Here is a 144,179-nt window from a genome sequence, read left to right as displayed (position 1 = left end):
ATACTTTCTGATCCCCTACAATGGGACAGGAACCATTGCAGGAGCTGGCAACAGAGCTGTGAACCTGGCCGACCTGATGTGGTGGGTGTGTGTGTGTGTGGGGGGGGTGTTATGGGGAAACACTGACAGTGCCTGGGAGGATTTCAGACAGCGATCAGTGCCCAGAAGAAAAACAGCGATGTGATGATGGTGAATTGGGAGGTGGTGCAGGTGGTCAGGGCAGGCCTCTTTCAGGAAGCATTGCATGGATGCTGAGGTCCAAACAAGAAGGAAATAGCCCTGCAGAGATCTGGAGGAAAGACATTTCAGAGGAAGGCAGAGTGATGTGGTCTAAGAATAGTGGTCTGGGAATGAAGGAAGAGGACATTTCAAAACCAAGAGCGAGAGACAAAAAAGGGGCTTGTCCCACCTCAGTCACTTGCTAGCTCTTGTAAGTTAAGCAAAGTTCCCTGATCCTTTCTGTGTCTCGGTGTCTGCAAAAATCAGTCGTTCTCAAACTTGGCAGCATTCTGGAATTCCCTGGGAAACTTTCCAAGCATTGACGACTTAATTGGTCTGGGGTGCAGCCCTGGGTATGGGGACTTTCAACAATCCCCAGGTGATTCTATCGTACACAGCAGTTTGAGAGTCCTGGACTGGATTATCTGTGAAGTTCTCTCCCATCACTACCCCCTGCGGTTGTAGGGCTGTCTCTGCAGTGACACTTAGTGACCTCAGCCAGCCTCGCCTCCCTGGGCTTCTGTGGCCTCAGCTGCTGAATGTGAGGAGTTGACCTGGATTTACCTATCCCTTTTCATATTGTTATTATTCTGTGACATGGTTAGATGGTTTGCTTATTTAACCACAGGGCTGAAATCCCATCTTGGGCCAGCCGCCTTTTTCCCAGCTGGAGGAGGCAATGTGATAGCCCCTGCAGGGTTTCTTTCTATCTCTTAGCCTCTCCAAGGCAAATGTACTTTTCCATCCCTTTCAACTGTAGTATGAAAAAAGAGGACTACAGTCCTTAGAGGCGTTTCCTTTATGCAAGGAGGCAAACAATGAAATAGCTCACAGCTTGCTATCCAGGTAAACGCAGGGCAAATTTAGAAAACTTGAACTTGAACCAGCATTTGACAACACAGAGTGAGACTGTTTAGTTTCTTGATTATTCCACTGCCCTAGCCTTTTTTAAGTTCCTCAATCTATAATCCAAAAAGACAGGTAGTGTTTTCAACAGCCAAAGCTCACTAGAAGGCTTAACTCTGTTAAGGATCCGAGGCCACTAAATTCCAGCTCGAGCAGATTAGCCAGGTTCAGTCCCGGCATTAGGATCTCCTTTGACATCCAGGCCCGCTGAGAAGCTGTCAGCTCTCCTCACAAATCTTCTCTCAACTCTCAGTAAGAGCAACTTAATCTAAGAAGAAAGCAACAAAAGAAGAGGTCTAAGTACAGCCTGTGCCCGGAGCTGCCCTTTAGAAATAGAATGCGAGCCACATGGGCAATTTAAAATTCTCTGGTAGTTACACTAAACAAGTAAAAAGAAAGAGCTGGCATTCATTTTAATTAATATTTTATTTTACCCCCTATAGCCCTAATATTCCTTCAACACGTGGTAGATACCAAAAGCTTTATTAAGGAGATGTTTTACATTATCTTTTACTTGAGTTTTTGAAACCGTGTGTGTATTTTAGAGCACATCTCAGTTAGAACTAGATACATTTTAAGTTCTCGACAGGCCAGTGTGGCTTTTTGTGAGGCCAGTGGGGTCTCAGGGGATCCTGTTTGTCTGCAGTGCTGGGTACGGGGGTTGGTGGTGTGGGGGAGAGGGGTGGAGTCCAATAAACATTTCTTTAAACAACTCCAAAGCAGTAGGACTCCATCTAGGAAAGAAAACATGTTGGCAAATTAATTTTTTAATTAAAGAGGTGAGCTAGAATGAATAAAGGCTTTGGGGTCCAAGAGAACTAGGTTCAAATTCTGCCTGTTTAAGCCATGTGATTTTAGACATGCTACTTTCTGAGACTCACTTTCCTCAACTGTAAAATGGGGAAGATGTCTCTTATCAGAGTCTTGTTTGAACTAAATGAGGAGCCACGTGAAAGCATCCAGCAGAGCACCAATCACAGACCCGTCACTGACAAACATGGGCTCCACGTCTGAGGATGTGTCCCTTTGGGCCTCGCATACAGCTGGTAAACCAGTAGGCGTTTGTTGAGCTTACTATAAAATTATAGCGTTAATAAAATCAGTCACTTTTGTGGACCTGATGATTCTTATTGACAATAGAAGCTCAGGATTTCAACCATACGTGTTGAAATAAATCCAAATGCTTTAAATTTATCTATGTGTTTTCCTCCAACTACTCTGACTTTTACACTGGAGCAAGTTGCCACATAAGTTGTTACCATGGCTCCAAAGTTTAACTAAAACTTTAGCTTTCCTTTCATTGAATCCTACTTTAATTTTTCATACAGATGACTTTTTTTTACTCAAATAAAAGGCTGTGATCTTTCTTCTCTCCCAGCCTCCCACTGTTGGATGAAAATCCACGTGCTCCACTCTGCTTGGGCAAACTCTGCTGATATTTGCTGCCCAAGGCAGAGTCCTGGGAGTTTCTCTGCCTGCCTTCATCAGAGCAAGGGCTGAGAATGCAAAGCCATGAAGAAAAAGATGAAAGGCAGAGCTGGCAGTGTTAGGAAATCACCACGTCACTACTGTTAAAATCTATGTGGTTGTCATGCGAGGCGGCCGGCGCAGCCTTTGCTTCTGCTCCCCACATAAGAACGCAGGATATGGTGAGGCCAAAAAGGATCACCCACGGAGCCATAGGTAGGGGAGTCATACCACTATAGCCTCACTGGAGGCTGGATCCACACGACCTGCAACCTGCTGTCCGCTTCTCTGCCTGCCACCCAGCCGACTGACTGACCAACCAACGCAGCCAAGGCAGTTATATCAGTGGCTAATGAGCTAACTGGTTACAGCTGATGGTCAATTAGCCACAGCTGATGGCCATCTACTACCCAAGTCAGCACCTTTCCACGTGAGGCCGAGAGCCTGGAAACTGCTCTCTGGGAAACTGCTCACTGTGGGCTCTCTGTCCCCACAGTTGTATTAAATTTTTTTTTAAGTTTCAACAAGGCAAAAAAATATCTAATTTAAAAACAGTTTGGCATTGATAGTGGGGGAGGCTGTGCGTGAGTAGGGGCCGGGGGTATATGGAAACTCCCTGTACTTTCTGCTCAATTTTGCTGTGAACCTAAAACTGCTCTAAAAATTGAAGACTACTTAACAGAAGAAGAAGAAAAAAAAAAGTTTGGCTCAGGTAAAAAGCCAAACTATAAACATGGAATAATACAATGTCTACTAGTATGTTAGTGTGTGCGATTTAGTTCTTTTTTCTTTTCTTGTTTGTAGCTGTAATGAGACCTAATAAAGGTTTCCAAAAAATCCAACAGCCTAAACTAAATAGACATGGAGGCAAAGCCCAGATTAAGAACTGCAATTAGCAAATCAATAACATTTGGATGTTAACTTGTGTAGCTATTGTTTTGCCAGACTTAGAGCTAGCTAGCAGGGTCAAAAAAGAAGTGCAAGCTGTGTGTGTGTGTGTGTGTGTGTGTGTGTGTGTGTGTGTGTGTGTACAAATCTGGGTATAATTTCCATTGCCTGGATTCTAATATTAATATAGTATCTAATAAAACTGAAAAAAATGCCAGAGTTAAATTGTACTAGTGTCCTAGTTTAGCAATCCAGACCTTGAGATAAGTTAGAGCAAGTCGTTTTGGGGGAAGGTGATCTCAGTAAGTACCAGTAAGGAAGCAGGAAAGGAGAAGGGGTACAGAGAGAGGCCAATGGTATGTAAATCAGCAGTTTTCTGTAGGGGCATCTGGGGCTCAGTCTCGCTGGGAACCCTCTGAGGAGCCATAAAGATGCTTCACAGAATGGCCCGTCCACAGGGAGAAGCTGGGGTGTTTATCCACGGAATTCCCCTCATAGACTGAGGGCTGCCTCTGAGATTATTGAGTTCTGAGTCTTCCAGGCTTCCCCGAGCAAATAGAACAGATGCCAAAAATCTTTTTAACCAAAGAAAAACCCCTGACAGAAAAGCAGAGGGTGACCCCCTTGAGGTGAGAAGTTGTCACTGTGCTGGGAACTGTCCACCGCAGCGGCCAGTGAATGGGGCAAAAGGCAGAGGAGATTGGAAGGCAGAAGCAAATTGGCCCCTAGGAGCTCTGTTTATAAAAAATTTATCAATAGATGCATTTTGTTAATTTATAATGATACCTGTCACTTGTTTCCCTTCCTCCCCTAATAAAACTATGTTGAGCTTGGTCAGACCCTCACTTCTCTAGGAAGGGAGCCTACGTATCCAAACTGGCTCACCACCACCTGGTGGCAGCTCCTGGGATTGCAGGAAAAGAGCTTTGGTAAAGAACATCCTTGGTATAGTCGATAGAAATCTGATTTATTTCCTTGAAGAAAAAAGGCCACTGAAATATAAAATGGAAAAAAAAAGGCTTTTCTTATTGGATAATATTTGTGTAGTTGTGGGCATTTTTCTATCTTCTTAACAGCCACAGTTTCCTAATTTGTAAAATATTACCACACTGGAAGTTGAAGGAATTGAGTAACTGCAGCTTAGTTTTTTAGAACTCCTCTATTGATGAAGATTAATCTTGGTGACAATGAAGAGATGGTGCTGATGCGAAATTAAATATCGCATGGCTCCAGAGCAAATGCCATAGCTGCACATATGATGCTAACGACTGGGAAAATTGAAAAGATATCTCTTTCATTATGGGACTTCCTAGAGCCTTTACACTATGGTCATATATTGGGAATTTCCAAGGAGAGGATTTAGTTTGCAGCTTTCCAGTGATTGACAGTGGGACCAATTGACAACTCTTTAAACCAGTGTTTTTTATGTCATCATTTGGAAATACCTGGCTTATATAATGCCCCAAAATAAATTTGAAGCAGACATTTTCTTTTCTTTATGTGAAGATTTAAAAAAAGATTCAAAGTTCAAAGTATGCATTTGATCTTATGTCTGCTTTTATTTTTGAGAGAGTAATAATTTTTAAAGTAAATAAAGGATACTTGTTTACTCAGTATTGCTTTGCATGTTTTATTTTTTACTTTTAATGACTTTTAGAAGGCATACAAATAAGATAAATAGACTGAAACTAATCAACTAGTAGTTGATAAACTGTGTTGGTATGGTTTCTTCACTAGAGTTTAACTAGCACTATTCCTCTCACCAAATAATAAATTAATATCTTATTATTTCTACATAATTTAACCACCCTATTTTGGATTTGAGAAGAGGAGAATAATTGAAGCCCTGTTTCTTAAAAACAGTAGAATATATACTTGGCCACATCCTCATCTCTTTAATTTCAGAGGCTTAGAGAGGGTAAAGATTTGTTGAAAAGGGTTTTTGGTGGCATAGGATAGGTCTCCATTTACAGATGTGAAAATAGACCTAAATTAATTTGTCCTTCTCCCCTTCACCCACTGACTTTTTTTATTAGCAAAATAACAGCTTTAAAAAACAAATAGGCCACTGAAATGTACACCTAAAAATGGTTAAAATGGAAAATTTTATGTTATTTATATGTTACTACAATAAAATAATTAAAAGGAGCATGATAATAAGGGCAGAAATGTAAAATTTTTAAAAAGTCACTGGAAGCTTTATAAACTATGCAAACATATCAAATTTCATTCCCATTACTGCTATTGTAATTACTAACATCTTAGAGGGGTTCCTTTTTCCCTCTTTCTTCAGAAAAGGATGTTTTAATAATCTCTTCAGTCAAATTATTATATTCATGGGAGGCAAGTACTTTGTAAACAGGCTGACTGATTATTTCAGTCTATCTATCTTGCCTGAGTATTCACTTTCAAAATGTCAAATGGTTATTAAGCATCCTGTCAATTACGGATCCAGGGAAATGAAGCTTGGTGTGATGTCTGTGCCCAAAAGCAGGTCCACTGATTGAGCAATAACTTATCTTAATGTCCAAAATCCATGGCCGTGAGAATGACTCATTTATCACATTGGCTGGAGAAAAGGAAAGTCCTGTTACAGGAAGTACCCAGCCTGGCCTAATTTTTCTTTAGGGCTGGGAGCTGTGAGAATCCACTTGGTACAATGAACTAGTGTTGTGATTGGGGAATTCAAGGACTCCATAGAGTCCCTGGAGGTGCAAAAAGAGAACAGGCTGTGGAACTCAAGACGGCCAACTGTAATACACTGAGTGGCCTACATCTAACATCACTAAGACATTCTTCATGATCCAGAAAGAAAGCACTAGAGTTGAAGATCAAACTAAACCTTGGGAGACCTATTGTCTCAGTCTCTCAGATAGCCACCTGACTAAATAATAGTCATTCGTACTAACCACTGTTAAACAAACAAAAACTCTCTCCCAGTCCTCAGCATGTACATAGAGATTCCTGTGGCCCTGTGCTAACTCAAGCCTTACACAGCCCATCGCGGTTCTCATGCAGCACTCTGGTTCTGCTCTTTGTGACCAATTGCAGAGAGGAGGTTACAGTTCACCTCATGAGCCACCAGACTTACTAAACTCAGTATATATTTGATGTACCATTGATTCTTGAACAACATGGGAGTTAGGAGCACCAACCGCTCGCACAGTCAAAAATCCATGCATAACTTTTGACTCCCCCAAAACTTAACTACTAACAGCTGACTGTTGACCAGAAGCCTTACCGAGAACAGTCGATTAACACATATGTTGTATGTTATACATATTACATACTGTATTCTTACAATAAAGCTAAAGAAAATGTTATTAAGAAAATCGTAAGAAAAAGAAAATACAGTTACAGTATTTATTAAAAAAATCCTCGTATAAGTGGATCAGTGCCATTCAAACCTGTGTTGTTTAAAGGTCAACTCTACTTTTTTTTGACACATACCTAATCCTTTTAATTTTTGTTCAGAAAGTGCTGCTGATTTTGCACGAGTGATACAGCTCTCCCTGGTCAGACAAACAAATACATTAAGCTCTGTTTCAGATTGCTATGTGGCCATCTTTCCTTCTTTTACACCATACAATATTAGGATACCTAATGTGGAATCAAAGACCAATTTTGTAAACATTTTGGGAGCATTTATACTAGGATTGAAAATTCACATACCTCCAGGCAGCAGGCCAGTAAAATAGTCAAGAGAAAGGGCTGAAACAATACAAAGCGAATGGAAGGAACTCTGCAAACTGGTGTGTCCCTCTGCTAAAGAGGAAGCTGATTCTCAGGTCCAGAAATTGTGGCCACGTGGCAATGCCCGTTTATAACTGAACCATCTTCTGGTTCTTTCAGAAAAGCTGCAAATCTATATTCCAGTGTGAACATTCTCAAAGTTTGCAAGAACTGAATAAAACATCGTAGCTGCAGGCCAAGTAAGGCCAGTGGACCACGTAAGGCCAGTTTTTGACTTCAGGCTTAGAATGTTTTAGACATTGTGTTGGGCAGTGATGATAATAAAAGCCTGCCGTCTACAAAAAAACAACCAAAACAAATAAAAAAAAACCCATAGGTATATGCAGGCATTAAAGTATAAGGTAAAGTGCTGTAATAAAGGAAGGTTCAAGGTTGACCCGGAGCACAGAGGAGCTAAGAATCCTCGTAAAATCTAACTCTGTCTCATCCTGCCTTCGCAATACGAATCAGACTGTGTGTTAGAAACTTGACTGTGTGCAGGCCATGGCTCCAGTCTATAATGTTAGTACAGGAGTAAAGTGTTCCAGTAAAGTAAGCCTATAGTGGCTTCCTGTTTTCTATTAGAACATTCATCTTAGTAGCTGGCTGTTGGCCTTTCTCCCCTACTGCATTCCAGAGCAAACTACACTTTACTAAAGACACAACGCCGTGGTTCTCAACCCATGGTGATTTTGCGCCCCAGGGGACATTTGGCAATGTCTGGAGACACTTTGGGTTGTCAGAACTGGGGGAAGGAGGAAGATACTATTGGCATCTAGTGGTTAGTGACCAGAAATGCTGCTAAACATTCCACAACGCACAGGACAACCCCATCAATAAAGAATTATGTGGCCTAAAATGTAAATAGTCCCAAGGGTGATCAACAGTGGCCTAGAGTTTACATCCTACAGCAAACATTTGATATATCATTTCTATCTGCTGTTTGATGTACTATGTCTGAGAATTGTTTCTCTCTCTCTCCTTCCTCTAGCAGTGCTCATCCTAGCAGGGTCTTCTCTATTATACAGAGAGATTCTGCTTTCTTCTTGCTTCTATGCTCAAAGATGCATGACAAAACGAATTCATAGCCCAACTGAACAAATGACCACTTGATACCAAGATTCGGCCTTAATAAAAGGCAGTTTACTAATATTATTATTACTACTACTACTGCTACTACTTAATCATGTTCTTGGGATCCCACTCTTCCAGTCAAACTTGCTTATCAAAATATTTATTTCCAATAAATAAAATGCTTTCCCAAGAGGAATTCTGATTAATAAAATTTCTTTAACTTTTTACTGGTTGTTTCAACTGAGTGTTGTAAACGTCGAAGTCATATTTAACATAAAATTTAGCCCAATCCTTGTGGACCTTTGTTATACGTGGTTATAAAAATCTGATTTTATTAAAGTGTAGGAATTTTAGTGCACAAAATATATTGTAAGAATTGAAACAACTCGTGCAACTACATATCAGATAAAAGCTAACAAATGTGCTATTTTTTCCTGTTTCTCCAAACAATGCAGAGTTTTATGGAGCTACTGTAGTTTTTCTTACTGCTCTTTGTCAATTTTTGACTGAGTGGAAGTTGTGTTAAAGGTGATGTGGGGAGGAAAGAAGTGTGTGTGTGTGTGTGTGTGTGTGTGTGTGTGTGTGTGTGTGTGTGTGTGTGTGTTGGTAGTCTGAGGAAAGGAGGCAAGAACTGTTACCTGCATGGCTGACAAGACTAGAAACATTGGGAAGGCCCATGTGGATATATAGTTTATATCACATTAAACAAAAGTATTCACTAGAGTTCAAGTGCAGAGTCCAGAAATTCAACTTGATCTGAGTTCAGAGAACTGGCCTAAAGGACTACAATTCCCACCTGACTGCTCATCCCAGCTCTATCATTCACGGTCCTGTCATCCCTCCTCTTCCTGTCGTGACCCTCACCCAGTGAATACCTGATATTAAAGAAAAGATAAGATTCTTCCCTCTTTACCTCTGAAGAGGGACACCAACATAACTTCCTGTGCCTGTGTTCAAAAATACTGGGATGGGGTATGTTGTCCCCATGTTAAACAAGAAACAAAACTATCTTATTTACTCCAGGAAATAAACCTTTGCTCTTGGAAGATAAGACTATGAGCCAACTATAAGAGCTTACTTATCAAGGATAACAGTCTTATTCATCAAGACCCTCACTTTATTGTACCCACAAATCCAAAACTATTGTGTCGTAAACTGCCCAGTGCCAGTGACTCAGCTACCAAGGCCTGCCTTACTGTCACCAAGATTAGGCCCTAAACCCCATAAACATTATCCCTTGACTTCCCCTTTCTGAGACCCAACTATCAACCTTTAAAGATATAGTCTTCCTTGCTGCAGTAGGTCTAATAAACTTGGTTTTGGTTGGTCAGCAGATTTCTGTGATGGTCATTTGAAGAACCAAAAATTGACATGTCCTTTTGAAGAAAAATGGGGAAGAACAATGAAATAAATATAATTTCCCAGAGTGGAAATAATTGGTCGTTTAAAATCAAGAGGTGGGAGTGTAACATGGTATGGCCACCATAGAAAATGGTTTGCGGTTCCTTAAAAAGCTAAACTTAGAATTGCCATGTAATCTAGTGATTCCACCCCTAAATATATACCCAAAGGAATTGAAAGGGATTTGAACAGATATTAGCACACCCATGTTCATAGCATCATTAGTCATACTAGCCAAAAGGTGGAAGTAGCCCAAATGTCCACTGGTGGATGAATGGACAAAGTGTGCTACCTATAGCATAAAATTTTATTCAACCAACAAAAGGAATGAAGTGGTGGTACATGCCACAACATGGAGGAAACTTGAGAGCATTATGCTGAATGAAATTAGCCAGACACAAAAGGGCAAACACTGTATGATGCCACTTATATGAGGGACCTAGAATAGGCAAATTTATAGAGACAGAAAGTAGATTAGAAGCTGAGGGGAAACAAGATGAGAAGTTATTGTTTAATGAGACCAGAGTTTCTGTTTGGGAACAATAAAAAGTTTTGGAAATAGATAGCGGTGATGGTTGCACAACACTGTGAATATAACTAATGACATTGAGTTGTACACTTAAAAATGGTTAAAATGGAACATTGTACGTATGTTTTACCACACGGACAGCAAAAAGTCTGTGAATGTAACATTATTTGTACAGAGAGTCTTTGCGGATGTACCCAAGTTAAGATAAGGTCATTGGGGGGGTGCTTAGTTCAATATGACTGGTGTCCTTATAAGATGGGGGGAATTTAGACAAAGACCCAAAGGGAAAACACCACGTGATAACAGAGGCAGAGTAGAATGAAGCAGCTGCAGGTAGAGGAGCACCAAGGACTGACAGCCACCCACAGACGCTGGAAGAGGCAAGAAGTACAGGTAACCCCGATATAACACGGCACATCTATAACACGGGTTCGCTCTAACACGGTTTGAGAATTGGGGGAAACCCTCGTACAACATGGAGCATAATAAGAGCTTTTACGAGCCAAAGAAATCTCATTCGAAATTTTTCATTCAAGCGTGGATGTCGTATCAGATTTGACTGTAGAATTTAAAAATTTATAAGAATTTTAAATCCATTTTGTTTGTGGAGTATTAAATTCAGAGGATGAAGATAGTATCTTGTCACAAAGAAAACACCCTCGGTTAATGGTTCTTAGTAATGATGAAAAAGAAAACATTATTTAACACCTTTTAATATGTTATACTTTTGGTGAAAATTGCTTTAATAAAGATATTTCTCTTAATTATAAAAATAGCATGTTTTTTTAATTTTTGGAACCTAACCCCCTTTTTTGTACTCTTTCTTTGTTTCGTATAACATGGATTCGCATAACACGGCATTTTTAGGAACCTAACAACCGTGTTATAGGGGGGTTACCTGTATCCTCTGCTGGGTTTCAGAGGAAGCACGGTCCTGCCAACACGTTGATTTTGGACTTCTAACCTCCAGAACTGTGAAGCAATAATATCTTTTTATTTTTCATTTTTTTGTTCTATTTATTTATTTTTTAATTAAAGTTTATTTGGGGTGACAATTGTTAGTAAAGTTATATAGATTTCAGGTGTACAATCTGTAACACATTATCTAGATATCACGTGGTGCGTTCACCATCCAGAGTCAGCTCTCTTTCCATCACCATATATTTGAACATATCTGTTGTTTTGAGCCACCCAATTTGTGGTACTTTGTTATGACAGCCTTGGGAAAATAATATACCAACCTTGAGTACATCCCTTACCTTCTCTGAGCACAAAGATTTCCATCTGTGCAAAAGGTAGGCATTCTTTAATGATCTTTAGTACAAGACTAATGATCTGCTGCAAGGATTAAAGAGAGTATCAGTGATCTCTGGAGGAGAGATCTTCAAGTATTGTTACATTTTGACAGAGAAATCTTGGACTAGGTCACTATGAATTAAACACACCAGGTAAATAAATATGAAAAGAGGATGCAAAACTGGAATCCACAACTCTGCTCATGCGCACAGGCTTGTTTCCTATTTTTTAGCATATGCAAGCTCAGCATTTGCTAGTATAGCCTCCTACGCTTCTTAGTACAAAGAGATGGCAAATGCAGAAAAACCTCAGCAGAACGGGGAAATAGACTCTCCCCTTAAACTCTGTTTCTTGACAATCTGACTTTCTACACCCCCTCCCCATGTCAGCTTGCCACAGCAACTCCTGTTGCAAAGGCAGTTGCAAATTCCATACTGTTCTGGTTCTCTCAAGTTCAGTCAGTAGTGGCCTCATCTCCTAACTACTTTATCACTGGCAATTAGAGGAGTGATTGCAACAGATGGTTTGACTGACCAATGGGTACATGACCAGGACCCACACGGAGAGGCAGCTTTCCAGGATGAAAGGAATTGATGTGATGAGAATAAAAAGGAACTGTTATTTGTCTAAAAGAGAGGGGTGGAGAGGGGATTGGAAATGATTTCAGTCATGTCTACATTGCGGTGGGAAGAGTTCTATAAAAATTGGTGCGTAGTGTTTTGCACTAGAGACTCTATCATTTGTGTCTCACTAATTGGAAAAAGGACTGCTTGCTTCCCTGGGCATGGTCTGGAAGAAGAGTATTACATTAAGAAATAAACAAAATCCAAAACATCATTTAGAAATTTCTTTGCTGACTGAAAAAAAAAGTTCAGAAGTGAAAAATTGACCAGCAAATTTCTAAAATTGTCTCTTTTTTGTTTTCAATGTGGCATACAGAGACATTTCTTTTATTTTCTAGATGAGAGAAATGATCATTGGGGTTATCAATTGTACCATCTTTCTTGCAGCGCCCCCCAATTTTGCTTTAAGTTCCAGTTTCTCTGATTCCTTGTCCACTCCTCAGCATATGTACTTCCATGATTTAAATCTGCCATTTGTTTTCAGCAGATCCAAGCAAAGTGGTGATGTATCTTTTATTTTCACCATCCTCCCCCACCTTTCATTCTGTGACTTTCCTCAGGAGAAGCTTCTGTACCCTCCCCAGACCTGCCCTGTCCCCATCTCCTACATACCCTTCCAGGTCAATCGTGGACTTAGTCTCTGACGAAAAATATATTTGATAAAATGTTACACTGGATTAATATGCTGCTCCAAGAGGCATTTCCCTGCAATACAGAAGTTCTATAGGCAGCATGGTACACTGGGATGGAGTTGATGAGAGAGGAGATGGTAAGATGAGGAAATCTATGTGTGTGTAGAACTGTCATTAATAAGCTGGGTGACCTCGGCCAAGTCATTTAACTGCTCTAGGTCTCATTTTCCTATAAAACAAGAGAATGAGGCTAGATGCTTATTTCTTAACATGCTGGGCATTAAAGATAGCTTTGAAAATCTGATAAAATAAACCTTACCCTCAGAAAAATGCACATTATGCCTAAATACTTTTGTTTATCTGAAAGGGACAATAATATGAAAATACAGAAGGTCACAGACTTTCTTCTTCATTTCACATTCTAAAGAAGATATTGCATTTCTTTGACTTTCCTCAGGGTCTTTGTTATACAGATCAGGGTAATGTGTAGAAAGGAGAATTGGAAGTAACAAGAGAGGCAAGATTGATTTACCTAAGGGTCAGGATGTTAATGTAGAAGATAAGTAAGAATAGATCTGGGGTAGATAAAATGTACTTCACCAAAATTAAGAACTTTTGTGATCCCAAGGATATGATCAGGAAAGTGAAAAACAATCTACAGAATAGGAAAATATATTTGCAAATCATATGTCTGACTCATACAATTCAATAATGAAAAGACAAATAAGCCAATTTTAAAATGGGTAAGAGACTTGACTAGACATATCCCCAACAAATGTACACAAATTGCCAGTAAGATCATGAAAAGACGCTCAATATCATTAGTCTCATCAATCATTAAGGAAACGCATATCAAAACCACAACGAGATACAACTTCACACTCACTAAAATGGCTGTAATAAAAAAGAGAATTGAAAACACATGTTCACAGAAAAACTTGTGCATGAGTATTCATAGCAATATTATTCATAATAGTCAAATAGTAGAAACAACCCAAATGCCCATCGACTTACAAATAAATAAACAAAATGTGGCATAGCCGATGATGGAGTACTATTTGGCCATAAAAAGGAATGAAGTATTGATACTCACTATAATATGAATGAACCTTGATGACATGATACTAAGAAGCCAGACACAAAACACCACATATCATCTGATTCTATTTGTGTAAAATGTCCAAAGAAGCAAATCCATACATAGACAGTGGATTAATGGTTGCCAGAGGGTGAGGGAAGGGTTAGTGGGGAGTGACTGCTAATGGGTACCAGTTTCTTTATGGGTTGATAAAAATGTTCTGGAATTAGTGGTGATGGTTGCATAACCTTGTGAATATACTAAAACCTACTAAATTGTACCCTTTAAAATAGTGAATCTTATGGTGTGAGAATTATATCTCAATTTTAAAAAGAAGAATAGATTTGGGGGCAAAGGAGAAAGAGAAGAAATGAAGAAGACAAGAGAGCCAGCAGGGTCAGAATTTTGGGAAGGAAGAGAGAAGCAAGTTCAAGACATCTGTCTTGTCCGAGATGTGGGAGAGATGGATGGGTAAAGAGGATTTTTAGAAAGTTTATGTATTTGCAATACACGAGAATCCCCACATCCTTTTGTTGCTTCCTCTAGAATCTTCAGAAGTTACATATTTTTAAAGGATTTTGGAATTGAGTTTGGGGGTTTGGGGCATGGGATATTGATTTGCGATTGGTTCCAAAATTATACGCTTTATTTTTGGTTTGTACATTCAGTCAACAAATGTTTATTGATCAACTACTGAATGTCAGGTCCTGTTCTGTGGACACTGAGATGCAGTGATGAGGTTCCACCCTCCCAGATCTTTAGTCTAGTGGGGAGTGTAAGTGTGTGCGTGTGTGTGTGTGCACGCACGGGCATGCACCCACAGAAATGGAGACCTTTGGCACAGACTTGATAAACAAATTTAAAATATATGATAATTTCACGTAGTGATAGTGCTTTTAATAAAAATAAGTTAGAGGAAAGCAATAAAGAGTGACAGGATTCAGACAACTACATTTTAGGGGTACATGAAGCCCTTAAAACCCATCAGTTTAGAGAGCCCAGATGCAGAATCCCTGGACAAAATGATCTCTAAATATCTCTTTTATGTAAAATAAAATCTGTAATTCATGGACTAGCTATGAGAGATGTAACAGTGAGAAGCTCTCCAAATTAAATATCGTGTCAGTAACTTGGAAACTGCCAATCTGAAATATGTGCTAATGTAAAGAGGAGCTTGGTTAAGATTTAGTTTACATTATCCATAAAGAAAAGCTTGTAAAATAAACAACATTAAAGTGAAACCACTTAACTAACTCCTTCAGTTGACTCACAGGCATTTCCGGAGGGCTCACTGTACAAAAGTCATCAAGATGACACAGGGGAGGCCCACACTTGGTAGATGCTAATACTGGAAGGAACTTTCGTGATGATCTAATAATGACTTCAATCCCTTCATTGTACAGCAGAGGAAACTGATATTCGGGGACTCAAGTAACTTGGCCAAATTTCCGCAGTTTGCTAGTCACACAGCTGGGATTACAGTCTGGGTGCCCTAATTCCAGGTTCCGTCAGAAGCATTCATTTGAAAATAATTGGTATGTTAATAGAAGATTGTCTCTTTACTAAATCAAGCAACTAAAGTTCCCTCTGAAACAACAGCTTGCTTCTTCAATCTGCCTCTACCAGTTCGTTAACAATACTGAAACAGCATTTTGTGTGTTGATTTTTGTTTTCATTTATTCAGGTTCTCTATGAAACAATACATTGTTTCTTAATTGTTTTATTAGTTAGCAAAAATGATTGATTGTTTTTCTTCATTCAACGGTTTTACTAGGCACCATGAGTATTGGGAACTTCATTCATAGTTAGCTCCTGACTCCAAAAAACTAAAAATCCAGAGGAAGAAATAAGACATGGTAAATAATTATGATGTAGGTTAGAAATTGATGATACCATTAGATGCTACCATGTGTCATGAAGCAATATCTTCTTGGGAGAAAGGAAAGCAGGAAAGTATATTCTGCCATTACAAAGCTTCAGAGAAATAACTTCTGGAGTTCAACTGTTTAAATCTTTGGCCAACAAAAAAACATTTAAACTACAAAGGGAAATCAGCAATTTCTTTAAAAGCACCCAAACGATATTAAACCACACCGCACATTTTTTTAGTGGAAATAAAACATCCTGACCACCAGCAGCTTCAGGGTTGAGAGTCTCAGACAAACGGTCTCAGAAGTCAAAGAAACAAGTGAAAATGCTACACACGCTTGGGTCAAGCCCAGCCCTCTCCCACACAAACTCTTCCCCATTTTCTCACCATAAGCAGTTGGCACCAGAGATCAGCACATCGCCATCTAGTGGAGTTCAGGAGGCCGAAGAAACAAATGGTGAGGAAGAACATTTGGGCTTCAGTCCAACAGAACAATGCACCCACTGTCTTCTGTTCTGGCTTCTCAGGTCTTGTCACATCTTCACAAGCAACAAATAAAGAGATTTGAGTTGGCCGAGCCACCCTCATTCTCTCAGCTTTCAGTTCTGTGGTTGCCAAACCATCCTTCCTTCGCATCACCCCATTAGCTTCCTCCTCCCACCACCCTCTCTCAGCAATGAAAGTTCACCATTGTCCAGTAGACTCAGAGGGAAGTGTAAAATGAGAATGGAGAGCTGGAAATAATAAACATGCCTCTTCTCTCTGCAGCAGTAAAGTGAGTCTGGAGACCTAGTTGCAAATTCTGACTCTGTCATCAAATAACTGTGCCAATGTGGGGCACTCTATTATCTATCTTAAACAAAAAAATTGGACTTAAGAAGTAAACTGTATTGCCTGTATAAATATTTGTTTTTGGGGAATGCTAATGCTAAAGGACCTGGGGAGGAATATTACTTCTTCCTGGCCTTTCAACATCTCTTTGATCCACGTGAATCAACAGAATGTCATGCCATGCAGACGCACCCAATACGGTAAGAATTTAGGCACAAACCTAATAGGCTTAACCCTTTTCTCATTTTTGCTACATTTGGCTTACTTTTCAGAGGGCTTCAGTTAACAGGGTCTTCTTTTAGGCCTATAAACACATAGCAGGTACCTAGAAAATTCTTGCTGATGGCCTGTCATGGGAATCAATAGGTAAGGATGAAAATGGTCCAAAGCTAGAATGGGTGATTAAAAAAAAAAAAATCTACTTTTGTGGGGTAAAGTTTTCTTTAGTGGTTGAATGTTTGATTTTTTTTTCCTGTTTTTTTTTAAATTAATTAATTAATTAATTAATTTTTGGTAGGGAAAGTATTTCCTTTTTTTTCATTCAAAAAAATTTTTTTGGACATTCAATATTATTTTATATTAGTGTTAGGTGTACAGCATAGTGGTTAGACATTTATATAATTTATGCAGTGCTCTCCCTGATTAGTCTAGTACCCACCTGGCACTATACATAGTTGTCACAACATTACTGACTGTATTCTCTATGCTGTACTTTGTATCCCTGGGACTATATTGTAACTACCAATTTATATTTCTTAATCCCTTCACCTTTCTCACCCAGCTCCCTAACCCCCTCTCCCCTTTGACAACCATCAGTTTATTCTCTGTATCTATGAGTCTGTTTCTGTTTTGTTTGTTTATTTTGTTCTTTAGATTCTACATATGAAATCATATGGTATTTGTCTTTGACTTACTTCATTTAGCATAATACTCTCTAGGTCCATCCATGTTGTCACAGAATGTCTGAATGTTTTAAATCACAAAATATCTAACTTATCCAGGGACTCAGTTTCTACATTTGGAAGATGAGATTAATAATAACTTCAGAAAGCTCCTGCAAGACCAAGAAAGATAGTGTACATAAAATTCACGTGTAAATCTCAAAGCATGTCTTTCTGGCACATTTTAGTTAGAGGAAAGGGTTATATTTGCACAGTGTATCAAGGGCAAACTGACAAGGCAGGCTAGAGGTCGTTCTCACTGCCCCAGGGGCTCCAGCAGCCAGCCCTAGAGACTCCTGCCACTCTCAAGCCCTCCAAGTAACCCACAGGAATGAGGCAAATCTGACAACAAATCACACCTGTGACATCTGTGCGTCAAGGCACACATCTGTTTTCTACTTTGCAAAATAGTGCTGACATCACTTTTTTCTCTTACTCCTCTGTTGTTCTCTTTGACTTTTTACCATTTTTATCCTTTAGTCTCATTTCAGTGGAGTTTCATGAAGGAATAAGATTAATGCAAGGATTCAATTTGTCGTGTTTAACTGAAGTAATGTTTAATGTTTAGGTGTCCAATTTTAGTTGGGCATATGCCCACTTAGCCATTTATGTGTATATGTGAGTGTGTGCATTTAGAGACCTTCAGGCAAGAGAAAGACTATACTTTCTAGCTTCCCTTGCAGCCTGCTACACCACGTGACTAAGTTCTGGCTAATATAATGAAAGTGGAAGTGATGTGTGCACTTCTGAGCCTCGGCCTTACCATACCTCTCAGTGCTTCTCTGCCCTTTCTTTGTTTTTCCCATGGGCTGGCATGTGGATGTGGCAGCAACCAGCTCCAAGCATGCATCCCCCTAGGGGATGGTGGAGCAATAGGAGAGAAGGAACATGGGTCTTGGAATGAACACATCCACCATCCTGGACCATTCGCCTCCAGACAATTACACGAGAAAGAAATTAACTTCTTATTTAGGCCTCTATAATTTGAGGTCCCTTTGCTATGGCAGCTTAGCTTAATGTACTCTAACACAACCGCATTTAGTGTTTCCCAAAGCAAGTCTGTGGATGAACTGAATATCTATTACCTTTGGTGATTTAAAAATACACAGAATCCCGGGTCGCACTCTCAGCGTCTGATTCAGTCAGTCTGGGGTCAGGTGCAGAAATCTGTTTTTGTGGGGTTTCTTTTTTTTAACTACCTAGAGTTTTCTGATGCATTGCCAAGATTATGAACACTGACCTTGCCCAATTAACTATAAAACGTATTCTTTATATTTCTATGGTTTTTCCATTCCTCATTTGTTTTCTTTGAGTCTCCATATGGTCTCTTCCTGATTCTTTTGTTAAAGTCAAATGTTAATGTTGCTGTGATGAATAATAGTTTTTGTCTTTCCAGGATCCATTCACCCTGATTTTTGTTTGGGGATTTATCCTTTATTTTCTATCCCTGTGGTTCAGAAAAACCAGCCAACCTGACAATATCCCAGCTCTAGGAAGGGACATTTAACTACACAATCCACACAGGCCTCTCAGCTATTCCAATGTCTTGACCATAGTGGTGTGTTCAGGGGTGGACACATGTTCCAGTCAGTTCAGTGAGACCCAACCCTAGGAAAAAGAGCAGCTCTTTTTCCTCTGGGAATGCTGACCTGGTCTAATGCATGCCTAGAGCAGCTGGTGCCCATCTACCATCATGAAGGGATCAGAGAGTGAAGTCAACACAGTTGGGAGAAGAGAGGAGAGACAGAGCAAGACTGAATTCTGATGATATCATCTGAATAGCTGGATCCATGCCTGAATCCCGAGACTCTTCTTCTATGTAACTCAACACATTTCTTTTTTTAAGAAGGAGAATATTCTGATTACTACATATATACATTTATATGTTATATATGTATATATAATACATAATATATATTATAATTGTCATAATTACATGTGTGTACATATATATACCTATGTATACACACATAATGTATATTATATTTTTATATTTACATACAAATTCATACACAAACACACAGTATAATTATAAAATTAACTATGAAGTTCAAAAGAGAACAAATAGAAGGTTTCTAAGGGAATCAACAGGTAACATTTTGGAGATATATTCAAAACGAATAATCATTAGATCAACGCATCTAATATATCACTCTCCTGTTTTAACTAGTATTTAGGTTAGTACTATCTCCAAATTTTCATGAAGGTAATGCAAATAGACCTTTGAATAATTATGCAAATGTCTGTGTTACAGTGTCAATAATTTTCTGGTGTATTTCTAGACTTTATTCTAAAGTTTTTCATGTAGGGTTGGATCCAGTTTTACAATTATGATAGGGCAACTTTAAATAAAATATGTAAAATATATAAGGTCTGGCCCAGATCAGCAAAACAGATTTTCTGAGTTAAAAATCACTTAAATTTTAATTTCTTCATGACAAAGTACATGATTTGGAAGCCAACTTTTCTTGTTGATCTCGGGAAAATTAAAGTTGGCTTGATAGACTGAGCTTGTCATCACTTTCCAATAGTCTGTATTCAAGGTACAGAGCCTATTTGTGGGACCACTGTAGGGGGCTCCCAAAGCCATTCTCACCCTCCTCTCACACATGTATAGCCTGTGAGCTAAGAATGATTTCCACATTTTTAAATGGTTGAAGAAAGATCAAAAGAAAAACAACACTTCATGAATACTATATAAAATTCAAAATTCAGTGTCCATAAATAAAGACGTATTGGAATGCAGACGCATTCATTCATTTACACATTATCTCTGGCTTCTTTTGAACTACATGACAGAGCTGAGTAGTTGTGACAGAGACCAAATGGCCTGCACAGCGTAAGATATTTACTGTCTTAGTCTTTACTGAAAAAGTTTGCTGACCCCTGCTATAGAGAATAGAAAGTCAATGACTTTCCCAGCCACATTTATAGCTGGAGGTAACCCATGTGGCCTAGTTCCAACCAATGAGATGTGAAAGAAAGTTTGCAGGAGGGATTCTGGGAAAGAAAGCATGGTTCCTAATAAACTAAACAAAGTGCATTAAATACAGATGTGATATCTGAAGCTCTAGTGACATTTTTTGCCCCATAATAAGATAAGCATGACGTTGACAGTATTTCTATCTGATACATTACTTTCTTGGTCAAAGATCTAATGCTTTCTTGAGTCCCTGGAGCTGGATTGATTTGAAACAGCCTATTGTTTTTCTAAACGTAGTCTCAACATCGGTCACTGGGGAATGAATAATTTAGACAGATACTTCCCATGGGAAACTTTCCATTTCTTTAGGAAGTTTATCCTGGTCACGTAACCCCAGACACCAGTTGAGGGGAATGCAACTTCAGCCCAAGTTAAATCTGCCAAGGTACTTGGAGTAAGAAAGATATAAAAACAAGTTAAAGAACAGTGTTCCAAGATTAAATGTGTTCATTTAACTGTGGCAAAGAGGTCAAAGCATCTAGTTCCTTGACTACTATTTCCTACTACTCAGATCTTTTGTATATGAGAGATAATTTTATCATGTAAATGAATACTCAATTGGAATTTGATATTTTTATATTCAATTCTCATTTTGATTGAGTTTCATAAGTGATGATTTTCATGATGAAATCTCTTAACAGAGCTATTCCACCTATGGTCCTTTTGGGAACATGATATAAATAAAAACACTTAAATATATATATTTTAACAAGTAAAAGACAGAACAAAACAAAATAAAAAATTTAGAGTAGATGCTATCTAAAGAGTAGGGCATTTCCTGCTATTTCAGACCTCTAAGTACGTCCTCAGTTTTAAAAGTTCCAAGGTCTAGGCACCCCTTCATTAAAAATATTTTTGAAATCTGTTATAGGAGAAAATAAGTTCTCCTTGCAGCGAGAGAAACTAAAGCCCAAAAAAGATGGTCAGTTACCAAATCATTATATCCACAGGAACCAGACTCTTAGGGAAATCACAGTCGTTAGTTTTGAGGCCATTCTGACCAAAGAGTACATTACAGGGAACTCATGACAAAATCTCACTCAGGTTTACACTGAACTCCCAGTACCTGAGACATTTCAGAGTTTCGTAGGAATATAGGACTGCATAATTTCAGAGTATCATAGGAAAATTATTCATTTTCCAAAAACTAGTTTAAAAGCTACTCTCTGAGACATTAAAAAAGAAAAAGCCAAAACCCCAAGCCTCCCCACCCCCGCCATCCCTCCCCATCTAGGGGGGCCAACCAACCCACTTTGCCTGGGTTCCCAAGATGGGGGTTGTCATGCAGGGTCTCAGCTCCTACGCCCCACACAAGAACGCAAGATATGGTGAGGCCCAAAAGGAACAACAATGGAGCCATAGATAGGGGGTTCATACCACTATTTCTGGCTGGAGGCTGGGTTGGAGACACAGGAAGCAGGCTCCACACAATGCACAATCCGCCATCTGCTTCTCTGCCAAACAACCAACCCCCTAGCCTAGCCACGGCAGTCACATCAGTGGCTAACGGCTAACCAGTAACAGCTGATGGCCACCCAGTCACAGCGGATGGCCATCTGATTACAGCTGATGGCCATCTAATAACTGAGCCAGCACCTTTCCACGTGAGGCCAAAAGCCTGGAAACTGCTTTCTAGGACTCTGTCCACATAGGGCTTTCACTGCTAAAACCAGGAAAGCCCCAGGCAAACCATGAGAAGTTTCTCACCTCATCCTGACTCCTCTGCCTGAACCTTCCCTTCGTGCTCACCTAAGTCTTCCTCATCACTTCCTCATCACAAGCCCATCAATTTCATTCCCTCCATGACTCCTCCCAGATCTCCAGCCAGAATACATATCTCCACACGACCAAAGCTCTGGGTTGGTGCTTCCCTCTCGCCTATGAGACACTTTTCTAACTATGGGCTCTGGAAGGGCAGCACATGGGTCCTTTCCCCAAGTCAGTGTTTGACCAAAATTGTCCAATTGACTGGGAAGGCTTTCAGAAGAACTGAGCCCTCAGCATCTCCCTCCACACTGCACCCAGACTTCTTGGATTTACAGGCAGAAACACACCTTGCAGCCAGGGCCTCAGCCCCTCCACGAGAATCTTTGAATCTCCAGGAGATACAGGAAATTCCAATTGCGTCTAGTAACCACAAACAAAGCTGAAAGTAATTCTTCAGAGGATTCTTGCCAAATAATTCTGGCAAAGAATATTCCTGACGGAACTCAGTGAATTAGCCGCAAACACATTACATAACCCAGATAGAAGATCAGACTGAAGTCACTGCATCCCTGTTTCACAAAAACTAGTGCCCAGAGCACAAAGAAATCACAGGCAGGATGGAAGAGAAATTTCTCCTTTGAAATAATGGCCCCGGGGCAGTTTCTAAGCCTATCTAGATGTGGAAAGGGAAATAACTTCTGCAATAAAGTCAGGCCAAAAGGATGTGGTAACAGCTTCAGAGTAATTCATAAGTTCAATATCAAGAGTTCCTTATTTTCTCTGGCCACAGATGACCATTAGGGCACACTGCTTTGCATAAGCTGTCATCTGTACATCTAAATGCAACAACTGTAGCCAAATCATTCTATGGTTTTTCATAGAACTCTCAACAGTAACACTGGAAATATATAGTTCTAAAAGTCATATTGCCTACGCAGATTTGAAGTTTTACCTGTCTCTTTTCACTTGACTATTTGCTATATCTATCAACTTGACACACTATTGGGGATGGGGATGGGCTTTCAGGGTCTCCCATAATTTTCAACTAACATTTTCAACTGTCTAGCTGTCAAGGTAGAGATAGTGACTTGCTAACAGTAATCAGGTGACTACCATCCTTATTGTAGAGACCAGATAGGGTTCAGAAAGTTTGAACTTCCAGAAATCACTCTTCCAGATGACCAGAAAGGGCCAGTAAGAAGATACACTTTCCTTCAGCAGGGCACATTTTCTGAGATGACATTTCACTCAGGCAGCACCAGATGTGTTCCTGTCATATTACTGAAAGGAAGGGCCTTCAGCACAAGGAGACACCATGGATGGAATGTGAAAGGTCCTTTACCATAAAGATGAGATGAGATGTTGTCGTGCGGGGTGACAGGCGGGGTCTCCGCTCCCACTCTTCAGGTAAGAACGCAGGATATGGCTAGGCCAAAAAGGAACACCCACGGAGCCATAGATGGGGGAGTCATACTGCTACATTCTTGCTGGCAGCATCCACCTCTCACAATTCACTCTTGCTAGCTCAGCCACCATCTTCTTGCTAGCCCCCATTTTCTGCTAGCGTAGCCACGGCAGTTACATTAGTGGCCAATGGCTCACTGGTTACAGCTGACGGCCAACTAGCCACAGCTGATGGCCATCTACTACCCCAGCCAGCACCTCTCCACGTGAGGCCGAGAGCCTGGAAACTGCTCTCTGGGGCTCTGTCCCCACAGATGTTTTTCTCTTCCTTCTGTTTCCTTCCTCCTCAGTGTTGTCTCCCTGCTTCCTTTTCAGCTCTTCCCTACTTCCATCGTGCTGGACCTTACCTCTGACAAAAGGTAAGTTTCTCAGTTGCTTTTTGCAATTCAACTTTCCGTTTCTCTTGCTTTGATTTTTCTCTTTCTTGGATTACCGACAAAACACAAGCGAAACTGGAGAGAAAAACTAAATAATACAAAAGGGTAGGCATGTGGGTGACTGTCTAATCAAGGTCCTCCCTGGTTGAAAAGGTCAACCCTCCCTCTGGAGCTGCAGCATTATTAAGGAGTGGATATATTTGTGTCCTGGTTTGAAAGAGCAAAGTGTGTTGATTCCTTAAGAAACATCGTAGGGTGTCACTGTGTCATATCTCCCGTGTTTCTTTGCAATAATAATTGCACTAAGTTCCAGCAAATATATATTATTCAAAATATATATCAAATTCATGTTTGAAAGTATATCTAGTTCCCAAATGAATCACATTTGCTTTTATTCCAAGTTACTAAAAGTTTCCTATATTTAGGAATTATTTCAATAACAGTAATGAATATTTATCTATATATATATTAATATCTCTCTATATAATATATAAACCCTTCTTCAAATCCCACTAAAATTATTTAATATGACTGAACAGTCTGCATTCATGGATTCAGTATTATTTTTAAGTTAAGTGAACTAGAAATTTTATGATCCTGCTCTTATATAGTCAACCAATCTATAACAGATTACAGCATTCTTTTATTTCAGCATCACACGTAAAATGTCAATGCTGGGTCAAACTCTCGAATTTCCTTTCCATCTAGAATTTTTAAAGATGTTGAGGAACTGGAGAAGGAACGGAAGCAGACGTCAAACAGGAGAAGTTTCTTCTTAAATTTGGGACATGCGGCAATCATCTTATAGAGAAAAACATTTTTTTTTAAATACTGAGAAACCCACACATGTGAGAAATAAAATGAATTTTAAAGTTTGTAGAAATGACCTTTCCCCAATTAGTGTTCCATGTCATAACAGCTACCCAAAAAATCAAGACTTTTAGCCCAAACAGGCTAAATGTTTAACTTTGACAACAAATATGAGTCCACTGATGAAACCTTCTTACTCTGTCCTTCTTATGGTGGACACATTTTCCAACTCACAATGGGTCCTCAGGGTTGTTCTTAGGGCTGAGGATGGCTCCTGTGACCTCTGGGTTTGGGGGCGGGTGGGAAGGGGGGTATACAGAAGTATAGAGGGCTTCTGAATAGGATGACCAGGTATGTTGGCCCATAAAAAACCTTAGATATCGTGACCTGTCTCTCATTCACTAGGTGAAGAATACAAGGTCACTTACCTAAAGTCACACGGCAAGTTAGTGACAGTGATAGCAGACCCCCCCAGGGCTCATAAGTCCTATATTCAGGGTATGGGCTCTGCCCAGAGGACCCTGGCACCACCCACCATCAGGGCTGCCTTGGCAAAGCTCTTAGTTTCTCTGAGCCTGTTTCCTATCAGATAAAAATGGTACCAACCTCATAGGGCTATTTTAAGAGCTAAATGTCATAATGTACTTAAGTACTTGCCCTGTGTCTGGCACATTGTAGGTAGTCAGTAAATATTGATTGTTGTCTTGTTTGTTTTATTACTGGGGAATATTGGGGAACAGGGTGTTTTTCCAGGATGTCAAGTCATTTTTTCAATTTAGTCATGGGGGGCACAGCTCAGCTACACGTCAAATTGTTTTCAGTCTGGTTGTGGAAGGCGCAGCTCACTGGACCATGTGGGAATCGAACCAGAGACCTTGGTGTTATGAACACCACACTCCAACCACTGAGCCAACCGGCCGTCCACCAGCAGCTCAGCTCCAAGCTCAAGCCATTGTTTCTCACTGGCCCATATGGGAATCGAACTGGTGACCCTGGTGTTATGAGCACTACGCTCTAACCACTGAGAAAACTGGTCACCCACCTGTGGCTCAGCTCCAAGTCAAGCGTTGTTTTCAATCTAGTTGTGGAGGGCGCAATTCACTGGCCCATGTGGGAATCGAGTCGGCAACCTTGTTAAGCACTCGTGCTCTAACCAACTGAACCATCTGGCCACCCCTGATTGTTGTTTTTATACGATAACATTTAGTACGTGCTACAGTTTGAACAAAATACTGAGGAAAAATTAAAGTCAAACAGTACTGTACACAATAACAATACAGCATGTTCTTTATCCAATAAAATAGTAAAAAAAGAGTATTGAAATACCTATTTTGATAAAAAAAAAACACCAGATACACCAACAATTCTCAAAAATCAAGGCCAAAACTTTATTGTACACTAAAAGTGCTGACATCAAAAGGAGGCAATTTCATTTTTGATACATTATAAAAAAGGAATTTAGGTTTTAGCTTCTTCCATTATTTTGACAAGTGTTATGACTGAGTTGGTGTTATAAAACAGCTTTATTGAGATATAAAGTCACAGATCATAAAACTCCCCATTTGAAATATAGAGTTCAGGGGTTTTTAGTATATTCACAGAGTTCCATATCCATTACCACAATCTAATTTTAGAACATTTTCCTCACCCAAAAAGAAACCCCTTACCCACTAGCAGTGATTCACTGAATTCATAATGAATACATTTTTCTACTAGTTTTTGAAAATTCGGATTCTACGAGCTTTCATCCTTACTCCGACCACGTGAGAGCACAGCAGTTTCCTGATTTGTTTCCTTTTGCCATCTCATTCTTGCTTCTTCCTGAACACCTGCAGTTTTCAGTTAGCTCTGCCCTTTTCTGTACTCTCCTCCCATCAAAAGAATTTAAAGGACTGACTCTTCAGTATAGAATTTGCAGTGCTATTTTCTTGCTTGCATTGATCCCCAAGTCCAAGTTAATTCAGTCTTGCCAAGGTGTGAAAAAAAACACCCATCCTATTCAGGTGAAACACCACACCCACATATTTATAACTCAGGCAGAAAACACATTTATTGGTCGAAGCTTCACAAACCCAGAGCTTTTTAAAAAAAGCATGCAGCAACACATAACAAGATAGAACATACAAAAATTCACCATCTCCTAGGTATAAAGATTTTAACAATAAACTGTCATTTCATAGTTTTGAATGATATAAAGGAAGAATTTCTCCTATTTTCATTTAGAAAATTATTTCTTAGCAACATCATGACTATGATGCTGGAGGAATTTCAGCAGCAGTTTCAGTTTTATATTTACCAAGAAAGTGAGACATTCGTTTGAATTCACTGTGTGTCTTGGAAGCAAGTCATCAGACAAGTACATCTGCAAATAGATGTCATTAGGATAACAGAAAAAAGGCCAGCAGAGACCATAGAGCTAGAATCAGAGGGATCTTGGAGATCATTCACTCCTAACTTGATTTACATGGGAAGGAACTGAGCCCAGCTCACCCAGATCACGGAGGACCAGAGGCTAAAGGATTCTTTGAAACAGAATCCTGGAGAGTAGAAAAGAATGGGACAGGTAGGTTCTCTGGTTGTCTTGACATGACTATACCCCCACACTGGGGGGTTTAGAATCCACTAGAAAGACCCAGGCTCCACGTTGGTCTGGAAATGGAGTTGGGGAGAATTACACAGCCCTTCGGAATACAAGGCAGGTCAGATTTATGTTTATTCTCAAGAAAGCTTAAGATAATTCTCAACCAGAATCTAAGAGCTATTTTAAAAAGAAGGAAAGAAAGAAAAAAGCAACTGTGACAACCCAGCTGGATGAGACTGGAGCCAGCATGCACTTGGGACTTAGGGCTGTCCGTGAGTTGATGGCTCTATGGCCACCTCTGTCTGAATAACAGAATTGCTTTGTCCTGCACTAGTGATCACAACACTTCTGAGAGGGAAGACCCTTCTCAGGGCCTGTCACTCATCCTGGGCACAGGCATAGTGCCCTGTCCTGCTGCTCCAATACAAAAGGCTCTAGAGGCTAAGCTTGTGGTTGAATACTTGGACTTTGCCCAGGACACATCCCCAAAATAGCTGTTGCAAAAGGGAAAAATCAACAATGTGGTGTACTGGTCTCAAAAAAGAAAAAATGTCCTCAATCCCAGTAAGATGGAGCTTGCTTGAAAGTTATCAAACCCCTTGCTTTAAGTGTATTTTTAATCAGGCTCAACTTTTCTGACATTTCTGTTTTGTAGGGGGCTTTCTGGGTTTTATTAAGTAACAATCATGGAGAAGCTTCACCTCCTGTTCAATGTAGAATAGAGTAACACAAGCATGGAGTCAAGTCTGATCTGCATGACACCTCCCTGGGGCTCAACTGCTTCATCTGTAGGAGGAATAACTGACAAACTATAAAGTCGCATCTGGCTCTAAACGGTGGCTTCTGTGACACAGTCCATCGAACTGCCAGGTTAGTGCCACAAGCATGCGTTGAGAGGCTACTGTTGGGGCCACATTTAAAACACACACGACACAGGGTCTGCTACTCAGGAACTCATTGTCCCACAGGTTAACTATGGATTGGGATAAACTTCCTCCTTCTCATTTAAGATATTAAGCGACTAAAGCTGAAGGTGTTTGGAAAGGACTGATTTTAAAAATCCAAATAGAAGGCATTTGAGAAATCCTTTGGTTTTTAATATAAAGAACGACTTCCTAGGGAAATGGGAGCAATTGGTTGGTTATTTCCAAGTTGTTTTGTTTTTCTTCTTTAAAACAGATAGAAAAGTTTACTTGAAGTCAGTCTCCCAGCACCAAAAATAGACATTTTGTCACTTAGTATAAAAAAGATATCAGTATAGGAACTAGCAATCTTGGGCTATTGGAAAAAAACATCCCATCAACATTGTCTCCCGTCAGAGGAAAAGAAGACAGAGTGAATGCACCTCACATGTTTTCATATTCATCACAGACTTTGGTAATTGGCATCAGGGAGGTCGTTTGGAAGAGACGTAAAATTACGTAAGTATGGGCATCACATTTAGATTCCACTTCCTGAGCTTCCCATGACAGAAATAGGACCATGGGGATTTACTCTTAACCCTCCGCATACGATAACAGCTTGGCCATCATCCCTGAAGTATATACACTTTGATTGTTTTCCCAGTCGTGGTGAAGGGTTAGTATAAGTCATGTTGCGTCCCTTACCCAGTTCCCCTGGGGACAGAGCAAACTGGCTGGCCTTCATGGAAGCTGCAACCTTCAACATGAGTGTAATGGTCTTAGCCAGATATAGACCACTTCAGTGGTTCTAGGTGGCAGACAAAGGAAATGACTCAGCCTGCACCCAGTATGCGAAGGGAACAAGAGAAAGAAATGTCCAAATCAAACAGCATAAATGCACATTTTCTCAAGGCAGGGAGCCCAGTGTCTCTTCCAATGTTCTGGCGTTATTGTTGTTATTGTTTGGCTTTGCTACTCTAATTTTATGAGCAATTGTGGAATTGATGAGTACCTTTAAAATAGAGATCTCCATTAAACCATTCTAGTGAAGACAATACATGGCCCACATTTGTGTTGTAGCAAAAATTAACATCAAAAAATGCATTTGCCATCTGTAGGGCTATGTGGAACTGACAACCATGCTTTAAGTTTATGAAAGAATTTCTGGCCTGGCTGGATTCAGACCTCTGGAGGCCCTAAGAAAGGAAGAGATAAAACTCCCTAATATGTACTCAAAAAAATAAGATTTCAGGTATGCCAAAATGAAAGTTGCTGGTGTCTGTTTAGATTTTCTAAATGGCAAAATTCTAGGTAAATTCATCAGAGCAAAACTTCTCTCATTTTTCCGTGCCTCTGTGTTACTCCACCGGGGCTCTACCTGCTTACCGGACAATCCAGCTGACGTTCATGGCCTCATCTCTCCTAAGTAAGAGATTAAACTTCATAACTTTGTGAAATTGCAAAAGATTATTTGTCATGAGCTTTTAATAAACTTCTCCAAAGCAAGGAAACTCATGGGTTTCGTAATAACTCAAAGGCCTTTAGTTGTGGTGATTTGGGCCTCATTGTTCATTCTGAAAGATTGAACCCTGACCAGCAGGGCTGTCATTTTGTGTAAATGGTGCTCCTTTTATTTATTTTTATTTTTATTTTTTTTATTTTTTGGTATTGAGAAATACCAAAAGTGATTTATAGTTGATTTTTCTGCATCTAATAAAATAGGTCATGTCTTATTCCCTGCTTTAACCAAAAAAGAAAAAAGAAAAAAGATCTAATTTCAAGGCCATGGTTAATGGACTCCTGGATTCCTCAGTGTGAAGACAGAGGGATGTTGGCCCAAAAACCTTATGTAGAACAATCGAGAAAGTTCACTTTTTTGTGTGTGAAATGCTTTCTTATCCCAGCATTATCCAGTAAAATTTCATTTTGCTGTTGCTGAACCCAATCCAGCCTCTAGCCCAAGGCTTGATGTTTTAAACATTAGAGGCCTGAAAACATATAACCAATTAGCTAGAACAACTCTGTGAAGTCACCCCAAATACCTAGAGTGAAAAAAGTATATAAGCAACACCTACCCTGCTTCCCGGAAAATAAGACCTAGCCGGACAATCAGCTCTAATGTGTCTTTTGGAACAAAAATTAACATAAGACCGGTATTATATTACATTATATTAATTATATTATATTATATGTTATATTATATTATACTATACTATACTATACTATATTATATTATATTATTATATAGACCCAGTCTTATAGTAAAATAAGACCGGGTCTTATATTAATTTTTGCTCCAAAAGACGCACGAGAGCTGATTGTCCAGCTGGTCTTATTTTCGGGGAAACACAGTCGCAGTGGAGATCATTTAGAAACTAGACATTCTTCTTACTTACTGGATAATTACTTAACCCTTAGTGACTTATTATCAGAAACCTTCTCTGACTGGCTCCTTACAAGCCAGCCTGCAGTACTGTCAATTCCTGCCATGGGACAATCAAGACATAGCAAACCATCTCCTTTTGAAAGTGGGTCTTATCTTGTAATAGGTTGTATGCTATGGTATACCAGCTTTAAAAATTCTTCACTTTATGGCAAAGTGTGTGTTTATCTATAAATGCATTCATTAAACACGTACTTACTTGGTGCCTCCTAAGTGGCATGAGCTGACCCAGGCATAGGGACACATCAGTGTACAGGATATCAGTCTGCTCTCATGGACCTGGTTCAGAGGAGACTCATACAACCCAAGGCAACTGAGAACTGGACACATCTCACCAGAGAGGGCACTTTCTTTCTGAGCTTGTCTTATTCAAAGAGGCCATTTGGGAAGAAAATTAAAACCATTTCTATTACCATGAAAACCTTTTGCAATTTCAGTGTCCTAAAACATGTGCAAAAGCATGTCCTCCAAAAGACTTCCTTGTCTGTAGCAAATGAACATATTTCCAAGCACGTGACAAGGATAAATATTTCTAAGCACAAACAGAAACGAGGAGATATGTTCTGATCCACATAGGTTTCCACATGGTCAATTCATCCTTTGAAAACCACGTAGCAATTCTGCATTATTGTATAAAAATGCGTTGGTTTACATGACCTAAAGGATCAAATGATCTCAGTCTTAAAAGTATCATTATTCACTAACAAATGGTCTGTTCAAACAAAACAAAAATTAAATGATCTCCTTTATGTCTACATGGCAAATTATTTTACACACTGTCTCCTAAGCTATGTTTACATAGCTTACATACTTAGTGAAAACACCACCTTATATTATTGTGATATTTAGTAAAAGGGTCTAATTATTTATTCTGAAGCTGTCATTTTTTTTTGAGCACATGAATAATTCGTTTCTTAACCTACAAAATGATTTCACCTTCCTGAATGAGGAAGATGATTGAAAGACTTAGTCATCTCTAACCGTATCCTATAGTCACACATTGTATTTTTATTTACCACAAATATACATCCGCGTGTCACTATAAATAATACTTTTTAGTTGCAAGTTTGATTCCATAGTCAAAAAAAAAATAAACTTGTTTAAAATATTTATTCTCTCAACGGGATATTCTCTCCTCCTCCTGTATGTCTTGGAAGGGTGTAGTTATTTAAAAACGAGAGTTTCGGTCTCTGGAATACCATACTTCCCTTTGTGCTCCTCAAATAATTTCTTTAGCTCATCCATATAAGTCTGATGCAGCTCCTCAATCTGCTCTGAGGTTGGGTTCAGGGTCTGACGAACAGGGATTGGGTGGCCAACTGCAAATACAGAGAAGACATCACATGTCAGAAACTCAAACCACTCCACCACAGACCACTGCCTCTAATAGACAGCCCTGGAAAGATCTGCCAGTCAGAATCCATCCAGCCTGCTCGCTCCAATCCCTCTTCCATTTTACTGGCTGCCTACACCGGTCACACCATCTCATTGATAACAAATAAATAACTTTCCCTCTCAGCAGACATTGGATTGTCAGTACCCTGGTGGTTTTGACTTTGAGTCAAATGAACTACTGTGCTAACTGCAGCTGGGAGGTAAGAGGACACAGCTGTGTGTGCGCGTCACCAGCGTTCTTCCTCGGGTTGAGCTGACAGCCAGACCACAGTACCCATTACGGCTGGCTGTGAAATCTTGAATCATGAGGCACCACGCTCTACTCTCTTTTCAATGTCATCCTAAAAAAGTAAAAGAATATATATCTTCATAGCTAAATGACTGTAATAGAAAACATACAAAACCACAAGGACTCCACTGTCTGTAACAGTGGAAAATGAAAACCAACCGAAAGTCTCAATAGAAATAGTATTTAGTAAACCACAGAACGTCCATTCAACGGAATACTAGGCAGCAATTTTTTTAATGAAATAATATTTTTCTAACTATGTGTGGTGATGATTGTTAACTAGATTTATTATCATTTTGCAATAGATGCAAAGATGTTGTACACCTGAAACTAATAATATTATGTGTCAATTATACTTCAGTTTTAATAAATGAAATCATATGTGTGTATGCACATACACAGATGTCTAAAATGTGTTAAATGGGAAAAACGTAAAGTAATATAGCATGATCCCATTTATGAAAAAACATTTATATTTCTAGGTGGATTGTAAGCTTTTAGAATATTGAAAAAGTCTGGAAAAACTGATAACTGTTACCTCGAGGGAGGGAGGAGAGATGGGGGAACTTTCAGTTTATTTGTATTGTGTGAATTTTATACAATGAATATACATTTGTGTTTTACTCAGACAATTAAAAATCGATCAATTAATTTTTAAAAACATGGCAAATTCTATATGTATTTTAAAAGGCATTTATATAATAAATAACGTTCATCTACTTGTCTCAGATGTTTAGAGAATACAGATAGGTACACGTGACTTTGACGCCAGTTCTCGAGTCCTCTTTGCTAGTCAACGCGCCCTCTGCTGGTCTAATGCTGCTACTGGTGCCAAGAGTTTAAAATATACAGGGTTTTCACCGACCAGCTGAGCAGCAAACTGATTCTTACTACCTTTGTTTAGCTTGGGCATGAGATCGATCGGGGCTGTAGGTCACAGAATAGAACTCGTAGGGGAAGCGATTTCCTTTGGCCTATCCTTAGTTATCCTGTGCTCCATCCAAGGCTCGAATCGATGTCAATAACAGAAGGTGGTTAGTTAAGGAAAGATCGAGGAGATGTGTGTGTGTGTGTGTGTGTGTGTGTATCTGTACATACACCCTAACTGCAACACTAATATTCTTAAATTGCTAAGTTTTTAACCACATGTAGACTCAAAAACCTCATATATACCCTGTTTCCCCAAAAATAAGATCTAGCCAGCCAATCAACTCTAATGCGTCTTTTGGAGCAAAACTTAATATAAGACCGGGTCTTATATCATATTATATAAGACCCGGTCTTATAGTAAACTAAGATTGGGTCTTATATTAAGTTTTTCTCCAAAAGATGCATTAGAGCTGATTGTCTGGCTAGGTCTTATTTTCGGGGAAACACGGTAGTTCTTTGATAGCTTAGATGTCCAATTGATATATGGTACACATCAGTCCTTTGTAATTCAACATAAATAACTACAAACATAACCATCTTGCTGTCAGTTGTGGTTGGAAATGTGGACCAGGAAAGGTTAATGTGTGGATGGGGTAGAAGTGGGAACTGGTGTTTCATAAACAGCACCAGGTTATACCAGGTCTAGTGCTAGCTCACCAGCAAGTATTTTGAGCTAGTAACTTCCTCCCTGGCCTTAAGTTTTATATGCATAGGATAAAAGAGTAGAATTGGAATGATCTTGAAGCTTGCTTCCAGCTCTGAACTTTGTTGTTGTTTGTGGGAAAATATCAGAAATTTACATGCACATTGAAAAACCTGCATGCCAATCTACTAACAAATTTGTGGTTTTATAGAAAAAGCTTGTTTTCTTTGAAATGATCCCAAGGAGAGAGGTCAAGTACAACTATTGGGGTGGGAGTTGGGACTTACAAAGAGACACAGTGGTTAGTCTAAGATGATGAAATGTGTTGTTCCCAGCTTACTTTAATTAGGACTTGTGAATTCTGAATTATTAGTTGAATCTTTTTTTCTATGAGCTATCCTACAGTTAACATCAGTTCTGTCCTTCTCTTATTAATGGTTTTATTATATTTCAGATAGTTCTTCCAGCAAGCTACGACAGGCTCATATATGTTGAATTTATCACCATAAGACTTTTCCCTTTAAGTGTGAAACATAGTCATACTTGCCTTTCTCTTAGTTAAGTGCAGAGAAAGTGAGATGCTGAAAGACCCTAAACTACACACACACAAAACACCCAGAGGAAATTATGATTTACATCCAGTACTCCTGCCCCTCATTTAAACACTAACTGAAATTGGATTAGAGAATAAAAAACATTTCTCAATTGCTTTTTAGAGCTAAAGACAGAGGTAACAGACAAAAATGTGCAAATCCGAGAAGGATCCCCTGAGCCCCACAAGACCAGAATTATCTCTTTCCACAAAAAGGAGAGTTTTTTACTACTGAAGAGAAGAAAAAAACACCTTTTCAACACAAGAGTAAGTTAGCTGCAAACGGCTGCATAATCCTAGTTTTACCACAGAAAGGAGAAAAACAGCTGCATCAGGCTGCTGTTGGAAAGACAACCCCTTGCCTTGGAAAAATCAGCAAACATCTACCGTGGCATTGGGAATCATTGCTTCTGTTTGTGTTTCAGTGGTTTTTATAACTGACAAGCTCGCTTATTCCATTTTCCAATTCCATCCAACAATTCAAGGTTAGTTATGCATTTATTGCCCTCACAGAGCACTCCTGCTCGAATTTCGATGGGGCTGTGTTGGATTTTTCCAAGATAAGGAATGAGCAGCTTCACGAGTCATGGTATACACCGTTAGAGAAAAATTGGTACTGGGCATTGTTTTCTTCTCATTGAGACAAAGCATAGATATTTCACAGGAAGAAATCTTTGTTCTAGTTTTCTATAATTATGAAAATTCCACAGAGTTTATCTCTCTAATCTCACACAGGAATTATCTTTCTCTAGATGCTACATAGCTATACAGTAGAGAAATAATAGGCAGAGAGCGGCACGGCAGAAGTGGGGCTGTGAAGAGTTCAAACATGGGTGCCAGATGAAACCTTGGTTCAGAACTGTGGAGGCTCAAAAGATGCCCAGTGTGTGTGTGTGTGTGTGTGTGTGTGTGTGCGTGCGTGTGTGTTTGTGTGTTCCACACACTCATACTGGCACCATACTAATCCCCCTAACATTATTATCTCCTTTAATCCCAGCCTTCCATTAAAATTTAAAGTTTCCTTTTTCTCTCCATTTGAGAGAATGCCTTAGCCTGCTTTTTTCCCCATCAGGATATAATAATCACTTGAAACATAAGGGACGACTTTTGTCCTCATGTGGTTTCAAACCAGTTGTATTTAAATAAAGTAAAATCCCTTCCCTATGTTTTTTATTTTTAAAACCTATAGAAAAAATAATGCAATAGACACTTGCATTCCTTTCCTGCAGACTCACCCATTTGGAAACTTTTGCACACACGTGTATTTATTATTTTTTTTATTTCTGTAGAACCATTGGAAAGTTGTAGACACCAATGATTCAATCATGTTAATCGTCCCTAAATATCTCAGCATGCATACCTAAGAATAAAAAACACTGTCTTATATTACAACACCATTTTCACATCCAAAGAATTTAACCTGCACACACAATCCACATTCAAACATGATCAATTGTCTCAATAATACCCTTTATAGTTGTGTCCCCTAGTCCACCACAGCTGCTTTGTCTCTTTAAATATTCACTTTCTCCTTTTAGTCTTTCACATCATTGACATTTCTGAAGAGTCCAGAGCACTTGTTTTGTACAATGTCCCACAATCTGGATTTGTCTGATTATTTCCTCCTGATTTGATTCAGATTAACATTTTGGCAGGAATACTTACACAGCGAAACCGAAACACATTTGATAGCTCTCAACAATCTGGTCTGGGAACTTCTACCCTGTATACCAACTGTCACTCCCCTAGCACCTGGATATACAGAGTGCTTTCCCAGTCTCGTGTCATCTCACCCCCAGTGACCCTGAAAGATGACAGGACAATGATAAGCATCTTCTCTTCTGAGCATCTCTGATGCTCAGAGAAGATGAATGGTACATTCTAAGTCACTCCGAGTCAGACCTCAAACCCATACCACTTCCTCCTGTACATTTTGGCTGAAGTGTAATAAACACCTTCTGAATGTCGGTGTGAGCTTGTGTGTGGCTGACGCCTGAGCGTTAGCCGCAGCCACCACGCAGCACCTGTAGGTGGAAAGAACCAACCTCTTAATGACACTGTTTGTATTTTTTCATGCTGCCATAAGAATAAAAATGCAACGAACACTTCTATGACATCCATAATTAGAAGAGAGGTTCGGGAGTTAACAGGAAGTCAGTGGCAATCTCAAGGCTAAAAAGGTGGGATTGGAGCACTTTCTGTGCCACATGTAAACAGCTGGTAAGCCTGTCCGGGTAGCCATAATTCTGGGACTAACACTGGGACTTTATGGTAAATGGCAACTAATTAACATAGAAGGAATGCTAGAGCTAGAAAATCACCAGTTTGCAGCCATGACTATAATAATTAATGCTGATAAGAATTGTCAATGGCTATTAAAACCATCAAGTAAAGTTTGATGAAGAACAGGATAATGACACAGTCTCTAAGTAACATCACCCCCAGGTTCCTTCTTAATGAAGAAGAAAAAAAATCTTTATAAGCATAAAGATTTATATAACTAAGTCTATAAATGTATCTTTACAGTAGAGAACCCTGGCGAACACCTTACCCAAGTGATCAAAGAGAACATCACCAACAATGAGACGAAGTGACATCAAGTGCCTCTTGATATGATGTATTGAGAAGGACACAATACTATTTCTGTGGCATTCTGCCAAATAGGCATAACCGGAATATAATCATGATGAAACATACCAACCCACGGCGGGGAACGTTCTGCAGAACAATTGACCTGTATGCTTCAAAACTGCTCATGTTTCTCATAAAGACAAAGAAAAGTTGAAAAACGATTCCAGCTTAACGTAGGCAGAAGAGAAGTGAAAATTAAATGCAACGTATGATCCTGCTTACAGAAAAAATACCACTCCCTCTCCAAAAAAAAAAAAAAAAGGAACTTATTGTGGCAACTGGTGAAATTTGAATATAGACTATACACTAATTAATCGCACTTTATCAATGTTAAATTTCCTGAATTGTACTGACATTATGAAGGAGATTCATCTTGTTCTTATGAAATATGCGTAAATGTAATTGGGAGCAAATGGTCGTGATGTCTGCACAATTCGGAGAGCTCAGTAACAACAGCAGAAAGTATCCTGATTATACCACTAGAGAGAGGAAAACTTCAGCAAAAGGTTAACAACTGGTGAATCTAGAAGAAAGGCTCACAGGAGTTCATTTTACTACCCACGAAAACTTTCTGAACATTTGAAACTTTTCAACACAAAATTTTAAAAATCAAAAACAATGTATGCAGGAAATGTCCTCCTTTAAATAACAAGTTTCCCTTGGATCTTACTTTCTTGTCCAAATATGCACCGTCCCATCATCCGACTTGTACTGGCTCTATACTACTTCAATGTAATATTAGTTCCCTTTAAAATTTCTAGTGTGTATTTATTTGTTAGATATCTGAAGACTTAAGAATTACATCAGAGAGGCCTAACAAAAGACTAATTTGTCTAATTTGTTTTTCCCCCAATGTGTCTTGAACTCCCATTCTGTGGGCACTGGGAACATAGCAGAAAACAAACAAGGCCCAATTCCTGTGCTCCTGGAGCCCTGTGATGCAAAAAGTGGTGGCACTTTGAATTTAGTGAGAACATATGTTCAAAGGGGGTTAATTAATGGAACACTATTATTAATAGAACATTAACAAAACCCTTACAGCGATTCTCACTAGTTTTAGAGAATCACTAACACTGAAATGAGCACTCTGGTTGAGGTCATTAAGGAAGTGGGGTCTGAAAGATGTGAAGGGAAACTATTTATAGTATGAAGAATCAGGGCATCTCTGGACACCCACAAGTGAGAGGATTATAGATGAAATGATGGTTTAGGATGAATTTAACTAATATTTACTGATTGTGTATAGTGTGAAGTAGAATTTATTTAAGTCAATAAACTCTTAACTAAGTAGAAAGAGAAGCAGAGGGGCCACAAAATAACGTGCTGTTCTGGATGCTGCCTGAATCTTACCTGGGGTGTCAGGAAGTCAGCAAAGAAACAACTCTGGGTTAGAAGTGCATTGATTTAAAATAGAAATGGACATAGTAACGTAGATCACTGTTTCAATATCATACCGTGTTTTATCCTCTGTTGCATTTGATTGATACATAGCTTTGTTTTGTTTATGGAATTTAAAATATCTTATTCTCAACTGGTGTCATTTCAAGTCATTAAACAAGTCTTTACATACACATCGTCTGAGAGTCTGGTTCGCACAAAGGCTGCTTGCAATCATCTGACTCCCATTCAACCACCTCAAGATCTCAGCAGCTGAATCCTTGAAACATTAAAATCCTTGACTGTTTCATTTATATTGGGTTTCAAAAGACTTCAAGCTATAGTGGATACTGAGATGCTAGAGACTAGAAATGGCATTCCTTATGTAATTGTCCGTAGGGTAAGTAGAAAGATGGAGCGAAGCAATTTTTCATTTTTCTGAATCTTTAAGAGAAGCACGTTCTACGAGCATGAGTCAAAGCCGGACCTGTAGATTTCTAGTCTTTACAACAAATTCACATTTGATGATTTCCACATGACCTTTGACCAATTAATTACTTGTCAGTAGAAGTGTAACCAGGCTGCATCAAATGACAAACCACTTTACTTTAAAAAATATGTTTAACCCAACCAGGTGATAACTGTACTCATTTAACCCTCCAAAATATACTTGTTTCCAACATTTACAACTTATTTCATGGTGCATATGACTTACACTTAATTAAACATTTAGTTCCTAAAATCATTCTCACAATTTTCCTTATATCCCCCAAAATACCAATTATAGTACTTTGCACATAAGAAATCAAAAATGACTAATTAGTGATATGCCTCCAAAAGTAACCAGCTTATCCTAAAAAACACAATTGCAAACTTAAATTTATCTCAGTTATTTCTATTACACCAACTAATCGACAGTCTAACATTCCATTTGAGTTAAACATATTTTGAAATAATGTCATGTGACTATATACGAAAAGCAAAGCTCTTACATAAACAGTAGTAAAATCCCAGTCTAATGAAACAGACCTAAAAAACAAAACCAAAACTGAGTTTCATTTAATGGGCTAGCCATGGTGAAATTATTACTTCCAGTTTCATAGGAAGTATATAATTTTGGTTAATTCTCCTATCAGCACCTGACTCATCACTTTCTCATTTCAATTCTCTAGTTCTTTTTCAATTTGAGGAGCTAATTACTTTCCTCCTCAGTCCTTCTATCAACATGATCTGTCTTCCTCCTTCCCCATCTTCTGCCCCCCAAATATGCAACTTTAAAAAATAAAATCAGGGTATATTACATACAGGATTAATATATAGGATATATTAATATAGCTAGTTGCAAAAAAATGTTTTTGCTATAGAAACTGATGCCTATGAGAATTGAACATGATGAAGACATCTATTACACAGAAATTTGCATAGATTAATAAACTCTGATTGAACTTGTTCATCCAAGAATTGCTGTGTTATAATCTGCTGGTCCAGAAAAAATAGATTCATCCTAGAGGATCAGAAACTTTATTTCTAAAACTGGATTCTACCCATAGTTCAATAGTAGTATTCTTGAAAGTAATCAATTCCCATTCCAATGGAAAACACAGTCATTTCAGAAATAAAAGGTCAACCGGAAATGAAGCTCAAATAACATCTACAGGATTCTTATTTTTAGAAGTTCTTACTCAAAGGCACTTGCACTAGCATCTCAGTCAAGAACAATAAACAGTGCTCAAAGTAAGAGAAATGTTTCCTCCCTGTAACAAGCATTTAGTCTTCAGTATACATACCAACAGTGTGAATAGGTTTCCTATAGGGCACCAGGCCAAAACTGTATTGAAAGACTCCTCTGGCATGGAACAGTGGCAAAGCAAACCCCATGACTTTCTGTAGTTTATCCTGCACGGTACGAAGCCACGAACCTTCCGGGTTGCTCACTTGTTTAAATAGTTCATTTTCACCAAAAGAAAACACAGGGACCAAATGGGCACTGCAAAACACAAAGGGGCAGAATGAGAATTTTCAGTGAAAAGGATGTACATATTTTATTCTGCCTAGCTGACTTTTGCAACAAATTTCTAACAATTCTTTGATGTCCCCAAGCCTCCCTCATCCGGCTAATTTCTTGTTCCACACGTGGAAACTGACTTGTACTTGAAATTCTTTGGGGAGGGACTTCAGCAATCTAACAATTTGTGGAATTTTATGCTACAGAAAATCAAGGTTCCACAGAGCTTCTTGTTCATCTCTAGTTTTGGCCATGGTTCCTTTGTTCCCTTGGCTGGAAATTTTGTATGTTTTTTGTTTGCTTTGCTTTTAAAGACAAGTGTCGTAGCTGGATGCTGTGGCATTGAGCTACCTTAGCGGGAAGGTCATATTCCATTCCCCATGAATATCCACACCTGCTTTTATGGTAAGGTCAGGTAGGAGGGGGTCTGTCTTTAAGAGTCAGAAAAATTACTTTGCTTCTTTGTGTTCATTTAATAATGTCTTAACTTCCTTGACCCAGACACCCAAAATGAAAAGCCACTTACCCATGGGTCAAAGCAATTTTCACAAATCCTTTCCGCTGGCGGATGAACAGAGTGAATTTTCCAGGATGGGCATCTAATGATTCCTCTGCACCCCCAAGCACAATGATTGAAATGTGTCCACCTCCCTCCTTGCTCAGCACGTAGGACAAACTTTTCTTGGAAACGGAGACTGGCCCTTAGTGAACAAAACCAAAGGTGTAACTAAACATCCTTTTTTAAAAAATGAAAACACTTGTATCATAATAATATTCCATGGCATCAGTGAACACCTAACAAAATTTCCTACACTGCTTACATTTGGAGCACTTTGCAGGTTTATAATCTTTTCACAGCCAAATCATTAGCAATATATTCCATGAATATGATCTAACATTTTGGCAGGTGATGGGTTAAGGCCTTTAAAAATGTCATCAGGTTTTCATTAGGTCTGCCGCTTGTTTGGGTGGCTTCTGCACTGCTCAATTGTACAGACTCCATTCATATTGCATTCTAAGTAAAAGACGCCCCCTGGTGTTGTTCAGTGTACAACCTGCATAGCTGTATGTGACAGTCTTGGTTATTGTCCTAGTAGATTTTTGCTTAGAACTGAAAAGAATGTCCTCTAAGAGGTTGCATTGGGTTCTTCTGAACACAGTGTTTTCAGATGTTCTATATGGATTCTTGTTTTCCAAACTCGGATTTAGAATGCAAACAGTTTCCAAAAAATCAGACATTTGACAAATAACCTTAATCACTTGCTGGATCGCTACATGGTTCCAAAAATGTCTAGTATAACTTTGATAAACTGTTTAAGAAAGTTACATCATTGTTCAGTCTTTGTATCAGGCTTTCTCATGTAAAAATAACTTCAAAGATTCCTTTTCAGATTTTAAATGCACTATGTACTCTTGGAAGAAAATACTCTAAACTCTTGGAGGAAAAGATAAAGATGAAAACACAAACTATTCATGACCCATGTTTCAGAGATAATTGCTTTTTAATGTCTTATTGTTTCCTTCCATTCTTGGTCTTATCCATTTATTATTAGTTTTAGTTTTAGTTTTAGTTTTAGTTATAAAAGAATGTGTTAGGCTTTATAAAGACAATGAACTTCATCTCTGGAAGGAGATTATATTCTCATTTTACTGTGGATTCCTAATACTGGGGGAATGGAAAATAATCACAGTGTTCTGAATGACCAACTACTCTTTTAGGAGGCAGGGGTGGTGGGTTAGAGGATAGAGAGTCTGAACTCAGATGGGTTTGAACTTTCATTGAGTTCAAAGCATGGCCGTTTTTCTCTGCATGTCCTGAGTGAGACTAGAAGGATTGCTTCCACTGGAAAGAGGACCTCTTGGATTTCCAGACACCTGGCTCTCCTAGTTTGCCCCTGGCATTTCTCAGTTTGCTCTTTAGGCTCCCTTTCTTCAGGCCATCCTAAAATGCTGCTATTTTTAGGGCTCTACTAGAGACTGCATGTCTGTGTCCCTCCAAATTTCATATGCTGAAATCTTAACCCTCCCAATAGGGTGGTTAGGAGGTGGGACCTTTGGGAGTTAATTAGGTCAGAAGAGTGGAGTCCCCATGATAGAATTAGTTTTCTTAAAAGAAGAGGAAGAGAGCTATCACACATGCTCTCTCTCCCTCTTTCCACCACGTGAGAATACAACGAGAAGACAGCTGTCTGCCAAGCAGGAAGCAAGCCCTCACCAGACATCTGCCAGTGTCTTCATCTTGGGCTTTGCAGAACTACGGACACTGTTTAAACCTCCAAGTCTGTGGGATTCCCTTACAGCAACCCAAACTGACTAAGCCGGGCTCCTTGACAGTCTCTCTTGTCTTCTCATCTTATTTACACACATGGATTCTCCTACCACTTATGTATGCTGAGTTCTCCCAAATCTATCTCCTGGAAGAGCTCCTGAAGCTCCAAGTCCATACTTCCAATAGCTCAATGGACAACTCTTCCCCGACAGCTCAGAGATACCTCAAACTTCGTGTTTCCAAATCCAATGAATTAAATTCCTCCTCAAAGTTCTTCCCCTTCCAACATCACCTATCAAGGAGAATGACACCATCCTCTATCCAGTCATTCAATCAGAACCCGAGTCCCATATGTAGTCCCCTTTTCTCAGCCTCCAGGTTGACTCATCATTGATTCATTCAAAAGCATTTACTGTTATAGGTGAGACTCTGCTAAATGCTGAGGATTACAATTTACAGTTGCTGTCTTCCTGAGGCTGAATCAATCACTAAGTCTTGTTGAATCTGTTTATAAACTATGTTGCGTATCAATCCCCTCTTCTGTATGTCACTGTGCTAGTTGAGCCCTTATCACTCCTCCCTTGGTCACTGCAATAGGCCCCTTCCACCATCGCCGTCTCCAAGCTTACCTCCCTTCAACTTATCTCCAAGCTGCTGCCTGAATGGTCCTTCTAACCTGATGCAAAATCCAATCAGGTTCCTCTATTGCTCAAAATCCCTCACAAGTTCCCGTGGCTTGCCTACCAGATAAAATCTAAATTCCTCTGCAGGGTCTATAAGGCTGTTGTGACCTGATCTCCACTACCTGCCCAGACTAAATGGAGAGAAAGAAGGGGACATGAGCCCTGGAAACACAGAGTGTGCTCTGGCTGACACCTGCTGAGTACAGATTCACCAAAATGAGCCAAGAGGAATGGTTTGGAGGTGGGGCTTACAAGGCTTGAGAGCCACAGAAATCTCGGGTAAGAGCAAAACAGATACCTGGTAGCAAGGGACCTCTAAAACCCTACTGATTCCTTCCTAGATGAGGTCTAGGGCACATATCTGTCCGTCTTTCACACCTACTGTGGCAGCCACTGAGGCAGGCAAAGGCTAGGAGGGCAGCCTCAGACCAGGAACTGTCCTAGGAAGCGGATTCGGGGAGAGATTGAGAACTCAACTTAGAGACAAGGAAAGTCTACACCTCCCTTGACTATAAGTTTGGATGTTTTTCATTTAGTCTTTAGGACATCTTAGGTCATAGCAAAGGAAATGATCTCATGATGTCATAAACCAGTGAGAGCAGACAGGTTTCACCTCAAATGCCAACTCTAGTAAATGGCAGTGGCTATCGGAGCACTATACGGAAAAGGACTCAAGGTTGATTATTTGTATCTGACATGGCCATGGGGAGGGTGTACCTACATCTCTTGTGCCATGAATTTGCAACACCTGCTCTCAATTACACTACCCAAACTCACCTAGGGCTATACTTTAAATCAGCAAACTATACACTATAAATATATTTCTGTGCTTTTTTTGAATTTTTAAATGCATTTTTTAAAGTTTCCCTTTAATTTTTTTCCTTCTATAAAAGTCGAATCCAATGTTTGCAAAGCAAGGATGAGAAGGAATATGTTTCCTCTACAGTAGTGTGGGGGTTTTAGTGCACTACCTAGAGGCCAGACTCAGAGGCAGCCTGGACTGGACCTAGAGCCCAGTGCTACAGAGGAGAAGGTCCATAAACAGAACCTAACAACCCAGACCAGAACCTAAAATCCTGGTCTTTTAGTGTTCAGTGATTTCCTACCAGGTGTTAATGACAACAGAGACTTCGGAAATTAATAGGAAATAATGAAGACCTGGAAGCCCATGGAAAATTCTGTCTCTGAATATGCTATTTATTGATCCTGAAATCGGAAATTTTCAAAAAGAGACTACAGACTTTCCTTGATATCCAAGAAATGCAAAGACAATAATAATTTACCCACACAATAACCATAAACATAAAGCACTCTCTCTGTAAATTAGGTACTATAGCTCCGGGTTAGTCAGTAAGTTGGTCAAGTTGGAAAACCAAACAAACTGAGTGAGCCTTTTACTTTGAAGGGAGAGCTATTAACACAAGCTTAGCTTCTGTACACATTCAAATAGTATCTCTACCGCATTTCAGCTGAATTTTAGTCTCAGAATTATGGTTTCACCAACCAAAACATCTTCCACTAATTCAGAGTCGCAAAGTAGAATGGACTTTTTTATTTCTAAGCTAGGTTATATTTAATCTGGGAAGAAAAAGATAGCAGATTGAGTATGTTTAGTTTATATACTACCATTACTTCAAGACACATCAGAGGCTATTTCTCATTTCTCAGAAAAGCACAAAGCGACTTCCCAAAGGTGCAATTTATCATTTATTTGATCTAAGATTCTGTCTGCCACATGTGGATACACAAAATACATTCACCAATTTATTCTTTCATTAAGGAGGGAGAAAAGAAGAAAAAAGGAAAACAGAAAAAATTTCATTTAGTCATCACAACTTATCTGTAAGGGTTATTATTCCCATTTTAGAGATGAAGTTCTGAAAATTTCCGTAACTCACATTCACAAAATTTTTTTTTAGGGGGTGCTATATGATTTACATATTTACCTCTGCCCTTTATTCTCTTACAGAGATTAAATGGAATTATATTACAAACATAATTAATTCAAAGGAACATATTAAAAGAATTATGCAAAACTACTTATTGTTTCATTAAATTGACATCGATTGAATATTCTTATATTCCAGGCACTACGCTAAATACTTGAGTGGAACAGAAACTAAAAGGCATAGTCTGTGTCTTCCTGGCACTTACAGTGCAGTGGGGGAGACAAGAAACATCCAAACAGCACAGAAAGTGCCAGACCGTAATAAAGACACTAAGAAAACTATAAACCTGACTGGGTTTAGGGGGGAGCCTTCTGTGTGGTTCTGCCACCCTAGAACATTGTAGAAGCAGCGATCTGCCTTCACTTACCACTGCTCATCAGATATTCTCGGAAGAGAGGACACCGGAACCAAATTGGGAGCACATGCAGATACGCAGTAAAGCCAGGAAACAGCTTCGTGAAGTCCGAATAATTTGTACAAAAATTTCCAAAGGCTCCAGCCACGAGCACTCCATGAGGGTGAAACCCAAATATGTAGTTGTGACTTGGATCCAAATCCAAAGTTTTGATGAGCTACAATGCATTTATATTGAGATTTTTTTATAAAAAAAAAAAGTTCCCTAAATCGTTTCCAATAAGAAATAAAAGGATTTGTGATTAATTCTTATATCAATAGGAAATGGAGACTAGGACTTGTTTTCTTCCCCTGGGTTGGAGCTGTTCCCCCAATTTTTAACTATTTCCTGAGCCCAGAGCCCCTCACGATAGCCTTCTACACTTTCTCTTAGCTGAGAATCCATTTAGTAAGTTGGGATGAATTATACGCTTTCTCCCTCTAACGGAGGAAAAGCTGGAAGTACAAGGAATGAAAATGTTTCATTCTTTTCCCGGCTCAAAACACACGATATAAAACAAGTCTACTCACATGAATTGGAAAATAGTCCTTAAAGTACTTCCAAACGGTCCAGCTTCTGACCCAGTTGGATCTCCTGCCCCCCTGCTCGGGGGTACGCCAGTCAAAGTAAAGCCACGTCAAATAAGGGATGTAGAGGAACCAGTAGTTGTATACAATCAGTAGCAGAAGAATCCCAATGCACACCTCCGCTGTAAGAAAGGGAGAGAGCTCAGGAACCAGGCGGCCTCAGGATCTGCTCACTGGGCTGTGCAGTCATTGGCCGGTGGAGGGGGGTTTAACACATGCAAACACTGTTAAACTGAGCCTCAGTTCAAGTGGCTACGTAATAAAACAAGATAGCAATGAGCTAGGATCAAGTAACATTAATTGCATGCTTCCTGTATACCAAGTATTGTCTCGTGCGCTCTGCCAAAATATTTTCATTGAATCCTCAAACAAATAAAAATCATAATCATAATCATTATAATCCTCCTACAACCAAACCACAGTGGCAATGAAGCAGCCATAGTGCTTGTAATGGCCTTTTCATAGAAGAGGAAACAGAGGCTGAGAGGTTAAATAAATTGCCCAAGCCACACAGGATGTAAGTGGTTGATCCACCTAAATTCAAAGTTCACGCCCCTACCCCGCCTCCCTAACGTGAGATATGGGGGGACTGTCACTGACAGGAGGGATGCAGGAGTTCCTGTCACAGGTATTTACCTTGACCGAGCAGCCATTTTTCATGTGCCCACAGAGGGCACGTTCTAGTGACAAACTTCAGAAACTCTCTTGCCCGAGAGAGAAATAGCTTCGGAGGGACTCTACCTCTTAGCTCGTCTATCATTACTTGCCACAGGACACAATGACAGAGCAAAATCCAAATCGTTCGTGCTCCTGATGACGAAGCCTCATGATACATGAAGAAAGAACTGACAAAACTTGACCTGGGCAGCAAAGACAAGAACTTAAGCTAAGCTAGACATTTTCTTTTTACGTCTGTGCTATGTACTACACTAAAAGATATTTATAAAAAGAGAAATGCATTGATGAGAGGGCAGGGAGCATGAAGACATAAAGCGTGGCACGTAGTAAGTACTCGATAAACGCCAGCTGCTAGTTACTTTAAGGAGAGCCATTGCCTCTCGGCTTCTATGGTGTGCTGCAATCACCAACCTAGTGCCGACTTCAGTTCCCCAAACTCCTATCCACTCCTTTGCAACTTTGTTAAAAAGAACTTCGTTCCCATACAATCCATCATGGTATCTGAGTAAGAGCATCTTTATGTATTATTGCTTTATAGAGATAGATGTAGTTTTTTTCCCCCAGAAAAAGAACATGTGTACATACAGAGAGTGCCCCAAAAATGTATACACTTTTTTAAGAAAGGAAAAGAACGGTATTCAAATGATGCTGATGGTAACCACTTGGAGCACCTCTTGTAATTGCAGAAGTCAAATGTGACTTGTATTCATCTTTTGTCATCGGTATACATTGAGTATTACAATTTTAATACCATGTTTTCCTTTCTTAAAATGTGCATACATTTTTTGGCACCCTCTGTATATATTTTTTCTTGAACTCTATAAACCAATACTTTTCCCATACAGATTTGACCCAAACATCGACTCGACCCCCATAGAGGACTGCCTTGCTCTCCCCAGGGTGAGTTACAGATTAAAAGAATGCATGAAAGGTGAAAGAAGCATTGCCTGCACCTCTCTGTGGGTTGTTTCATTGCATTCTTGAACTGCCAACAAAGTTGAAATGAGTCCAGAAGCAAGGCCAAAAGAGTGCCCTCTGCCCTCATTCCCACCAGGATCACTCCATTTTGCTTCACCTACTTCTCTCTTCCCAGATCTGAGTGCTGACAATTTACCACTGATGGTTAATTTTATGTTACTAACATGTGCAAAAAAAATTACAAGAAACTTAGGCAGGTCTCATTATTCTGTTTTCCAAGCTAGACCAGGTGAGCTAAGATGGAGTAGGGAAGGAAGAGAACAGTTACGAAGGAGCGACCATAGCCCACCAGCAACCCTCAAAGTACATATTACTGTCTCCATTTTGCAGTTGTGGAAACTGAGGCTCAGGCAGTTTGAATGTCCAAAGGATTTGAACCTGGATCTGCCTCATCCCTAAACCCATGCACTCTTTTTTTTGTTTGTTTGTTTTTTACAAAACCAAACTATACCCAGTTAATGGTAATAACACCAGAAACTTATAAGTATCTATTACAAGTACATAAGTAGGTTCATAAGCATAAAGTTTCAGGTAGATGAGATGTTCTGATTTTTTTCTTTTTTACTATAATGATGGAAAACTAAGTCTAAAACCAAATTTATTTAACTTCAACCACAGAGTGAGTCACAAGCAGATCCAGAAATAAAGTCCCCCAGCTACTAATTCAGTGTTCCACTCACCCAACCACACATCCTCTAACTGAACATACACTGCATACCTCTTTAACGTTCATCACACGTTTTGCATGTCTAATGGTTAAGACACAGACCTGGAATTGGACTCCTTATGTTGGAATCTGCCACCTACTAGCTGCCTGACCTGAGGCAAATTCTTTTACTTCTGGAGCCTCAATTCCTTTACCTGTGAAATGGGCTAATATCAGCACTTTCCTCCGAGGACTGTGGAGGCACAAAACAGACATGCTACAGTGCCTGGACATAGCAAGCACTGGACAAAGGGAAGCCCTTGTCATAATAATTTTGCTTCCTATTGTACATTGGGAGCATGCAAAAAGTAGAAGCAGACGAAATTTCACCCATATTCCGGTCACCCAATAAAAACAACCACACTTTTATTTTTGAACATTGGGGCTTCTAACAAATTTTCTCTACAAACACACTCTTGCATAAAGTTTCCCCACATTTTGATTTGCTTCCACAGGACATTAAGCCAAATACTGGGCCATGAAGCAGAAACATCTTGTCTTCTGATACACTTTGATACCTTACTATCTAAAGGAGCTGTTCTAATTTAAACTCCCACTCCACACATTGCATACATTCCTTTATATTTCATATCACAAACAGTACCAAAATAGTTTGTTTAATCCCTTGACCCTAAATTGGATCAAAAGCAGAAAACCCTATAAAAACTAGGTGAATAGATCACCTCTAGTTTCTATTTTTATCTCATTAAGCTATCCAAGGTAACATGATTCTTTTAAATCGGAGGTCAAAGGGACAAGGAAGATACAAAGCCTCGTCCAAATGCAGTTCTCAAGGCTGACGTTGACACCGGCTAAAACTGTCTAGAGTCACAAACCAAGCTGCACAGGCCTGAATTGCTACTGCCTTGACTTGACTTGGGCACGTCCTGGGTCAAAGACCACAGGTCAGGCCCCCATCACTAACAGTCCCATGGACTCGACTTACTCTGCACCGTTGTGGAAGCTGCCTCCAACCATTTTTTACTGAGGAGAAATTCACATAACATAAATTAACCAAAAGAAATCAATCTGGCAGCATTTAGTATATTCATAATGTAGTACAACAACCACTTCTACCTCGTTCTGAAATGCTTAGATCATTCCAGAATAAAACCCTGTCCCCATTAAGCAGTTACTCCCTACTCCCCTCTCCCCTGCCTCTGGCAGCCAACTACCTACAGTATTTGTATGGATTTACCTATTCTAAGTACTTCATATCCATGGAATGATCCAATATGTGACCTTTTGTAGACTTTCTCTTAACATCAACTTTTTGAGGTTCATCCATGTTAGCAGGTTGTCAGTACTTCATTCCTTGTTATGGATGAATAATATTCCCGTGTATGGATATACCACAATTTATTTATTTATTCACCAGTCGATGCACATTTGGGTTGTTTCCACCTGTTGGCAACTATTTAGTGCTGGCGCTCCCCACCCACTTTAACAGTACTGAAAGTCAGAAACAAATAAGGCTCAGCTAAAGTGTACGCACCATCATTAAATTCAGCATCACCACTAAAAGGACAAAGTGACGTATGCCTCTTGACCTGATCTAATGGAAAATACACCCCTTCACCTTTGTGGTCTTCTTGCCAAAAATGTTGAACCTGACCTGAATCATGACAACGTAACTAGGCAACTCCAGACTGTTGCATTCTACAAGATAATAGGCTGGGACTATTTTGTAAAAAAATCAGTTATAAAAGACTAAAAAACAAATAAAAGGTGTAGGAACTGTGCTAGCATTAAGGGAAAATTTGACAGACAATTAGGGAAATTTGAATATGAACCATATATTAAATAAAATGATTGTATCACCGATACATTTCTTGGGGATGATAATGGGATTGTGATTATGTCTTCTGTTCTGGAGACACTCTACAGTATTTAGGGATGAAGTTTCATGATGTTTACAACTTAATTTCTTACTTTCAAATGGTTCAACAGCAACAATAACAAAGTGTGTGTGTGTGTGTGTGTGTGTGTGTGTGTGTGTGTAAATAGCAAATGTGACAAAATGCTGAGTAGGCGAATCGAAGTAAAAAAGAATCTTTACTAAACTATTCCATCAATACTTCTATAGGTTTGAAAATTTCCAAAATAAAAAGATGGGAGGGAAAAAAGACGGCGGAAATGTGTGAATCACACACACACATAATTAATAATGCAAACAGGTTAAGTACTGCTGCCTGGCTGAGAACCAGTTAGAACCTCACAGAGAGACCCACATTTGCAAGAAAGTCTTGACTTCCAATCTCATATATATAGAGGGAATGATTGAGCAATAACGCACTTTCAGCTTCAAAGCTGCCTTCAGGTATTTCTAGTAAAATCATGGATGCAAATTTCTTTTCTTCCCCCCCAACCCCCCATAAACTGAAGAGTTTGGGCAAGGAGTGATGGCCAGGTCTATAGCTTTTGGGTGGACGGTCCTTCGATGCTTACGTGGACACTTCCCATCTCTGCAGTCTTTTAGCAACGATATTCCTCTTCTGCTTCCACCCTTCCTGACTCCAGTGCATTCACCTGGATACTTACAATCAGTGAAATTGTGCTGAACAAGAATACACAAATTAAAAACCATTATACAATGTCTGATCCGTGACAGATGGTCCATCAATATCAGCAGAACTTGAAAGAAAATTACTCCTAATAGCACGTTTCGTCTACAGGCATTTCTCCAGTCAAAGACCGGATGTGTGGAAATTGATCGATTTCTTTAAGTCCTACGTTCGTCTTTATCGGTTTTTCAAGATTTAAGACACTAAGTTTTATTATGGACAATAATGTTATGGAAAAGTAATTGGCTAGTGAAACAAATAAAATAACAGAGAGAAAGCCTTTAGAACACTGACGGCATAGAGGAAACTCTCAATAAATGTTAGTTATTTGCCCCATTGATGGCTTGAGACCTTCAAAAACACCAATTCCATGTGGTTCAACCCAATATATCATTTTATTTGTCCTCCAGTGCATATATTATTTTGATGAAAATAAAAATTTAAAAAGAGGAGAAAAGGAATATGCCAAAATATTAACAATGGTTATCTCTGGGTGAGAATATGGATTTTTTCTAGTTTTTTTCTGAAAGCTCTTTCACATTTTCCAATTCTCCTAATAACTAGCATGAATTATTCTATAATCAAAAAGTTATTTTTAAAAGATATAAAATGACTCCACTAACGGAAGAAAAAAAACTAAACAAAACTTTGTAGAACAAATCTACTTATGTAAGAATATTCTCATCTTTAACACAATTTTATTAAATTTCCATGAGCAAACTACATTAGAAAACATTGTGTAAACTATTGAAAGTTTATTTACTCACATTAGTGATCAATATTAAGAAATAATTGAAAATATTTAACCTGTATATATATCCTTCCCACTTGTCTCCAACAAGTTTTCATTTTTCTCCCTATGAAAATCGTTTCTGTGCTTACATTAACTATTTAACATAGTATGGAGAAAGAAAATGGAATTCAGAGGCAAGCAAAATCCTTTAGACCACATTCTTTTCATTCTTATTCCTGAGGCATTGCATTTCAAAACACCAATCAGAGCCATCTGCTAAATATAAGAATGTAAGCGTAACATTCTTCTGATTTTTAAAATTCCTGTTTTAAGAGAAACTCTCCCAAAGTTTCTTAAGACAGTGCTATCAGACAAAAATCTAAGACCCCTTTGCAGAAATTTGCAACCCACTATTTCTCATATGTGGGTCTGTCCACACTGCTTTCCAAAAATGTTCCCCTATAGGGAATGACATTTTTCCCTATAGGAAAATTTCCCTTGTTTAAAAGCAAATTTCTTATTGGACCTACTTCTTTGTCTTAATGGAGGCAAATAAGTTATAACAAGGATCCAATTGAAACCAATCCCATGTTCTTAATATTTAAATGTTTACAAGCTTAATGACAAAATAAGCACAAATACTTTGTATAGCTACCAATTAAAAATCCTGGAGACAGTCCAGAACAAAAGAGGCACAATTGTGTTTATGGAAATCCAACAAACTCATATAACATCACTCAACTGAATGTTAAAATGCGCTCCCTCAAAACTTTCCAGATTAAAGAGGCCTAAAGAGATGTAATGAAACACGATGTGTGAACCCCTTTTTTATAAAGGATATTAGTGGGGTAATTGCTGACATATAAATAGGGTCTATGTCTAGATTATATCACAGTACTGCATCTCTGTTATTCTTCTGATTTGGTTAATTATACTGTGGTTATGTAAGACGATGTTATTGGTTTTCGGAAATATATACAGAGGGTGCCAAAAAAAGTGTATACACATTTGAAGAAAGGAAAAAACTGTATTAAAATTGTAATACTCAATATATACCAATAACAAAAGATGAGTACAAGTTATGTGTATACATTTTTTTTGGCACCCCTGTCACTGCTATACGTAAGAATAAAGGAAAACCATGTCTGTAACTTACTCTTAAAGAGTTCAAAAAATAATTGTGTGTATGTGTGTGTGTTTGTGTGTGTGTGTGTGTGTAGACAGACACAGATAAAGGAAATACGGTAAAATCTTAACATTTAGGGAATTTAATGAAGAAATATGGGAATTTTGGGTAATTTTCCAGAATTTTTACTTTCTGTAATTACTATTTTTGAAATTACTTCAAAGTAAAAAGTTAAAAAATGTCAATGGTCCTCCCTGAGATCTACAGAATCAAAACCTCTGGGGAATTTGCATTTTAAAAAAAATCCCCAGGTGATTCTTAAATATGCTCTAAGGTTTGAAAACTTCAGATGTAGTAAATAAAACCATACAGTGGAAGACTCAATATTTTTGAGATGTCAGTTCTCTCCAAGTTAATCTATAGACTACTCTCAATCAAGAAGCAATTGCAATGAAAATCCCAGCAGGCTTTTTTGTAGAATTTGATAAGCTGATTCTAAAATGCATATGGAAATGAGAAGAACCTATAATAAATAGTCAAAATAACTCTGAAAAAAAAAAAGAACAAAGTCTGAGGGTTAACACTATCTAATTTCATGAATTATTATAAAGCCACAGTAATCTAAACAGTATGGTACTGGCATCAAGATAGGCAAACAGATCAGCAGAATGGAACAGAGTCCAGAAATAAACCACACATATATGGACAACTGACTTTTGACAAGGGCACAAGGGCAATGCAGTAGAAAAAAGATAGCCTATCTTTTAAACAAATGGAACTGGAAATATTGGATCATACATATGCCCAAAAATGAATTGAGAACTTACACCGAAGGCAAAAATTAACCCAAAATGTATCACTGAACTCTATGTAAAACCTAAAACTATGAAACTTGTTGAAAGCATAAAAAAATCTTATGACCTTGGATTAAGCAAAGATTCTTTAGCTGTAACAGCAAAAACACACAATCCATTAAAAAATATTAATAAATTGGTTTCATGAGAATTAAAAACTGCTGTTCTTCAAAAGACACTGTTTAGGGCCAGCCCAGTGACCCAGGCGGTTAGAGCTCCGTGCTCCTAACTCCGAAGGCTGCCAGTTCAATTCCCAAATGGGCTAGTGGGCTCTCAACCACAAGCTTGCCAGTTCAATCTCTCGAGTCCCGCAAGGGATGGTGGGCTCCGCCCCCTGCAACTAAGATTGAACACGGCACCTTGAGCTGAGCTGCTGCTGAGCTCCCGCATGGCTCAGTTGGTTGGAGCGCATCCTCTCAACCACAAGGCTGCGGTTCGACTCCCACAAGGGATGGTGGGCTGTGCCCCCTGCAACTAGCAACTAAGACTGAAAGGACAACAACTTGAAGCTGAACGGCACCCTCCACAACTAAGATTGAAAGGACAACAACTTGACTTGGAAAAAAAAAAGTGTCTTGGAAGTACACACTGTTCCCCAATAAAGTTCTGTTCCCCTTCCCCAATTAAAAAAAAAAAATCTTAAAAAAAAAAGACACTGTTTAAAGCATGTAATGATAATCCACAGGCTGGAAGAAAAACTTATACAAAGCATATACCTGATAGAAGACTTGTATTCAGAAGAACACAAAACTTTCAAAACTCATAGGAAAATAAGCAAACCAATTAAAATGGGCAAAATATTTAAACAGGTACTTCAACAAAGAAGATATACAGATGGCAAATAAGCACATTGAAAAGATGCTCCACATCATTAGTCATTAGGGAAATGCAAACAAAAGCCACAATGAGAAACCACTACACACCTATTAAAATTGCAAAGATTAAAAAGACTGACTATATCAAGTGATAGCAAGATATGGAGCAACTGGAACATTCATACACTGCTGTTAGGAATGTACAATAATACAACCACTTGGGAAGACGGGTTGGCAGTTCCTTAAAAAGTTAAACCTGCACCTACCATACCATGATTGGCCATTCCATTCCTAGGTTTACCCAAAAATAAAGAAAGCATACATTCATACAAAGACTTGTAGGCAGATTCACAGCAGTATTATTCATAATAGCTACTATCCAAATATTCAACAGATGCATGGACAAATTGCAATATATCCTTTCACTAGAATACCACTTTAAAACAAAAAGGCAATGAATTACAGAGTGTGCCAAAAAATGTATACATTTTAAGAAAGGAAAAAACTATATTAAAACTGTAATAGTCAATAGGTCCCGATAACAAAAGATGAATACAAGTCACGTGTACACATTTTTTGGCACGCCTGTATATATAAAATGGAACATTATTCAACCATAAAAAAGAGAGAAGGAAAACCTGCCATTTGTGACAAAATGGAGAAAGACAGACAGAGAAAGTGGAGAAAGACAGACAGAGAAAGACAAATATTGTATGATCTCACTTATACATGGAATCTAAAAAATAAAAATCTAACTCACAGATATAAAGAACAGATTTGTGGTTGCCAGAGGTGGGGGGAGAGTTAGGGCAAATGGATGGTGGTTAAAAGGTACAAACTTCCAGTTATAAGATAAATAAGTCCTAGAGATGTAAAGATGCAAAGAGAATAAATCTTTAAAATTCTCATCACAAGGAAAAAACAAATTGTAACAATGTGTGGTGATGTATGCTAACGAAATTTATTGTCTGGATCATTTTGCAATGAACACATATCAAATCGTTATATTGTATACCTAAAACTAATACAATGTTATAAGATTGGATGACAGGTACTTAAGATTTATCTCAGGGAAACAATGTTTGATTTCATGACTAAATGGAACATTTTGCTATTTTTTTTTTAACATATCCCAAGGGCTAATAGCTTAAACTCATTTCCTGATGGTGGAAAGAAAAATGCATTCCAAGATTTCGAATTAGAGATCTTAAAATATGTAGTTAATAAAACCTCTCCAGTCACCATTAGAAGTAGCTATTACATCAGCTTACTTTAAAATAGATAATTAAGCGGAAATAAATAAGTAAGCTTTTATCCTATCTTTCCTGTAAGAATTGAATTGTAGGGCAGTCAAATGGTCCTAGATGATGAAGAAAAAATAGTCCTTGTATAAGTGCTAGCTAATATGTGAAGAATTAAAAAGTATAAGAAAACTACCCTTTTTTTCAGTTTCAAATAAAACAGTTAATTCAGGCAAGAATCATTAATAGACTTAAACCACTAGGTGATTGCATCATGCCCATCACCACCTCTCAGATTGCTTCCTACCTGGACCACTGATCACTCTTACACACTAATCATGGGACAACTAAACATTATGTGCATCCTGACAAAATGCAATGTGAAGCACACAGCAGCTGCCAAAAAGGTCTCATGCAAATCTAATCAAGCCTTTATCTCTAACTTCCATGTTAGAAAAAAATACAGAGGATTAGGGAACAAGTTAACACTACAAAGAAGCACTCGGACAAATCCTAAAGTTGAGACTCCTTGCAGGACAGATAACCTGGCTTCTTCAACATTCAATTGACAGGAAACAAATGGGATAGCACTGTTCAGAATTAAAAGACTCATAAAAACTAAATGCAACCCGAGGGTCCTGTTTGGATCCTGTTTTGAATAAATCACCAATAAAAGTGTTTGGGGCATAATCTAAGAAATGTGATTTGGTTAAAAATATGTTTTGCAAAATAAAAGCGAAAACTAATAGGGCAAATTGCCATAAACCAAGGTAATGCGCATATGGGAGTTTATACCCCTCTCTCTACTTCTCTGTCTGTTTGAACTTTTTCATAATAAAATTTCCATAATACATGATAATATGAAATAATTTGCTCCTGGTAACACACATGTCAAATGCATGCAATAAAAGCACTTAAATGAATTGTCTGCCAAGCTACTATAGTTGGATTCAAAGGAGAAATCATTGGCTGTGTCCAAGTCACTAGTCCACTCCCATCTGACACTTGTGGCTCGACCACTCACTTTGAAGCATGTGACCTGAAGCAATCTATTTCACCTCTGAAGTCTCTCATTTGTAATATGAGTGCAGGGGTAGCCCCTACCTCACAGGCTTGTTGTGAGGATTTCATGGGTACATACAAGTAGGGATATGTAGGGTGGATAGGCTCCCTTCGGGGTGACAGAGTGGAGACAGTCCCTCAACAAGTATTTATTTCATAACCTCCATGGGACAGGCACGTCCTGGGTGGTCCCTCACTGAGCTTGTAGACAAGGATGGCAACACAGATCTTTCTCAAGTAACCACAGACATACACAAATACAAGCAATGACAAGTGCCATGCAAGAGAAGGACAGTGGGCAATCAGAGATGTGCTGATTAATCAGCAAGGAAGTCAGTCTCCAGATTCAAAGCATCGAAGTGGGCAGCACAGCGGTTAAAGGCAGGGACTCTAGTGGGTAGAAGACTTGGGTTGGCCCCCAGCTCCTCTCTTTCACCTCCAGCTAACTGGGTGACCTTAAACCATCTACTTCACCGTAGTTCCCTCACCTGTACGAGTGCAGGAATGAACAGTCTGTAACTCCTAGGATTGTTGTGAAGATGACACGGTGAACAGTGGATAGTGCTTAGCATGGGACCTGGCGCACACTAACCCCTCAGTAAGTGTGTCTGTTATTATCTCAATGGTCCTTTGGTCCAGAGCAAAACATGGTGTAATGCCACCCACCCCATCTCAGTGTGGCCTACAAGAACTACATGAGTTAATGTTTTGAATTTCCTTTTTCAGTAAACCCTAGCTGCACACTAGAGTCACTTGGAGAGTTTGTTTTAAAAAATAATAATAATTAATTATCTATAATTTAAAACTATATATTACACACACACACACACACACACACACACACAGGATCCATTATGAAACAAAGCAACAAGAAATTCTAGGGAGAGAGCCTGGGTGTCGAGGTTGCAGAAGCTCCTCCTGTGATTCTAACCCGCAGCTGGCCTTGGGAACCACTGATCCCAGGCAGTCAAAATGTAAAACGATTTCAAAAGGGTAAACCTCTCCGGTACAATGGGTTTACTCTGTTATTGTGATTTGCTTCACCAGTGTACAACCCGTGGTCTGATCTTACAGCAGCATGCAAATGAGGTTCGCCTTCAGAAGAGTTTAAGTTCTTAATAATCCCTCTCTCCTCCCAGACCACCCCATTTCTCCAAAAAGAACAAAAGACATCCAGACAAAAAAAATCTCCTCTGCCCCATCTGTGACTGGCCCTGTAGGTTTGCGCGTCTCTCCGAGGGCTTAGGGAACCGGCTAGAACACACTCCTGGGGGCAATTATTTACAGATAGAGGCCACCCAGCTCAACCCAATGTTTGGAGCCGTGCTCTTTGCAGCCAAGTGAAGACCTTTAACACGGAAAAGCTAACACGGTTATTTGTCATGAGGGTGGGGAGAGGAAGGAATCAGGTGTTTAAAATTGGGGCATTGTTTTTCCATTTATAAATCGACCGCTCATCAAACGAGTTTACCAAGTTTTGAGGAGCGAAAGTGCAATGTTCTATAGCTCGATTGCGCCGTGGTACGTTGGAGGGCAGACATTTGCCAGCGTTTGTCGCGCTGTACATTTATAATCTGCCTTTCGTTGTAGGTAAGGTGTATACGCCAGTTTTTAAAAAATATATACATAGCCCCGGGGAAATGAAGTTGGCAAACAGCCCTTCGGTATGAGGTTCACATGGGGAGAGAAACCGAAGAGGAGAGTCCCAACTTAGCTCCCAACGCCCTCTTTGACCTGCCCGCTCGGGCGCACAGGAGAAGAAAGGCTGGAGGATCTGGGCACGTCCTTGGACAAGGACTATCCGGGAGGGAGGACCCCGAGCCCGGCGCCCCGCAGTGTTTTGCCTGCATGTGGCGCGGAAGGGAGCGCGGGGTCCTTACCGAGCAGCAGGAAGGACAGGACCCACTGGAACACCGCCGCTGTCTGCAGTCGCCGCGCCAGCGGGATGTTGAGAGGCGCAAACTCGACCTTCATGGCCCCGCCGCGGAGAGGACAGCCCTCGGCCGCCTGCAGCCTCGCTGCTCCGCAGCGCCTGCGGGAAATGCACGGCCGGATCCGGGCCCCGCCAGGCGAACCCGCGGAGCAGAGAGGAGACGGCGGCGGCGGCCCTGGAGCGGGCGGGGGCTGAACTTTGTCTTGGGTGGGAGGCCGCGCCCGGGCCGGGGCTGGGGGCTGCCAATCACGCGCGCCCGCGCCGGGGAGCCGCTGGCGCGCCCAGGGCGCATTGGCTGGCGCCGCGAGCGCCGGGAGGGCGCACCCGTGGGGCACGAGGGACGCCCAGGGGACCAGCTGGCTGCCCGCCGGAGCCCGGCAGCGTGGGCTTCTACAACCTTGCCCAGGCCTTGGGCTCTCCGCCGGGACCTGACTACGGTTCGGCTGATCGATCACCGTGCGCTCGGCTTCAGCATCCGCCTTTCAACCCACCCCTTCCTCTGAAGCCTCTGCTGCTGGAGAAGGCATCCTTCAAGGAATCGCCCGCCAGCTGGAGGAAGGCGCAGGATTTAGCTTCTCTGGGAGCAAGGCACTCACATGTTTATTGGTCTGTGACCCCCACACTACCCCCAAACTCGGGGGGAGGGGAGGATTGGGGACCTGGCCTCCTCACTTTTGTGTCCTCAGATTCCTACCTGAGTCCTGGAAATCTTCACTTCTTCATTCATGCAACAGACATCTGAGTACCTAAGACGTGCCAGGAACCATTCTGGGGGTTGGGGAGACACCCGGTAACCAAGTCGCTCATTGATTCTGCTCGCAGAGTAGAAACTATGGGGGTGGGGGGTAACCCACAGAAGCAAAATAACCACACAATTGGGTGCATACTTGCAAAGTGAAACCCTACTATGAATGACTGGAAGAAGATTCTAGGACTTAGACGGGAAAGTCAGGGAAGTCACTGAAGAAGTAACATTGACTTGAACTGTTAGTTTGAATCTAGTCCTGGCAAAGGGAAACATATATGCAAAGGTCCTGTGGCTGAAACTCAAAGAAAACCAATAGTTCAGGGAACAAGGAGGAGACTGGGGTGAGATGAGTCAAAAATAGGGTCCAAGGGTCAGATCCTTGCAGGCTGTGTTTAGAGTTCAAGTCTTTTGTCCAAGACTTGCCACTGAATGGTTTCGATTATGATATGTTAAATAGATGGAGGTGAGCACCCACTACATTTTCTTTATAAATGTTAATTACTATATAGTTGAAAAACTCCAATTGGCACGAAGCTGTCCAGTCATTGCTAGAACGAAGCTGGAACAGGGCAAAATACAGTCATGTGCCACTTAATGGGGGGGACACATCTGAGAAACGAGTTGTGTGAACATCATGGCGTATACTGCACACAAGCCTAGATGGTGTAACCTGCTTACTATACACCTAGGCTGTGTCATACAGCCTATTGCTCTGTAGGGGAGAAAAAATTATTTTCCCCCTACCCTTCTGGGTTCCTGGCTAAGACTCCACCGGGATCTGATTACTGTTTATGCAATATGATTATTGTCCCTGTAATGAAAGACAATAGGAGTAAAACAGAAGTTGAATATTATATAAACCTCCTGTACACGTAGGAGAGACCCAGGAACACTGAGTAACTCACCCAAATGGCTGAAGAAACCACCTTAAATGCCATTTTTCACTGAAGACAAAAGAGGTGTTAGGGGTGGAGGAGGTCAGTTGTAAGAGGTTACTAGGAAAAGCACAGTAAACAAGGTAAGGTTGTTATACAGATTTCCTAGTTGCCTTCTGCATTGATAAAGAGTGTCTAGAGATAAGTCCATTCCCCTCTTCCCAGTACAGTGAGGGAGACACAAATGGAGATTTCCCTTACAAGTGTAACTTCTACTTGATTTTCAGACCTTCTCCCAGGTCTGTTATTTCTTACCATTAACCAGCCTAAAACAATCCTTATGGTAATGAGACATATTTGGGGGTGAAAATTCTGTTCTCCTATTGCTCCTAGGCTACAAACCTGTAGAGGATGTTACTGTACTAAATACTGTAGGTAATTATAGCACAATGGTAAGTATTTGTGTAATGTGTGGTGCTACCACATTGGAGTTAATTAAGTGATACAAATTTTTCAGCTCCATTATACATAATCTTACACCACTACTGTTGTATATACAATCCTTTGTTGACCAAAATGTCACATTTATGCAATGCTCCCTTCTCCTTCAACATTTTAATTGAGGGAAATGAATACCAAGACTGGGTAGTCCAGCAAGTTGTTTGTGACCTTTTGCATGTAAAACTTTTTGGGTTCTTTTCCTTGTTGAGGAGTAAATTTCTTCTTCTGTTTTAGATTTCTTCCCTGAACCTTCCCCTCGTGTTAGGTGGGGATACTGTGAGTACATACTATGTAAGAAGACATTGTGCAAAGCTTTTCACAGGCCTGAGCTCATCCTAGAGCAACCCTGAAAAATAAGCATTGTTTCCAGTTTTGTAGCCCAAGATGTGCAGGCTCAAAGTCACACAGCTGGCAGAGTAGAAAAGATTTAAATACAGTCTTGTCTACAACCTGGAGAGGAGAGCCATCCCTTCATCAATGAATTGAACATGGAGCACACATTTATTAAGGGTCTGCTTTGCATCGGTGCTGATGACACAAAAGTATCATGGCATTGTACACCAGAAGCTAAACATTAATGAATGCCAACTATAATTTTATATATATAATGTGATGGTTCAGTGTGAGGTCGGAGGGATAGTGGATGGGGGGGGGTTCACAGTGTGAGGGATGTGGATGATGAACGTCTAAGTATTGCCTTGTTTTGTACACCTGAAACTAATAAATAAATAAATTAATTAAAAAAAAAGTGAATTAAGATATGGTCCCTGAGCCTTTAAGAATTCACAGCATTTTTTCCCTGATGATTTGTGGAAAGGCTGCTATGTGTTGGCACTAGGTGGGGAGTGGGGATGGACTACAATGGTGAATAAGAAAGGTCTTTGTCCTCATGGGGTTAGCAATCTAGTGGGAGAAACAGAAAATAACCACATGGGTATATAACCAAATGTGTGATATCGCCTATTTAGATCAGATTGGAGGTAAGAAGAGTGGAAGTAGAGAAACCCTAAGGAGGTTATTGTAGAGTGAGAGTAGAGGATGGTGGCTTGGTCTATAAGGTACAAAGAAGAATAGGGATGGGTTTGGGATCTGCACAGGAGATGTAAATGATAGGACAGGTTGATAAATTGGATTCACAATCAATTGAATAAGAAAAGCAAGACACCCAATTCTTAGTCCTAATCCCTTGGAGTTTACTGGACAGAATCATGCTTTTGTCACTTTCCTGCAGCCCCTAGCTTATAAAAAATAACTGGCCTCTCCCACCCCAGCCCACTAAGGCAAAGCATGGACCCAACGGGGCTCAGGTAATGCAACAGCCCGTCACTATTTTAATCAACAATTAACTCATTCACTCATGTTTGATTCACTCTCGTTTGATATCAACACATTCTTTTGTGTACATATTGTGTCCCAGGTTATTGGAGTTAAATGATTATTGGAATTAGAAGGTGAGGAAGTTTTAACTCATTAGGCTATTCAAAACAACTCATCCATATAAGTTTAGTTGATTTCTAGAACTAAAACTAATAGGAAAGTATGAGCCTTAGACATTGTCTTTTCAAACGACACATTTCATGGAATAGGGAGCCGAGAGCAGAGAAGTTAGTGGCTTGCTGAAGATAACCCAGGCAGTTATTGGCAGGGAGTAGCTCTAGGTCTCTTTACAACCGGCAGCACTAAAACAAAGAGAAGAAACGGGGTACGGGTGAATGGTTTCAAATGTTGATTTTAGCCGGGGAATTGTTTTAATTTTTAAGGAACTTCAATTTCTAAAGAAATCCAAGTGAAACTGCTCTTGTTGGATAGGAATGGGGAACCTGGCTCCCACCCTTTCAGCATCTTGCTCCTTCCTGAGGTGATTGTACTTTTAGCAAAATGGAATCGACATCAAATAGGTACAGAAATTCTGAGAGTTTGGCAAAACCCAGGTTGAAAATCACTGCTTATTTGCTCTTTTCTGTTTCTTTTCACTTTTGTGGGGGTAGGGGGAAAGAGGGCAGCCTAATGTTTGGAGAAATACTTGTTTGGATGGGGTTACAGTTAAAAAATAAAACATAAGTGATATATCAACATTACTGATTGCTTACTACCTAGTCTGATTTAAACCTCACAATATCCCTCCAGGGCAGGTACTATTATTCCTTTTATTAACGGTCAAACTAGTTGTTCACCTAGTAAGTAGAAGTACCAGGTTTCTGCTGTTTTGAAAATAAGTTTGTCTGTTTCTAGAGCCTGAGCAAATAACTGCCATGCTGAGTTGTCTCTCACATGACATCACCAGGAAGGAAGGGAATGTTGTTGAAACAGAGGAACAAGTAAATGAACAGTGGGCAGAATGCAGGTGACCCAATTTGTCGTGGTTTGGGTTGGGGTTAGCTATTCATTCAATCAACAAATATTTACCAATCACATACTATGTGCTTGGCATTAGACACATACGAGTAATAAAATATACAGATATTTTCAATACAGTTATTCAACAAAAATGTGTCAAACACCTCTGCTGTGACAAGTGCTGAGGAGGGCATGGTGGCAGGGAATCCAGACTGTCCTGCTTGAAGATCTGAGATTCCACTGACCAAGAGTGGTTCCTCTTTCTACTTCTCAACTCTATGGAATAAGAAGATGACAGTTCAGATTGCCTCATAGATTACAAAAGCCAACTCTGGGACATGAATAATGTAAAGTCACTTCCTTGTTTTAATTTTTTTTCCTGTGCATTTTACCATAGCTAAGTGCTATGGTAATGTTTTTCTGTAACATGACATTTGACTGTAACTTAAGTTAAAAAGGAAATAGTATTCTCTCTAGATTGAGAATCCCTAGAGCAGACAATTTAGGACAAAGGTCACTGTACTGGTTATCATGGGGTACACTGATTGTAAAAGTAAAATTCTTACACACACACACACACACACACAGAATACAAATGTCATGGTTACCATAACTCATTGAAAGTGACCAGCTCTGGTGAGCGTAAAATAGGAGCCTGTCATTATGGCAGTTTCAGTGGAATGTCTTTCAAGAAGTTCTGTTTTCAAGGTTCTTTTGAACGAAGTTCAAGAAATATGCTCTGGCCCCACTGTTTTCTTATTGTCTTCCTAATTAACTATTTTATCAATCTGATGGGGCTTGATATGCTCGCTCTGGGCAAAGTTGCAGGAGTCTAGCCTGAGATAGTGAGGCTTTACAGCCAACACGATTACAGTCCAAGGTTTCCTTTCCTCCACATTTTCTAGTTGCTATGAGCAAATACAAGGGCTCAGACTCTGTACACCATTCGAGGCTTCCTTCCTTTCACATTTCCTTTGAAAGCTCCATTGATTTATGTTCAATTGTTACCTTTCCATTAGTTCATATTAATATATGATGTTTGCTTTACAAAATAAGTGCTCTTTAAGTAATTATAACACTATGATGATTACTCTTAGAAATTATTATTGTAATTACTAATATATATTAATTGTCCTTAATATACAGCAGTGTCTTTGGACGTGTGGGAAAGCAGCCTCCATTACTTCCAATTTCCAAGAAGTTCCAATCCAGTGGATGGGCTTGCACTCTTGTTGATATTTTTCTAATTGTTTATGGCTATGTGGTATACAACCTGTTGATTCTTCTGGTCTATTACTATTACTTTTTTTTTTTCACTCATACCATTTCCCCAGTCCTGGCGGCTATCATTTCTCCCCTGGATTATTGCAATCTCCTAACTGGTCTCCGTGCCTTGAGCTTTGCCCTTCAAACTACCACTTCTAATCCTTCTTCCACAATGAACTTAAAGTCATCTTTCCAAAATGCCAAGTTGATCATGTCATTTCTTTGCTTAAGACCTTTGCATTTCTTCCCATTGCTCTTAAGATATAGTCCAAATCTCTATTATAGTTTTGGAGCCTGCATTACAGAGCATTTATATTCCTCTTGAGTCTCAGCTCAACCCTCTAACTCACACACTCTAAGCTTTAGGCCATCTGAACTTCATTCAGTTGAAGTACCAAGTTTCAGGAAGAGGAGGGGACATCTGGGTCTTCAGAACAACCAGGAATTTAAATGATTCTAGCTCTCTCTCCACCAACTTTTCTCTTAGGGTCAGTATCAATCTCATCTCATTGTAGACTAGTGTTCTCTGTGTGGTCAGAAACATGGCCACCAATGGCTTTGGACTTATACATGAGAGCTTCCGCCTTTAAATAAAATGGAACTTAAGTTACATGTGCTACCAAGACCAAAATCCAGCTTGGATCAGGTGTTTACCCCTGGACCAATTCAATGGCACGAGATACAGGATCCCTTTGCTCTAATATGGTGACTCAAAGGTTTGCTCTGTGCAAAGGGGGCAAAGGCATGCTGGGTAGATGATCCCAAGTTTCCTCAATCGTAATTAGCTAAGACAGAGAAATGAAAGAGGAGAAATTAGGTCGATGTCAGTATTTATGGACTGGGTAACTCTGTAGATAATGGTATTATTGAAAAGGATAGGGAATACATGGGAAAGAACAATTTTAGGACTAAGGGGAAAGTTCAATTTTTGACTTGTTGAGTATGAGATGCCAGCCTGTTGATATCCAGGTGCAGATGTTCAGAAGCTGGTAAGAAATATGCAAAGAAGAGAGATAAAGTTTGGAGATTAGAATGGGAGCCATCTGTGTTTAGGAGGTAGTGGGAGCTGAGATATTTTGAGAAGATCACCAAAGACATAACTCTGGAGGGTGCCCCATTGGAGGTAGGGAAATGGTAATATAGGAGGTAGAAGAGGCTGTGAGAGAGTTAATATTAAGTGTTCATGATGTGCCAAACCTCAACATGAACTACTTCTCTTGAAACTTACACAACCAGGAGTGGCCGGTTAGCTCAGTTGGTTAGAGCATGGTGCTAATAACACCAAGGTTGCCAGTTTAATCCCCACATGGGCCACTGTGAGCTGTACCCACCTTAAAAAAAAAATAATAATAATAACTTACACAACCATCCTATGGTCTACCTACGAAGTAGGTATTATTATTATCTTCATTTTATGAGGAACCAAGGCTTATCAGTATTTAGTAATTGGTCCAAGGTCTCAGTAAGCAGTAGATATGGGATTTTAATCTGTGACTAATTTATAGAACTCTTAACATTACATTGTATTGCTTCTCACATAGTGATAGTAGAAAAATCCAGAGAGCTAAATACAGGAGTTTTGAGTCAGGAAAATGAAGACAGGAGAATTTCAAGAATGAGGGAATCGTCAATAATATAAAATGTCTAACAAGTTTATTTTAAAGATTCAATTAAAAATGTCCATTGGTTTGACAATGAGGAAGTCAGTGCTATTCAACTTGATTCTTGATGGGTCTAGCAGACTTTCCTCATTCCAGACAGATCCATCAATAGAAACCCAAGAAGATAACTGAAATTTAGCCATGTCTTAAGAGTTTTGGGGTACTCTTCAAAGGGAATAGAGTGTCCTGGGAAATTTAGAGGAGAGGCATAACAGGTTTTAACCAGAACAGAACCAGTTTGGGATACACAGCAATTAAAACAAGACCAGTTATAGTAAATTGTATTATTTATCACCTGAGTTTACAGCCCTACTTCATCTTCTTGGAGACAGTAACCCAAGTTCTACTAAGGTTAATACCAGAGAGAATTTATAGTCTTGGATCATTGGGGTTGTTTCCTTGAGTATAAATATCTAATATTTGAAGGGCACTTTGCAGGTTTCCATCTGATTCCACCTACTTTATCCTCACCACCACCTGATAAGATCCTACTCCATTTTACGGGTGAGGAAACTGAAGCTGAGAGTGGACAATGTTTGTTTATGGACAGGAAAGAACTACACATAACACCAGTGTACCATTTTAAACTATCGCCTGCTCCCATGTAAAATGTCATCAGACACAGTATTGCATTTTTAGGACCTAAAATATGGAAGAAGAATTTCAGACCTGACAACATCTCTTTCCCAATTGCTACCCAACCCACAAGCATTACAGGAAAGTGGCACAATCATTTCAGAAACTTTGTATGTGTTACATGTTTTACAGGCAAAACTGATCATGATTGTATGGGTCTACACAGGCTTTAGCCTATGTGGGTGAAAGAGTTGGGTTGTTTACCATTGTTTGAAAAGGCCAGGAGGGGAACTCAACGCATTATTGGGTTGTTTTGTTCCCTCATAGCCACTGTTAATGCTTTGGTGTATGTCTTACCAGCTGTCTTACTTTTGTTCACACTCACATACATACATGCGTTTTTTAAAAAATCAGTCATTTTAAGTAAGTTGTTTAGAAATTTGTTTTCACATAATATATTGTGGACTGTTTTCCATGTTAAAAAATGTAGTTCTTGAGTATTATTTTTAATATTTGCATAATATTCTATTGTATGGAGGTATCAGACTTTATTTAATCAAGCCCCATATTGTTGGACATTTAGGTTGTTTCCAAATTTTCTATATTACAAACAGAAAAACACTTCCTTGATTATTTCCTTAGAATAATTCCAAGAGTTGGATTTCAGGATCAAAGAGAATACATATTTAATTTTCTTAAAATTTTTCAATTACAGTTTACATTTAATATTGTATTAGTTTTATGTGTACAACATGGTGGTTAGACATTTATACAACTTATGAAGTGATCACTCCAATAAGTCTAGTACCCACTGGTATTATACATAGTTATTACAATATTATTGACTATATTCCCTATGCTGTACTTTACATCTCCATGACTGTTTCGTAACCGCCAATTTTTACTTCTTAGTCCTTCACCTTTTTTCACCCAGCTCCCCAATCCCCCTCTCATCTGGCAACCATCAGTTTGTTCAAAGGGGATACATGTCTAAAATTTTGATTCATATTGTCAAACTGCTATTTATATTCATGACAGGTGTGTCTAAGAGTGCCAGCTTCCTAAATCTTTGCCAACACGAGGTGGTATCATTTCTTTCTTTCTCTGCCAGTATCTCAGGAGAAGACATCCCTGTATTCATTGTTTTGATGTGCATTTCTCCTTTCCTCCTCATTTTTTGTTTGTTTTCTGTTTGTATTTAACAAATTGGTTGTTCTTTTCCTTTGTCCATTTATTTTCTATTGAAGTATATGTGTTTTTTTAAAGATAATATACCAAGTATACCTATCATTAAAAGAAAACTTCAAATATTTATTGAGGGTCTGCTCCATGCCAAGTCACCGTTTGAGGCTCTTGGCATATTTTAGTGAACAAAACACAAGAAGTCTCTGCTCTACGGAACTTTTGCTTTAACAGGGAGAGACATTTATATCTAATAACCATAATAAATAGTATAGTCATAGGTCTTTCTGAGAAGACTTGTAGGAGATTCTAGCTGAGGGAACTGCTGGTTCAAAGGCTCTAAAGTGGGTCACTCCCTGCATGTGCAAAAACTTGCATAGAGGCTGTGGTTCTTGGATAGAACGATCACTAAATTAACCCATAAATTACATTTGATTCTTAAAAAAATATCAAAAGAATGTTTTTCAGAACTTAAAATCCTAACGTTCATCTAGAAAAATAAACATGATAGAACAGTCAGGATATTTTTGAAAAAGAATTTGTTGAAGGTACACTAACTCTTTCAAATATTAAAATGTATGATAAAGCTATAATAATTAAAAATAGTTTGGTATTGGTAACAGAATAGTTCAGCAATAGACCCAAATATACATGAAGATTTAATATATGCTAAAGAAGGTATTTCAAATTCGTGGGCAAAAGAAACTTGTTTAATAAGTTGTGTTGCGCTAACCGGATCACTGAAAACAAAATTAAGCTGGTTCATTCACTTGCTCCAAAACCAAAGCAAATTTCAGAAAGATCTGAGATTTAAATGGGGAAGAAAAAAAAAAAAGAGTCCATTCAAGTTCTTTAAGAAATATACATGATTAAAAAAAAATGTTGGGGTGGTGAAAGACCTTTTACAACATATTCTAAAACCCAGTCTCTATAAAGGAAAATAATTATAAATTAGACTAACACTTTGAAAAACAGCTCTTTATGAAAAAAATAACTTGAAGTCAAATATTGAGTATTCCTATTCTACTCAGCTATAGGTCAAGCATTTGTCTACCTCTCTCAAAAAAGAGTGCCACTTTCATCTCTTGTTTTTCACCTTCACTTTTACTTCCTTGCAATACATCCATGAAGGTATACCAGGTAAAATAGAACATTACCAATATTTTTGAAATATTTTTGGTATCTCAACTCCCCAGGCTGCATCCTTTCCATCCCACTCAGAACTATGCAGTCTGAGATTTTGTGTTTACCCTCCACTTTCCTTATGTGATATCTATTGATGTGTGCCTAAACAATAGCCTCTTTAGGTTAGCCTGTGTGTCTGTTTTATATGAATGGCACCATGTTGTGTATATGCTTTCATGATTTACTTTTTTATCCAAGTTTATACATACAGCTGTAGTTTATTCATCTCACAGCTGTACGTGCTGCATTGTATGAATTTACCACAATGGTTTATCAATTCTAGTACTAATGGACATTGGGGTGTTTCCTGCTTTTTGTTATAATGAATGATATAACTACGAACAGTCTTAATATTTGGTCTTCCGGTACATTAGACTAGGGGCTTGCCTGGAGAATAGTCCTGGGACTGTAACTGCTGGGTAGTAAATACATGCTCTGATTTCTTAGGAAAGGCCATATTTCCCAACGTGGTTGTTATCAGTTCATACTTTCACTTTCTTGCCAACATCTTGTTTTGTCAGACTTTCACATTTGATCAGTCTGGTGGCTATGAAAACATATTTCACTATAATTTTAATTTGCACCTCCTTAATTTCTAATGACTGGAGAATTTTTTTAATGTTTATTAGCCAGCTCATCTTTCATTTCTAGAAAAATGCTGCCATCTCATTCTTGCTCTCAGGCTGGCCTAAAATTAGATGAGAGAAGCACCTACCTACATTTTATGATACCCTATCTCACCGTTTCCAAGTATCTTTCCTATCGGTCAGCTGATGCCATTTGTGATGAGCACTTGTGGCCTAGTTTTTCCTTTTCCATTAGAATCTTCTAACAGTTTAGCTAGTTATAGAGAAGGTACAGAAGATGTGTGTGTGTGCGCGCACGCACAAAGGCACAAAGCAGGACCAATGAGTTGGGGTAAGTGGGAGGTGAGAACAGAATGTCCCTGGGTGGTCTCAGAATATCTGGTTCAAGAATAGTCAGGACACTGAATAGGAGAATAGATAGCAATTATAGCAGCCCAGTTTCCAGGACCTATGACATAAGAACTAGACTAGTCATTTATGAGTATTATTTCTAATCCTTACAACAATTCTCTAAGGTGTGTATTATTATCCCTACTTTATAGATAAGGAAACGGAGGTTCAGAGGCCACAGAACACTTTGGAGTGCCCAGAGGAGAGCAGGTCAGCATGTAATAATTCAGAAAGTCCTTTATTCATTAATTGAACAGAGACCAATTTGGGGAGAGAGTTTTATTTGGCACTGAAGATGTTTGCCATTAATTGGAGACTCTGCCAATCTGTTATGTTGGGCACTGGGAAGGCACTGTAGAGGGAAGCTAATATAGTGAAAAACTGCTTGATTGGCAATCATGGAGGCTTAAATCCAACCCAGCAACTGCTCCTCTTTGGAATGGCCTTGGAGGCCCTTCCTCATTGTACAGTAGAAAAAATAAGGGCAAGCCTCCCTTGCGGAACGACCTCAGCTCAGCCTTGAGAGCTGGGTGATTCAGATAGCATGTGCCTCACTTTCATCATCTGTGAAATGGGGATAATGGTGGCACCTACCCTGGTGTATAAATTCCCCATGGCTGCTGTAACATATTACCACAAACTTGGTGGCTTCAAACAAAGGAATTTATTTTCATGGCTCTGGAGAACAGAAGTCCAAAATCAATTTTACTGGGCCAAAATCCAAGTGTCTAGAGACACTACAGGCCTTCTCCAGAGGGCTAGGGGAGAATCATTCCTTGCCTCTTCAGTTTATGTTGGCTCTTGCCATTCTCCGGTTTGGGGCTGCATCACTTCAATCTCTGCCTCCGCGGTTACAATGTCTGCCCCTCTTTCGCTATCAAATCTCCCTTTGCCTCCTTCTTCTAAGGACCTGTGATTGCATTTAAGGGCCATTCTAACAACCCAGGATACTCTCACCATTTTTAAATCTTTAAGCCCCCAAAACCGTTTCCACTGAAGGTAACATTTACAGGTTCCAGGGATTAGGACCTAATATTTTTGGTGGGGGGAGGTTTATCTAGCCTACTACATTCAGGGTTGTTAACGGAGGACACATGCTAATGCCAGCAGAGGACTGAGCACAGCATCTGCCAGTAGAGAGCACTGACTCTGTTTCTACTTCTCAAAAGACGTCTTTTGAAACTTCCCTTATAGGGCTGCTGTAAGGTTCAAAAAAAAGCACAGGTATAACACTTAGAAATGTCCAAGGGAGATTGTGTGTAAGAATGAAGTGATAGCTGAGGTCTGTTAACAGTTTTTCGTGCTCCCACTACTCGGACTGGCACATCCCCCTCTCCCGGATGCCTGAAGTCCTGCCCATTCACGCTCTCGCCACCTCCAGACGACGATTCTGCATCTCGAGGCCCCGCCCCCTCCCGCGCCCCCGCCCCTCTTGCCCTGCCCACTGAGTTGGGCGTCATCCGTCCGTAGTGCGTTGGTGGCTTGAGGGCCTTCACAGTCTGTCCATTTTACTGCCCATCAAATCCTCGCATAGTCTATCCAATTATTTCTCCTTTCCGAACCTGTAGGTTATTCATGCAACGCATCTGTATCTACCGAGCTTAATAGTGGCGATTTACTTGCCTTCAGATGAAAACGAAAGTAGAAGCTGTGGAAAGCAGACTGCCAATATGCAAGACAGCCCGCACGGTGGGGGGGCCCGGTCCTCCCTACCTCTGTCGCCGAGCCCGGGCTCGCTCTCTGGGCATGCGCAGCTGTCCCTTCTCGCCATGCCGACTGTCAGCGTGAAGCGCGATGCGCTGTTCCAAGCCCTGGGCCGGACTTACAGTGAGTGCCGGCCCCGTGACCTGGGCACTGTGGCTCTCCTCGGAGACGGGGTCCCCCCCACACACACTGAAAAACGGGCATCGCGACAACGTTCATGTCGCCTTGGCCTCGGGCGGTCGTCGGGAGGGGGGTTGCTGACGGCGGGAGCGGCCGAGCTGGGTGGATGTGGCCTTAGGGACCCCTCTCGCCGCAGCTGTCTGCATCACACGCACGCACCTGGCTCGCCATTCATTCAGCGGTCGCGCGTGGAGTGCTTACTGCGTGCCTGGTGCCAGGGGACGGAATTGCATCCCAGGTGTAACTGGTTGAGTGCAATAAGAGCAATATGTGAACTCCATTTAGGAAGGGGTGGGAGAAGATCGAGCAGGAGGTGGGGGACAGTATTCTGTTTTGTTAATGTGTACTGAGCGCCTGTTTGTATGCCAGGCACTGTTCTAAGCGCTTGGGGAATACAGCGGTGCACAGGACACGTAAGGTCCACCATCACACTCTTGATGAGGGAGGTAAACAGTAATTATTAGCACATACGTAACGTAATTTCGGATAGTGTTAAATGCTATGCGGGAAACAGAAGAGACATTGTGCCGAGAATAACATTAGACAGGGTGGTAACAGTTGGACTGAGACCTGAATGAGTAGGAGTGTATTCGGTGGGCTTAGTCTTCATGCTACATTTCATCTCTTCTTCAGTTCTACCATTTTACAAGGGGAAACATTAAGTACAGTTATCAGTTGCCATATAGATGTAGCAGTTGAGATGACATCTGTCCGCCCCATAATTATCAGCTTGTATAAAGGCTGTAGTCATTGATTTGTGAGTTATCTTTGGTGTTAGAGCTCAATATGGTAACAAAGCCCTAGTCGTTTTAACAGATACTGCTTTGGAGACTACGATACGACTGTGAAAGTTAGCTTTTAAAGATGATTCTAAAGTTCCACTCTGAGGTACTATGTATTCTTGAAGTGTTACTTCCTGATGAGTTCTACCATAAGCCCTTGAAAATAGAGGCAATACTCTTGCCATCTGAACCCAGCTCTAATTCTCTACACTTTTTATTTTATAATATGCTTGTTTACATTTCTTACTCATCCTTCTAAATAGTATTCTCACTAATGCTGTATGATTTACCTGAACTGCACAAGGTGATATCTGCCAAATACACTGATCAGTTCCTATCTGGGAAAGTAAGAAATAATCCAGGTTTTAAAAAATGGTGAGATTCATAACCTATTTACAGTCATCTGATGTTTTAATACATTCTCTACCTTCCTGCTCTCTTTTTCTCATATTGAGAGAAATCAGGTTGGTTTGATTTTCCACAAATATCTGACAGCTGCTGACTCGTTAAAATTTCAGTCAGAAAGATTGATGTTATTGAGATGTACTTCAGACAGGTCAGAAATAATACTCATCATTAGTTTATATTTCATGTGTTTTCTCTTGATACCTTTTAATTGTTAATTTGGTTGAGGTCAAAATTGGAAAAGCATGTTTGGCAAGCGTATTTTAATCATTCAGTACAATTTGGTCAATAACCATTTAGTTATTTATTGCTGCATAAGTAATAAATAACATATGCCCAAACTTAGCAGCTTAAAACAACAATTTGTTAACTATGATTTCTGAGGTTCAAGGATTGGAAGCTTAGCTGGGTGGTTCTGACCCTGGATCTCTCACCAGGTTACTGTAAGAGAGAGAGGTACTGTAAGAGACCAGGTACCAGGTCTATAGTCGGCTCGAGGCCTAATGGGCTAGAGAATCTAATTCAAAGTTCACTCAAGTGGTTTTTGGCGGGTGTCACGCGGGGTGTCATGCAGGGTCTCTGGTCCCACTCCCCACATAAGAACGCAGGACCTGGTGAGGCCAAAAAGGAACACCCACGGAGCCATAGATGGGGGAGTCATACCACTATAGTCTCGCTGGCAGTTGGGTTGGAGACACAGGAAGCAGGAGCCACACGATCTGCAACCCTCCGTCCACTTCTCTGCCAACCAACCTCACTTGCTAACTGCAATCCGCCTCTGCAATTCACAATCTGCAATCCACAATCCGCCCTGCTAACTGCAATCCCTGCTTGCCAGGCACCATTCTCTGCTAGCATAGCCACGGCAGTTATATCAGTGGCCAATGGCTCACTGGTTACAGCTGATGGCCATCCAGTTAGTTGATGGCCATTTACTACCCTAGCCAGCACCCTTCCATGTGAGGCCGAGAGCCTGGAAACTGCACTCCTGGCTCTGTCCCCACAGCGAGCGGGCCTCACTTAGTTCCTTGCTGATTTTTGGTCAGAGACTTCAGTGTCTCCCATATTGACCTTTCCGTAGGACTGCTTGCAACTTAGCTTGTTTGTGCCAGAGTGAGAGGTCCGAGATAACAGATAATTGAGAGAATGCTCAAAAGGGAAGCCACAGTATTCAGTGACATCTCAGAAACGAAATACCATCCCTTGCCATATTCTCTAGGAGATAGAGACCAATTCTGGCACAATGTGGAGGGTACTACACAGGGTGTGAACAGGAGGTGGGTATTCTTGGAGGCTAACTGCTACAGTCTGCCCTCTGGTCCCCAATGATTCACATTCCTCTGATACCGAAAATACGCTCTCGCTCTCCTAAGGTCCCCAGAAGTGTCATCCTATCATAGCAGCAGCTCACAATCCAGAATCTCATCTAAATCAGGGCCAGGTGTGGATGAGGCTCTTCCAGTGTGGTTCCTTAAGCACAGCTGCTTGCATACAGTTACTGTTGGCCTAGAGGCTAAAGAGACAGGCTATCTGCCCCACCCACACCTGACATACAGTGGGGGACAGGCATAGAATAACTACTATAGACATTTCAGAGCAGGAGAAATGGGAGACAGAAAGAGTCACTGGTCTGTGGCAGTTCTGCAGTCAAGCTGGCAGATGCTGGGTGTTCTCACGTCGGTCTCAAGGCCTAGGATCATTCTCTAGGGCTTTTGGCCCGAGCGGGCTCTTGGTTCCACCCTCTGAGTGATCCTTTTTTATTTACTTATTTATTTAGCTGAAAGAAAACAGGTGCTTTACAGCTGATTAGTTTTCTCAGTCTGCGGCCAGCAACTAGAATTTTGGGGGTTCAGAGACGTCATTTTGTCCTTTTCCTGTCCCTTTCAGCTCAAGCTCACAGTGTTTCTGTATATGTATTTCTTTTAGAAAACTTCGTGGGTCTGTGGTGAATTTTACTGGCTTCCATTTCATTAGTCAAAAGCCACACCACCCACAAATCTCTGTACCTTGGGCTTTTGATACCATGCCCTTTGTTAAGCTCAGCGTGACAGTGAATTTTGAGGCACACACCCTTTACTTTTCTGAGTGAATAGTACCTTTGATCTTTCTGAGTCTTCAGATTTTACAGTCATATCTTTGATTTCACCTTTGGACCATGTTTTCCTGGTAGTGCTCTGGGTTTGCTCTTTGCTCAGAAGTAATTTCTTAATTTTAGCATTGTTTTACATCTGGCGAGGCTGAGAATTTTTACAGCCATCAAGTCCTGGTTTCTTTTTGTTTAGACATCTTTCCTTCAGTTTATCTCTTCTCTCACATTCTAAGCAGCAAGTGAAAAACCAGGCGACACTTTCAGCATTGATTGGAAACCTTCGTTACATTACCCGGTTGGTTAGGTACATTTTCTATAGTCCACAAAATTGTCGACAACAGAATTGCTAAACTCTCTGCCTTACATAAAAAGGATTCCCCTTCTGTCAAGTTTCCAATAACACCACCTCACTTTCTTCCATATCTTCACCTTTATCCTTTTCAAAGACTGTGAGGCTTTTTCAAGGCACTCTCGGTTTTCATTTACACTCTCAAAGCTCACCTCCTGAATCTAAAGCCATTCCCATGTTTCCCCAGGTTCTGCTACTGCAGCACTCCAGGGACTAAAGTCTGTATTATCTACTGCTACACAGCAAATTACCCCAGTACTAAGGAGTGTAAAACAACAAGCCTTTATTATTTCACATACTTTTTGAGAGATAGGAGTCAGGAGGGATTTAGCTGGCTGGTTCTGGCTCTGGGTCTGTCACCACTTAGGTAGTCAAACTGTCAGCTGGGCCTGCAGTCAGCTCAAGGTTTGGCTGGGCTGGTGAATATGCTCCTCAGCTCACTCATGGGCTTGCTTCAGACCTCAGTTCACACAAGAGTATGAATGCCAGGAGGCAGGGATCACTGGGGACCTCTGTATTCCCTGCCCCCGTTAATGGTACCCCCCACCAGAGACCAAGGTGTCATCTCGACTCCTTACTCAGTGTTCCCAACTCCCATTCCCTCACTGAGTCTTAGGGATTTTACCGCTAACGTTGCTCACACTCTTCCTTCTCATATTCATTGCTGCTGCTTTAATTGAAACCTCGTCGTCTCACCTGTACTGTTGGAGTAGCTCTCCTGCCCCCATCCATGCACCACCGTGCCACTATTCTTTTTTTTTTCTTTTCAATTACAGTTGACATCCAATATTAGTTTCAGGTATACAGCATAGTGATTAGACATTTATCTACTCTGCCATCATTCTTTAAAATGCAGCTCATGCTTTTGCTCCGCTGAACATTACTCAGTGTAACTTCCCCATTGTCTGCAGGCAGGAAAGGGCAAATCCCTTGGCTTGTCATGCGTTGACTTCTACTTGTTCCATGGTATCTCTTCCTGACATGAATTTTAATGTTTCGTCCATATGGAACTTTCCAAATGTGCCATGCTGTTGACTCACCCATAATCTCTGCCTAATGCACTCATCCTTTCTGTGAAGACCTAGCTGACCCGAAGTGGAGCTCTTTGCTTACATTGCGCCATCTCTGTACCTTGCACTTAGCATCACTAGATTTACACAGCTGGTGGTTTCACTACTTTAGGAAGGCGTTAACACAGGACTTGTGTTTTGTTTATCTCTGCAGTCCTCACACATAGTGCAGTGCTAGCATATGGTGGGTGCTCAATAAATGTTTGTTGAATTTAATTGAAGTTCAATGTCAGGATCAGGAATTTTTCTTCATTTTTTAAATTTTTACTAAATGTATTGGGGTGACATTGGTTAGTAAAATTATAAAGGTTTCAAGTGTACAATTTTATAGTACATCATCTGTATGTTGCATTGTGTGCTCACCACCCAACGTCAGTTCTCCTTCCATCACCATGTATTTGACCCCCTTTATTAACCTCTACCACCCCAATCCTCCATTACCTTCTGGTAACCACTAAACCGTTGTCTGTGTCTGTTTTTTGTTTGTCTTGTTTGTTTGTTGCTTTCAGTTTTATATCCCACATATGAGTGAAATCATATGGTTCTCAACTTTTTCTGTCTGACTTATTTTGCTTAGCATGGTAATCTCGATTCATCCATGTTGCAAATTACATTTCATCTTATGGGAATTGGGAATCGTAAGATAAGCTTTTCACTAGGATATATTGGTAATGATGGTTTGTGTCCAACTTTTGGTAATGAGAAAACCCTGAAAATGTTGTATCAGGTAGCAAAGCAAAGTAGAATGTAATTTAAAAATAAAGAAGAGAACCATTAATTATTGCAGACCTACTACGTTTCATTCAGGCGACTGTGCCAGGCCCATTAGCTGCATGAACTCATTTAAATCTTTCCAACAGTTTTGTGCTATAAATAAATGGCTGTAAACTTCTACTTTATGAATGAGGCATTTTGATCCACTTTATGGATGAGGCATAGGAATTAGAAAGTTTACATAAGGTGCCAAACTCTCAGAACTAGTAAGTGGGATAGTCAGAATTTGATTGCCCTGGCTCCAAAGCCAGCTGGCAGGCTGCCTCAGAGAATCTTGCACGATAGGATTTATATGACATTATTCCATTGTGTTGGATCTGTGATTTGGAGCTTACTTGATATTCAATCCCTACTTAATGTTTTTCTTATAAGTAAATGTAAATTTCCCAGTGCTGGTAAACTAATTCTGTAGTTGATATTAGATGAATCAGTCCTTTGATAGTTTTGTGTGCATTTTCTTATTTATAATTTTTTTTTGTTCATGCTTTTTTTGTTTTGTTTTTAAATGGTGATACCTGATGGCTGATATTTAGTATGCTTGGTATAAGGGAATTAATAAGAAAATGCAACTTACAAAGTGTGATCAAACAATATGGTGAATGTTTAAATAAAGAAACATTTATTATAGTAAAAGATACATTGCCATTAACCCCCCTCAAAATACTTCTTGCTTTGAACACACTTATCCCTTTGTTCTTGCCACTTTCTGAAGCAGTTCAGGAAATCCTCTTTCGTGAGTATCTTTAGCTGTGCTGTCGTGGCTGCCTCGCTGTCCTGAATCATTTTGTCTTTGGGGAAGAAGAGCCAGAAGTCACACAGTGTCTGATCCTGTGGATAAGGTGGATGAGGACACACCGTAAATTGCCGTATACCAGAAGCGATGTGTGACACAGAGCATTGTCATGACGGTGTATGATTTACTGCACACTTTAAAACACATCTTCTCTCAACTGTAGCTCACACTCAACAGACTGCACCGAACAAGTTGAAACTTGTCACGCGTTGTTACTAAGGGTCGATGCACCACTTCCCGTATTAACGATCCCTGCCTTTCCATTGGATGGCACTCGGCAGCAGTATCCGCTGTATTTTGTGATCCCATCGGAAAGGCCCCATGTCACACATCACTTCTGGTATGGCAATTTCTGTCAAATAAAAACATTATGGTGTATCCTCATTCACCTTATTCACTGGGTCTGGCACCGTGTGACTTCTGGCTCTTCCCCAAAGTCAAAATGACCATGAAAGGTAAACATTTTGAATTGATTCAGGACATCAAGGCAGCCACAACAGCACAGCTAAAGACAATGATGATAGAAGACTTCCAGAACTGCCTCTGAAAGTGGCAAGAACAATGGGGTAAGTGTGTTCGAAGCAAGGAGGAGTATTTTGAAGAGGGTTAATGGCAATGTGTCTTTGACTGTAATAAATTGTTTTACTTAAACATTTACTGTATTTCTTGATCACACCTCATATATACTCATTTCATTTGTGCTGATCAGATTAAAATTAGCAATCTTTTTTTTTTCTAGCTGACGAAGAATTTGATGAACTGTGTTTTGAATTTGGCCTGGAACTTGATGAAATCGTATGTATCATATATTTATTTTTCAAATGTTCTCTATATAAGCACAATTTTTCAGAGTTTTACTATCGCTTGTCTTTGTTACGTTATGGTGGAATAAGATGAAACACTTGTGGGCCATGGTGATGTCGGTGTTCTCTGTGGTAAGGGGCTAAGCTCTGGTTTTGAGAGTGTCTCTTGCTTTGCTTAAAACCTAAAAAGGTGGTCATGCTTTATTCTGTGTGCAGTCACTTCAAGTTATCAGGCTAGTGCTGTGGGGATGGGTAGACCATCTCAGGTATCTCAAGAATCAAAGTGAGCTCCCTGCAGAGAGGTGCCTTATTGCAGATTAACCATATGGAAAGGGGCCTGGGAAGCAGGGGAAATGTTGCGTTAGCCAGAGTGAGTTGCTGTCTCCTTGGCCTCTGGCTCCCCCTCCTTTACTTCCTGTGCCCCCAGCCCCACCTTCCTCCATGCTTATTTAACCAGCGTTAATTTATTCCTAATTCATTACTGTATACGAGTACATTGATCTTGTAAACTGACATCCCATTTTTGAAGAATTGCTTCTAAAAATGATTATGAAGCATTTTCCTAGTCTTTTGATTGCATAATGATTAAAATATTAAAAAATGGCTTTATTTGCAAAATAAATTAATTTGCAAAATAAATTAACTAATAATGGTTATGTATTAAAGACACTGGTACTTAAAACTAAAAAGATAATTTAATGTTTCTCTGGTAATTGGTATTTTTTTTTCTTAAACCTTTTATCTTCTTTATCTAGTCAGTGTTTTATAACTATAAGGTTAAAAAATCTTCAGGCTGACAAAAATGTACATTGTCTTGCCTTGTTTCTCCTGCCGCCTTACTAATATTACAGGAAGTTTCTTTTTAATATTAATGAGCATCTGTATGCTTGACAACTTGACTGAGATATCTGTAGTTTACATTAAGTTGTTATTAATAATTTTATTAGACCTGAAAATTATGTTTGAGGCAATGTGATATCTACGAGTATTATACTTGGTATCAGAAAATTTGAGTATTAGTTGGAGCTCCCACATTCACTAGCTTGGATAGTTACTTAACCTCTCTTTGTCTCCTTTTCATCTGAAATTAGGAGCTTGGATTATATGATCCCCACAGATCCCTTCTGGCTCTGAAATTTCTGTGATCTTTGATTTCCATAAGAGTCTTGTTAGTACTGACAAACCCATTCTTCACATATGGTCATTGCAATTGAGATGCTGAAAATGAAAGATTTAAGCTGCAATGTCTTTTTTTACAAAGGAGTTAGGCCATTTTCTATTCAGATGCCTTCATTTCTCTGGTGACCACATTTTCCCCCCTCCTGAAATCCAGCATCCCCTCTGAGGTGACTCATCTTTCTTCACTAAAAACCAGCCATTTGAATGAACTCCATTTAAATAAATTCTAAGTATCCTTCCTCCTCCTCTTGCCTCTTCTCTTGACACTCTCTCATTTCCCCATCTCTTTTCTTCCCTCCTGTTCCCGCTTCCTCTTCTTTCATTTTTTTTCTTTTCTTTTTTCATCTTCTGTCATTTAGAAAATATGCCCCCTAAGTTTGAAATGCCCAGTGCAGGATGTTTTGTGGAGCCCAGCACAGCCTTGCACAGTCCCAGGATGGCATGGACCTCTGTGGTACCTCATGTGTGACTTGGGCGCAGAGTGAAGTGTGACTTAACCTCTAGCTCATTGACCAAAAGTGAATTCCTTTGTGTGCTGTGCAAATGTGGGCTTTCATTCTTTTGGGGGCAATAATTTGAACTGCTCATATTGTGGCAGTGGGAGGGCATCATGTAAAACAAAAATCATGACATATTTTGATAGGAATCCGTCAGTTATTTTAGCAGGTTGTTGGAGATAGAAATAGGGGGAGTTTTGCTTATGTGGGGTTTCCAGATAATTAATGGGTGACATTAACAGTGGGAATATAAATCTTGAGGATTTTGATTGAAAAAATTTTAAATGTATGTATATTTCCCTGCTGTGGGAAACAGAGGGAACAGAACTTCTTGTCAGTGGTTATCTTTAAGAAAATCTGTTCTCATTCTCTGCTGTAATGTGGTGATTGAGAGACTGGAAGTTTTTTGCGTTGAAATTATTCTAGTGGTATTTCTTCTCCCTTCATTCTTGCTGCTCCACACCTTTACTGTCACTAGATTGCTTCCACTTGTACCCATAATCCCTTCTAATTTACACCACAGCTGATGAGCTCTTCAAACGCTTTTGTTTTTGTATGATTATTCTCATTCTCATGTTGCTTCCAGGCTTGGCTGTCCATAGGATGTGGCTTTTAGAGTTACTACCTTATCAGAAATTTAAAGTTTTTATTTGATGAATCATATTTACTTGGCCTCGGTGACACTTTTGTTTTTATTGTTGTCCTATGTTCTTGGTGGTGTTTGCATTTTTAGTTTAGATGAGGGCGGGCAAACTTCCTTAAAGGGCCAGAGAGTAAATAAATGGGCCTGGCAACGTTCCAATAAAACTGTATTTACAAAAACAGATGGCAGGTAGGATGTGGCCACAGGCCATCGTTTGCTGAGCCTTGCTTTAGATGGATTTGTGTTGTTTGGAATGAAGGAGGATGCTAGACGTCTGAACTCAGTAACAGTCATTTTTATATTATTATTGTTGCAGATATAATAAACCCATATTTTATCACAGAAAAAAACATGTATAATATAGTTTCTGCTTTATTGGGCTGACTGCTTTTTCAAAAGAACTTAGATTTACTGAGTTTCATTTTATTTTTTTGTCCTTGTTTTAGACTTCCGAGAAGGAAATTATAAGTAAGGAACGAGGGAATGAAAAGGCAGAGGGGGCCTCTGATATTGTTCTTTACAAAATTGACGTCCCCGCCAATAGATATGATCTCCTGTGCCTGGAAGGCCTGGTTCGAGGACTTCAAGTCTTTAAGGAAAGGTAAGGGGATATAGTCATTAAATAATTTGCCACATTGGATTCCTTTTCTTTTCCCGTCATTATCAGCAACTCTGTTTAAGTTTCTAGAAAAGAAGCCTTGTTGGACAGGTACACAGCTCTAGGTTTGCATGGATGGACGATTGGAGGGCGAGGCCCATGTAGATTGTGGCCCTTTAGCACGTTGTCTGCATATTGAGTCATGCATGGCCTTTTGTTTTGGGAGCATATTTTAAAACTGGAGTGGTCAGTGATTTTATGACTTTTTAAAAAATTCTTTAGTGGGTTCATGGGAGTTCCCTCAGCAATCCAATTGGAATAGGTGGTTCACTGGATTTGTTATAAAGGTTGGGAGGAAAAGTGGAGGTGACAAAACTTTATATGCTTTTTTCTTAAGAAGTCTAAGGAAGCTTGCGTGGAGCTTTCTAACTGGAAAACTGAAGATCTTACGATGGTTGTATGATCTTGGGCAAGTTAATTGGCCTCTCGAGTTTCAATCTCTTCATTTATCATGAAGATCTTAAAGTCAGCTACCAACCCTCCATGTAATAAATATAGAAAGTAACATATTAACGTGAATAAGAGGTGAAACAACACCTATCAAAAATAATTATTTTGGTTCTGATTACTTATACTCGTACATTATCTGGTCAGTTGCAAAAGAGTAAGAGCTTCTGGCTGATGGGCGATATTCTGAAACGATGGTGAGTGACGGGTGTTGGTGAAAGGATGGTAATTGGGCATTTGGTTAAGGTGGTTAAAATTTGGGCTTTACTAAGTTGGTTTCTTGCATGCTAATGTGATGCTTAAATTTTAGGGTCAGGAACATTCCCTTAGAGTATTTCCCAAACCTATCCGATTAGAATTTCAGTTTTTAACAGGCACATTTGATTTTTATGATTGGACAATTAGGAAAGTGACTTAAAAGCTTTGCTGCTCAAAGTGTGGCCCATGGTCCAGCATCATTTGCACCACCTGGGAGCTTGCTGGAACTGCAGAATCTCATCCTCTACCCAGGACCTATTGAGTCAGAATCTGTGCTTTAATAAATTCCCCAGTTGATTGTAAGCAAATTCCCCAGCTGATTGAAGTTTGAGAAGCACTGACTTAAAATAGTCCAACTTTTCCTGCTAAGAATTACCTGAATTGTGCCTTTAATATGTACCACTTACCAGCCCTTTCCCTTGAATATCCTGATTCAGTAGGTCCAGATCCATATTTGTAATAAGCCCTATTTTTCTTAGGCTTTCAGAATCTCATGCTTGGAATAAATATTAAATGTTGTTTAATCCAGCCCCTCAGCTGATGTTTAAATGCCCCTCATACAGTTGTTTAGTTAATGTTTTCTATCCTCTACTAATAGGATGTTCATTACCAGAGCCATCCTATAATGTTTTGGGGCAATGTTAAATGTTACCGTGTTTCCCCGAAAATAAGACCTAGCTGGACCACCAGCTCTAATGCATCTTTTGTAGCAAAAAATTAATATAAGACCCAGTCTTATTTTAACATAAGACTGGGTCTTATAATATATAATAAATATAATTAACATAACATAACATAATATAATATAGGACTGGGTCTTATATTAATTTTTCTCCAAAAGACGCATTAGAGCTGATGGTTCAGCTAGGTCTCATTTTCGGGGAAACATAATAGAAAGTTAATTTTTGCTTTTTTTTAAAACTCAGTTCAAATTTGATTTGTTGTAACTTCAACTGATTGTTCATTTTGTTTACTTTTCCTTACACAGAAGAGAATATAATTAATTTATTAAATGTTTTGATTAATAATGAGAAAGTTTGTTTCAATATTGTTTCAGGATAAAGCCTCCAGTGTTTAAACGAGTGACGCCTAATGGAGAAATGCAGAAATTGATCATCACAGACGCGGTAAGGATACAATTTTATTTTCCTTTTGAAAACAAATCTCTTTTGTGTAAATGTCTATAAGAAGGGGAGGAAAAAGAACAAAGCTGACCCTTTTGCCAAATGTAATTTGTTTGATCATTTGTTAAAATGTCTGTATATTTAACCTCTAGCTCTTACAAATTGTCAGTTTGTTTTTACAAGAAATGAAAAGGAACAAAGCATCTGTTTTCCATGAATAATTTTGGAAAGTAACATCCAAGTGTTTATGTAAAGTACATTTGAGATATAATTGTTTAAATTGTGGTATATTAATAAACTTAAAAAGAAAGCTATGGGGGGAGGTTATTTTGGTTAAAAAATGTCAACGATCAGCAAACTACTTAAAGGTTAATTTTTTTCTCAGTTATTTCACAAATTTTCAGAAATCTTGCTGAAATGTAAATTCCATGAGGACAGTGATTTTCTCTCATCACCATTGCTTATTGGTTGAACGAATGAATATATACTTGTTAGGATGAGAATGTGTGACAATGTCAAGAGTGCAGCTTTCTATTAGGTTGGTGCAAAAGTAATTATGGTTTAAAAGGTTAAAAACAATTGCAAAAATCATAGTTACTTTTGCCTCAGCCTAATATTACAAGATGTTATTACAAAGAAGAGCTTTAGTATTTACCATTTCTAATGATATGATGAATTTCAGACAGCTAAAATACGCCCTTATGCTGTAGCAGCAGTTCTCCGAAATATAAAGTTTACTAAAGATCGATATGACAGCTTCATTGAACTTCAAGAGAAATTACATCAGAACATTTGCAGGTTTGCGATTGCATCTTCTTTTCTCCTTACTTACCTTCCCTTCTCTCCCTTCATCCCTATCCCTTTCGCCACTCTCTCTCTTTCTCTCTCTCTCTCTCTCCCTTTCTCCTTTTCCTCATATTTTCCTCCCTTTTTCCTTTATTTTTTATATGCAGATTTTTTCAAAGCATTTCTTAAGTAATACTATGTAAGAGTCACAAGAGTTTAAGTTTCCTTTACCAGACAGCACTTTGTTACTGCTGATAAACAGTGTGTGCCTGGAGAAACAAGAGATATATTTTAATTACTATATAGAGAAGAAGTATCAAGTCCTAGAGATTTCCCTGGTTTTATTTTTTGTTTTCTGATTCAAATCATTAGTAGTGGATTAGACTACTACATATTAAACCATGGTAATTTGAAATGATCTGTCATTTTAAAGTGGAACTTTTTTTGGCGTTAACTGAGTTTTTGAGTGAGTATCATTATAAATTGACAGATAAAACTTGAGAGTTTTAAATGACTGCATTTTCTTAGTATCTCTGACCTTACTATATACATCATGCCCCATTCCGAGTCTTTTTAGTGCAGTGATCTTCAAACCTAAATAATTCGTGAGCACTTAAAGGTCAAGGAAGGTAACAGTAGGAGTCCTTGAACTAATTTTAGTATTTCAACAATCCTATTTACTGATGCTAAGGAACATCAGGCTTTAGCTAACATATCAGGTATTTGTGTGTTGGTCTTGAAATATATCAACAAGTTATCTCATTCTGATTAAAAGATATGATTAATAGTTATATATGTGTATGTCTTGAATACGAATAGAAAAGGAATTTTTATTTTTTAGTAATTGCATTTTGGTAAACCAGGGAGACTGGAAGAGACTTGTGTGTAAGTGATGGGCTAGGGACAGGGTTGAGGGGGACACTGCGTGTTTTCTTACGGGGTGAAAAACACTTAAAAATAAAAATCACACCTGTAGTTAAGCTCACTGACGTCTTTTTCCTGAAACATCTTTGCTCATGTGGTAGAAGAAATTTTCTTCTTCTGATTTCAATTGACATTTCATAGCGAGTCTACTTGTTAGCTTGCTAATATGTCATCATTAAGCAAAACAATAAGAATTTAAATATTATTTCAAAATAAACAACAAGTTATAAGATTTCTGACAAGGATAGGTATAGCTAGTAAATGGTTGAGCCAGATTATCTATGCCGGACATGCTTTCTTTGAAGAATCTATTATCTAAATCAGAAGGCATTTCCTCACTTAATTCAACTTTAAGCTCTGTTTTATTTGCTGCATTTGGAAATCAGGAGCTTTTACGCAGGGGAGGAATAAATCACATCCTTAATACTCTGGTACGCCAGAGTACTTGTCAGTAAATCCTGATTAACCTCTTGAGTGAGCTTTGGAAATTTGTAGTTTTCAAGGAATGTATTCATTTTAGTCTGAGTTATCAAATATATTGGCTTAAAGTTGTTTGTAATATTCTCTTATTATCCTTTTAATATCTGTAGTATCTGTGGTGATAGTACCTTTTTCATTCTGTGTCTTTTTTCTCTTGATCAGTGTGGCTAAGGTTTATCCATTGCATTGATCTCAAAGAACCAGCTATTGGTTTCATTGACTTCTCTGCTTTCTTTTCCTCTGTTTATGTTTTTCATTGATTAAGCAGTGATCTGCGTAGGGCTAATTAGTTGCTACTACTGAGGCAAGACCTTCCTGCCTCTTTTACCCATTCCACATCAATAGTGAGGTTTTCTATTTGTATGAGGCCTGTTTCCCCGAATTACCTTGGATGGTTCTTCCCCGTGGCCTGGGATCATTTCTTCACATGCAGGAGCTGATCAGTACTTGGCTGAATACTTGAGGAGGGTCCTCTGCAGATCTCCAGAGCTCGCTCTCTCTGTAGCTGTCTCCTCTCCAATACTCTGTCCATTGAACTCCAGCCACCTTGGTCTCCCTAGACACTTAGCTATGTCTCTTCAAGCTGGGGAGTCCTCTGGGCTCTAATTGGGTTCCCCTTTCCTGCCCTGCAGTTTGGAAACCGCTCCAGGCAATAAGCTGGGGAAATCGTGGGGCTCACCTCAGCTGTTTCCGGTCTATCAGGAATGGCTGCCCTTCATTGCCTGGTGTCTAGTGCCAGCCATGAAAACTATTCTTTCATATGTTTTGCCCCTTTTATGGTTGTTTCAGGCAAGAGAGTAAATCTAGTCTCTGTTTTTCCATCGTGGCTAGAAGTGTCCAGTTTTTTGCTTCAGTTATTTTCCTTTTCATCTCTAGAATACATTTGGTTCCCTTTTTAAAGTTTCCGCTGCTATTTTCTCATTTCTTCGTTATGTGTATATTTTGCCCGTAATTCTTTTTTTTTTTTTAAATTTATTTATTGGGGTGACAATTGTTAATGAAATTACATAATTTCAGGTGCACAATTCTGTATTACATCAACTATAAATCCCATTGTGTGTTCACCACCCAGAGTCAGTTCTCCTTCCATCACCATATATTTGATCCCCCTGCCCGTAATTCTTGAACAGTTTTTGTACTAGCAGCTTTGAATCCGGTGATTTGAAAGCTATCGTAGCATTGATTTTATTTTATTTGTGTGTAGACAAGTTTTGTTTGGAGTCTATATGAGTCACAGCTCCCTGTTTCTTCGCATGTCCACTGCTTTTTGATTACATATAGAATATTATGTGATGGAAGATACTCTTGATTTTGTTCTGTTTCTCTGAGGAGTGGTTTTGTTCTTGCAGGCAAAGACTCCAAAATATTTAGCTAGACTCAGACTCGAAACATTTGGCTAGACGAGACCTCTGCAATTGGCAGCCCCTGAATTTTCTGCTAGTCCTTTCAGCTTCTACCTGCTGCTTTTTCATAGCAATACTTTAAAATTTTTGCCAGTATGATAGGTAAAATCTTGATTTCTAATTATTTTTGGTTTTCATAGCTATATATATTTGGGATAGTAATCTGTTTTCTATATGCATGTTGTAAACCTCTATTAGTGTGTCTTTTGACTTTGGGGGTCTTTTGGATATATAAGATTTTCAATTTGGGTATAGTCATTTATCAATCTTCCTATATGAATTTTATATTTTGTGTCTGACTTAAGAAGGGGTATCCTGTTCCACAGTTTTAAGCATTATTCTCCTATATTTTCTTTGATTAATTTTTATGGGGTTTTTTTTGTGTGTGTATGTATATTTGTCTTTTATTTTTCAAAATGTGTAGCTTTTTGATTCATCTGAAATTTATTTTTTTATGATTGATTTGAAGTTGAAATTTAGGGACGTCTTGAGATCCTATTTTAGGATTAAGGGACCAATATCGATATCTCAGTAAGCACAGGCTTTCTTACCCATGGATTTGTCAATTGTTAATTTATCTAAACTTATCAAACCATATCTATTTCAACCTGTGGTAGTTCTGAGGTGATTATCTTCCATAAGCACATAAGTCGAGTAAAGGACCACTTCCTTTCTGCTTGGCAACAGTACTCTTCAGTTCAACCATATTTATTCAAGTTTTAGTCATCGGTCTTAGAGATTGACCTAAACTGGTTTCTTACAAATTTTAAAAACTTTCATAGTTCATATAACGTGGATTTTAATAACATCTTTAGTTATTAATGCATTTTATTTGTTTGGTATGTCTGTGTGGTTCTGCATAAATATATAAATATGGGTGCATATTTATATAAAAAATATGCACACATATCTTAAAATTTTAAGAAATCTTAGACACACCATCAAATCTGACCAAGTTTGTCATTTTGAATTGTCTATTCGAAAGCTTAGAGCCAAATTTGTGACTCTTTGTGATAAGACTGTGGGCCTTTAGATTTCTAATTTAGTATTAACATCATTCCTGGCTCTGTTTTATATCTCTACTTCTATTTCTTTCTCTCCTAATTTGTAACTTACTGTAAGTTTCTAAAATTACCTTAAATCCTTTGTAGATAAACTGCAGAACAAATGAAATTAATAGCTTTTGAATTTTCTTTATACATTAAACTTTAAATGTAATTCACAGTTCTTAAAATTAAAATTTCTCCATTGTTAAAATAATACAGCTATGTGACAGAAACTTTAGGAAAATACGGAAAAGCCAAAAACTAAAGCAATTTGGCAGTTTATTTTAATAAAACATTTATATTCACTTGAGGACACTAAGAGGAAATAAGGTTGAAAGAAGGTAGAGGGAATTTTGACTTTGAAAATGTCCTAGTTAACAGTTTTGGGAAAGCATAGTGGCAAGGAATTTACTTCAGATACTGAAATAATGTGTTTTTAGTAGCTTTATTTCTCATTACTTGTAATGGCTGGGAGAGGAGTATAAGGATATACTCCTCTAAAGTTGCCATATAGCCACAGGCAATTTTAGGGAGGTGTCTAAAAATAATTTTTTTTAATATATAGTCTACATTATTTTTATAATTTCTACTTTGGAATATACAAATCTCTTTTTCTCTCTTTCCTTCTCTCTTCCTCTCTCCCTCCCTGTCAACATTTAGGAAAAGAACGTTGGTTGCTATTGGTACCCATGATTTGGACACTTTGTCAGGCCCATTTACTTACACTGCGAAGCGACCTTCAGATATCAAATTCAAGCCTCTAAATAAGACAAAGGAGTATACAGCCTGTGAACTAATGAACATATACAAGGTAATTGTTCTTTTATATCATGCAATAGCCCTGCATAAATCATCAAATTCCTTCAAAGTCAGGTCTTGGTATATCAGGAGAAATGTAATGAGTGCTTTAAAAAAAAATAGCAGTGTCAGGGCTCCAACCCAGACATACTGATTATTTGATCCAGAGCAGGGTCTGGGCATAGTTTTGTTTATTATTATGGTTGTTTGGGGTTTTTTTTGTCCTCTTGGATGATTTCAGTGCACAGCTAGAATTGAGAACCACTGAAGTAGACCACACCACATTGTAATATTTATACTTGGTTATAATTAAACTCAGTGGAGTATAAAGAACAATAAGATTTAGCTAGGTTTTCTTTGTGGGAAACAATATTACAGAGTGTCTGCCTCCCATTATTAACATTTTAGACTCCAGCAGTGAAAATGAATTAAGTAGTCACTTTAAATTGCACGTAACAAATAGAAGTAGTGCATATTTTGAAAAAAGCAGCTGTTCATCTTGGCCTGATTTGCCAGTGATCTCTTCTGATTTATCTAAATAGTTTTGTGATGGTGTGTGTTTTATTTGAGATGATTAAGCCTTAGCAGTGCAAATCCGTTTTCACTTTTGAAAAATGGCTCAATTGTGCTCTCATCTGTCCACAGTAGGAGATAAGACTGTATAAAGATGTTGAAATACTAATTTATATTAGAAAATCTTGATAAACTTAGAACTTTCTGTAATTTGGGGCTTTTTTCCCCCTGACTTTCCCCCTTCTTTTCATAGTAGGTAAGTATGTAAACTAATTACATTGATAGAAATAAAAAACTAATTTTGTTTGACTTTTTTTTCAGACTGACAACCACCTTAAACATTATTTACATATCATTGAAAATAAACCCCTGTACCCAGTTATCTACGATAGCAATGGTGTCATCCTTTCAATGCCTCCAATCATCAATGGTGAGTTATTTCTTAAGCATCAGAGGTTTTTTTTGCTGTCTCTTCTTATTCCTCAGCATTTCTGTAGAATTCTCAATAGAGTCAGCTGAATTAAATCAAATAACTTTTAATCTGAGAATCTCAGATATTTTGTAGATTATATTGTAATGGTTCTTTTCATTTATTTATTCAACAACATTTTACTTTGGATTTTTATACAATTTATAAATGTGTAAATATTTATAAGTTTATAAATACTCTCTGATGACAGTCTCTGGATTCTGTTATATTCCTCCAAAGGGTGTTGATCTTTTGGTTTTAGCAGGTAATTCACTTGGGTAAAAACTCAAGGTCAAATTCTGTTTGGTCTGTTGTTTTTTTAAACCAAAGTTTTTAAGCTGAATTTTACCCTCTTCACTACTTTCTGAAGGCTTTTTGATGAGGCAACTTAGACGTATTTACAAAGTTTAATGACATCAAACATAGATATTTGCTTTCCTGGAGGTGAGAAGGGGGTTTAGTTGATTCACGATGGGAAGGAGAGTCTTTGCCTTCTCAAGGTCTTGGCCGATAGTAGTTACAGTGGTTAAGAACCTGGGCTTCGGAGTTAGCCAGATCGAGACCCAAATCTTAGCCTTGCTGCTTATACCTTGTGATCACAGTCACGGTCATAAGATGATTCATCTCTGAATGAGATTCTTATGACTTAAAAGTCTCTCATAGGCTGTGGTGAGGATGAGCTGACAGTCTCTGTGAAGTGCCTGGTATAGCACCTGACACGCTGAATGCACTCAGTAAAGCTTGTTATCTTGTATTTATTCTCTAGCTTGCAATGGGGATTAAAATAAAAGTTGTATATCCCCTTATTTTGAGGTGTTAGTTTATATTGTGTTCTAAATGAAAATGTAGTTTCTATTTTACAGAGCTATGTTGTGCACTTACATTTCTGAAACTGACTGTTTTGTTGTTCTTGTTCTGTATTCATTATAGGAAATCATTCCAAAATAACAATAAATACTAGAAATATATTTATTGAATGCACAGGAACCGACTTTACTAAGGTAAATAATGCTTTTTTTGTGTGTGTGCTGTCAGACAATAGATTTTACGTCTGGACCAAGACTATGTGGCAAAACTTTAAATTGTGTTTATTTTGAAGGTAGGAACATATTTTAGAGATTTAGAAAATTAGAAAATTTCTAAAATATATAGATATTCTGTACTTTGGTTATGGTGCCTTCGTTCAATCGACAAATGTTTAATGAGCACCTATTGTCTTTCCAGTGCCATAAATTTAATAATGAGTTGCATGTTCTTGGACTTCAAGGAATTCATAGGTTAGTGGGGAAATTAGGCATACACCTAATTGTAAAACAGAGAAGGGGATAAGTATTGTAATGCGATCTGTATCAATTGTTTATCTTAATTGGCTTAATTTAAATGCTGAGTAATTTGGTACCTTTGTGTACTTGGTAAAAAATTTTTCAAAACCAACTGGCTGTATGAGATAATATTACATAAACGAGGGAACAACTATTAGATTTATATCTATGACCCAGAGTCCTTTAATCTTCACTTTAAGTCACTGTAATCTAAAAAATCTCAAATGATGAGAATTTCTGTAATTTCATGGGATTTAAAATATATAAGTTCCAAGTTTTTGACATTTAATTGTAACAAATTTTCCTGACAGTAAAATATAAATTCTGAAGAAAAAAAACACAACAAAAATCAAACTGGCTATAAAGAAGTTTTCTTTATTAGCAAATTGATAAAGGATTTATGCACACAGTATCTAGAATATGTAGATACTGGTTGTTCACTCACTTTCAGCCACCACATGGGTTGGATTGGATTGGTATGAAAGTTGTTTTCTATAGCATATGAGTTATTTACGCATGTTGAGTAAGGCATAGAGTGAGGTGGCAGTTAAGCAATTTAAGAAAGGTAAACGTGGGTGGCAGGAGAGGGCTGTGGTGTAGAAGTAGGACAGCTAAACGGTATTCACATACGTCTGACAGAATTGGAGTCCACTGTAAGGTAGTTCATTTATAACTTTATGTACCATATTTGCCTTGGAAAATATTGTCAGAGTAGTGTTCCTATTAAAAAACTTTTCTTAAAATTCATACATTAGCAGACCTTCTTTATTGAAGCTTATGTGTAAGAGTGAAGTACACATACAAGCAAAGTATGTATCCCAATAAGGTTACTGTATTTTTCCTAAGCATTTTTTTCAATTAAAAATTTTTTTTAACAAATCTCTGTGGCGTTCACTATGTGTCAGGTATTGCTCTCTGATACACACACACACACACACACACACACACACACACACACTTATCTTCATAAAAACCAAATGAAGTAGGAACTTTTATTATCTCCACTTAGATGAAGAACTATGGTACAAAGACCGTAAATCACTTGCACAGAGTCAGACTGCTGGTAAGTGGTTGAGCCACGAGTGAGGTATCTGGCTGCAGAGACTTATGAGATTGATAAGGTGTACCCTGTAGTTGGCCATATGTCTCTCTCGACACTTGGTGAACCCAAGGGAGACGGTGGACGAAGCAAATGACTTGTCTTGGTCATGGATTGTAACTCGGAACCAAATAAATGCAGAACACTTGAAAATAAGGACAGGCCTACTTTAGCTCACAAGTGTTTATTCCACCCCCCTTTTTAGAATGTTTATATTAGGTTGGTGCAAAAGTAATGGTGGTTTTTGCAATTATTTTTAACCTTTTAAGCCACAATTACTTTTGCACCAACCTAATTAAAGGCCCATTTTTAGATGTTTGGGGACTAAATTATATTAAATATTAATTCACTTCCATCTGAGTAAAGAGGGAATGTGTTTTATTTATAGATTAGCATAACATTTGTCTTTTTCCTTTGCAGGCAAAAATAGTACTTGATATTATTGTCACCATGTTCAGTGAATATTGTGAGAATCAATTTACGTAAGTTCATTTGGCACCTTTTTCGATGGCCTGTTGTTCTGAAGGCAAAGCAATAAGGACTTGTGCTAAATATAAAGATGAAAACTGTGTTCTCGTAACTAGAACATATAATCTCTATGGGGAGCTAAGACATGTGCGTGAATAATGTATAAAATAAAAAAGTTATAAGTACTTTTAAAAGTTTCAGTGATGTTCTGGCTGTTCGTGAGGGGAAGTTACTGCTACCTGAGGCAAGCTGGGCAGGCCGTACGGAGGCAGTGAAATTTAAACTGTGTTTAAGGTTCACTGAATTTGAGAATGTAAACAGGGAGGAACAGCAAAACAAGGGCAGAGAAGCAGATATGAGAGCAAAGCATACATCCCATATATGTATCAGTAAGATTACTATAATTTTTCCAAAGCTTATTTTTTAATTAAAAAAATGTATTTAACAAATCTATATGACCCTGTCATGCGGGGTGTCCGGCGGGGTCTCAGCTCCCGCTCTCCACATAAGAACGCAGGACATGGTGAGGCCAAAAAGGAACACCCACGGAGCCATAGGTAGGGAAGTCATACCACTGTGGTCTCACTGGCGGCATCCGCCTCTCTGCAATCCGCTCTTGCTAGCCCCCATTCTTCCTGCTAGCAGAGCCACAGCAGTTGTATTAGTGGCCAATGGCTCACTGGTTACAGCTGACGGCCAACTAGCCACAGCTGATGGCCTTCCAATCACAGTTGATGGCCATTTACTACCTGAGCCAGCACCTTTCTATGTGAGGCCGAGAGCCTGGAAACTGCTTTTTGGGGCTTTGTCCCCACAGGCCCTTACACAGCATCATAGTTTATTCTAGAGTATTAATTATAATTCAAAATAAATGTATGACTGTAGAAAGCAGGACTGAAATTTTATGGGCAGTATCAGTTGCTTTTTTTCTTTATTATTGATTTGCATTTTACTGGTTGTGTCAGTCAGCTTGCGCTGTGTAACACACACACCCTGGTAAAACCTGGAATGTGTGTGTCACTATTGACAAGGAGTCCATGCAGGATGGGTGATGTGTTGTATTGGGAAACAAACGTATCAGGTGGGTACGTTTGACACGGAGCCATAGACACGGAGCCACAGGAGATGGAATAGTAGAGTCATGTTGTCTTTAGGAGGATGAATCCAAACAGCCGTGTTGGAATGTGAATAGTTTAAATGTGTGGAGGCTACAGTTGTAGATGAAATGAAAGATTTGATAGTCATACACATTTCTAGATTTTATGGACCCTTTTTTTCTTAAGTATTTTATTTTATTTTTTCAGGGTTGAAGCAGCTGAGGTAGTTTTTCCTAATGGAAAATCACATACCTTTCCGGTAAGTATTTAAGAAGTGACTTGATGCTGCTGCTGATATTATAATAATAATAATAATAATAATAATAATAATAATAAAAAAAAACAATAGCTATAGAGTGCTCGTGGTCTATCTGTCACCAACATGTCAGGCACTATATGTGCATTAGATGGATTTAATCTGCACATTAACCCTGTGAGGGTGGGTGCTGTTATTATGCCCTTTTCGAGGTGGAGATAAGGAGACCTTGACATGTTAAATAGCTTGCCTGTTACTATTAAATAGTGGAGCTAGGATTTAAGCCCAGACAGTCTGACTTCAGTTCCCAACACACTACATTATACCACAGCATTATATGGTCATAATTTCTGAGATTTATTATTTTATTAACTAGTTAACTGGGTAATTTATATTCTCTCCCCTTTAAGATTACTCAGCCATCCAAACCTAATTAGTCTTTTCACACTTGAATTAACAGTTGCTGAAGGCCATCACTGTAACTAATAAATAATTCCAAATGTATTAACAGCACAATTATTGTAAAGATATAGGATCTTGGTAAAAAAAAAAAACTAAACCAGCTTATTCTTAATTGTCTAGGCTCTTCTCCCCAAGATGGCTTTATAAATATAAAAATGCCATTATAATCCACGACATTCTCCCCCTCTTTTAGTTATGGTTCTGATTCAGTGAGGCCATTCCTGGAGTTCTTTTTCTCTGGATTTTTCACTATTTCTCTGTTATTTATGAAATGAACAGCGTCTAGAATAGTTTCTACTATTTAAGTAGCTTTTAAAGTAGGTAAAACCTGCCAAGATCAAAACCTTCCCTTTCCTGATAACATTAGCATGTAGCACTCTACTTTATTCTAGAGTATTAACTATAATTCAAAATAAATGTATAACTGTAAAAAGCATGACTGAAATTATGGGCCGTATCATTTTATTTTTTAAATTGATTTTAGTGGCTATTACCAGCTTTTGTGACGTAACAAACTGCCCCAAGAGTTAGTGACTTAAAACAACTAACAACAATTTGTTTATCTCCTGATTCTGTTGGTCAGCTGGGGAGTGCTTCTGGTCTGGGCCGGCGTGGCTAACCTCTGCTGGGCTCTCTCTTGTGGAGTCAGCCGCTTGGCAGGCTGGCGGCCGGATACCTGGATGGCCTCGCTCACATGTCTGCTTCCTGGCTGTGGGGTCAGCAAGTCAGGTGTCTCTGTCACCCAAGGGGCTAGCTTGGTCTTCAGTACTTGATGTTGCTTGTGGGATTCCCAGCAGCAAGAGAGAATGTCCAGTGCTTTTAAGCAAACATCTTGTTTGGTCAAAGCCAGTAATTCTGCTAGATTGAGACGGGGGAGAAGAAGACTCCAAGGCCTTGGACGCAGAGGCGAGAAGAATTTGTGGCCATTTGTACAGTTTACCATAGCAGTAGTTGGGATTAGCCAGAGATGGCCTTGTAGCCTATTTTAAAATAATTCTAATTTGGAAAGTTCAGTTTTTCTTTTCAGTGTGAAAAATTGTTAAGTGTTAATAAAAGTGAAATATGTACTTTTGGGAAGAAAAAGAAACCTATCTTAAAATTTGGTTTACTTTTCTCCTCGTGTTGATAGTTCCTTGAAATCATTCATTTGAAATCATTTATAAAAAGCTTTCATAAATTTGAAGTGGGCCTTCTGAGAAGGAGTACTACCCCAGTGATTCATCGTTTGTCAATTTATTTGTTTCTAAACTTAGTTGAGAACAACTCTTCCCAGATTGTCCTCCCAGAAAAGAATGATCCTCTGGGGAAAACTTGATTCTTTTTCATACGAAATAGCATATTTTTTCAAACACTTTGAAAGTTCTTTCCTAGTCTTCTGTTATTTCATATAAAAGAATAGAGTTTGGAATAAGAGAATCAGAGGGGACAAAAGTGGTAGATGGTCAGAGAGACTAATGGTTAATGGTGTGAGTTTTGGAATTAAGCTCCCTCGACTTACTTATTAATTCGTTATTTCGAGCGTGCATGCATGCTTATATTCATTAACTGTGTAACAAGTGCTTATTATCTAAAAAGCATTTTTCCAGGCACTGGAATATCGCAGCACTAGGGTTAAGCAGCTTACCATTGTTGTGATCTGGAACTACTTATTAACCTAAAACTCAGATTCCTTATCTGTAAAATGAGAAGATGAGTGGTATCTGTTCCGAGAGTTAAGATTATCTTAAAAGAGCGTGTTGTACTGTTGAACTCATACTAGCTATTCAGTAAAGGTTTGTTACCACTATTGCAAACATGAGCAGCCAGTCCAGTGCTCCTCAAATTCTAACGTGCATTCACTTCCCCTAGGGATCTTGGTAACACTGGGATTTGGGCTCAGTGCGTGTGGTGTGACTGCCACTAGCTATCAAGGCCTAAGAGTCTGTCTCTCTCACCAGCACTCAGGTGGTGGTGATACTTCTGCCTGAAAATTACATTTTGACTAGCAAGGCTCAGGCTCATTGTCCTTACCTGAGTCCAAACAGGTTTGTAAATTTACAGCCTTTTTGGTAGTGGCAGTGATATTTTTGAGAGTAATTTAGTGATGAGAAATGTTCATAGATGCGTTTCCAAAGGTGTTGAAAAGTCTGCATTTTTATGTGTGTTTGTTCCTGCCTAATGTGGAAGTTATATACTGTTCTAAGGCGAATGAGTACCAATTCACAAGATGCTCCCAGCCGTACTGTCTCCTGGAGCAGCTCAATAGCTGCGACTAGAGGCATGGTTGCATTTCCCCACAGGGAAAAATGATGAGAAAGGAATGTCTTCATAACACTCTTAGGCTTAGTATGATGGATAGTACATCGTGACACATGAATTATTCATTCTTGGTCCTAAACACCTTCTTGCATGAGATGAGGCTGAAAAGCTTCACGATTTAAAAGCATTTTAGAAATGATGTAATGCACCAGTGTTTTATTGAAGAGAATGGTGATTGACCATCTAAAAGAGAAAAATGTTGGGCATTTTATGTTATTTCTGAGCAGTTCCAATTGTGTAGCAAGTAGCATGTTCACATACAGGTATGAATATAATGAAGCACATGTATTCTTCTATAGTAATGTTTTGAAACTCCAAGTTTATTTTCAGTGTCTTGCTCTAGTGACAGTTTCTTGGGAGGGTGATAAAACTCATGATAAGTTCAAGTAGAAAGAGCCTAATGCTGTATCTGACGGAGAAGGATTTAAGCTTCTCAAACTCTTGCTCTTCAGGAACTTGCTTACCGAAAGGAGATGGTGAGAGCCGATCTAATTAACAAAAAAGTTGGAATCAGGTATGTTCAGAAAACTTCATTTATTTGTTTACTGTTAGAGATAATTCAAGGGTGAAGTGCCCCCAAGACTATTTAACTTTTCCTGAAAGAATGCTTGGAGAGGGGTAAGTGCTAATAGAACATCAGTTAGGATGTCTCGTGTCTAATCAAATTCAAAAAGAAGGGTTACTATTTCAGGTAGCAGCATATAAACAAAATATAAACATGTTTTAAATAATCCAGTGAAATTTATGGTGTGTACATTTCTATTTCAGAGAAACTCCAGAGAATCTTGCTAAACTTCTGACCAGGATGTACTTAAAGTCAGAAGTCATTGGCGATGGGAATCAGATTGAGATTGAAATCCCACCGACAAGAGCTGACATTATTCACACGTGTGATATTGTGGAAGACGCAGCTATTGCTTATGGATATAACAACATTCAGATGACACTCCCGAAAACATACACCATCGCTAATCAAGTAAGATTGCACCCTTAAATAAACACTCCTTATTGTTAGAAACGGATTGTTGAATGCCAGGAGGGTTTGGAGAAAACCAGAACATAGGAATTAAGCAATATTTGGACATGCTGTGCTATGGGAGGCATTTGCTATGGAGACGATACAAAACAGATGCCCAATGGATTAGAGTAAGTTGCAAACCTGTGATGACTAGTTCTTTGAAGAAAGACAGGTTTTGAGTGTGGAGCTCTCGTTGAATCTCTAACGGGGAGATTGATTTTCTCAACCTGGGCCTGTGGGCAGAAGCTGTGTGTGGGAGAGGTGAAAGTGGGGCTGTGTGTGTCTGTAGAAGTATCGGGAGTGAGGTGGTGGTGTTGGTGGGGAAAGGGTGGTACAAGCAGTCTATCAGTAATGATGGAAGGGTGGTTTCCTTTTACTGACATGTTCTGCATAACTCTTTCAAAATTGGAAATTTTGTTGAGGTGAAATAAAGGAAAAACCTTTTTTTCCCCCCAGCTTCCCCTTAATAAGCTCACCGAACTTCTAAGACATGACATGGCAGCCGCTGGATTCACTGAGGCACTTACCTTTGCTCTGGTATGCTTTTTTTGCTCAGCTGATTGTTTACTTTGAATCTCTGAATTATTTATTCAATGATTCCTCATGTGAATGTATAAAATCTAGACTGCTGAAATTTCCAGGTTCTAGAAAAATAACTTTGTTATTTGATACACAATTTCTGGTAAAGAAATGTTGGGTGACTTTTTCTTTTTTCAGTCACAGAAAAACCTGAAGTGGTGACTTAAAAGGTGTCTTAAATGACAGATGACCATGTATTGTATAGTTTCACGTAAGTGTTGAGGGTTCACAATGAATTTCATACCAAATTTATTAAGTTAGAATCTTGCATCGTAATTTGGTCGTGGCTGTGTCCACTAGATGCCGCCCTGGTTAAGGGCTTGGGGACTGTTCCACATTAAACTTATTTCTTTGTCTTTGAACATGTTCACAAACATTTGTTTTGAGTTGAAAAGCTGACATAAAAGGCCTAAATCAGGAAATGAATTTTATTACAAAATCAGAAGGAAATCCCCCTCCCCACCAGATTGACCATTTGAAAAGAATAAAATGTGCAACTTGTAGCTCCCTTTTCTCTTGCTGCACATTTCTGTGGTGCTGACAGTGTAGATCCGGAGTATTCAAGTAGGTTTCAACTTAATGACGTGGGGCAAAAAGCAAAGCAAGACAAAGACAACCAGAAAAGCGACTTCCTTTTTTCCCCCCTCAACTCAATTCCAGCCCGAAATTCTCGATCTTTTAGAGTAGAAGGCAGGAGTGGAATTACTACCAGTATACAGAGGGCCCGTGAGGAGATGCCGCCTCTCTCACGTCACTTTATTGAGCGTGTGTAATTCATGGGATGGTAACATCAGAAGGGAACTTATGGATCTCGTTCCCCACCATCTGTTGTGTAATTCAGCAATCATCTATTCATTCAGCGACATTGAGAGTGCCCCTGTTGGATGCCAGGCACTGTCCCAGTGAGGAAGCCTGAGGCCAACAGGGGATGATGAGCACCTAACAGTTTACCCAGACGGCAGGAGACCTGAGCAGAATCCTGGCCTTTTGACTTCCGGAGCGGTGCTTTTCTGTTTTTTCCTCCTGGATATGCTAGGCTCCTGGTACCATGTCATTTACATACACACAGGTACATATCCAGTTGTGAGCACTAGTGATTTTATGGAACATGAAATACAAAACGATAGCATTGAGAAATGTATTTTTTAAATTATGTTCAGCGGCACAGGATTTCTTTTGTAACTGTGTGCCTCCTGGCCTGCAGCTGCTGTGGAGGTCATCCCTCACTGAGGGCTTTATGTACGTGATGTCGCCTCTCAGTGCAGCCCTGGGAAGTGGATGTCCCTGTCTCACACAGCAGGTCATGTAGGTCACTGGCCGCCCTCCACTCAGCCAGTTGGCTGTGGAGCAGGGATTCCAGGCCAGGTCTGTCTGTACCCAAGGTCTGTGACTGAAATATCTCCCACCGAAAGTGCCGGTCTGTTCAGCCGTCTCAAGTCACTTCGTCACATGGTTTATTACCAGAGTGGAAAGGAAGGAGGTGCTAGAGAGTTTCAGATTTGCAGTTATGATTTCCCTACAGGAATTTCAACATTAAAGGTATTTATAAAGTTACATACTTCCTAAGCAAGACTAAACATCTCTGAGCCTTGTATCTACTTTTGTACAAGAGTGATAGCCCTGCTTTTCCTAAAACCCAGCCCTTGGTTTCCCAAGTGTAATTCATAACTTGTCATTATGATTTTTGTTATATATGTGTACTAGTTGTAATATGTTTTTTTAAATTAGTGCACTTTTAAAGCTATCTACTTTAGTTTTACTGTCATGCAGGGTCTCTGGTCCCACTCCCCGCATAAGACCACAGGACATGGTGAGGCCAAAAAGGAACACCCACGGAGCCATAGATAGGGGAGTCACACCACTATAGTCTCGCTGGTGGCTGGGTAGGAGACACAGGATAACGACCTGCAACCTGCCGTCCGCTTCTCTGTCAGCCAACCAACCTCACTTGTTAGCTGCAATCCGCCGTGCTAACTGCAACCCGCTCTTGCTAGCTCAGCCACCATCTTCTTGCTAGCCCCTGATTTGTTGCTAGCGTAGACACAGCAGTTATATTAGTGGCCAATGGCTCACTGGTTACAGCTGATGGCCAACTAGCCACAGCTGATGGCCATCTAATCACATTTGATGGCCATTTACTACCTGAGACAACATCTTTTCACGTGAGGCCTAGAGCCTGGAAACTTCACTCCTGGCTCTGTCCCTACAGTTATTATAAAAATATTTACAAAAATTATGGGCTTCATTTACTTGTTATATTTTTTTCTAACACTTGAAAATAAATACAGCAATATTAACATTTAAAAAATACTCCTTGCTGTATACCAGCTCCTGCTACTGCAGGATACCTTGATTTAAACTGCTTCTTATCTCCATGCCTTATCGTCCATTGAAAAAAGTTCACTCAGATACCTAGCTGCATTGCCATGTGTCTGTAGAATCTTCTTTTATATATAGACAGTACTAGTTCTCTTTGAGAATCGAATACATTTCCTAATTAATTGATCACATTATATTCAAGTCTTGTTATAAAAACTCCCCTGTGCTATGGGTAAAATGGTTATTCCTAGCGTGCCTGCCACCATTCTCTATCTCCACAGCCCTGGCAGACCAGGGTGCATTTTTCTGCTGTGCTTGGTTGTGGCTTCATGATCCTTCCCAAGAGAGCATGGCAAGAATCGTTAGAACTGGCACTGGCGTAAAGCGAATCCAAACCCATTTTTTTTTCTTAAGGTAAATACAGGCCAGCTGGCCCTCGAAGACCATTTTGTACAACAGCGTAGTGAGCAGTGTCATCCAGTATTGGAAAATAGTACAGTGAGCCAATGGTACATCAGTTTGCATGTTGTTTTAAACTCTTTTTCAATACGTTAGTATTAACATATGTGATAATTCCTTATTCTTAGTCAAGATTTATTACCGTTAGTAATATTTTTGATCACTTAGTTGTGTTATCAAGCACTTTGTGTTATCTCACTTATTATTAGACTTGCTGTGTCTACTAGTAAGTTTTATTTTCACAACTTCTGCCTACCGTCCTGGGTTGTTGTTGTTTTTTTTTTAATGTTTACAGTAGCTTTATTCATAAGAGCCACAAATTGGAAACAACCCAACCACAAAATACACTTTTCTTTTTTTAACTTTTATTTATTTTAAATGTGTTTTTCCATGACCCATCAGCTCCAAGTCAAGTAGTTGTTTCAATCTACTTGTGTAGGGTGTAGCTCACAGTGACCCATGCGGGGATTGAACCAGCAACCCTGGTGTTATGAGCATTGTGCTCTAACCAACTGAGCTAACCGGCCGTCCCCCCATCCTAGTTTTTGAGGGCGATAAGCATCTTTCTCTTTTTGGTGGATGAGTGCTTAGCAGTTTGTTTATGCCTCGGAGCTTTAGCAAGCATATAAGCACAAAAGTTAAATGATACAGTAGAAAGAACATTGGGCAAAATTCAGGCCATGTAAATTTTGCTCTCAGACCTACTATTCTGCCACAATCTGTGGATTTAGCAGAGGTTACAATGATAGTCGAAATGAAGAACGATGGGAACACTGAGGAGGGAGAGAATAACTGCCTAGAGTCATGAGGGATAGTTTTATGGAAGAGGCAGAAGAGATGTGTTTTAAGTAGACCCTGGGGGATGGCAGCAAGTAGGGAAGGAGACTATTTCAGGTAAAGGCGGTGGAAAGTGTAAGGTTTGGGGAACGGGTAGGATTGTAGGCGATTAGACTGGTAAAGTGAATGGGAAGAGCTTATACGAAGGGCCCGAATACAGGCTATGCCACCATCTCCATGTGAAAAACTTACAGGAGCTCTGAGTCACGGCTAGAACTCAGAACTACCAATGTTCAGTTGCATCTGCTGTGGGCCTGGGTTCATTGATATGTTTATTCTTAGCTTATTTGTAACTCACATGTAGAGAATCGACATGGCTACGAGACCATAAGTTGACTTCCAGCATTAAACACTTTTTATATTTCATTTGGTCACTGCTGTTCCATGTTGATCTATGTTGCGTGTATTTTCAGTGCTCCCAAGAAGATATTGCTGATAAACTTGGTCTGGATATCTCTGCAACAAAGGCAGTGCACATCGGTAATCCAAAGACAGCTGAGTTCCAGGTAGGAGTTTTAAGTAGATAAGAATTTGGATAAAAACTCTCGTGTAGTACATGAGTTATGTAAAGTCTCTTCAGTTATTATACCCCAGATGGCAAAAACCTTGGAGCTTTTTAAAAATCCCTCCTTGGGTAAGTTTTATAGTTGGTTCTCACATACTTTGCTGACAAAAATTCTTAAAATGTCTCATAATCTTTTCTCGATTAACTTTATGGCTGGTTCTTACTTGCTTTGTGCGGTCTAGCCCAGTCTGAACTTTCCATTTCATAGTTGATTTTTTAACATTATTTTCAGATTTCATCTCCTTTCCACCCGTTTGTCATAAATGCATCAACAACTGTTCCGAGTACCTCCTTTAAGTCAGTCACTTTGAAATTAGTTGTTGACTATATTGTGTCTTTCTCAGTAATTGTCTAGTTTACGGACAGTTTCATAGTATGTTTAGGAATGTTTAAGTGAGAATGATGCTACCTTAATAGCAAATGTTAAATGACTTAAATTACAGTGTAGGGTATTCATTATAGAAAGAGAACATTTCAGGGTTATAATATCTTTGCTTATTAATAACTTCAGATAATCTCATCTCATACTAATAAGCTCGTGTTCTGTTTTTCTTGTAGATACAAATTCTATATGGTTTTTAAACTGTAGGCTTTAGGAAAATCATGTCTTCAAGAATCAAGGCAAAATTTAGAATTGGAGGGAAATGCTTTTTAAAAAGTTAATGCTATTATAAAATAGTATCTGTACTCTGATTTGAGATAGTTATTTTGAATCTTGGTTTTCACTTCTGTAAAAGTAGGGGGCTGGATTATTTAAAAAAACTCTATAAGTATTTAAGTGTAACCTTAACAAAATCTAAATTTGGTCTATAGAACTATCTACTGATGTGGCAGATTAGAGGTAATTAAAGAACTAATTGGTACTAATATGCATCAAGTACATGAATTTTTTATACTCAGTGTCAGAACTTTGAAGGATCCTTACACTAGTTTGCACAGGTTGTCATAATGAGTTCTTATGTTTTGTTTTCTGAGGTCCACTAGCTTTTCCGCTGCTTTTAAAAGATGCCCATGGTGTTCTTTTCAATAAGATACATTCAGTTTCACCTGGGTAGAGTGAGTTTTCAGTAAATCTTAATGGATTTTTATGTGAGTTCATTCCAAATTTTCCTCTTCTCCCAGTTTCCTTTACCAAGCTTGATAGGTAATTCTTAAGAGGTGGTGATGTTATGTTCTTCAGGGTTTATATCCTGTCTTAGTCTACTTTATATAAGTAGAAGGAAACCAAATCAAACACATTAAATGTCACTATAAGTAGCTGTGGCTCAGCACACTTAAAAATCAGTATTTCTGCATAAAATACATTAGAGACGAAAGTGAGTCTTTCTGTTTTATTGGGGAATATTGGGGAACAGTGTGTTTTTCCAGGACCCATCAGCTGCAAGTCAAGTTGCTGTTTTCAGTCTAGTTGTGGGGGGCACAACTGAGCTCCATGTCAAGTCTTGTTTTCAATCTAGTTGTGGAGGGTGCAGCTCACTGGCCCATGTGGGAATTGAACAGGCGACTTTGGTGTTATGAGCACTGCGCTCTAACCACACTGAGCCAACCAGCCACCAGAGTCTGTCTTTTAGACTTGATAGAGTCTATATTTTATTCCTGCTTTACCAACAGGTACGTCCTACCATTGCTATTGTGGCTAACAGGTTTATATTTATTTATGGTTAAATTAAATTTAAAGTTGCACAGGGTCTTGTAACTCAGTTCATTGTCTAAGCCTGTTCTTTCTCCTGTATGATTCTTAACCTTGGGCTGTTTTCTGATAGTAGATACATTATTAGTAGTAGTAGATTATATGAATGGATAAAATAAGAGAAATATTATTTAGATAAAATATCTAATATTTTATTATAATTATAAACAAAATTACAGATTACCACATCCCCCAAAATTGGCAATAGTATTCCTTAACATCTTCAAATATCCAGTCATTGTTCAAATTTTCACAGTTGTCTCAATTTTTTTCAGTAGTTTAATTTGTGATTCAAATGAGGTTGTACATCAGAGTTGATCAATGTACATCTTAAGACTCTTAAATCTACAAGTTGCCCATCCACATCTCTCTCCCCTCTCCCTCCTTCCCTTTCTTCCTCCCCTCCTTCCCTGCCCACTCCCTGTTTTACTTTGTTGAAGAAACTGGATCATGTGTCCCATAGAATTCTCACATTTATGATTTTGCTGACTATATTCCTGTGGCCCTCTATTTTTCCAGTAAATTGGTAGTTAGATTTAGAAGCTTGATCAGATTCAAGTTGAAATTTTTTTATATTGCTGTAGGTTTTTAAATAAGCAAATAAGGCTTATCTATAAAATAAACTGAAAAGAAAAAAAAAAACTAAGAAAAGTTATCTACAAAAATAGGCTGTTTATATTCCAATAATTTAACCTTTCTTTTAACATCGTGGTTTTGTTTCTGTGAACGGTTTGGGCACTTATTCTCAAAGAGGAGAGGAAGTTGTGGGGAAAATAAAGGGTATTTAAGAAGGCACCAGGCTGAAGGCTAATAGCCTCTTGCTGGTAGCGTGGCTGTGATAGGAAAGATGCTCTCTTTTTCCCTCAACCCACAATCTAGCGAGTCCTTTCAGGAGCTTACTCTCTTACTCATGCAGGAGCTTGGAGGGATGCAGTTTTAGCTCGGGTGGGCAGGGCAGGCCTCCGTGAGAGAGGACCTCTGAGCAGAGACTTGAAGGAAGTTAGATAGCCACATGTAAGTCTAGAGAAGAATGTACCAGGCAAAGGAAAGCGCATGTGTGGAGGCCTGAGAGGGAAACCTGCTTGCGGTGGGTGGGTGTGGGGCTGGAGCAGGCCTTGAAGTTGGTGAAGGGACCAGGCCCAGATTCATATAGGGCCCCATGTAGAGCATGGATTTTATTCAAAATTTGATGGCAACCTATTGGAGATTTTTTTTTTTATTAGTTTCAGGTGTACAAAACAACGTACTAGTTACACATTTACACCCCTCGCAAAGTGATAACGCCCTCCCCCAATCTACTACCCCTCTGACATTGCATACAGCTGTGATAATTCCGTTGACTCTATTCCCACTGCTGTTGGAGAATTTTGAGAAGCGGAGTTGCTGATCTGATTGAGGTCTTAAAGGATCCCTCTGTATGGAGAATAGACCATCAAGAGGCAGGAGTGGAAGCAGAGAAATCAGCCTAAGAAGCTCATACAATAGTCTGGGCAAAAGATAGTGGTGTTGGCGTCTGATGGCAGAGCCCAGACTCTCAATGATGACGTCATACCACTGCTCTCCATACCCTTCCAGTAACAAACATGATGTGTTGAAAGCTAACATATCTCACATATCTTAGAATGAAGAATTTATGTCACAGGCAAAAGCAGGGAAATTTTGATTTCTGTCTTTCTTTTTTAAGAAGTAGGATATGTATTTGTACTTTGGCTACTAAGCTGAAAACTTTAGTCACAGCCCATAGCAGCTGCATAGTTTTTTTAGTGCCTACATGTTTGTGTTCTGTTTTCCTCATTGTCCTGGTTTTTTAATTACATTTACATTTTCCCTGTGGTTTTTAAAATTTTGATTAGTACATATTTAATCTATTTAAGTATTTGTATTTTTTATAACTACTTCAATTATTTTATAAAATAAGGCAACTTTATTTTAAGCTAACTTTAAAAATGATAATAAAATAACCAGTCCTAGATTCAAGCAATTATGTGTGCTATAATAATTGTTTCTCACTTATTTTTTAATCACATTTATGATTTTTCATTTTGTAAGTTTGGGAGGCAGAATATTTTCAATTGTTCTCGTGTCCTGGAATTGGAAATTAAAGGTGACTTGGATGTTTAGGCATTGCATTTTCCAGAAGTGTGTTCCTATGAAGCCATAGAGTCTTTTAGCTTTGTCTTTAAACCAATTCTAGTGGTTCCCCCCTTATCCATGGTTTCACTTTCGGGACTTTTAATTAACTACGGCCCACCTGGTCCAACAATATTAAATGTAAAATTCCAGAAATAAGCAGTTCATAAGTTTTCAGTTGCATGCTGTTCTGAGTAGCATGATGAAATTTCACGCCATCCTATCCATCCTGCCCAGGATGTGAATCATCCCTTTGTCCAGTATATCTACTCTGTGTATGCTATCTGCATGTTTGTCACTTAGTAGCCGATTAGGGTATCAGCTCGACTGTCGCAGTATGGCAGTGCCTGTGTTCCAGTAACTCTTATTTTACTTAATAATGGCCCCAAAGCGCAAGAGGAGTGATGCTGGCAGTTCGATTATGCCAAAGAGAAGCCATAAACTTTATCATATGTGTGTATGTGTGGAAAAAACATAGTATCATAGTATATATAGGGTTTGATACTGCCTGGGGTTTCAGGCATCCACGGGGGCTCTTGGAACATATCCCTCCACCGGTAAGGGGGGATCTGCTGTCGGTCTGTTTGGTTCCTATTTGGTCAGTGCAATTTCATGTCTTCTCCTGTAGGTGGCACGCACTACCCTTCTTCCTGGCCTCCTAAAGACCATAGCAGCAAATCGGAAGATGCCCCTTCCTCTCAAACTGTTTGAAATCTCTGACATTGTAGTAAAAGACTCTAGCAGAGGTAAGAATGAGTCGCCTTTAATTTGTATACTTAAAGCAATTTGTTATTATGAAAATTTCAACTGTATATAAAGGTAAATTGTATAATTCGCTGTGTGAGTCCAGCACCCAACTTCAACAATTATCAACACATGGCTAACTCACTTCTCCATATTATTTTAATGTAATTCCTAGACATCATATCATTTCATCAACAAACGCTGTAGTATGTAGTTCTAAAAGAGACTACCACTTTTGTTTTGTTTTTAAATAACCCAGTACCATTATCCTGTTATGAAATATCTAGCTAGTGTTTAAATTTTCCCAGTTGTTTAGTAAATTTAATTCTCATGATTGATTGATTTGAATCAATCCAAGCAAGGTCCAGATAGTTGGTTACTCTAGCTCTCATTTCTTTTAATAGAAAGCAAATTTTAACAATGAATTTAATATTTTTGAAGAGCCCTGTTAAAACCTCACCTTGAACAGCACTATGGAACATTTCTTTTTTCCTTACATCATGTGATTTACGTAAATATCATTTTAAGGTATCTGGTATCTTGTCCTCATAGTTTGTCAGTGACTGTTCACCAACACTGTTGTACTAGACCTTGTGAATGTGTTTTAGCCGTTTTTGCCTCTTTTGAGTGTGGTCTGGACTTGTTAGTTGAGCAAGTTGCTTGGTCCAGCATTTGGAACACAGTGGTTGTTTAAAAAATATACAGTTACTGAGTACTTATCCCTGATTTCCGAGGAAGTCTGTCTCATTCAGACTTCCCCATGTCTTCCAAGTTTATACAAGTCTGATTGCTTTGAGCTGAGTAAGAGGTCACTTCTTAGTGAGCAGTGCCCTCAGCTGACTAAATTACTGGCAGTATTTCCTTGGTTCTCTGGATTTAACAGTTCAACTCTTAGCAGTGCTTATTCAGAAAGTTATACTCCAGACTGCAGAATTTGGAGTATATTCTTTTGAGTCATTGACAAAAGCAGAGAGGCCTTTTCCTCAGTTGCTCCTGAAGAGAATAATATGGCATCTTTCTAACCAGCAAAAGCAGTCGAGAACAATCGCTGTAAATCGACCTATCAGAGGAAATAAGCATTACAGATGTATGTCCAGTATGACTGTCTGGGGACTGTCCATAGTGAAATTTTTAGCCAACGCTGATTCCATCTTCTCCCCGGTATGCGGCCTGTTTTCAATTACCAGCATCACTCTGCATTTGTATGGTGCATTTTACTTTACAAAAAAATTTTTAACATACGTTTTCTCTTTTGATTGTGAAATCATCTCTTAGGCAGATGAGATAGAAAAAAACAAAAAACAACCCCAAAAAACATTGTCCCCATTTAAAATATAGGAAAATTGAGACAGAAAAGTGGTTATTTGCCCAAGGCTGCGTAAATATTGGACTTAGAGCTAGGGGGAGAATAATTTTGGCCTTAGAGAATGAAAGTTCATTTTTAATATCAGTCTGTGTAGAATGTTCATTGGGTGGTAAATCTATTGTCACAGAAATCTGAAAACATTTTCAGTGCCAGCTGTAAATAGTTTTGAGGGTTCTTCTGCCTCAGATCCCCCAATGGTATAGATAAGTAAGACTTGGTTAAAATTCCAATGTCAGATATTTCTATTAACTTGGATTTGTTTTCTTTATCTTAGTTCTTTGAGTTTTATATTGTTTTGATCCTTAGCGATTCAGACACATTTGTAAATACAGGATTAGGTTAATTACACTAGGTTTCCTCAAAAGTTTTGGAACACTATTTCCGCAGTAGGCTTCTGCCTTCACTGCACGGCTGGGCCTGCTTGCAAGCAGGCAGCTCAGAGCTGGAGTCCCCACAAGTATCACAAGGAAGGCTTCACTGTTGGCATGGAGCACTTGGGAGCACTTGACAGTACTGCCATCCTGGTCAGAGGTGCCTGTACTGTTTCCTCTTTTCCTCTGTGTTCCTTAGGCTGGCCCAGGCATAGATTCCACTCTGCCTCAGGGCCCATGCTTGGCGATAACCTCCCCTATTGAGAGATAGCTGGTCTCAAGTGTTAGTGCTGCGTTCGTCACTTGGCAAACAGCCTTGGTGGTAACCCCAGGAACCCAGTCCATATATGTACTTGTTTACTCAAAAGCTAGATTCCTGCTGCACTTTGTTTATTAGGCAGTTAATACTCATCTCTGTAGCCGATGTCTTTAGTTCCTGTTTTCAGTTGTGATTATTCTGCGCTGTGTTCCTCATTGAGCCATTTCCATCTGGTAATTACTTTTACCTGTTGTCTTGCACCATTTTTCTTTAAAATTTTCTATCATATCAGTGGGATTTGAGGAATGAGAGGAGGTACATCTGCTCGGTAAGTTTACCATCTTATAAACATAGGTTTGCTTTAATTTATTTGGACTCTGTTTCCTCTTTAGGTAGGCCTGGCTTTTATTTCCTAACAAAAGTGGCTTTTCTGATGGAGTGTTCTAAATACATACATGTGGCCCCCTTACTTGTCATCTGGTGTACATAGAGGACTCTATAGGACCCGCAGCACGGCACCACGGTTCTGAAGAGACTTTGCAGCCAGTGGGCCTGGGATTGCGTGATAGTTCTGCCATGCACCAGCCGCTTAATGTAGACAATTTATTCAGTCTCTCTGTGCCTCAGTTTCTTCATCTGTACCATAGGAATAATGATAGCACTTAATTCATTAGATTCATTATAAGGATTAAATGAAATTGCATTTGAAAAAGTTGTAGTCACATAATAAGCAACGTTTGGTGTCTGCTTTTATTATGAGGGTACTATTATAGCAACTCCCAATGCCAGAGACATAGCACCCTGGTCTGGTAATTTCCTATGAGGATGACTTGAAAATCTTTGTGGGCCATTCAAGGGTTAATGTCGCCTTGCCGAGGCACTTGGGGCTCATTTTCATCCTAACCTTTGACTTAATTGGTTTTTCTTCTGTTGCGCACTGGTGTTTTTTGGGTTTTTTTTTTTTTTTTAGGATAAGAAAACTAAAATGTACTAATATGGGAATTAAAAAAAAACAGGAATGTTTTTTCAGTAATTCACCACCCACTTCTTTTTAATGAATTGAGCACATATGTTTTTACTGCCTTTCAAACCAGTAAACATTTTTCTGTTGGATTTACATTAGCCATTTCCTCCTAAACAATTGAAACTATTTTGAAGAGAAAAAAGTCTCGGTGATCAAAAGTGAAACGATAAAGGAGTGTTCTAGTTAATAATGAAAATGTCCCAAATTTTTATTAGTTGGGGGCAATACCCAAACTACTGGTTCAAAAGGGGTAGAAGTGTGTGGCAAGAGTGAACAAGACAGTCTCATTCATTGCACTGGTAATAAAGTATTTTTGAGTTCCTTTTTTTGCTAGGGACTGTTTGACATATAAGAGAAAGAGTTACCAGTCTTGAGGGAGATGGGCCAGGAAACAAATTTTTGCAGATAGTGAGTGCTCCGAGGGAATGTACGAAGTGCCCTCATAGCACAGAGAAGGGAGTGACAGTTGCCACTAACTTGTGTTGTAACACTTCGGGAAAACCCAACACTACTAGCCTCATGTCAGTTTTGTGTGGGCAAGCATATCTCCCAAACTGGAAATGCAAAAGGAATCTGTACTGGATTTCAATATGCCTCCCACAAATGTGTCTGACCTGCATTCCTGTAAGAGTCAATGAAAGACTGCTAGCCCCAAGTTTCATGCTTGACCTCATTGGACAGTTTCCTAGGCTGTTGAGGCCTTTCTGACCGACCATCCATGTTGTGAGGCTGTCGGGCTGGCTGCCTGTTTAGTGACTAGGTCAGGCGCACTTCTCAAGTGTGAAAACTTCTGCTCTGACTCAGACACATTCCAGTTCTTTGAGGCTGTGCCAGCCTCTGCATTTATTGAGTCTTAAGGTCCAAAGTGGCCGCAGCATTTAAAAAAATTAGTCGTGACTCAAAGGACTAAGCTGATTTATCCCTTTTGCTGGGCAGAGTGGCATATGTCTGTGGAACGAGAAGTTAATGCTGTCTGCTGTGGGGTAAATTTTCAGCTTCATGGCGGGGACGTCAGTAGTGGCAGTGCTGAAGCTATCAGCTCAGGTTGCTCTGTGAGTTATTGATTGGTTCCAGTGGTTAATACTTTTGTGTTTTCTGTTCGATGTCAAGGATAACTAAACTATCAACAAAATAGTAAAAATTGACATTAGAGGAGCAGAGGACCTAATTGTGAATTGCTAATCTTTATGCCCAGAAAGGCAGTTCTGTTTTACAAAGTCCAACATTCTGGCTTTTTATTAAACACAGATCGAATTCTGCCATCGCCATTTATCCCATGATGGTCACTGAAGCTGCCAGTGTGCCTAGAAGCTCACTGAAACGGCAAGACAAAACACATCACTGGGTTGAGTTTAAGTTTAAAAGAACCATAGCCTGTGAAAGATGACTTAGTTTGGCTTTGTAAAGTGTATATAGGGTGAGGCAGATTTAGCACAAAACAGCCATCCTGTTGTCAATTTGACATATATCTGTGGGGAACCCTGATAATCAAATTGCCATGCATGTTAGTTTCAACTACTGCATTTAAAGAATTGGGGGTTTTAATAATTACTTTAGTAGATGGAACAGATGGAAGGCCTTGACCACTCAGAGGGCTCTGGTTACCTCTCTCTTAGCAAGCACACTTCCTCCAAGCCTTCACCTCTTACTCAGACCATTCCTACTTTCTCCAAAGTGCTGCTGCAGTCCTGGTACAAGCTGCATTTCCTCTGCTTCCCAGATCTCTGTTTAAACAGTTTCTAAAATTGTGTTCTCCCTGAAGTTTTTCTAAATCAGAGAATGATCTACTTCTTACCGCGACTAGTTTGGATATGGAGTCCCAGAATTTATTATTTTGAACTTTATTTGTAATATATATTGAAGATTTGTGTTCCTTTCTCCTCCCTGGGCTACTGTAGTTGCATGGAACAGAACTCACTGTTCTTTTATGATTTGGTTAGTTCTCTCAATTTGCCGTCGGTTTGTACCATTCATGTATATTTTATATTGTAACCTACTAAAATACAGGGGCCAGATCTTTATAGTTTTTTTTATAACTCTTTGCTTAATCAAGAGTCCAATAAAAGTGTTTTCATTATGAGCTTCTAAAATACTTCAGCTCTGAAAAGTTGTCCATTAATTCTGCAGCCATCAAATAATGGCAGATTATCTAGCATCCACATGTGGAATGTGGTTTTCTGAAGAGAGCTTATGTCATCAGTCTGGATTAATTTAATTTTACTACTTCATATTTTTGGCATGTAGAATTTCCAATTAATAATTCAAAAAATATGGGTGTAAGGAACATTGACATTAACAATATTTGAAGTCGCATCATTCGCATATGTGATGGCATCTTAACTGTGTAAATAACATCATTTTTAATATAGAAAGTTATTTTAGTACATTTGGTTCCACGTAGTTAAGATCTGCTAACGTGAGTATAATGTGCTCTGTCATGCGTTGCATATTATATTTTTTTAATAGATAAAAATCCGTTCCAGGTTTATGTTAACTAAATAAAAGCCAACCTACGAGGATATAACTTTTTCCCGTATGCATTGAAAAGGTCATAGATTTTTCCTCGCATTTTTTTTTCTTGGCTTTCAGCATTATTTAAAAAAGAAAAAGCTGTATTTCAGTGCTATACTGTAGATAGATGCCTTTTAAGGAAACTTGTTCTTAAAATTTTATTACGTTTGTTTTTAAAATTTATTTGTAGAAAATATATTTGTAGTATTCTTAAGAACTTTCATAAATATGTATTTCCTATTCAAAAGGAATTTTTTTCTTTGGGTATTAAAAAAAGAAATGCACATATCCAACTTCTCCCTAATCCTCCTCTTACAATTAGTTGCCAGACATTTTCTATGCATATGTAGCCATATGTTTTACATTTCTCTATATAGTTATGGATATGCATAGATACTTTTTTTTGTTTACACCAATGGAATTATGCTTTACCTGTCCTGCTTTTTCCTATGAACCTTGCTTTTTGCTACAAACACATTTTGTCCACCTCATTCTTTTTAATGGCTGCATAATAGTCAATTGTATGGATGCACTATAATTTATTTACTCAGACTGTTAATGATGAATATTTAGATTGCTAACAGGTTTTTGTTAAAATATGTCTGTCTCAATGAATGTCCTCATACTTTTACACAATTTATTTTTTTAGAAATAAAATTGGTCAGTTCGTAGGTATGTACATTAAATGTTTGCTGTCTTGTCAGATTCTCTTCCAAAAAGGATTTTGTACAAATTTGCAGTCTTGCTAAGAATATATAAAGGTGCCTGTTTCCCTACATTAGATAAAATTTTTTAAAGTGTATGTCTTTACAGGATTTTTAGCTTTGGTGAATTATTTAATACTACACTGGAATTTTTCAGGAGATATGTATAAGCTTCAGTCTATTGCGGACCAATATTTAAAAAATTTATTGAATGGAATAGACTACAAATCAAGGTGCTTTGTTTTATTTTCTGAGCTTGGCCAGACTACTCATTTCAAGCTCAGTGATTACCCTGGAAGCCATTTTGGGTCCCAGTTAGGCTTTCTCCTGGCGTCTCTATTTGGGCTTCTAGATGAATGTGAGAATAGAGATGGTAAAGTTAAAGAAGACTCAGCCCTTTTCCAGTCTGTGCCATATATGATAACATAACACCCTTCATGTGCTTTTAATCATTGGTACTTTGGTGAAAGAGGATTTATACCAAACAAAGAGTCTATTCTCAAAATTTGAGTTGTGGAGTGGCTGGATGGCTCAGTTGGTTAGAAAGCGAGCTCTTAACAACAAGGTTGCCGGTTCAATTCCCGCATGGGCCGGTAAGCTGCGCCCCCTGCAACTAAAGATTGAAAACAGCGACTGGATTTGGCGCTGAGCTGTGCCCTCCACAAGTAGATTGAAGGACAGCGACTTGGAGCTGATGGACCCTGGAGAAACACACTGTTCCCCAATATTCCCCAATTTAAAAAAATTTTTTTGAATTGTATGCAGTAGTTATCTACTAAGGGACATCATGTACTATGCTTTTTTACTTTCTCTTCTTTAAAAAAAAAATCGTTTGGCCTGTTCTTTCCACTCACAGAATCCTAGCCAGGCGCCCCTCCTTCGGGCGGTTTACATCAGCCTCTCCAGGCAGTACTTTGAAGTCTGGGAAATATATTGGTAATTTAGGCTGACATACTTGGCAAGCCAAGTTAAAAAGCAGAATTGTTTGATGGCATGACACAAGAGGTCTGTTAACTGAGTTATAAAGAACTGAGTCATTTCCAACAAACCCTAGTTTTGGCATGAAATTGGAATAGTTCTTATTTTGTGGCTTGCAGTCAGTGAACTTTGTGATGTAATGTGGTCCCTCAGTGCAAAATACTAGGAAATGGGAATTGTACTATACCTCGCAGTTTCTCCAAGGAGGAATGGATGGAGCTGAGTATGTGGTTATTTTCTCTGTTTTTCAGTTCGGCCACAGAGGGAATAGGTTAGCAAGATGTTGAGGAAGCAAGTCTAGAGGGAGTGGTAGCACTAGGGAGATGTGAAAAGCCAGCCCATCAGTGGTGGGAGTTGGGAGTGGCCACCTAAATAAGGAGTTTAATTCTTATGATTTTAGTACAAAGCGCTAAAAGTCAGTGGCCTTTTTAAAACACATTGCAAATTGAATCTAAAAATATATAGCTCACTGTTGTGTGTGTGTGTGTGTGTGTGTGTGTACTCTAACATCCTGAAACCTTTCTAGCAATATAATGGTTTTAAAGTCCTATTTTTTTTATTGTAACTTTATTATTCTGATCATCAAAATCATTTAATTTGTTTTTTAAAAAAATTCTAAGTCTTTAAACCAGATGTTGCTCTTCTTATCGGAAAGGTAAGTTTTACATAATTTGGAGATCAGGAAATAAGTATTCCAAGGCAAAGGTTACCAAAATAAAGCTTCTAGTTTATGTTGCTAAGCTCTCTGAATGGTGGCATGACTGTTTTGCTCTCCTCTCACAGCAAAAAATGGGACAACAAAGCACTTTCAATACGGGTCTGTATGTTAAAGTGGAAGCATGTGACACCGACAAATGGGTACCACATGGCAGAGATGCCCAGGAGCAAGTCAGTGTTATGAAAGGGATAATTTAGTTCTGTTTCATTTCATTTTATTCCCTTCAGGAAAAGAGAGAGGGGAGAGAGAGAGAGAGAGAGAGAGAGAGAGAGAGAGAGAGAGAGAGAGAGAGAGAGAGAGAGAGAGAGATCCTACAGAGGAATGAGGCCCTCATTTTAATTTATGCATGTGGTTAGTTTAGTGAGGTTTTATGCCTGCTTGATTTTAATATTAATCTTTATTCTTACACCTTCAATTAAAGCTTCTAGACACCAAATTTCTGTGTCCTTGCAAATGGAAATGATCTAGAGAGTGACATAGTCCAGTCCTACTTTCCTCCATCAGCTGACTCTTGTGCTGACTTAGGATGTGGCCCGCTGTCTGGTCCAGCCTTGTTAAATTTTTGTGTGCTTACTTCCCTTTCCAGGCTTTCTTCCTTGATTCAGAAAGTAATTGTTGAGGGTTCTGTCTGTGCAGGCCCGTGTGGGCTTCGACCTATACCCTCTAGGAGATACCTAGAGTGTAGTGCCTTGAACATAGTAGGTACTAAGAAATGTGACATGACAAGTACAGTTATTTCTCCACATGTGTTCAGTCAGCCTTTAACTTAGAATACACTTTCCATGAGTTACAATACTGCTCATGGGTAGAAACTTTGGTTAACTGACTTCTAAAAATGATTTATTCCAGTTGCTTAACTAGAATTTTTACGTATCATGAAAAATTTTCAAAACTCAAACATCTGTTTTTATATCAGAAACATTTCCAGAATGCACAGCTTTGACCATATTAAGTAGGTATATATCCATACATAAGTTTGCCCTTATCTTATTTGTTTTCATCTAAATCCATTAGAGACTTGGAGATTTTACTTAAATCCTTTAGAGATTGAGAGATATCCCCTGTATAGTGTAAAGAGTGTGGATGGGTTTTAGAGTCAGACGATCCAGGTCAAATCCTGGTTTTGTAACTTATTAGCTATGTAATTAATAATAATTAGCTCCCGCCAGTTGGCTTGATTTTGGGCAAAATCTTTCTGAGCTTTTGTTTCTCCATTTTATTTTCCCTATTCTGTTTTGTAGGGATAGTAAAACTTACCTTATACGATTGTTTTGAGAATTAAATAAGATTATAGATAAATTGATAGGTAGGTACTAAGTTCCTGGCACATGGCAGATAATAAGTTAACATTAGCTTCCCTTTTCCTTTCACCCCATTCATGTGCTTGCTCACTTTCAGATTACTTTAGTAGTTGAGTACAGTGTCTTAAAATACCCATGTTTTATTTGGATATCTGGAAGGTAAAGGGCATTCTATATTTTGTGTCAGTTACAGCAATGGGAATTGTTAATAAAAAACCTTGGAGGCCAGAAGTTTTTCTGAAAGAATTTGTTGAGCCATATGCTAGCCAGAAAAAGGACCAGGTCCTGGGGCATGCAGTCCAAGCCGCCAGCAGCAGGGCGAAATGGAGAACACAAACATGTCTGCCACCCTGGGATTGACAAAGCTATTTTATACAATGAGTTAGGAGAAGAAAGCTGTAAGTTGTTTTGAAAGAATTTACATTGGCTATGATAAAGGTGGCTGGAGAAGGAGAAGTGGGGGACAGGTTCATGGTCTGTAGGAAGAGTGTATTTGCTGCTTTTGGATTGGTTGTGGGCAAAAGTCTAGAAAGTTCCTGCATAACCAGGATGCGGTGGCTTCTGATGTTCAACTGTCTGTCTCATCGAGGAAATAGCCACCTGAATGTGAATGTGAAGTCTTAGCATACTTTGAGGAGCGTGAGCAGTCACTTGTTGGTTTGGCTCTTTGGCTATTAACTGATTAACCTCTCTTGTCTCTTCTCCCACTCTCTGGCTCCTGTAATCTAATGTAGGACATCTCAGAAATCTTTCTTCTGAGAAAATATCTGTGGAAGGGCTTTTGCCCAATGCATGCTAACATGAAGCAGGTTTTTATTTTCAGTTTGTTCCCCCAGATAGGCATGAACTTATTCTCTCTTTTCCTAGTTTGAAAAGCAAAATGAAACCAACATTTATTCAGTGTTTGTATTAGAGCAGTGGTCTCCTCCAGAATTTCTTAAAGGCCCACAGGTGTATATACTGTTAGAAAGTTAAATGGTCACCATTGACTTTGATCTACCTTTATATGCGCTTTTTTTTTTTAAGAAAAAGTAAGTTTTAATACAGGGTTAGCTATTTGTAACCATCACTACAAGATACAAAACAGTTCTATCACCCTGAAAACCCTTCACGTTGCCCCATTGTAGTCAAATCCCCACCCCCCAACATCTAACCCTAGGCAACCACTATCTGTTCTCAGTTGCTATAGTTTTGCATTTTCCCGACTGTCATACAAATCAACTCATGTTGTATGTAGCCTTTTGAGACTGGCCTCTTTCCCTTAGCATAACGCCCTTAAGATTAATCTAAATTGTCAAGTCTGCTAGCCAGTTTGTTCCTTTTTATTGCTTAGTAGTGTTCCATTGTATGGATGAACCACAGTTTGTTTGTCCAGTCACCCATCAGGGTTCATTTGGATTATTGCAATTCTTTTTTAAAATATTATCTTTTGTAAGTTCTGAATTTCAAAGTAGAATAATATATACTAATCAGGGGGGGAAAATTGAAAATAGATGAAACATTGAAAAAATTATCTCTGCCCAAACATAACCTCTGTCAACATGTAGGTGTATTTCTCTTCCGTCTTTTTCCTGTGCATGGAGTTTTTTTGGCTTATGGTTATGTTTATATAGTTGTGATTCTTCATGTATTGCTTTTTTAAATGTTTTAATTTTAAAGAGTGTATATAAAATATGGTTTGAGAAGATTACTATAAAACAAACACTAGTACAAGCATCCAAATTAAGAAGTGGAATATTTCTTGTATCTTAAACTTCTTGTGAGACTCTTCCCTACCAAATCAACTTCCCTTTCTCTAGAGTAATCACTATCCTAATTTTTGTGATAGTCTTTGCTTCATAGTTTTCTAACTTATGTATATTCTTTAAATAATATAATTTAGTTTTGACTGTTTTTGAACTTTATGGCTTCCTGGGTTTTTTTCATTTACTATTTTAAATATTTGCTGTAGCTGTATTATGATAAATGTTGTATAAAGATGCTTTTTAGCCGCATGGTATTCTGATGAGTCACTGTACTGTACTTTACGTAGCCTTTCCCCAATTTAGTAGGTTTCTGATTTCACTATTGGAAATAATGCTTTGTGTAGAAATAATATCTTTCTATAAGGTGTGATCAAAGAATATGGTGAATGTTTAAATAAAAAAAAATTATTACAGTTAAAGACACATTGCCATTAATTTAAGAGTAAAATACTCCCCCTTTTTTGGAACACACTTATCCCATCATTCTTGCCTCTTTCTAAAGCAGTTCTGGACGTCCTTTTTCATGTTTTTAGTTGCGCTGTCATGGCTGCCTCGATGTCATGAATCATTTTGACTTTGGGGAACAGCCAGAAGTCTCATGGTGCCAGATCTGGTGAATAAGGTGGATGAGGACACACCGGTAATGTTTTTATTTGACAGGAATTACCATATGGCAGAAGCAATGTGTGACAATGCAGCGTTGAAATGATGGAGGATGATTGACGGCACATTTTAAAACACATCTTCTCTCAGTTGTAGCTCACACTCGACTGACTGCACCGAACAAGTTGAAACTTGTCATACACTGTCACTAAGGTTTGATGCAATGCTTCCTGTATTGAAGATCCCTGCCTTTTTGTTGGATGGCCCTTGGCAGCAGCATTCACCATATTTTGTGATCACAACGGAAAGGCTCCATGTCACACATCGCTTCTGGTACGGCAATTTCTATCAGATAAAAATGTTTACGGTGTGTCCTCATCCACCTTATTCACCAGATCTGGCACCGTGCAATTTCTGGCTCTTCCCCAAAGTCAAAATGACCATGAAGGGTAAATGTTTTGAATTGATTCAGGACATCGAGGCAGCCACGGCACCGCAACTAACGACGCTCATGAGAGAGGACATCCAGAACTGCTTCAGAAAGTGGCAAGAACGATGGGATGAGTGTGTTTGAAGAGAGGAGGAGTATTCTGAGGGGGATGAATGGCAATGTGTCTTTTTACTGTAATAAAGTTTTATTTCAGCATTCACTGTATTTTTTGATCACCCTTTATACATGAAGCCTTTTGTGTATTTGTACAGTATTGTGCATAAAACAGTATGAAGTTTTAAGGCTCTGATATAGGTTGCTAAATTGTTAACAAAAGGTTTTTTCAGTTTATACCACATGAGGCCTTATTGTTCTGGGGTCAGCATTGAGGGTTTTCCACACCTCCCCCAGATAAAAGCACCTCAGAGAATTTGATGGTTGAAAAACTAACGTGTCTTGAATTTTGTTTGTGTTGGGGTAAATCCCATTCTTAAGTAGTAATCAGTGTGGCCTTGTGACTAATTCTTTTACTTTTTTCAGATGTAGGTGCAAGAAACTACAGGCATCTCTGTGCCGTTTATTACAACAAGAATCCTGGGTTTGAGATAATCCACGGGCTACTGGACAGAATCATGCAGCTGCTCGATGTGCCTCCTGGTGAAAAGAAGGGAGGATATGTGATCAAAGCATCAGAGGGTAAGACAGGTCAGCTGAATCCAGAGTTAGTGATAATGTGATGAAGAGACCTAGCCCTATTTTTGATAACTTATTTTTTTTTTTTGGTTTTAATTTTGGGGGAGGCAGGAGATAGAGCCTCACTCGTTAGTATCTTCTAGAAAATAACCCTCTTCTCTCCCACATTTTGAGAAAACACTTTTCAGAGTTCTCGTGGTGCTGCACAATATCCTTTTGTTCTAGCTGAGCATGGTTACCCCTAGTTCCTGGCACCGGCAAGCCACCAGCGCCATGGTGAACCCAGAAGTCCAAACTGGAAACTGAGAGAACCTAAACTGATGGTTTACACTTAAAAGCCACCTGTCTGAAGCCTTTAAGGCAAAAACAAACAAAGAAAAAAACACAAACACTCCAATGTTAAGACTTCACATGTTAGTCACATCATAAAGTTGCCTGAAGAAGGGAGGGAATCCTGTCTTAAAGCCAAAGTACAGGGAAATCTCTGTTGGAGAGTTTAAGTTAGGCCAACTGTACAGGAGATAGTGCATCTTCTTGAGGGCATCTGGGAACGCATTTGTGAGTTTCTGGGAAGTGAGATAGGCCTTTGAAAGAAGGGAAAAGTAGAGACAGGAAGCAAGGCAAACCACATGAGCAAAGCCAAAAATGATACTCCTACGGCCTAGTGCAGTTTGGTTTGACTGCAGGGTGAGGAAAGAGCTTAGGACTGTGTTTAGAGTCCTGAATGGTAGAATGTGGGATCTTAGCTAATTAGGGGCAAATAGTGACGCTCCTTCTTCCTTTATTTTTTTAAGCAGGTGATTAGACCTGTACTTCAGAGGGATTAATCTGGCAGCAATATGAGGTGGGGTGGCATAGAGTAGAGTTGAGGAGATGGTTGTATAGTGTATCTAGAGCAGTTAGAATGAGGCACTAAACTTGGATGTTGGCCATGGCTATCCGAAGGAGAAGGCTGATTTAAGAAACCTTAGGAAGGTGAGATGCTCCAGTAGTCAGCATTTGGAAGAGTTCATGGTACATGCCGCTTGGAACCTTCTATGATACAGCTAACACATGTTGATCACATTTTTAAAAGTCAGATTTTTATCATTCTAAACCTATGATGTTATCATTTGAATGCTATATATTTTAGCACCAAAACAGAATAATACTTAGAATTTAATTTCCCTAATATGTAGATGTCTGTTATTTTGGTTTGGAATATATTTTTTTTCTATTAGAAAATACATTCATAAATTGTTTGTAAATATGTTTGTTCAGTTTTGTAGGCCAAATTGTTACTGTGGGGTTTGATTAAGTATGAGGACAGAGTTGTGTTTCCTTTTGAATTTACTTTGGTTCTCATAATAGAACATTGTAAGGTTTTAAAGTTTTTACATCTGTGACATGTCCTAGATTTATGAATGTGAGAAGTTTTGGTACAACTTCTTTATACATATGGGTGGCCTGGATCAGTACATGTGTCAATAAATCTAACTGGCGCTTTTTTTAAAAAAAGAGAGAGAGAGAGAGAGTGAGAGAGAGAGAGAGAGAGAGAGAGAGACTTACTTTCACTGTCCCTATCACCAGCTTTGGCCAAATCATTTTTCTCAGGATGTTTTCTGTAAGAGCCATCAAGCCTAAGAGAATTAGTGTCATTATAAATAATAGTTCCTCATTTTTCATAGGGATTTCCAGGTCTATTTTGATTGTCTAATGACAAATACAATTATCGTGTTTTTTTGTTTCTTATGGTTAAAGAAATCAAGATCCAAAGAAGTGGCTTGTCAAAATAAGTAGCAAAGCTGGTATTAGTTCTTCATCTGAAATTTTGTATATATGTGAATTTCATATATATATTTTAGGCTTACCAAAAAATGTATACACGTGACTTATATTTATCTTTTGTTATCAGTATACATTGAGTATTAGAATTTTAATATAGTTTTTTTCCTTAAAATATGTATACAGTTTTTTGGCATCCCCTCTCTCTATATATACTATATATAGGTATATATTATACACACACACACATAAGCACATAGCTATGTAGCTCCTAAGTAAATCTGTGAACACAGGAATTTGGTTGCTGGGATGTGTTTAACTACATCGTTTTTTTCAAATTTATATTTTGCATGTAGCTTTGTCTGCTGAGAAAGGGCCTTCTGAGTATCACAAAGAAGCATACCCTAGAAACAGATTAAGAAGTACCATTTCCTGCCATTCTTGATTACTGAGCTGTCTTCTGTTACTCCGGCATATGGTTTACCTTTTAATAATTAAAACTCCCTGGTGGCTTTGCAGTTACAGTTGAGCTAAGTCTGTTCACCAGAAACTCCTGCTAATGTCAGTCCACTGGCCATTATACCTGATTTCTTCTGTCCTTTCTAATGGACACCGCCAGCTTCCTTCTGTGTGGCTTTGTTTGGAGGTAGAGATGAGTGTAACAGAACTTGACTCCCCTTTGAGAAACTTGGCCCTGTCCATTGTAAGAGAAATCTGGAAGCTCATTTGATTGATCATCGCATCGATCCCAAGGAGTTCTTTGACACTGGCGTGTCGCCTTCTTCTTCAGGCAGCAGCCCTCTGCAGCCTGGGGAGCCTCTGCGGAGACACTCATAAGACCCCTGAGTTAGAAGCTGTGATCGCCTAGTCTTACATAGTTCTCATTTGCTGAGCACCCTTGCAATTAAGAACACAGGTGAGACAGAATGGCGAGTTGCTAATAGAATAAGGTCAACTGTGGAGTGGAAAAAAGGCAAGAAGCTTTAACTTTTTAGCAGGCTGTCGAATGTTTTGAGGGTTTCAAAAAGGTTCAACTCAGAATGTTTTGGTGGCATTGGATGAGATTATTATAGCATACGTATGTGCTCTTTTTCAAGCTTCTTGCCCCTTGTTTTTGTGGTTTGTTGCAAACTAAATTATGTATGTTAAAATGCACTTATGCCTTTCAAAAACCACTTCTGGGCAAGGAGAATTCTCAACATTTTTGTGTTTAGAACAGTTATGTGGTTCCTGGGCAAATCAGTGGCAAACATCCTTTCTTGTAGATGTTAGTGAGTGGGCTTTGTGTGGGATTGGCTGCATTGACTCCAGGTGTACTTTTTCCCCTTGAATTTGTTACCTGTTTCAGTTTTGCTTATTTACAGTTTTACAGAAAATTTTAATATAACTTGAGACAAGAGTCCTGGTGGAGAGACAGAAGTTTTATTTAGAACTTTTAGTTTGGACAATTCTAGTTTTCATGCTGCTCAGAATTCATTCTATGAAATGAAAAATAACCTTGTAAGTAATACGCACATTCAATCCTGCACCATATGTACCCACAGTGGTTATTTAGATACCTTCTGTTACAGTAACACCTAATGATCATTGATTGACCTGTAGGTCATGACCTTTTCCCTCTTTCAGGACACCTTTGAAAGACTTCAGATGCAAAAAAAATATGGGTGAAATTGTGATGTTTCCCTGGTCTTCACACTGGTTTTTAGTGCAATATGAGCTTGGAAATGTTTGAGAATATATGCTCGAACAACTTGTTGAAGTCAAGGTGTTCCATTTATGGTTTGATTTACACAGAATGTTCTGGACTAGAATAAAGGGGATCTGCACGGCATACCCACCTTTAGTTACCATCAGCAAAGACATTATTCTGTTACGGCATCAGGTTTAAAAGAAAAAAGGTTGGGAAGTTTTTAAGCTTCCTGGCCCTATTACTGTGTGTAAAAACAGTCTGTATCCCTCTGGTTCTCTGTTTATTGTGTTTGAGGCAAGCTTTCAAATACTACAATTCTTGTTACCTCCTTTGAAGGGATTAAAAGGCTCAAAGCAATATTAAACACATTCACAGTGATGACTACGTTCAAAACAGTGGTGTAACCTGGGGCCACAGTATTTATAAAAGCTTCGGCAGTTGACACACAATTCACTTAGCCCTGCCTTGTTTTTGAGCCTGTTTATTGTTCTTGCCCACTTTTTCTTATGTGTACAAAGGCAAAGCTCTCACCACTCATGTTCACTCTTTCTGGGGGAAGGGGTACTTATTTGACATTTTAGTACCCAGTAAATTAGAGTGCTTCACACCAGGTCCCACTGGAATGACTTGGTCAGCTCAGTTTCCCTTCTTGTAGATATTGCCGTAATGCAGTGTTTCTTAACCTTTTAAAAAATTATCTTTCCCCTAAGGATCCTTTTTAGATTTTTTTCTTAATTGCCCCTCCATAAAATTTTAATGCCACAGATATACCGCATATTTATTATGTACTGTATGCACCGGGAGTGCCAAAAAATGTGTACACATCACTTATATTCATCTTTTGTTATTGGTATATATTGAGTATTACAATTTTAATACAGTTCTTTTCCTTTCTTAAAATGTATATACGTATTTTTGGTACTGTCTATATAGCTGTGCTTTATACATTAAAAGAATAAGTATATGCCTTTTAAAAATTCAATTCAAGGTTAAGAATAAGTAAAAAAATTTAAGTTAAAAGTTAAATTTAAAAACTAATAACACTTTACTATATCTGCCGAATAACTTTTAATGTTATTTATTTACTTAAATTGTAGTGTATCACATTATGTGCCACTTAGCAATTAATTTAAATGCACAATAACCATAACCAAAAAATTTTTTAAATCATTCAAAACTTATTTTTCAGCAAGAGTAAAACAATTGAAAATTTAAACTTCTTAAAAATAATTTTTAGTGAATTTAACTTTTCCTTGATGAAAGGAAATAGCTGGTAGTCAGATATTGTCAAAGTGTCAAGGTTTAACTAACCCTAACTTACAAGTTATGTTTTAATTTCTACCTGCCTGAACTACTTGGCGGTATTAAAATGCTCTAAGATAACTGACTCAAGTTTCAGACTAATTTCTAAGTAATTTTAAAATTAACACTTAGTAAAATCATTTGCTCTCATTCTCTCTCTCTCTCTCTCTCTCTCTCTCTCTCACCCCCCCCACCCCCCCACTCCCTTTCCTCTTGACTTCTGAACACAGTTTCGATGGCTCACTCACATCCACATATGCAGTGGTTTTATTCCAACCACCTTCATGTACATTAGCTTCATGGACATACTTGTATCCTATTGCCTTTAAGGCTATATAGTTGCTAATCACTGGCATTTATTTCCAGTTTGCATTTTTACAGCTATTAAAGACGTTGGCTGTCCCCAGGGGGTATGTTTTAGAAGATTGGCTTTAAAAATATCTTCTGGGCTTTCATTAAAAAGAAAGAAAGAAAGTATCTATACCTCTAAGTAAGATTTGAACAAATGGTCCCTGGTCTTAAGAGTTTGAAACTCACCCTTATAATCAGAAAGTTCATGAATGCTACAGTGATAAGGATGAGATAGATCTCACTCTTCTTTCATAAAGCAGCAATAATTACAGGTCAGCATTTGGGTGTTCTCTAGTTCCAGTTGGCTATAACACCAGGTACTTAATAGCATCTTATAGTTTGTACACTGAAAAATTAATAGTGATTATTTTTCATTAACACTGACTTGAAAGGGAAAATGGCCAAAACATTGGTAATTCAACTGATATTTCTTAAGTTCTCGTCAGTAATTTGAAGAAGAGTTAATGATACAAGTTAATATGATATGATACTGATTATTTTTTTAGTCTTTTAAGTTTCTAAAAGTCCTCAATACAATTAGTCATTTATAAGAATGTATGGTATCTAATAGTTTGTCAGGGTAAGTTAACAAAACGAAATAAGTGTGGGCTGTTACATTTCCAAAAACAATGGGCAATACTGTGATTGAGAAAAAAACATATTTATGCATGTATTTAGATAGATAGATGGATAGATCTTAAGGAAGGAAACAATTCATTCAAGTGACCTTAAAAACAGATTTTTAAAAAAAGAAAAGGATCAGTTCTTAAGAGAATTGGGAGTGATTTAAAACAGATAACTGCTTTTATTTCTTTTGAAGTGTTAAAGCAAATAAATTGATTGGATTTACCTATCTGCAAAATGTCTTTTTTCCCTGGGTGTATTCACATGTAGTGTTTCCTTTTCATTCAAGCTATAAGACTAGGGTAATAATTTTTTACTTTTTTTAAAGAATTGGATGGAAGCAACCTGTAAGCAACTCCTATAACTTAAACCCCATTTTGCTAGTTAATTAACAAATTTATTGAAACAGTCACAAGCTTATTAAAAAATGGAAGTATAGTATGAAGAACGTTTTCCTGAATTATTTGAGAGTAAATCTCCAACCTAATATCCTCTTACCCCTGAATATTTCAGTGTGTATTTCCTATAAACAAGGACATTGTCCTACATAACCACAATATAATCATCAAAATCAGGAAAATATCACTCGTGTCAGTGTTAACCACCATCTAAATCCTCAGACCCTATGCAAGTTTTATCAGTTGTTCTTTATATCAGAGAATCAATTGTTGCCTTTAGCTGTCATGTCTCATTAGTTTCTGGAGAGTTCTAGAATAGTTTTTCCTTGACTTTCATGACCTTGACACTTTTTGAAGACACAGGCCATTTATTTTGTAGTGTGTCCCTCAGTTTTGGGTTGTCTAATGATTCCTCACTATTCGATTCAGGTTAGGCATCTTCAGAAGAATGTTACAGAAGTAATGCTTCTTCTCAGTGCATCCTATCAAGTGTCCTGTCAAGACACAGTTTCCATCTGTCTCACAACCGATAGTGTTGTGATCACTATCGGTGTCTGTTAGGCTTCTTTACTATAAAGCGATTTCTCCATTATAATTAAACCTTCCGGGGGAAGAAGTTTGAAATTATATAAATGTTCTGTTTCTAATCTGGCTTCCTATTTATTTATATCAATGTGGACCTACTAAATATTTCCTATTTTAGACATCATGTTTTAAGCCATTACTGTTATTATTTCGTCTGGTACTCACATTGTCCTCAGTTTGGCCAGTGAGTGGTCATCCCTTTCTGCTGGTGTCTGTGTCCTCTTAATGTTCCTGTTATTCTTTACAATTAGCACTCAAAGACATACCAGGCTTATCTGGAACTTTCTGCTGCTCCATTTCTCCATCCAGGTTCCATTTAGTGGGGAATGGTGTCTAAATGCCAAGCTTTAAGGTATACTTATTGCTGTTAGGGGTTGAGAATTGCTGTTCGCATGTGTATGCATGCACACGTATTTACTTCTGCATCTGTAGATAGTTTGAAGACCATAAGTCCATGATAATACCTCCATTGCAGCCCAGCCCAGCCCTTCAGGGTTCATTCCAGTTTTCTCCCATTCATATGTGTACCTCTCTCCTCCAACAGTAAGAAACCTGGCTTCCATTAGTCGGGAGAAATTCAAGTGAGAAATTACTTGATCAATGGCCCCGTTTGTAACCTAAACTCCATCCGCCGCCCCCCCCCCCCCCCCCCGCACGTTTGCCCTGCTCATCACTCTGCCTCTACTGCCTCTCAGGGCTGTCCCCTGCTTACCTGTGGATGTCCTTCCTGATCCCTTAGGCTCGTGCTGACTGTCTTGCCTTGATCTGGGACACACAGAGTCCCTACCTGTCTCCCCACGCCCAAGGTGGGGGTTTCTGCCTTCCTCAGCCTCTTTAGAGCTGAATTGTTGTGGAAGAAAAGGGGGAAAAGACTTTCTAAGTCTTCAGAGACCTTTGTTGGTAGGGTGGTTCTTGTTCAATGGGTGTATATAGTGGGGTCATTTTTGGAAGCGGGTGTTAATGTCAAAAATACATTTCTGGTCTCATCTTTGTGCCTCACACCTGGAATGAGCCGTGTCTCCAGCTTGTTCCTTTTAGTGGGAAATCAAACTGAGATCTCAAGCAGGATGGTAGGGTTGCTCCTTGCTCCCAAGTGAGTCATTGTTCCTAGGACTTTTTAGTATGCAGAGCTGGGGAAACACTTGTTTTTAAAGAAAAAAATTGAGTTCATGTGGATGTTTCCCGTTTATATTCAGAATTAGAGGATTTTTACTGTTTGGCTTTAATATTTATAGCTCTTTCCTTTATATTGGAAATCTTGATTCCTAACGAATTTACATTACTACTGGTTTCCTTGTTCTATCTCTATCTTAGTTTCCAAAAATACCAGTATTATTACTAACAATGAGAGTGTTAAAACAGTTTAAGCATTATCTTTAGTTCTTTTCGTACTTAGGATATATCCTGCAAAGTAAAGTATGCTTAGAGAATTCCAGCTTCCATCTCTGTTCCCTTCAGTCTGTTCCCTCCCTGCCTCTCTAGCTTATGATTTTTGTTAGTTTTCAGTTATTTTTCTATAATTTCTTTTTTTAAAGTATAAGCCTGTGTGTATTTATGTTCTCCACTTTCTCAGCTGAAGAGTTGATACTTTATATACAGTTCTGTAAAATCTACACTGGATATCACTCTAGCAGCAGATGGTTCTGACTTCTGCAGAGGATTCCGTTGTATGGAGTATACATTTTATTCAACTAATTCACTATAAATGACATTTAAGCTATTTCCAATCTTTTGCTGTTACAAATAATGCTATAATAAATAGCTTTGAGCATATATTGAGTGGTATTTTTGCCAGTGTATCTTAGGGACAGATTCCTAGAGGTATGGGATTATTAGAACAAAGGGTAAATCCATATTTCGCTAGATACTGCCAGACACCCCTCTCTAGGACTTGTGGTTCTAACATTATAGAAACCCAGCAGCAACTTTTATATAAATGCTAGTAATACTTTTATATAAATGATAGGCAGACAGTTTAACTTCATTGAGGTCCCAGTTCCGGTTTTGATCTTGGTATGTGATTCTGCTTTACTTCGGTATTGAGTATCTGTGCCTAATCTTGTCCTGTCTGAGAAATGAATGCTAATCGTCACATGGTGACTTGGGCAACCCATCCCCCTCTGGAAATGCCTCTGAAGCACCTTCCTGGTGAGTCAGGAAGGTCACCTTCCTCCAGAGGATGGATGACTCTTGGCCAAACAGGCCAAATGTAGGGCTGGCGGCTGGTCTTCCGGGTCCCCAGGCCTCCCCGTCTTGCAGCCATTGTAGCCTTGTTGTGTCTTAGTTGTTCCTTCTTCTACTCCTCCCTGTTCAGGACCAAGGGCTCTTTTTTTTCCCCTCTGCCTTTTTAAAAAACTATTTCTCTTCAGGAAAGGATCTGACTTCAGTTTCAGTTGATACCTATCAGTGTGAACGTAAAAGATGCTTTACTGTTTAGCCTTCTTTCTAATTGTGAAAGGAGGACATTCTGGTCCCTGGTATGAAAGTTTCAGGTATGAACACAAAGGATGGGGCAAATTCAGTGGAATAGAAAATCTGCCCACCCACTGAAACCACACCAGGCTGACAGCCGCGCACACTTGGGGGCCTTCCTTATGTGGGAAGAGCATATTAAGGAAGAAGTGGAAGAAGAATGTGGGGAACAACACCAGTGCCCAATATATTAGCCAATTCAGGTAGTAATTATTTACTTGCCTTACTTTAGGTGATAAACCATGTGACTACAGTTACAATATTCTTTTTTCTTCGGAGCGATGTAGAAGCCCATAAAAAGAGCGGACACTTGATTAGTTAGAAAGTGCAAATAAGAGGCCTTGCTCTAAACAGCTCCAGGACTCCTGTGTCTGTTTTGTGGACTGCTTTCAATGTGCCTAATTTTCATCAGTGCCTGTTAAATAGTTTATCAGTCTTGTTATCTCAGCCACTAGACTTTGGCACTCACCTTCCAGGAGAGAAGTTTCTGGTCATTCTCTTAATTCCTAAAGGTGCCTAGCTTGTTTGTGAATTACATTCTCTGAACAAAGATTTCGTCTTAGAATTATTTTCCTAGGCTGGTTTGGGTCTTTTTTTTTCTCTACCAGTAGACCTAAAAAAATGTGGTAGTTGGTACTCTGCAAAGGAAAGTATTTTTTTAATCAGTGTCATACAAGATGAGATCAGTATAATCTATTAAGTTTGTGGTTTGTTGGTACTACCATTGCTGGAAGTCCATTGTTTAACATTTTAATAGATAATGACCTATACGGTGATTTTATGTTATTTTATTTTATTTTTACTTGTGTGGTACTACATTTGGTAGAGGGGAAGAGACTAAGAACAAAAAATAGTATATATGTTATAGAAACCCTGTTTATAATAGTGAATAATTGGAAACAACTCCAACATAAAAATGCTTTAAGAAACATTTGGAAAACTATGACATATAAATATAATGGAATATATGAAAAGAAGACCTGGGTTCTAATCTTAGCTCTGGTATTACTTGGCTGTATGATTTTCTTAACCTCTTTGGTATCCATTTGCTCATATCTAAAAATAAAAGAATGGACAAGATCGCCGCCAAGGTCATTTCCAGTTTTAAGATTTTGCAGTTTAAATGCTTCCGAAGCAGTCTGCCATAGATAGGCTCTAACATATCAGCTCTTTTTCTTCACTTTTTTTTCCCCTTAAATTTTGCTTATTTAATTTTAAACCAGAAGAAGTTTGCAAACCTGAAAATGGACAGCTTGACCAAAATGTTGAAACCCTTCTCCTGCAGGCCCTTCTATCCAAATCCCACCCCAAGAGTGCCTCTGGGCCACACACAGAAAGGTGCCCTGTCGGTGGCTGTCCTCACCTTTGCTGCTCTTTGGCCTATTCTGTTGCTTGCCTTGGGCAAGTCCCCTAATCTCCTTGTGCTTCACTTTTTCCCATCTGTAACTACCTATCCTTGGGGGCTTGGCTGGGCCTGGGACCAGTGGAAGGAAGGAAGTAGAAAGCAGGGTGCTAAGTTTGCGGTCTCATTATTCTCTTCTTTTTCTTCTGCATGCCTGACTTGCCAGCTGAAATCTAATTCTGAAACTAAAGCACATCTGTCATAATCAATGTGAGAAGTTATGTTTACTCCAAGTTGGCCAAAGGTCTCAATTGAATACATTAACTAATTGGGAAATCATAGATATAATGTCCTTTACTATAATATTTCTATTCTTTCTTTAATTAGCCCTACAAAACTCTCATTATTATTTTTTTTTCTTAATTTTTTCACTCTAATTGTGGAGAAAGGAATAAGTTGCTCATATCTGGTTTGAGAAATAGTCCTTGTAAAAGTTTTCATCAAGTGAAAGACTAGGAAAAATCATGTTACTGGTCCAGGAATACAGGATGATCCATATGTTTTATTTTTGAAGTTATTCTAAATCTGGCCTGTCAATATTTTTAAAATGTGAAAATTTGGGGGGAAGTGATGTATCAGACAAATGTAGGGCGATTGCATTCTTTTGGAATAGGAGTTTTCAAAACAAACCAATAGCTAGTGAGGGCACTTTTTAACCTAGAGTTAACCTAGACTTTAACCTACAGTTAAAAAGTCCTTTGGTTTTACGTGAGTTAATTTGAGACTGATTTAAAATTGCAATTAGATGGATCACATTCTTGTAACATTTCTGACCTTCAGCTTCTGAAACATGAGTACGTATGAATATGTGTGTGTGAGAGAGACACATTGTTAAGATCAAACTTTAAAATAGATCTTACGAAATGTTAAAAAGTGATAGCCACGGAAATAAGCTACAGATTTCTCTAAACAAAGTCCAACTGGGAAATTTTGGAGTTACGATTTTAAATGCTTAGTCATAAGGCGAGTGTGCTGATCTATTTCCGAAACCTTCTTTATTGAAGACATTTTCCCATTAGTTAGAAGACTAGGTAGCCTGGGCTTCGCTGATGACTTTGAGAATCAAGTCCTGTGTGATCCCGTCCTTACGAGCAGTAGCGGCTTTGCCACGCAAATGTTGCTGTGAGCACAGACAGGCTCCCTCTCCGAGGGCTGAGGGCCATGCTGTGGGCTTAAGGAGGTGCTAGCTCTCCTCTCGCTTGTGTTTGCTGTAAGAGTTAATGATGTCTGCAGGTGTGTCGGGATTAGCACTGTAAAGTTGTATAAGGGGTTTTGCTTTCTTTTGATCTTCAGAAAGCGGTGAAAGATAGCCATTAAACTCAAGGGATTAGGTACCATTTCTTTAAAGACTTGAGTTCCCATAAATATTTCACTTCAGATGTAAGGTGAAGAATTGTATACATCTGGGGGAAATGGGTGTTTTACATTACCAGTTAGAAATTATTCAGTCTCCACTTACCAATTAAATGATCTTTGCAGAGAAATTTTCTTCCGACCTTGAGTTTACTGAGCTCTGAACAAAAATGTGTGCTTATATCTCGGGAGCTATGCCACTTTTTCCTCCTCATCTTCCTATAAACCCTTTTCTTTCTGTTTATAAGTTGACGTCTTACCTCCATTGTGCCTTTTCCCCCTTGGGTTCTCCCTCATTGTGTAATTCCATGGGTGCGCTCAAAAAACCTCCTGGTTCTAATACTTTGAGAACAACTGCTTTAAAGAATGATACCATGTTCACATGTATGGTACAAGAGTGTGTTCAGTTTTTTTTAAGGCTTATATCTTGTCTTTTCTTTTAAATTAACATGATTTAAAAAAGGAAAGTGAGGTTGATATGCTGGCAGCAGAGTTAGATGTGGTTACTACATTCTCAGGACATGGGAGGGAAAGGAGGAGAAAATCCTACAAAGCAAGTTCTGGCTTCAGCCTCTTTCCACTTTTTGCCCTGTCACCTACTCTGTCAGTGTCACTCCAGAATGGAACACGGGGGGGCGTTTTTCTTTTTTTTTGTCCTTTGTGTGATTTCCTAAGATGGTTGGTGGCACATGGAATGCATTATTTTATATATGTACCTAACTGTGTTAGAATTAGGGATTTGGGGAAGGAAAAGGTGGGGTTTGGATAGATCCCAGCCCGAGTCAGCCTGTGAAATGATTGTTCCTTTCTCCCACCCCGTATGATGTAACCAGTCATTTAGAACCCATTTAAAATACATGCAGTTGGCCCAAGGGCTTTGCTACATCTATCATTCTGCATTTTGTACTTTGTCCCTGAATTTGGATCCCTGTATGGTTGTTTGTATTAAAGCTAATGATGATGGCTTCTGCTATTTGCTATAACATATGTGACACACGGAGATTCCTCTTCCAAAGTTCCCCACCCTCCTTTTTATTTTGTTCTTTTTATGGTAGAAAATTTGGGCAGTAAAGTACCAGATTGCAGGTAATTACAATAATTGGGTTGGAACCCCAAAGCCTGTATTAGTAATGTGCAGAAAGGGAGAAGTAATATTGTATGAGCAGATGAATTTTAGAGATGGCCTAAATAAAGTACCAAGTGAATTCGTGGACTATAACTCACGGCGGGGGGTTTAAGATGAAGGAGTTAAGAGCTTCATGCCTCATAACAACCGAGCTTTCACATTAGGGGTCTGCTCAGTTACTGCCTTAAGCTTCCACTTCCGACGCTTCATGAAATTATAGGAATGACTCTGTGGAAAGCTTACCCAAACTTTGGTCCTGTAATATTACTCGGAAAGAAAGACAGGGGCAAAAAGAAACTGTGAAAGGTGTTTGGCAACGAGCAAGAGAGGGAGCTCACAAACTCTTTGAAGGTCAATTAGCCAGAAAATGTGCTAAAGACTGGGTGTTGTGCTGGATTCCTGGCCCAGGAATTACCCCCAAGGTCCTCAAAGTGGTCCAGCCGTTTGAGCACAGAGAGACAATTACAGACCTTCAGGAGATGCTACAAAAGCTTTAATTAAGGGGCTTACTTACACCCCACTACGATTTGGAAATTAAATTCTTGTTTGTGCTTAGCTGATGTTTCTTTTGTTTGGGCTTCCACATGGATTTCCACAGAGAGCACTGTTGCCCCCAGATCTGCTTCATGGTGGAAGCCATTTGACGGTGATACACACTAGCCAAGCTGAGAATTTAATCGGCGTTAAGGAACTAGGTAGAGAGTGGGCCGACAGGCTTTTTGCTGGGGAGCATTTTGGGTAAAGGTTGCAAATTGTAGTATTCATGCCTCTTGGTACAGCAGTGTGCCAGGGACTCTGTTTGGGCTTCGACATGTGAATAAAAGAAGAAAAAAAAAAGCACTTTGAAGAATTTGAATTTTAGATTTCCCATTCACAGGGATTTTCCTTGAATTGGCGACTTTATGTCTCTAGACACAGCAGGCTGCTCTTTGTCCAAAAATATGTTTTTGCTTGTTTGTTGATGAGACAAAAATCGCCTTTGGCCATTATCTAGGTCTGAGTTTTCATAAGCCTGGACCCCTGTTTAGATTCCATTGAGATGTGACTTCTTTTCCTTCTGGAAAGACTCCGATTAGAGTTGCATCAGTTCTAGTTAGAGCATTATGGTCCCATTGAGCTCCCTGGTTCTGAGCTAAACTGCCCTCCCGCTGACAGGGAGATGCTCTCATCTTTGAACTGGGGCCTAATTGCTGCCTTCGTGGGTGTGTTCCCTTTGTGTTGCTAGTGAAGCGATTCTCTCTCATTCTTTCTCCTCTGCCCTCCTTTGAAGCGATTCACTTCTGCCTATAAAGTTTGGTTTGACCCATAAAGGTTTCTAAAAAGTGCTAAGAAATGCTGGGGTTTTTTGTAATTTTAAACTTTCTTTCAGTATTTCTAAACATCAATCAAGTGGTACATTTTTGGGGTTCTCTCCGTACCGCGTACAAACTTGAAGGCGCTTTTGTGTGTTTCTCAATGTGTGTCTCGAGAAGAGAACTTGAGCCTGGCTCTTAATGAAACAGAAGAGTCGATAAGAAAATCGTAAGAAGTGTTTATATCATAATCAACCTTCTTAGAAATGAGAAATAGCAGGAAAGGTTAAAATTGCCATCATAGTATAAGTGTAAAGTTTGCCGTACCGTGAAGCTTATACAGAAATCCCATTATTGGGCTTAATTTTTGCACGTGGGTGGGAAGGAAAGGACCCTGTGGAAGCAGCTGCTGCACAGTGGGGACCTTCTGACCCAGGGGCAGTGCAGGGTGCTGCAGTGACCCGGATGGGCCCACGTGCTGGATTGAGAACTTTGGATGTTTATGTCATTTAGAATAGTCTCATACTTGGGTATGTTTTAAACAATGCATAATAGGAATTTCAGTTCTCTTTGCTTTTCTTTGGAAAGATTATACTTAGTGATAGGAATATTTTTGTTTGACTGAGTACCTAACCAGTTAATTGAACAAAAGCAAAGTTTGGTCCAAACTCCTGGAGAGGTGTGGCTGGCATTATCGTGCTTGGGAACGAAAGAAGAATGTAACTGAATTTTGCTAAAAAGTGCTGATTCAAAACGTTGTTTTATGAAGTAAAAAAATTCTGTGTTCTTATCTCTTAGGCTTTATTTTGCTAACACTGTCAGAACTACCACATCTGGCTTCGATTCTGAAATAGTCTGGTTTTATGCTTCAGTTCAAATGAATCCAATCAAATTGGAATGTGAAGATAGATAAAAGGAAGGATTTTGGTACAATGAGGATTGTGGACATAGCAAGGTTATCAGCAAAGGTCCTGAAAACTTCCTCTCTGAATGGCCTTTAAAAAGAGGCTGGAGTCTTTTTCAGCTAGTGTAGGTTGTTCAGATACGGTTCTGTACAAAGGGAGCCAGGAGTGGTGGGTGATGGAATAAATGACTTCTCAGCAGTCCTTCCAGGTCTGTGATTCTTGGTTGGACTGCTTACCATCAGTACTTCATCCAAACCTCACGTATTTGTCATTTGAAGTTTGGAGGGGAGACTGGTATTGTCTTTTAAGTTAGGTTTTCACTTTGATAGAATTAAAACATGCCGTCTTTAGTCTTCATCAGATTTCACAACATTCACATCAGGCTCCACATTCTCAGTCCAGTTTGGTTTCTGTATTATTTTGAGCCCCCTCCCCGTCCCTCTCCCCAAGTGTAGATTAGTGCACATAACCAAATAATTATCACCTTCAGATGCAGCTCAGTGAAATTCTTGCTTTAATAGACAGGGAAGCAGAGTTGTTTAGTTTGGGGTGAATAATGTGAAAAATAAACCACTTTATATTCCATCCAGGTTGCTGTGGGAGTGAGGATGCCAAAACTGTTTTTCAGGAATATAAACAAACAGCCTTCTGTGCTGATCGGGAAATATGTGTAATGGTCCTATGTCTCTGTGGTATTACTGGTGTTAACCTGACAGAAGCCCCCCTCCACCCCCGGCCCTTCTTCTGTATTTCTTCGTTATGCTGACCTTGGAGCCATTAGGAGAGATTCAGCAGTTCACTCCTTCATAAATAATGCAGTCCTCGAAATGGCAGGCTGGAGGCCCGCAGCCCAGTCCCGCTGCGTATTTATAGTTCGTGCCAGTAAACGTTTAGGTTGTCAGTCAGGAGCTGTGGGCCTGATCCTTTTTCAAGCTGGTGGTGGGAGAAATGAGTCAGCATTTTGTTAACTTCAGTGGAGTACTGAGCGTGAATAAACTCCTGTGGGACTGGTACTTCAGAGAAAGTGGAGTGGGACTGTATGTTTGCTTGTTTTCAGCTGTTCAAACCTCAAGAACTGTTCCTGGTTTGGTAAGATATAGCCATGCAAATGAAGAGATCTTTCTGCCTGTCCTGAAGTAAATCAGAGGTCAACCCAGACCTCTTGGGTTTCCCACCTTTGCTGTGGTTCCACAGCAGAGCTGCTTAGAAAGCTCCTTTCCCGACAAGAACGTGGGTCGCATTCTGGAAGCCTACTGATGGTGTGCAGCTTGTGTTTCTCTGTGTAACCAGGCAGAAAAGAGGGACGTTTTAAATCATCTGTGAATTCAGTGGAGACTTTTTATCCAGCAAGGATTACTATGGAAAACCTGTTTCAGAACAGGTTCTTCCATGCAAAGGTCATCAGTTTTACATCTCATTTTTTCCTTCGTCCTTTCTAGGACCAGACCCCTAAGACTTCTCCCAGTGGTGCCCCTGCAGCCTCCTCTCCTTCGTCCTTCCTGCCTGGACCCCTGTGATATAAAACACAGGGCCCTGACTTTCTTAGTTGCCCCAACCTTTTCCTTACAAGAGTTTCGTGATGTAATACCAAAGACTTCTTTTTAAGACTAGAAAGTGTAAGGAAGCACTCTCATTTCAGAGCCCATGGTTTAAAGAACAGTTATTTTTAGAGCAGACTAGTGAGCTTTTAGTGTTAAATGTCGGTTGATATTTTTGCCAGGAGAAACATTGATTATTTTTCCCTCCCTGTTTTTCAGGCCCTGCTTTCTTCCCTGGGCGATGTGCTGAGATCTTTGCCAGGGGTCAGAGCATCGGGAAGCTGGGGGTCCTTCACCCCGAAGTTATCACCAAGTTTGAGCTGACCATGCCCTGTTCCTCCCTGGAAATCAATATCGAGCCCTTCTTGTGAAGACGGGTTTCTGTTTTGGGGTTCTCTCTCCACGTGTCCCTTTCTCCTCCCCTGGTGTCCTCAGTCGTCCCCCCATATTAAAGCCATTTGTGCTTTAATAAAGCAGAGTACTGTCTGGCTCCATGGGTAAATCCCGCCCGTCCCCCGTGTTAGGCCAGCTTGTGCAGATACAGATGTACCTGGGTGAAGCTTCCTTGTCTGGTAAAAGTCCAATGGGGTGCCAGAGAAATGCGTCCCCTTCTGAGTCAGGGACACACTGATTCCTCCTGCACAGCAGGATCCCACTCTTTCCCTACGGATGAGACAAGGTGGTTGATTAGAACGCACCTGCATTAGTGCAACATAAGGAAGGATTTTTAGTTTTTATTAACTACATTTGACATGTGTTCATCACTGGGAAACGATAAAATAGCATTTTTGGAAACTTTGTAGAAGCAGTGGTAGTCTCGTAGTTACAGCCTTTGAAGTCATTTTGAAGTGAACAAAAATCTGCAACACGAGTATCCAGAATATTTGAGAGTATATAGGTGATTTTTTACTCTATCTGACACTGAGACAGTTATAGGACACACAGCACAGATCCATTCTGCTGGAAGAATTACATGGACATGTTGGAGTCTGGGCATCGTGAACACGAGAAAACAGTGCAAATCTTTGTTTTGCCTTAGGCCATTCATTTCACCCTAATCATTAGAAAATCATGGTTTTAAATAATAAATTGAGCTACTAGTTTCTCTCTTATTTTATAGGGAGGTATTAGATCTCTGAAAGTAAGCTTCTGCCAGTCTACCTTAGCTTATTTAATTTACTTTCGCACTTTGATCTAGAATCATCCAATGGGTACCGTCTATTGATAAATGCTGGGTCTAATGTGTGAGAAAAGTGCTCAGTTACTCTTGAGATGATATGGAACAATAAAATACAAAACTTGCAAATAAGTCCAGTAAAAACAGCTAACAAAGATAGAGAAGAATTCTGTTTCTGCTGAGCCTACTTCTAAGAAAAAAACACAATCATGTTAGTATCCAACTTAGCAAGATTTGTGAACACAGGCTCTTCCTTCCCAGTTCTGTGTGAGCAGATCCTTACATTTAAAAATTGAAATGAGATATGCTCATAGAAAGTAATATTTGTCAAAAAATTGTATCCACTATACATGAAGATTTCTTAGAAGTTAACCCAATTTTTTAAAAATGGACAAAAGATTTGACATTTCCCAAAAGAAGATAAATGAAATTAGCCCATGAAAAGATGCTCAACATCATTAGTCATCAGGGAAATACAAATAAAAATCACAATACAAGTTAAAATGGCTAAAATTGAAAAACACTGATCATACCAAGTATTGGTGAGATCAGAGCAACTAGAACTTTTTGTGCACTGCTGGTGGGAATGCACAATGATACAACCACTTTGGAAAACAGTTTGGCAAGTTCTTAAAACATGAAACACACACCTATCACCCAGCCATTCTACTCCTTGGTTTACCGGTATGGCCGTATAAAGATTTTTATGCAAATATTCACAAAGTGTCACTCATAGTAGCCATAACCCAAATGTTCATCAAGAGATGAATGCATAAACAAGTTATAGTGCATCCGTACCATGGAATACTCAGAACAACATGAGTGAACCTCAAAGCACTGTGCTAAGTGAAAGAAGGCAGAGACAAAAACCTATGTGTGATTCCAGTTAGATGCAGCTTGAGAAAAGTCCAAGACTAGAGGTTGTGGAAGGTAACTGACTGTGAAGGGTTAAGAGGAAACTCTGGGGTGATGGAAACATTCCATACCTTAACTGAGGTGGCAGTTAAGGTGTAGGATATACCTCAGTAAAGCTGGAAGAACAAAAGTCAATGCAACGTAGTATTTTAATAATTTTACACAACCCCAGCAGATGCATGGATAGGGTTAAAAAGCATGACTTTTAGAATAGGCGTGGCTGCTCAAGATGGCTTCCTGGTCCACGACCATTAATGAGACCTCCCCTTATTTCAGGTGAATTCATGGTTCCTGGATCATGAGAGCCATTGTTGAAGTAGGTGGAGCCACTTGTTCTGTGAGCAGCCAGCCACCTGGGTATTTTGGGGATGGTCAGAAACTACTTGTAAAGAAAAACTCACTAATACCTAATTGTCTATCCCAGCATGAAAGGGGAAAAGATCAGTGCCGTCCATCATGTGGCTGTTTCTGCCCTCTGAAGCAGGAAACAGTAGGAAGAAAAACAATGTCGGTACCTTAGAAGAAGAAAGGAGCCCTCAGCTTACGAGCCAAGGTTCTGCAGGCAGATCATCTTACACTTGTCCCGGGTGAGGCATTTGAACCAGAGCCAAAGCAGTCTGGGCACTGCTGAGCAGCCTTTAGGGAAGACACACCTTAGCAAAAACTGGGAGCCCTAGAATTCAAAGGGAAATGAGATCCTTGTTCTCACAGATAACTCCCATAGCCTGACATTCCTGCATGACTCCTCAGTTTATAAAGTATTCTCACGTGATCTTGTTTCAACATTTTAATTTTCTGGTTTAACAATTGTAAGAAGTAGTTAGAATAGGCATTCTCCCTGATTCATAGAACAGTCCACCTTCAGAGATGACTATGTCCCCGAAGTCACATGGCTAATACGTGGGATTGAGACACCTACTAAGAGTGACTTGGAGTCCACGATCACTCAGTGTTTTGTGTCATTTACCCAATCAATGTGTTGAGATATTTTTATGAGTGTTGTATAAAAATACTAAGAAACACAAAGTTAAAAATCTTAATGCCACTTCTTTAAAATGTACAAAATAAGCCCTTCCCAAGTTAATCTGCCCTTCCTCCCCCAGTCTCCCAAGGTAAGTAACCACTGTTAACAACTTAGTGTGTGTTGTTTCTGCCGTTTTCCCTTGTTTGGGCAGTCAGCTCAAACACTGTCAGCAGTGTGCTCACAGTTTGTGAATCAGGCTCTACTTACTTGGTTTGCGACAAGTTTTGATTTTTAATTTACCTACTATATCATGCCATTTCACTTAATCTGTCCCATTTTTCCAGGCCAGTACCTATAGACCTTTTTGTAAATGATGCGGTATTCTATTGTATGGATGTCTCTAATTTGTTCAGCTATTCCTCTGTTGATGGATGTTCTGTGGACATTCTGTTGATGGACGTTCAGATCTGCAATTACAAACAGCACTCCAATTGTCACCAATGTGCCTCCCCCTCCTACAGCACTGGCTTAGGAGACCACAGAAAACCAGTCCTAAAGGCTGCACCACTATAAGCATCAACGTTTGGTGTTTGACGCACAAATTCCCAGAGGCCTGCAGTTACTTAGCTATCTCTTAGATGTGACTTTTGTGCTTGAGCAATGTTTTATCTTAGTAGTAGTCCTACACGTGTAGGAATGTTGAATGACCACCCTAACCTTTTAAACAGGAGTAGCCTAACTAACCAGCTCGCCGAACTGCGGCTTCTGCCCTCAGCAGCGATGGGCCCATCGGGTCGGCAAAGAGCATTGCTCACAATCTTGCTTCTCAGCCTTTGCCTCTGTGCTTGGGATTTTCTATACACATCACTTCACCCCAGTGCCTGGGTACTGACTTGGCTCTTTTGTTCATTTTATCCAAAAGTAGACAGGTGGTCTTAAAAGGACACAACTGCCTTCAGCCAAACATGTCCTCAACAACAAAAGCATTTGATGCATCTGCTCTCTTCCAAGATATGACTTGTTATAAGGAGTTAGAAGAACTATATTATTGAAGAAAAAAAGAGGCTGCCATCTGTAATAAAATTCAAGGCAGCAGCACACGTCTGACAGTATCTCAGCAGCCCCTTGAGACCCCCAACAGGAAAATGGGCCTCCTTGCATAAAGGCAGAGGAGCCAACCGGCCAAGGCTTGACAAACAAGCCGGGTCACAAGCAGGGGAAGCAGACCCAGAGCGAACTTTAGTTCCCGTTGCTGCCACAGGCTTCTCTCCCTTGACTTTCCAGTCAACAGAAAGGATGCTGTAGCGAGAAAGTGGGTTGAACAAGTGTCTCCAGCAAAGGGTTTAGTTGCATTACGTCTAGCTAAAGCCCTAAATGTTTTTTCTCTCCTGTGTGACGCACGCAGTCACACCCAAGGCCTACACTCAAGTTTTTCACTCCATCCATAAGGTTGGGCCTTGACGGTCTCTAAGGAAATCAGGAACACCAGGTGATTCTGCATCAGGAAACACTGAAAAAGCCCCGCAGTGTCAGGAGGCACTGGTCTACAGCATTCAAATTCCCATAGGACTTGTCAGACATACGAAGCAAATCGATCACTTTTTTTTAAGACAGAAAGGTGAAGATGTTAACGATATGTGCCTGTTTGATACCAAACCTTACAGCAAAGGAAATTTCCTACATTCCACAAGTCGCAACTTTGTCATGAGGAATGAGAATACGCCCACCCCCAAAATAAACACCTGCTTGGGGCCGGCAAGAAACCAGTTCCAAAGGATGCAAAGCGAGGTAAACAACATTGGGCTGGGTACATACGCGCCAGTCCAGATGGGCGGGACTAATTAGACACTTCTGAGCTGTGTCTGTTGGGCAGAACATTTAAATAAGGAGCACTTGGGATGACCCTGAGGTGGACAAAGCAAGATAAGCCTAGTAGTAAAAAGGTGCCCCATCAGCAAACCATGCTGTAAGGAGAGAGAGATGGTGTGGGTGAAAACCTGTGGGGAGCACGGCATCTGGAACGGCTTTGTACTGGGCGTAATGAAAACAATCCTGGGTCATCTAGACATGACTTCTCTCTGAGCCTCAAGGTACTTCAGCATCTAGCTGATCCATACACGTTTGCTTTCCTTCTTTCTTCCCAAGGAACACTTTCCTACTTTGCATACCCACCTAGAAATCCAGATGAAACGTGGAAAACAATGATTTTGAAGACCCTGGACATTAGCAATGAAGGCTAGTATCCCTGAGAGAAAACGAGGGGACCCCTGTGACCGCCCCGCCTACTGCCTGGAGAGATTCCAGCCTGCGGTGCAGGGAGGGGGCCCAGGCAGAGTGTGGAGGTCTCCCGGAGCGGAGGAGATGCAGCAGCAGGCCACAGCAGTTCCAGTCGGCAGGGAGGATGAAAGCGCTGCACAGAGAGTCTAAAGTCGAGTACTGACCTGCACATGCACACAAGGCAGCTCCCAAGACAGAGGGGATTGACTACCTGTCACCATCCACAAAGAACAGAGGGAGGAATCGGTCATGGAGCTCAGACAGGCCGGAGCTAGAAAACCTCGGGGATCACGAGGCCATGCGGAGAGTAGTCAGGGTTTTGCCTCCGCACTGGCGAAAACCAGCTCTAGACTAAACGTTAGTCTGGTTCCACCTATTAAAGCTTCAAAACAAGGCCCAGAAGAACCAAACTATTTCCAAAGGATGAGGGGCCTCCCAGAACAAAGTGTAAGAATAGTTCAAGTGACACAAAGATACCCAGCACCCACCAATGTTGCATTCACAGTACTTGGCATCCAATAAAATATTACCAGGCCAGCAAAGAAGCCAGGAAGTACAGCCCTTAATGAGGAAGAGGGTGGGGGAGATGAATCAAAAACGAACTCAAAAATGGTATAGATGATAAAATAGACAAGAATATTATAACAATATTCCATATGTTCAAGAAGTCAGAGCAAAGACTGAACAAGTGGAGATGGAAGATGTATGTTTTGAATTCCTAGAGATGAAAACGATGATGTCTGAGATAAAAAAGAAAAGAATGATGAAAATACTACTAATACTTATTTAATAGCAGAATTGATTGACTTTGTGAAAAATTTACATTAGGCTGTGGTTTCTTTTCCCCACAACAAAAATAGCTTTTTAGCCAAACATTTTTATCGGTACCTAATTAAGACAGTTAAAATGCTCTGTGTTTTGTGTGCCCTGTGCATAATTGGCTCTTCTTGCAGCGCCATCCATCTGGTCCCCATGTGACAGAGACACTACAGACTGGGAGGGCAGAAGGCCTCACTTTAGGCTCAAAGACGGAGGTGGGTGGCATGGAGCTGGCACCAACAGTCGCCTTGCCCCACCCGCACTGATTTGAGGCTGGCTTTGTCAAGAGGCATTGACATTCTCTGAACACCTCCATTGGGGAAGAACCTCGTGCTCTAACCAAGGGGACCCCGATATCTTAGCAACAAAGAGCAAGGCCAGCAGATGTGTTGAGTGTATGCCTTAAAGAAGCCTTACAGCCGGAACTCCTAGCTACATCCTCGCTTTTCTTATTTATTTCTGCATGCCAAACAGACAGGCGTGGAAAAAGGAGAAACGATGTTTGGCTT

At 39.2% G+C, this 144,179-nt stretch overlaps 2 protein-coding genes across 4 annotated transcripts; one reads left to right on the top strand and one right to left on the bottom strand.

Annotated features, from left to right (window-relative positions):
- Positions 1-26,194: 26,194 nt before the first annotated feature.
- Positions 26,195-59,870, bottom strand: MOGAT1 (monoacylglycerol O-acyltransferase 1). Of its 2 annotated transcripts, XM_081051547.1 has the most exons (8): positions 59,136-59,870; positions 47,135-47,358; positions 46,442-46,620; positions 45,885-46,089; positions 41,143-41,317; positions 40,399-40,598; positions 30,816-32,073; positions 26,195-30,426 (listed from the first exon to the last, which is right to left on the bottom strand). In XM_081051547.1, the coding sequence occupies exons 2-7, from the start codon at positions 47,331-47,333 to the stop codon at positions 31,919-31,921; spliced, it is 1,113 nt and encodes a 370-aa protein (XP_080907673.1). In that variant the 5' UTR covers positions 47,334-47,358; positions 59,136-59,870; the 3' UTR covers positions 26,195-30,426; positions 30,816-31,918. The 2 variants fall into 2 exon arrangements, with proteins under 2 accessions (XP_080907673.1, XP_080907674.1); XM_081051548.1 differs by lacking the exon at positions 47,135-47,358 and having other exon boundaries at positions 59,136-59,732.
- Positions 59,871-72,228: 12,358 nt separating this feature from the next.
- FARSB (phenylalanyl-tRNA synthetase subunit beta) lies at positions 72,229-138,012 on the top strand. 2 transcript variants are annotated; one of them, XM_081050745.1, is made up of 17 exons: positions 72,229-72,323; positions 79,382-79,437; positions 82,211-82,365; positions 84,185-84,254; positions 84,934-85,049; positions 89,551-89,701; positions 90,523-90,631; positions 91,601-91,671; positions 93,512-93,573; positions 94,864-94,915; positions 98,125-98,186; positions 98,441-98,648; positions 99,147-99,227; positions 103,298-103,390; positions 107,898-108,015; positions 120,564-120,728; positions 137,738-138,012. In XM_081050745.1, the coding sequence occupies exons 1-17, from the start codon at positions 72,266-72,268 to the stop codon at positions 137,887-137,889; spliced, it is 1,779 nt and encodes a 592-aa protein (XP_080906871.1). In that variant the 5' UTR covers positions 72,229-72,265; the 3' UTR covers positions 137,890-138,012. The 2 variants fall into 2 exon arrangements, with proteins under 2 accessions (XP_080906871.1, XP_080906872.1); XM_081050746.1 differs by having other exon boundaries at positions 120,564-120,719; positions 137,738-138,011.
- The last annotated feature ends 6,167 nt before the right edge of the window (positions 138,013-144,179 follow it).

This window comes from Rhinolophus hipposideros (genome assembly GCF_964194185.1).
Source record: "Rhinolophus hipposideros genome assembly, chromosome: 6".
NCBI classification, from domain to species: Eukaryota; Metazoa; Chordata; class Mammalia; order Chiroptera; family Rhinolophidae; genus Rhinolophus; species Rhinolophus hipposideros.
This window is presented reverse-complemented; position numbering and strand designations above follow the sequence as displayed.

Excerpts from the sequence above, each read along its gene's own strand:
- FARSB (XM_081050745.1), top strand. The coding sequence starts at position 72,266 with ATGCCGACTGTCAGCGTGAAGCGCGATGCGCTGTTCCAAGCCCTGGGC. Across the intron at positions 72,324-79,381 it reads AGCCCTGGGCCGGACTTACA|CTGACGAAGAATTTGATGAA; the intron begins GTGAGTGCCGGC and ends TTTTTTTTCTAG. Across the intron at positions 108,016-120,563 it reads AGTAAAAGACTCTAGCAGAG|ATGTAGGTGCAAGAAACTAC; the intron begins GTAAGAATGAGT and ends TACTTTTTTCAG.
- MOGAT1 (XM_081051547.1), bottom strand. The coding sequence starts at position 47,333 with ATGTATCATGAGGCTTCGTCATCAGGAGCACGAACGATTTGGATTTTG. Across the intron at positions 41,318-45,884 it reads AGAATATCTGATGAGCAGTG|GGCCAGTCTCCGTTTCCAAG; the intron begins GTAAGTGAAGGC and ends TTGTTCACTAAG. Across the intron at positions 40,599-41,142 it reads AAAATTGCTTTGACCCATGG|TGCCCATTTGGTCCCTGTGT; the intron begins GTAAGTGGCTTT and ends TGTGTTTTGCAG.